Source organism: Pelobates fuscus, chromosome 3 (assembly GCF_036172605.1).
Source record: "Pelobates fuscus isolate aPelFus1 chromosome 3, aPelFus1.pri, whole genome shotgun sequence".
Taxonomy (NCBI): domain Eukaryota; kingdom Metazoa; phylum Chordata; class Amphibia; order Anura; family Pelobatidae; genus Pelobates; species Pelobates fuscus.
In genome coordinates this window covers 250,703,668-250,847,846 of record NC_086319.1, presented here as the reverse complement: position 1 = coordinate 250,847,846, position 144,179 = coordinate 250,703,668, and the positions used below count along the sequence as shown (strand labels likewise).

At 42.3% G+C, this 144,179-nt stretch overlaps 1 protein-coding gene across 1 annotated transcript; it reads left to right on the top strand.

Annotated features, from left to right (window-relative positions):
- The first annotated feature begins 69,452 nt into the window (after positions 1-69,452).
- On the top strand, positions 69,453-139,001 carry TSPAN33 (tetraspanin 33). Its single transcript, XM_063448322.1, has 8 exons — positions 69,453-69,983; positions 104,237-104,294; positions 106,113-106,240; positions 109,820-109,894; positions 121,915-122,010; positions 123,577-123,705; positions 132,833-132,994; positions 137,492-139,001. Exons 1-8 carry the CDS (start codon positions 69,885-69,887, stop codon positions 137,591-137,593), a joined length of 849 nt encoding a protein of 282 aa, XP_063304392.1. The 5' UTR covers positions 69,453-69,884; the 3' UTR covers positions 137,594-139,001.
- The last annotated feature ends 5,178 nt before the right edge of the window (positions 139,002-144,179 follow it).

The window sequence follows — 144,179 nt, the reverse complement described above, 5'->3', positions numbered from 1 at the left end:
TGAATGTAGCATCCTTACCATGTTGCTCAATCAATACTAGTGTTGATTGGCCACTTAGACTGCAATCTTTAGGATGACTAAATATATATTGTTGTTTAGGTTTTATTTAATTTGTGAAAGTCTTACAATAAAAACTTTTGAAAATAAAGTATAGCACTATTTCCTATTATATTAGAGTAAATAAAAACAAAACAAATATGTTTTCATGAAAATAATACAATCGCATTTTATGACAATAAATGATTATGGTGTCAGGATCCCATCCTGACAACCAAGATATTGTTTTATTTTATTCTGTTTTATTACTTCAATACCTGTTTCTCACCACTTGTGGCCACACTAGCCACTAGACAAACCTCAGTCACTCTCACCTGCATAGCATAATGATTATATCTGCTATAAAAGGCCACATCCGACTAATTCAAACTACCTTTACATTGATTGTAGTTTGTGTTCTGTTCCTGGCAACACTACTGATCTGGCTCCTACCTGCAAGGAACCTTTTATATCCTGCAATTAATTCAAACAACCTGATTTATAATTTTTACCTGCAATATTCCCAATCTGTTTACCGTCAATAAGCTTGGGGACGAACTGATCTGCATTACCATCCTGCTTAATTCAAAACTGGACTTTCATTCATTATTGCTTTGTGGTTACCTACAGTCCTCCTACCTTGGAATTACAAACATTCCTGATAATAATTGCATCTATCCTGAAAGACCTGCAGTACAACCTCTAAACCAAAGAGGCTGAACAACTAAACTTCAAACCTGTATTAGTTAATCTATACATTTGTGTTTTAGTTGTTATTTTTTTTACCTGTTACCTATTATTTCATTAATAGATTTTCCTTCTCTTGCTTTACCCATCTCTCTCTCATAGGTTTCCCTGTTTCTTTTATATCCTGTTGTAGGGCATATTGCCTAACTCCTGTTTACCCTCTAAATACTTACCTATAATTTCTCTTATAGGTTTTCCAAATACTTTGTCATGTCAGGGGCTTATTTTGTAAACCCTTTATTTCATATCCCTAATTACTTACCTCTAATTTCTTTTTGTTTTTACTTCCTTTAAGTCTGGCTACGCTTTGTTTTTCAAGTAAAACATGTCTAAGAATTCAAATAAAGAACCCAAAGCTAATTCTGGTTTAAGTCTCATCTCTGACCTGACCACAAGCATGATAATGGGACTTAGAATGCATAATATAGTTAGAAAAAAAAAATACAACATAATTTTGATTTGAAAACAAGCATTAGCTTTATTTTATCATTTCCATTAGAGATTTAACAGGACTGAAATAAACCATGATAATTTGTATATATAAGAATTCTTTTATGAATTACTTGTATTGATTGTTTTAAAATCTTGCTTATTACAGCTTCCCCACACATTGTTATTACACATTATCGTGACCAAGATGGTGTCACAGTGTCCTGCAAAGCGGTGGGATTCTATCCTGAGCCTGTTAACATCACACTCAACACAACTTGTGAATTAATGAAGAGGAGTATGAAAAACCCATTAAGTGAAACAAACCATGATGGAACATTTAACATGACATACAACTATAAGCTGAATATCTCCAGCTGTGAAAATGGTACAGAAATAACCTGCAAAGCAAATCATCAATCAGAGTGGTTCAATGCATCCACTGTACTCCAGGCAGACACTCCTACTCCAGGGAAAGACAATGGTATGATTTAGTGTAATCAAATTATGAAAGTATTGAGCATGCAAAGATAGAACCTACAGCCTTTTAGTCTTTGAGGTCTAATCACCTTGTTGGAGATCCGTATATATTGCTGTAATATATCACAGAGATGTACACTTTAAAAAAATATATATTAATAATAATTTTTGCATTGGCACTTTGTTTCATTAATTGTTTGACTTTTTATAGTAACCCTTTACTTGCTTTATTCATATCGGTGATTCTGTGTTATATATTTTGTCACAACTATTTACTTATTTTACCAGAGACACACAGGTTGAAATGCTCCACTAATTAACATTTATTATAATTGAGATTTAAGCTCGTTAATATAAACTATATTGCTCCTCAAGGTGGGCAAAAGCCCTGGCCCTGATGGTCTCACTTTCCAGTATTACAAACCAAACGATTCGCCAAAATACTCTTGCATAGTTTTACATAGGAATTGACAGGTTTTTGAGGAACTATGCATTGGGGCAGATCTTCTGGAACATAGGATCTCCTTTCTATACATCACCCTTCAGTGCTAAACTAAATACCCACCCCCAGCTTTCTTTGACCAGTGTGAAACTGCTTTATAAACTACTTTCTCAGAACCACAATGGGGGGAAATGTGACATGACATACCACTGCTCCCCCTCCAGCAGAACACAAGAGTCTGCATACCAGCTACAATCTATGTGGTACAGAACCCTGCAGATTCTTGGTAGGTTTGATCCCTCACAGGGTGGTGGATGTTGGAGATACCAGGATGCACTGGGCATTTATTGTCACATCTTGAAATATTGCCCATGGATAATTCCATTCTGGAAACGAATATATGACATTATAAAATGATTCACAAATCAACCTCAGCCATTACAGCCAGCATCATTACTTATCCACTATCCCTCAACCTACAAAAACATTAACTATCCATATCCTAAACCCTGCAAACCTCTCATTCCCCTATTGTGGCGCAAACCTGACACCCTCAATACAGCTCTGGCTCTTCAGGGTGATAGAAGAACTCACTTTCAGTGCTTCAGGACGTTCACATACTTACATGACTATCTGGGCACAATGCACCATGACCACAATGAATGCTAAATTTGAGACACTTCTTCAGGGACTATAGTTACCATCTAAGAAGATGGGCAGAGATTGAGTGACCTGTGGGATGATCATGGGACTTCTTTCTTCTTTTATTTCTTTTTTTTTTCTTACCAATTTCCTCTTTATTTTAAACTTCTTCTATCAACACACAATAAGACTTATCCCAATTGGAATATGCTTATACATAGACCACCATCTAAAATATCACAATGTCTAGAGTCTATAGTTGAATCCTTCCATGATCATGATTTCAAGATGATTGCCCTCTTACTGTCTGTTTTGTATTTATTGAGCTATGATAGTCTTGAATGTGTTAATGCATTATGATCTATTTTTTTTGGAGCCTATGTGTTCTATTCACTCCATTGTATTTTCCTTTATGTATAAAATTAAAAAAAAAACAATAAATATTTACAAAAAAGAGACTGGCAATTGCTCAGAGCACCGGCTTTGAAAAGAGTTCTCATTGAGCTGCACTGTAATGTCTGATTGGACAGCCACAGAAAGTCCGGCTTGGGAAGAAGGACAGGGCTTGCAAAAGCAGCAGACAAGAAACTCTCTAGGTTTTGCAAGCTGTATTTCAGCTTCGGAACCAATTTTCTAAGCTACTTACTGGTAATGACAAACTTCGAGTCTGATATGAAACAAGCAATATCTTCTGTTGTGAGTTTCTTTTTTTAATATTTTACTATTTTGTATTGTTTGTTTTTGCATACTTTTTAAACGCATTATATATAATGCACTATAAAAATAGGTCAATTTTATCCTGTTGTGCCTCTTTAATGTATTTGGTCAGAGTATTTTTTAAATGCAAAGATTGGTTTAAAATCGTCCCTTTGGTGATGTACAATTAGAGTTATACATACAGAAAGTTTGGTCACCGTTCTGGTTGCAGTAACTGGAATGGAATTTTGTAACACTGGTCTAAATTTTTTTTAAATAATGTGTTATTTGTTGTGCTAGATTAACATGTGGTTGATTATTGGTTTACCATTTCCTTTTTTAATATGATGTATGTAACATTTGCATTTTCTGCAATGGGTGTTATACAACCTATCATCCCTGCAATGGTTAAATAGAAAATGGGTTAATGGACTACTTAATATTGTTTATGTTCAAGTTACTGTGAATTTGCAGTGTGCATATTTTGGATAATTTTCTTTGGGTTTTTTTTTGGAGGGGGGAGCATCGGGGGGGGGGGGGTTATAATGCTTATTCCACTTGGTCTATCATATGAGTGAAATAGGGGAGATGAAAATAGCTGTGGACAAAAAATGAAACCCTTTTATAATAGTGGTGCGCTAAAAAAGGGGTTATCTTATTCTTAAATATTGGTGATACATAGGACATCTAAAATAGAAGCATATATAGGAATAGTGCAGATGGTATGTAACGGAAAACAAAATAACTCGCAAGTAATTAGGAACTACACATCTCTTCTGTGGGGTACCAGTCATTGAGTCGACCATGAACTCCTCTGTATTCTAGAGTCACATGTGAGGTCATCAGCTAAACACACAAACACACCAACAAATCTACAAAAGAGTGGCTCCACAATGAGAACTGATAAAGTCATACTGAAAACGATTACTTCAAGTTATTGTTGCTAAAGGTGGTTCTACAAGCTACTGAATCATAAGGTGTACTTAGTTTTTATTAAACATGGCTTCTCCATTTTGGCTTTATTTTTGTTAAATAAATGACACAATGTTACATAGCTGAAAAGAGATTTGTGTCCATCAAGTTCAGCCTTCCGCACATATTTTTTTTCTGTTGATCCAAAAGAAAGAAAAAACCCAGTCTGAAGCACTTCCAATTTTGCAACAAACTAGGAAAAAATTCCTTATTGACCCCAAAATAGAAGTCAGATATCTCCTTGGATCAAGCAGCTATTACCCCACTAATTATAAATTATATTCCTGTATGTTATGTTTTTGCAAGTATTTATCCAATTGCTGTTTAAACTTCTGTATGGACTCTGATAAAACCACCTTCAGGCAGAGAATTCCACATCACTATAGTTCTTTCTGTAATATGTCATGTGTCGTTGTTCATCTGGGGTTGTATTTACCTAATTTTAAGACCTGCTAAGGAACAGATGATTGTTATGTCCTGGTATGTAAAACCATAGAAATCAAATCTTTTTCCGATGACTGTATGTGTTATCTGTGTGTGTGAATATGTGCTGTGTTTTTATCCTTGTGTGTGTGTATATATGTGTTATCAGTGTGTTTGTATGTGTGTGCCTATGTATGTATGTTTCAATGTGTATGTTCGGGGCAGTGTATGTGCAATCAAATATAACACCAAATATACCTACAAACACATTCAAACACTACACACAAGTACACCATTGCTTTCAAATGGCAACAGTGCATACAAACATTGAATGTAATCATGTTTTGTATGTTTTAATCTATGTACATATTTGTAACATCAAAAGCTACATAGATATGTACCTGGCACGGTACTCACCCACAGTTCTGCTATGTGAATTGTTCATGTAAATGATGCACACACTTACTTATTATATAAAACATAAAATTATTTGTTTTATTATGTCTGGATGTTTCTTCAATTTTGTTGCTGTTTTGATTTGGATTGCAATGCTTTGATATATGCTTTAGGGTTTCCATGTAATATCATAGCTAACATGTATTTTTCCTATAGGAGATAATGGGGTTCAGCTGTTAACTTGTTTGTACCAGACAAGAGACTGGTGTTAATGTCTGAAGGTTAACATCAGCAGGTAAATAATAGCAAAAGGGTTGGAAACCACTTGCTAAGTAGTGGTTAGCTGCTTTCCTACAGAATTATGAGAGCTGCTACTTAGCGATTGGCTTTAAAGGGACACTATAGTCACCAGAACAACTATAGCTTATTGAATTTGTTCTGGTGAGTAGAATCATTACCTTCAGGCTTTTTGCTGGAAACACTGTCTTTTCAGAGAAAATGCAGTGTTTACATTACAGCCTAGTGTCTGATAGCTGTTAGAGATCCTTCCTGGGTCACGGCTGCCTAAAATGCATCCAAACATTCAGTGTCTCCTTCTGCATGCAGACACTGAACTTTCCTCATAGAGATTCATTGATTCAATTCATCTCTATGAGGAGATGCTGATTTGCCAGGGCTGTGTTTGAATCGTGCTGGCTCTGCCCTGATCTGCCTCTTTGCCAATCCTATGGGCAGTGGCGTACATACCAGGGTCGCAGGGGTCGCGGCTGCGACCGGGCCCGGCCCACTAGGGGGCCCGGCCGCCCCAGCGACCTGGTATGTAGCCACTGGGCCAGCCTCTTCTCCTGGGGGGCCCTGGAGCCGGCCACCCCTGAGTGCTTCCTCTTCAGCTCCCTCGCGCACCGCACTGATACCGGAGCCGGAAGATGACGTCATCTTCCGGCGCCGGCATCCCTACGCAGTGCGGGAGGGAGCTGAAGAGGAAGCACTCAGGGGAGAGTGCTCCCTCGCGCACCGGCCAGCCTGACTGCCCGCCCAGTGACCGGCCACCCAGGAGCCCAGCAGCACCACTGGACCCCAGGGAATCCCAAAAGGTAAGGAGGCTGGGGGATTAAATAAAAAAAAACGTGTGTGTGTTATTGTGAGTGTGTGTGTGAGTTAGTGTGTGTTAGTGTGTTAGTGTGTGTTAGTGTTAGTGTGTGTTAGTGTGTGTGTGTGTTAGTGTTAGTGTTAGTGTGTGTTAGTGTTAGTGTGTGTTAGTGTGAGTGTTAGTGTGTGTGTTAATGTGAGTGTTAGTGTGTGTTAGTGTGAGTGTTAGTGTGTGTTAGTGTGAGTGTGAGTGTTAGTGTGTGTTAGTGTGAGTGTTAGTGTGTGTTAGTGTGAGTGTTCGTGTGTGTGTTAGTGTGAGTGTGTGTGTGAGAGTGTTTGTGTCTGCTAGTGAGTGTCAGTGAGTGAGTGTTTCTGTTGAGTGTGTGTCTGCTAGTGAGTGTCAGTGAGTGTGTTACTGTGTGTGTCTGTTACTGAGTGTGTTTGTGTGTGTGTTAGTGTGTGTGTGTCTGTTACTGAGTGTGTTTGTGTGTGTGTTAGTGTGTGTTAGTGTGTGAGAGTGTGTGTGTCTGCTAGTGTCAGTGAGTGTGTCTGTTGAGTGTGTGTCTGCTAGTGAGTGTCAGTGAGTGTGTTACTGTGTGTCTGTTACTGAGTGTGTTTGTGTGTGTGTTAGTGAGTCTGTTTGATGTCTGTTAGTGAGTGTGTGTTTGTCAGTGAGAGTGTATGTTTTGTAAGTGAGTGTGTATGTATGTCTGTCGCTGAGTGTGTCTCTGTCAGTAAATGTGTGTGTCTGTTAGTTAGTGTGTATGCGTCTGTGTGTCTTCATCCCTTACCTTTCTCCAGCGCCGGACTCCCTAGGCGCAGGGGATCCCTCCGCCTCTCAGCTCCGAATGCGCATGCGCGTCAAGAGCCGCGCACGCATTCAAACCGCCCATAGGAAAGCATTACTCAATGCTTTTCTATGGACGTTCAGTGTCGTAGAATCGCAGAAGCGCCTCTAGCGGCTGTCAGTGAGACAGCCACTAGAGGCTGGATTAACCCTCAGTGAAACATAGCAGTTTCTCTGAAACTGCTATGTTTTCAGCTGCAGGGTTAAAACTAGAGGGACCTTACACCCAGACCACTTCATTGAGCTGATGTGATCTGGGTGTCTGTAGTGGTCCTTTAAGTGTGTGTGCATCTGCATGCACTGGCGTACATACCATGGTCGCAGGGGTCGCAGCCCTGCAACCCCTGCGACCAGGTGCCCGCTGCAATGTGTTGTGGCCCCGGCCCACCAGAGTAAGCGCGGGGGGCCCACGGATCAATTTTCGCACCGGGGCCCCATGGGTCATGTGTACGCCACTGCCTATGGGGAAGCAATGTGATTGGATCAGGCTACCAGTTTGTGTTCCTGACCCTATAGTGATCCTTTAAGAAGCCAGTAGCCCCTTGTTACCAATGAAACTTTACTATCAATAAACAGATGTTCCTCACTTACAGTAGTGACAGGCACAAGTAGTAGTTGGTCGGTAAAAAGTTGCATTAACATTGGAAGCAAGTTCTTTTCACTTTTTTATTGAAAATGTTTACATATTATATCAATATATGCAGTACTTTGTAATTAATACAAAACATAGTTGTAAATAAATTCACATCAAATATTATATATATATATATATACACACACACACACAATAATAAAATTACATCATTCTGAGATTTCACACCAGCAACTAGCTATGCACTCAAATAACTAATGATTTCAGAATATATAATGTAAGAGTAGTTTTTACCCTTTGTTTGCTTGTCTTTTTATTTTAATCACAATATAAATTATCTAGTATGTTTGTACTAAAACATTTGTAGTCATTTTCCATTCAGTAACATGACATGTCTCATGTATATGAGGGCATCTTGTGGCCAGAATGAAGTACTTCAAGAGTGAATGTTGCATCATGCTTGGAATTGCTGTTGTAACATGCATTTTATGACTTGCAAAATGATTGATTATAATAATTACCTAGATCAAGGGTTGGCAACCTATGGCACAGGTGCCTTTGCATAGAACACAAGGCTGCCAGAACTAATGGGCCCATTGTGGAGTTTTGTGAGGCAGCAACCCTAGGGTGGCTCACTTCCTGAGCTCAAGAGACCATTGGTCTGCATCCTGAGAGGGTGCAGATACTACAAGAAACTCTCCCTTCTGTTCCGCAAAGAGCCACACCAGAGTGAGAGGCTGTAAGGGTCTGAATCCATGGAAGGTGCAGACAACTAAATCCACCACCAGACCACCAAGGTCTTAATAGCATTCCTGCACCCCTAGCTAAAGGTAGTCATGAGGGGGCAAAATTAGTTCATAATTGCTTTAATTTAGTAAATAGCCCCACCACAACACACCCTTAGACACTCCACACACAAAATACACACAACACCACAGACAGCCGACATATACACAATCTCACAAACACCCTCACAGACAACACTACAGAAAGCCCACATATACACACACAACCAGAGGCTGTCCCATCACACTTCCCTTTAGACAGACCAAATACACACACAATACCACAAATAGCCCACATGCACAACACCACATATAGCCCCCCACCACATAAACAATATTATAAGCAATCCACTTACAGACACTTAATATCACAGATCACAAACACAGAACAATTTAAAAAGCCCTCAAACATACATAACAGGCCACATACATAATACCACAGACAGCCCACACAAACATATTACAAACAACTGACATATATGCACTTATCAGACAATAAACATGCAAAACCCAAGACAGCCCACACATATAGACAACAGGCAGCCCACATTCACACACAAAACCCTACAAGCAAATCTTCCATACGCTTAATACAACAAACAGTGTATACACAGGCCGAATACACACTCACATAACATTAGATATTCCACACACAAATGTAAAGGCCATACACTTATAAAACCTCACACAGTATCTGCCGCACCCATAGATAATAGAAGCATAATTTCTCAACATACACTGTTAATTAAGAACTACAATGTTACATAAAAAAAATAAGTCTGGGACCCTAAGGGACTTTAAAGGGATTCTCCAGTGCCAGGAAAACCTTAGTTGTCCTGGCACTGCATGGCCCTCTAGTGCCCCCTTCCCTCCCACCCCCATCCCAAGTTGCTGAACGGGTTAAAACCCCTTCAGTGACTTACCGGAGTCCAGCGCCGATGTCCCTCGGTGCTGGGCCAGGCTCCACCATCTCTAATCCCCCGCCGACGTCAGCCGGCGGGAGAGACCTAATGCGCATGTGCGGCAATGGCCGCGCACGCGCATTAGACCTCCCATTGGGAAAGCATTGAATAATGCTTTCAATGCTTTCCTATGGGGATTTCCTTGACGCTGGAGGTCCTCACATAGCTTTTCGTGTTCTATGAACACGGAAGTCCCTCTAGTGGCTGTCTAATAGACACCCATTAGAGGGATGAAAACTGCAATAATTACACTTACAGGGTTAGGAGTAGTGGGAGTTGGCACCCAGCCCACTCCAATGGGCAGAAGTGGTCTGGGTGCCTGGAGTATCCCTTTAAAGTTTTATCATGGCACAGCACTACCAAAAGGTAATGCAATAATGTAAAGCTAACAGTTAAATGATAGTCCATTCAGTCCTCCCAATCCCTAAGTGTAGGAATAATATAACCCATTGAAATTACCTTTACTGTTTGGAAGCAGGGGGGTGAGTAGATATTTTCAGCTACATTACAGGTATTAAATTAGTAACCTGTGACTTCTGGCAGAGAAATGTGTTCCTTTACAGGCTGGAAATCATTCCTAGAATATAAATAAGAGTACTTGAGGCTTTCTGGACTAAATTTCTTTCTTTCTGCAAAGTACATTAAAGTAAAAATGTGTGTACTTGATTCTGGTAGTGAAGTGGTTTTTGGATGATTATATGTTGCTGTGTTATGAACCATATAATTACTGCAATGGTAAATGTTTGGTTCATGTACAAATATATATTGGGAGCATAAAAGAAAAATGTCAGTTTCTTACCTGAAAACATGACCAGCCTTCATATGGGGGACTTGTGCTGCGCTTTGTTTTTTTTTGCACATATTTTCAACAATTAGGATATATGTGTGTGCCTGTTAAATTGAAAAAAGAATAAATATACTACAATTTCTGGCAAAAATTTGCACTAAAATGGTTGTATAAAAAAAAATATATATATAATTTATTTTCTTTTTTATATATATATATATATATAATTTTGTAGGGTGGTTTCAGGTATATCACTACAAAACTTAACTTGGTCATAGCAAAGCTCTGGCAGCTTTTCCCCAATATTCTATGTAATATGTTAAAATTACCTGACAAAAATGGATTATATATCCCCAGAATAAGACCTTTTATTAATCAAGAATATTAATTATTTCAATGCAACCTTGCATTTTTTTTTTCTATTATTAGGTTTAGTCCCTCCTCAACACAAATTCCTGAAAGCGATCATAATTGGTGGAGTCCTCGTTGCTACAATTTGTCTGTCTGCTTTTCTCTACAAATCGGGTAAGGTAATTGAACTCGATTTGTGCATTTGAGTTATAAGGACGTATACAATAAAACCCTAAATGAATTGTTAAGCCATTAGCAAGTAGAATATTAGCTCTGGCATGTAGAATCCCCTGGTGAGTGTGCAATAGATCCTCCAAGCTTGGACCAGCTAGTAATTTTTAGGCTGGTCTAGTAGCACATGAGTTAAAATGTCGAGCCCTGCTACATAAATAATGTAGATGTACAGACTCATTCAATATATTCTTAATGGACTTGTGCATTTATATCTATCATGACAAACCTTTGCTAAAATTGATGTGTTCTCTATCGGAAGTACTAAGTTACCAAATTTAATACTTCAGATTTTTAAAAAAAGTCTCCAATAACTCAATTATTGAAATCAAAGCAGCAAGTAAATTTCTACCCCTGTGTTGCCCTTTGTTTTCTGTAAATAGAAGATTTACTATTTAAATTTTACTCTCTTACTGCACTGTACAAATGTTTATATTTACCAGTAATCACCAATCTGATAAAAACAATGTATTATGTCAACGATGTAAGATCTTGTCCTTATGTCAAATCCTGCGATTTGAGAGCAAAACAATGACTCCCATTTCATTACAAAATGTCCCTTCATATGTGATTGTATAGCTAAAAGACTTGTCAATGAATATGACACCATTATTTTTCAACAGAGTTCATTCACATTTTTACTGAAATAACTTTTAATCATATTGTTTATAATGGATTCTTTTTTTTTATTAGGTAACTGCCTGGGTCAGTGCAAAAGGTATGTTGTCATTTGAATATTATGTTAATGATGTAATATGTTAATAAGTCTAAATAATTCTAGAATTATCCATGTATGTGAAAGACATCACTAGTCTTTTACATATGCAGAGTTCTCTTTTTTAGCATTGTTGAGCTAATTAAAAACCCTACACATCACCACCACAATGTATTGATATATAAAGACAGCGTTGTTGTGTATCATTGACTAGACAAAACTGTATCATAACTGTGTTATCATTCTCTTGAAAATAAAAATTGTCAAATTTGGTGTTTCTTTAATAAATTAGTGCACATAGGACAAATATTTCTATAATGTTTTAGGTGTCCTTGAACATTAATCCATGTTTGATGCTAATGTTTGAAATAAACATATGACTTCCCATGACACCAATAAACTCTCCCTGTCACACATTTCTCTTGCCTTTCATAATCATGGTTTGTGACTCTGTTCCTTCCTGGTTCTCATGATACCTCTCACAACAATCTTTATGCAACCTTTTCCTCTTGGAGTATTGACAGATCGGTTATTGGCCACCTTCTTTTTTTTTTTTTATACTACCCCATTAAAGAATCTTGCCATTTTTAAGACTCAGTATTTTGCTTTTCTCAATTCTAGACATCACGTGTCAATCTCTGATCATATCACAGGCAATACCATCAACCATACCCCATAGACTTACTGAATTAGAGTCTTTTTAATGATATGACCTTTCTTTCAATCCCACAAACACACAATCTCAAAATCCTGCAGTTTTTATCTAATAAGTCCCAATTGCGCCTACTTTCACCAGATCATTGTTCACTGTTTTCACACATGCCCACATGAGCCCTATAATCTGTAATGATTGCTGTTGTAAAAGCAGTTATAAAAACGATCTAATAAGAAATTAAATGCATCACGTGAATAATGTAAAACATTATTTACATAATACAAAAAAATTACAACTAAAAATCAATATGCAGAGCGTGACCCCCAGCCAACCACACAGGGATCTCCACCTCCGCCACCCTTAATAACTATAAAGAATACATCTCGAGGTCTTGATTATTAACAAGACATTACAGAGGCAAAAACAGAACATATAATAAATACTAAATCATAGAGCATATTACAGCTAACAACTGGGAAATTTAATTTGAATGTTGGTAATTTTTAATTTCCACTTGAGCATACCTAAAATGGTATCTTATCTTATGTATGTAATACCTCCATGCTCTGTATAAACATTAGGCAATGCCAGCCCAAGACACTGAACAGCCTGGGTACAAGAAGATGAAGATCTCAGACCAGACTCCTACCTTATATCTAGGTCCCTGGAGGCAGCATTTGCCACCTCTGACCAAGGGAACCCTTATTGGCTGGCTCTTTTCAGAAGGTTTTTTTTTTTCCATTTGCAGTCATGCCAAAAAAGCTAGCTAGCTTAACCCCTTAAGGACCACACTTCTGGAATAAAAGGGAATCATGACACGTCACACATGTCATGTGTCCTTAAGGGGTTAAAGAACATGATTGATGTGCCATGATATGGCACTGATATTTTACTCATAGTTTACTTTTTAAGTTAACAAAGAACCACTGCAGCAATCCTGCCACCAACTCTTAGGTACAATCACACCTTCGGCCTGTTCCTGATGTCATCTATGCAAAGATGCTTTTTCTCTCACAAGCCCACATGATTACATTCTCTGCCAACAGGTCCACATACAATGCCAAAGCTTCAAATAACATGTATCAACTTGTTATTTCAGACAGGATGGGGGAAAGAGTACATTGTTTGCAATCATCATATGTAAATATATACAAATATTTGTATGTGGTCTTCCACTAACAAATGGCACTTCGCAGCTCAATGCCTATGCAGATACCAGGCAATAGTGTTTGGTCTGGCTGACTGAGTCTTTTTGAGTACGTAAGAGGGCCCATAATAACTAGGTAGGAGGATATCACTCAAGTCTCTCCACAGGCCACCCAGTCTTTTCACAGTATGTGAGCGATGATGAGGAAGTAGACTAGCTCTCCCTGGCAAGAAAAAAGGTAAACCAGCATCTTGACATTGCAATCCTTTCTTAAATAAGATGCTTGTAAGCAACAAATGAATGAGTCCTGCCTATCCTATTTCATAAAACTGTACTTGGTGTTTTTAGTGGTCATTGTGGCGAAAGTAACCTCGCCACTGGTTTTTGGAGGGGCCTGTTTGCCAGCCTCCTGCCCTGCGACTATGGCCCTGGGATGTATTGCGCTTCTAGGAACTGATTTGGGCATATTGTATTTTATTATGCTGCTGCTGGCCCTTTAAGAACCATCTGGGGACATACTGTGGAGTTACTGGGTGGCCACCATTTCATGTATCATAGGCACATGGTGAGAACAATGGATGAAGCACATGGTGAGAACAATGGACGGCGGCCATTTTAACTCACAGACACTGTTTGGACTTTTCTACACGGTGCCATTTAGCCTGTATTTGGTGCACAAAGACATCGTGCAGTAGTTTTAAACTATACAACAGGGGACACATTATACAGTAATTATTTTTCATACAGTCTGTATATGTTCTGCGGAATCTGCATTAAACTGTATCTTCGAAACTACTGAACGGATCTGGGTAAGTTTTGGATATGTGGTTCACCCAGATCCCCCGGTTCCGAGGATATACTTTGGGGTTATTGCATGTTTTGGGGTCCCTGTGATATGTTTTATAATACTGTATTTCTCTGCCTGTGATAATTATATTAACCATTGTGTTCAGTAATCATATCACAGGCAGAGGGGAGGAATCTGTGTGCGGAGTGTCTGTGTGTATTGTACGGATTGATTGGTTGTATTTCAAAACCCTGTGGGCAGTACTATGTTTGTGGATTGTGAATAAAAGAGGCTGTATGTGCCAGTACAGTCAGTTCTTCTTCACCCTCAATCTAGAGTCCTGTCTCTTATTGGGGGAATTGCTATATCACTATAAGGGATTGCTATGCTCTGCATGCTCCCTTGGATAATCACTTCTAAGCTCTTTTAAGAGCTTGTTCCTGCTTCACTCTCTTGGAGGAGAGGTTCACCCACTGGAACCTGGAGCCTGGTCGTTGGTCCAGGGTGGGTAGGAGACGGTGAGACCCCAACCAAGCTGTGTCGGTTCGTGGGGTCTGCGGTGGTTGTGGTGTCTGGCGGAGCGCTTGGAGCCCTCTGTAAGCGCTAGGAGCATCCTTCAACGGAGGTACCCAGTCGGGGTGCCAGGTGATCCGTTATAGTCATGATATGCAATATATACAAGAATGGGTATGTTATCATGAGGCTGATTCGAACTCCCAAGTCCCTGCCCTGACATGGGACTTGGGAGATAGATCAGCCTCAGAATAACATTTTTGTATATATAACATATCATGACCGCTAAAACACCCTTTGATGCTTTATGAAATTGGATAGGCAGGACTCATTCTGTTGTTCCTAAATCATTCAAGAATATTTATCTTCTATTGACTCCAATCTTCTTGGTTATTTCATGTTGCAACATGTGTAATAAACTAATCGAGAAGAGCAAAAAAGAGCTGATCTTGTGTCAGCAAGCTTGCAGCATGTACCTTCATCATCAAAACCACAATAGTTGATTACTCAAAGTTGTGTGGTAGTAGTAAAATTCAATGATATAAGTAACATTATAAGTAAAAATCTGTGTATTGTAAATTGTGTACATACACTTGGCTTGATTATAATCGTGACTTCATAGACCTCTTTTCTTTAGTAGGACACGTGTCTCATCAAGAGAAAGAAGACTCAACAATAGCAGTAAGTCATGAATACAGAATCTCTACCATTGCAGTTACTACAAGATCTATATATATTAAACATATACACCCAGCACTCATCTGTTCTTTCATTAAACCTAGCTAAATGATGTTTCATAAGCCATTCATTGCTGATGCAGATACAATGTATTTGCATCAAAAAAGAGCACAGTTAATGTGTCCTCATATGATATTAAAATCTATAGATTTTAAGGATAGTGGATCTGCATGGCCAGGAAAATGTTTACAACTTACATATCCTAACGCTAGGCACATGAAATCTACCTAATTTTAGCTCTATAAACACGGATACACAGGTTGTAATGTTTAGTGTGGCAATGTAATTGTTACCAAAGGATCCACAAACTGTTACTATTAAGCAGGGCTAACTTATCCCTCTTAGAACCTGGACGTCTGCTGAGTGGCATCTGCTTGTCTTTGTCCTACTTCAGCATTCAAGTGAACCACACAGCCGGATTTAATTCAGGAATATATAGGTGCCTCAATTAGTGTAATATTTAAAATGTTATATATTTTTATACTATAAATTAAAAATTCACATCACAATACAAGAAGGGCAGTACTGGGTGGAGTGCTGACATGTTTTATGCCTGATGGCCCTTCCTATGAGAACTAATTGGTCCTAATTCTGCAATTTTTTTCGTCTAAAACTGTGCAAAATAAGTGGGACAGACCACCTAGCCATCTAGGACTTGTATATGTCTTCAAACCATCACCTACCTCTAAAAAGACTGTAATCCATGTATGCCCCTATAGCATGTACCTCCCATCCCAGTGCCCTTTTCCAGTGTCCCAGGAGATGTCATAGACTGGGGAGGAACTTACAGAGGCATGGCGCACCTGACTGGGAGAAAACCATAAATGTTCTTGAACTCCTATTCGGATTGCAGAGTTATCACAATCCGGTAAAAAATTGTTGAGATCGCTCCCAGTCCCAGAGTCACCAAACAGGGTGCTATTTGGAAGGGTTAAAGAGGGGGCGGTGAGGCATCGAAAGACATCAAAGACTTTAGGGAGCTCCATGTACAAAAGGAAAGTGTTGTGAAACTCTTTGACGAATTGGAGGATGTTCGTGGGCTGGTCAAAAATTTACATCCATACTATTTGGGCTAGACACCTCACACAGCATGGGAGCTCGATGGAGAGCTATCCAGTGGCACTGGTTTAGGGATACGGATCTGGGAACGTATATTTTTTATGTTAAAATGCATCAAGGTGTCTGACCACTAATAAAGTTATCTGGTCAGGTACAGGCACATAGTCGTCAGGTATGTCACAAGACCCACTGTTTCCCTGGGAACTCCCTGCTGGGGACACTAGTATAAAAGAAGTAACATTCAGGCAATAAAGGTATTCTGATATCACCCTAATCAGGGGCGTATTAGCCGCGAGGCAAACAAGGCATTTGCCTTGGGCGGCATTTTCCAGGGGGCGGCAAAAAAAGCCGCCCCCAAACGCCCAGGGCAAATGTCTTGTTAGCCTTGCGGCTAACAGACATGCCGGATGGGCTGGCTGTTAGGCGCGGGCGGCACTGGCGAGGGAGCACTTTCCCCTGAGCTCTCTGCTCAGCTCCCTCGCACGCCGCCCGCAGAGTGAGGCTGGGAGCCGGAATATGACGTCATATTCTGGCTCTGCCTCACTCTGCGGGCGGCGCGCGAGGGAGCTGAGCAGAGAGCTCAGGGGAAAGTGCTCCCTCGCCAGTGCCGCCCGCGCCTAACAGCCAGCCCAGCAGCCCGACCAACAGCCCCAGGAAGAGAGAGATTCCTCCCCCCTCCCAGCATTCCTAGAGGTAAGGAGGCTGGGGGGGTTGTTAAATAAATACAATAAAAAAGTGAGTGTTAATGTGAGTGAGTGTGTGTGTCTGTTAGTGTGTGTCTCTTAGTGTGTGTCTGTCTGTCTGTCTGTCAGTCTGTCTGTCAGTCTGTCTCTTAGTCTGTCTCTTAGTCTGTCTCTTAGTCTGTCTCTTAGTCTGTCTCTTAGTGTGTGTCTGTTAGTGTTAGTGTGCGTCTCTTAGTGTCTGAGTGTTAGTGTGCGTCTCTTAGTGTCTGAGTGTTAGTGTCTGTCTCTTAGTGTGCGCCTCTTAGTGTCTGTCTCTTAGTGTGCGCCTGTTAGTGTCTTTCTCTTAGTGTGCGCCTGTTAGTGTCTGTCTCTTAGTGTGCGCCTGTTAGTGTCTGTCTCTTAGTGTGCGCCTGTTAGTGTGTCTCTTAGTGTGCGCCTGTTAGTGTGTCTCTTAGTGTGTCTCTTAGTGTGCGCCTGTTAGTGTCTCTTAGTGTGCGCCTCTTAGTGTGCGCCTCTTAGTGTGCGCCTCTTAGTGTCTGTCTCTTAGTGTCTGTCTCTTAGTGTGTGTCTGTCTCTTAGTGTGTGTCTGTCTCTTAGTGTGTGCCTGTCTCTTAGTGTGTGTCTGTCTCTTAGTGTGTGTCTGTCTCTTAGTGTGTGTCTGTCTGTAAGTGTGTGTCTGTCTGTAAGTGTGTGTCTGTAAGTGTGTGTCTGTAAGTGTGTGTCTGTAAGTGAGTGTCTGTTAGTGAGTGTCTGTTAGTGAGTGTGAGTGTGTTTGCCTGTTAGTGAATGAGTGTCTGTTAGTGAGTATGTGTTTCTGTCAGTGAATGTGTGTGTGTGTGTGTGTATTTAGAATGCGGGGCAGGGTAGGGGCAGGGTGGAAGGTTTGGGTGGGGGTGGCGCGTGGAAGGGTTGGGTGGGGATGGGGGTGGGTGGGGCGCCTGAATTTTGTCCTGCCTAGGGCAGCACAAAACCAGGATACACCACTGACCCTAATATTAAGCCTCATTTAATGATTGGGACTGGGATGTAATCAATCTCAGACCTAATCACTAAGGGGGAAAGTGGACCCTGGCAGTGACAATTAAGCTACTCGCGGATAGCCCACCACAATAATAATTTTGGTTCTCAGTTAACTGAATAAATCCCTTAACATTTAAATTGACTGTATTTAAACATTTAAATTGACACTTGTACATCTTGGGACTATATGTGCAACCCACAAAGTTCTAGTGGATAAGTATGAAATGTCAGTATGAAAAAGTGATTTATTGTGAAATCGCAGACTTCATGATTAAGATCCAAACATCAGTAATTTATCACTCCCACACCTTCCTTACACTTAAATGTAATCATTGTGATAACCACTTTAAAATTACATAAATGTGTCTTTGTGTGGATGAACCCATTCTGCACTGTTAAGTAATGATTTTTTTTAGCCTGCTGACAGAAGATTTCAAATGTATTTTTAAAAAAATAATAATCTGATATACACTAATGTTAAGAAATATAACATATATTGCAATGGTTTGTTTATCTTCAGGTAAAGCACAAGTGTCAAGAAAAGGTGACAGTACTCTGGTAAGAACATTATTTACACACGTAATTAGTCCCTTAATTATTTAATTTCAAATTACATTACAAAATGACATAAAATTATAAAAATGCTATATATGGAATTTCTCCCTCTAAATTAGAGCTATACAGTTAGAAATACAAACAGGTATTTATAACAAGTGTTTGCCTGCCTATTTATAGGCCATGAACCGCACCAGTCTCACTGTTTCATTGAGGCAGAAATCAAAATTTCTGATGATCTCAGCTAATCGAATACATTCCTATAGAGAACAAATGGGGGGCTACTAAGCACACGTGTTGCCAACCAGCATTAGCTATATACATCTCTAAGGGGAGCATTTGGCATCTTCGTGCACACATGAAAACACTAAACATCGGTCCCGCAAAGATTTCAGGACTGCAACATGAAGCATCTCTAGGATGTTTAAGTGATAGCCACTAGAGGTGTCCCTAAGAGGTAAAGTAAACACTGATTTTCTTGGGAGAGGCAGTGTTTGCATTGGCGAGACTGTACTGTATAAGAACCTCTACATCAGTGGTAGTCAACCTTTTTCTACCTACCGCCCACTAATGCATCTTTTTGGTTGAAAAAATGTCCTTACCGCCCACCAGTTTTCGCGCAAATGCGGAATATTTTTAAGAAAGGAGGGTGTTTTTTAAAAAAATAAATGTACGTACATTTATCTTTTTATTTCTACTTAATGCAGGTTTATAAGGTTTTTAACTTTATAACGTTTAATGAGAAAACAATAAAGTAAATTGAAATTACCTTTACTAGTGATTAATGAGATCCTTGAGGTTGATGCTGCGAGACTAAATATTTGATATCTGGTTCGATTTTCGTAAGGAACAAACGAAGGTCTCTTTCAGTGATATTCAGACGACTTCTCTGTTTGCGCATAATATGATTTCTCATTTGTGCGTCAGCTCATCTCCTCTCCCTCCTCAATTCCCCTCCCCACCTTTTTTTCCCCTTTTTTCTATTTTTTAACCGTCCTTATAGCAATGCCCAGTAGGAAGGCTGAGCTAGATAGCTCACTTACTATAGTCCACTATAACAGACAGGCACAGACACACAAGACACACACACACACACACAAGACACACACACACACACACAAGACACACACACACACACACACAAGACACACACACAGACACACACAGAACACACATACAAAGACACACACAGAACACACATACACACACAAGACATATACATACAAACAGACAGGCACACATACAAACAGACATGCACACACACATAAGACATACATAGACACACACATACATACCGACAGACACACACACAGGACACACATACAAAGACACAGCCAGGCACACATACACACACAAGACATATACATACAAACAGACAGGCACACATACAAACAGACATGCACACACACATGCAGACACACACATAAGACATACATAGACACACACATGCAGACACACACATAAGACATACATAGACACACACATAAGACATACATAGACACACACATGCAGACACACACATAAGACATACATAGACACACACATACAATGACACACACACAGGACACACATACAAAGACACAGCCAGGCACACATACACACACAAGACATATACATACAAACAGACAGGCACACATACAAACAGACATGCACACACACATGCAGACACACACATAAGACATACATAGACACACACATAAGACATACATAGACACACACATGCAGACACACACATAAGACATACATAGACACACACATACAATGACACACACACAGGACACACATACAAAGACACAGCCAGGCACACATACACACACAAGACATATACATACAAACAGACAGGCACACATACAAACAGACATGCACACACACATGCAGACACACACATAAGACATACATAGACACACACATAAGACATACATAGACACACACATGCAGACACACACATAAGACATACATAGACACACACATACAATGACACACACACAGGACACACATACAAAGACACAGCCAGGCACACATACACACACAAGACATATACATACAAACAGACAGGCACACATACAAACAGACATGCACACACACATGCAGACACACACATAAGACATACATAGACACACACATACAATGACACATACATACAAAGACAAGGCACACATACATACAGACAGACACACACACATATATATACAGACAGACGCATACACACACACACACACACAAGACATACATACAGACACAGACAGGCACACATACAGACACAGACAGGCACACATACATACACACACAAAGACACAGACAGGCACACATACACACAAGACACATACATACAAACAGACAGGCACACATACAAACAGACATGCACACACACATGCAGACACACACACAATGACATATACATACAAAGACAAGACACACACACACATATACACAGACAGACACATACACACACACACACACACACACAAGACATACATACAAAGACACATACAGACAGACACACACACATACACAAGACATAGCTACAAAGACACACACACAAACAAACACACACACTATATTTAAGTCACCCTCCTGTTTCCTACCTTTAAGGTGCAGGAGGGTGACTTTCCCTGGGGTCCAGTGGTGGCTCAGGTGGATGGGAGTCAGAGTTCCCACTCTGACTCCCTGGTGTTCCTCCCGCGCGGCTCTCAGTTTTAGCTGGGAGGAGTGACCCGGGAATCACTCCCTCCCAGCTCTGATGTCATCAAAGGGGGCCCGGTCAGCGCTGGGCGATTTAACAGCGCGACCGGGCCCCCATACAATCCGCATCCATCGGGTGGCCCTGACAGCATGGGCCACCCGATGGACACTTTGGAAGGCGGCCCCGGCGGTTTACCGGGCGGGCCGGAGCCGCAAATGGTCACGGCGGTACCCAGTCGCACGGGTACCGCCGGCTCGCACCGCCCGCCCGATCAACCTGGAAATCCCTACCGCCCACCTGGAATCCTAAAACGCCCACTAGTGGGCGGTAGGGACCAGGTTGACGAACCATGCTCTACATTAATCTGCAGTGGTTCTGCTGCTCGGTTGTCCATTTAAATTTAAAAATATAAGAAGATGAAACCTAAACGCCAGGTATCTACAGTTTTTCCAATGTGTAATGAAGAGGTGTTTCATTTGACTTGTTATTTCTCTATAGACCCTTGCATTTCTTGATCACCACTATCTTTTTTTTTTTTATTGTATTATTATTACATTTTTCTGATACAATGTGAAATATAATATACTACAAGTGGTAAAAAAAATCAGATACATCGATTAGAAAACACAGTCACATACTATACAAAAATAACATTTCTAAAACATATAAATATAGAATTAATCCAGCCTTGCAGCAGAATAAATCATAACATACTATGTACAAATTCTGACAATTAAGACTTAAAAGAGCACTATAGTGCCAGGAAAACAAACTATTTTTTTCTGGCACTATAAGGTTATTAGGTCCCCCCCCCTCCCTCTGGGCTAAAGGGGGTAAAACCCCTTCAGCCACTTACCTTAATCCAGCACCGGGCTCCATCGGCGCTGGTGACCTCTCCTCCCCATGCCGACGTCCGCTCCGAATGCACATGCGCGGCAAGAGACGTGCGTGCATTCAATCCGCTCATAGGAAAGCATTATTCAATGCTTTCCTATGGACGTCGAGCGTGTCCTCAATGTGATTTTTGCATTGAGGATTGTGGAAGCAGCATCTAGTGGCTGTCAGTGAGACAACCACTAGAGGTTGGATTAACCCTCAGTGTAAACATAGCAGTTTCTCTGAAACAGCTATGTTTACATCTGAAGAGTTAAAACTAGGGGGACCTGGAACCCAGACCACTTCATTGAGCTGAAGTGGTCTAGGTGCCAATAGTGGTCCTTTAAGCAGGTTAAGTCTTAAGTCAATTAACCCTTCCTTCACTCTACCTTCCCATTTGTTACTCAACCTTCCCTAACTGCCTAACCTGTTATTCCTCTTTTTTTTTACAAATCTCCCACAGTTAGGTCCACATTCATCTGTAGAAACAAAGCTGTTCATCGTTTAGACTAGTCTAATAAAAAGACTAGTCTAATAAAACATTGTCCTATAAAAAATACAATAGAGTCTACCACTTTGATTCCCCTCAGTCTGAAACGACGTTGACTTCTGATTTTGTCAGTTCCTCGTGTCTCTTATTCTAAAGCATGTCATTTATATCCCTATTATCCCCTATGCACACTGTGCCTTTTAGTCCACCGTTGCCCCTATATTTGTTAGTGCAGTCATGCAGTAAACTGCATGTCAGTAATGGGTTGTGGGGATATTCATGGGATAATAATAGTAAACAGATGAGAATTGCCCATGATTTTCAATTCTCAGATCCTTAATCGTTGTCGTGTTAAATGAAATGTATAACCATATACCGGTAATTAAAAATCACAAATTGTTATAAAAATAGATATTTATTTCTTAACAATTTAAATAATAATGATGAGTAACATGCATGATAATAATCAATGGAATTTCAGTATAACATGAATATGTAATACAATATGGCAATAATCAATGAGTATTCAGTATAAAACGATATATGCAATACAATAGGCAATTTACTTCCTGGTTAGTGCAGCATAGACTCCATTAGCTGTCAAGACTGATTTACGACCCTTTCTTTACAGCTAAGGAAACAAAGTTTTAAGGAGACAGAGCATTCCTTAGAGCTGCAGTAAGACTTTCTGGCAGAAGTAACCCTTTCAATGCTGGTTAGACCTCCTAAGTAGTTAAGATCTACTCCTATGTAATTTTAATAAATAACATTTAACCAGTCTTCAACCATTTCCTTGATTTTATCCAATGAGAGAAATCTACTATGTTATATTAGCTGATATTTTAATTAATTTGTCTAAATAGATATTTTATCTTATTTTAGAGGCAATCAATACAGCTGGATAAATGGTCATGATATGCTAACGTGATATTAATCACACAAATACATTAATGGCTATATTAATCCCAGCTGCAGATGGGATGCTATAACCATATATATATTCTTTAATAATTACGATTTCTAAATATGAAATCAAACATGATTTATCCAGTCATATATCATGCTATTAATTTTAATTAATTTTAATTAATTAAATGTCTGTATATTTACCAGTTAAGTAGATATTTTCTCATCAGATATCCTCAGGTAGCTAAATGTCATAGATCTCTTTCTCTGCATGGAGTGTGAGAGTTTCTTGGTTACTCTGGTCGCCCGATTCTGCCTGGATCTCTCTGAATCCCCAGAGTGTCGTAATGTCTCTCTCTTCAATCTTTGAATCTCCGAATCTCCCTCTCTTCCCTTGTCTTAACTTTTAAAGGGAAAAATTCCTTAGGTGATAGCCAATCACAAATGTGGGGTGTGGTTGCCTTCTAGGTAACCAATTTAATATTCGAACTCAAGAGGGCAGCCTTGTTCCACTAGACATACCTATCCAGGAAAGAGTTAACTTTTCCTGGTGGCTATTTTTGACGTCATTTACGTTATCTTTATGTATTCAATAACTCAAATCTTCTGTCAGATCAAAGGGTCTTTCTCAGTTTTGTCCAGACTATGCGTCTGCAAATTCTGCTATAATTCCTAAAATTGATAGTTTGTGAACTAAGTTTCACCTTAAACTATAATGGGACGTTGTACAATATCGAAAGTAAAATTTAATTATTTAATCTCTCTGTCACCTAAGTCTGGGAATAGAATTTATACAGTCTGTCCATCCCCCGTTCTCAAAGTCTTATCTCTTTGTTTTGGTTATATACACATTCCATTCAGCTTGGGCAAAGCCGTCAGTTTCAGAGAAAAGATAGAATTTGTGTCTCAAGTTAACTTGAGATACAAAATGGAGTCTGGTCTGTTTAGCAATGACTTCAGAATATACACTTTGTATTTCTATCATAGCACAAATGTCTGCCGATATAAATACCCTGACATAACCCCCCTTTAGTGCATATCATAGCCAAATAATTTAGCTTATGAATAGGCACTATGGAAGTCACAAGACATAGTGTGCAATCACATCATTTCTGACGTAGGATCATGCGTGGAATGAACATTTTCGTATGTTTTTGTACCTGTAAGTGTTTTGAACTTCATGCTTAGTACAATCAACCATAATATCATCATTATCATAACACACCCAATAACAAACTTAACATGTATGAACCAGTCAACACGATCAATAAGGTCAGTATCTAACTCAGAGTATTTAAATGTGTCCACAGAAATATTATCTTTCTTGATCGACATTTGGATAGTGTGGTTGGGCTTATGGTCCAGCAAGAACTTTAGATTAGGATCTAGAGGGATATCTAGATTCTGGAAGGGATCCACCATCTCAATAGCACTTTCGAGGACGTCAGTGTACACTGGGTATAGCGTAACGTCACTGATGGTGATACGAGAGTCGTGGGGTACCTTGATCAATGATACAGGTGCTGGTAAGGCAATTACTTTATTAGTCACCTGGTCCCTGCGAAAAACACTCATGTTTTTAAGACACGTGCTTACCAACCATTTATCTTTTACTAAGATAGCATGTACTAACGCATTACTGTCGGTTTTTGACATAGTCACTTGACATGTTTCAGAGCCATGTTTAAGGTACTCGATTCCGCACAAAGCATTGGTAGAATCGTACACAAAAGGTTTTCCATCACATTGGAAATTATTGTCTTTGAATTTTTCACAGTCATTCAAAATGGGTATTGAATACCAATCTGGTATCCACGGTTGAAAAGCCAAAACGTCTGGGGTTTGGACTTTTACATGGATATTTTCCTTCCATGTACCAACGTTGTAAATTGTTTTCATTTGAAAAATGTTTTTGGGAGTTACATATGGTATGGCCAATAAAAAGCGAATCTCCATACGTTCCGGGTCAATTAAGAGAGGTATAGCGCTCCCCATCTCAAAGGCCAGATTTAATTGCATAGGCTCAATTGTTTCTCCATCCACATTGGCAAGCATCGCATGAACAATATCCTTGGATACAAAATACAGAGGTATGCGTCCCCCTGTCAATTCAATCATTCCAGTTTGCACTTCGTCAAGAAAAGCAAGTATGTGGAATAATATTGGGTCATGCAGAAATAGAAGTTCACGCTTAAATAAGTCATGACTTTGGTGCAACTCAGTGGATTTGGCAATTAACTCCGAATGCAAATTTGTTGTAACAACTGTGTCTTCCACAATAGTTAACACGTCTTGGAGAAGTGTTCTTTGCTCTTTTATCACCTGATGAATATCGTTAATGTGTTGCTTTAGCGCATAGATTTCCATATCCAGCTTTTGGACAGTAATAGAGTTGGCTGCAGACATTCCAGTTGCGACAACTGCACCAACAGTGGCACAAACTAATGCAGTAATTATAGCGGTGAGGAACCTTTTGGGTCGGTTGCTCATCGAAATAGAACTGGATACAAATGGTTTCCGGGCTTGCTCCAAGATGTTTCGCACACGGTCCTGTGCTCTTTGGAGGTGCATCTGGTACCAAGTCTGTAACTCAGGAAGCTGCATCGATGAAATGTTGTACACCTTCTCGATGGAAATCTTGGGGTCCAAGCTGACGAACACACGTTGGGTAAGGATCCTCTTCTCTGTCAAGATGAACCCTGGTGTCTCTTGAATCAGGATGCCGGAGGATGGTCCCATCTCTGCGATCGGGTCGGTCCGTAGCTCTTGGCACAGGAGCAGTACGATCCAGAAACACGCCACATCCTTCTTGGACATCTTTCGACAGTCACGGATCAGGAACTCGTTTCAGACTTATCTACTAATGATTCAAGGTTTGTTAAGTATACAAACTTATAACAGTGTGACATCACTTGGCCTAGGACAACGCATTATTACGATTCATCAACATATGTATTCTCTCTAATTCTATTTTTATAACTTCATCCCTCACTACATTTATTACTGACTCCTCAGCAATATGCCTATGGCAGTTAAACAAGCTAGTAACCTGCTTAAAAATGTAGTTATTGGATGGCAAGGAAATGGTTAATGACATGAACGTACATGAGATCATGACACATCACAACATTTCGCATCATACTATACCACGTGAATCAAGCATTCATCCAGGTTAGTCGTTCACCCTTCTGCCTCTGAATCCACACCTATAATCCTTAATTGAGATTTAGGATGACAAGCACGCAACTGGTTAATGTGAACCCACTTTTCAATAAAATCACCATCCTTAGGAATTTTTATTTTGTACGCTACTGGGGAAATTTTGTCAATGATGACATATGGCCCTTTCCAAGAAGGTAAAAATTTATTTTCCTTGACTTGATTTCGCGCAAAATTATACAGATAGACTTGATCTGTTATCTCATATTCCTTTTTCGTGGTTTTTAAATCGTAATAGGTCTTAACCCCTGTTGCTGCTTTCTCTAGATTCTTTTGGGCAAAAGCAAACGCATGCTGTAAATGCTTGCGCAAATCTTCGATATACTGATGAGTAGTGGCAGCATTGATCAAATTATGATCCGAAGTACGATATAGTAAATGCTGTGGTAAAACCATCTTTCTTCCTGTCATCAATTCAAAAGGTGACAATTTGGTAGCAGTGCTAGGTGTAGCTCTAATCGCCATTAAAACTAGGGGCAATTTAATGTCCCAGTCTTTACCAGACTCCTTAACATACTTCTTCAGAATATTAACGATGGACTGGTTATATCGCTCTACCCCCCCGCTAGACGCAGCGCGGTATGCAATATGTAGCTTTCGTTTAACACCTAGAATGTTCCACATCTTAGCCATTACTTCGCTGGTAAAATGACTACCTCTGTCTGACTCAATTCTTTGAGGCAGACCGAACCTGGAAAAGACATGGTTAATCAACAAAGTGGCGCACACGGTACTCGTGTTCTCTTTACAAGGCAAACATTCTATCCACTTTGTGTACATACATGTAACAGTTAACATGTATTTGTTACCTCTTGAAGATCTTGTTACAGGACCTATAAAGTCAATTTGGATATCAGACCAGGGTAATGACACCCCCCTCTTCTGAAGTGGTGCACGATGGGTTGGACCATGGGGTTGATATTGCGGACAAATCAAGCATCCCTGACAGTATGTCTTAACATCTCTTAACATGTGTGGCCAATATGCATAATCACGCAATATCTCATATGTGATCTTATCACCACGATGCCCAGATGTAGGTGCATCATGTGCGTGTTGGAGCATTAACCCTCGGTATACAGTTGGGACTACCCATTGTTGAATACCATGTTTAGAAGTTCTGACCAGCAACCCATCCATGATACTAAATTGGACTTTATATCTCATCAAGATTCGTAAATCTTCATTATTTTTGCAATCCTCATCTGTGATGGGATTGACAGTAGGGTCTTCTATATGTTTATAGAATATACCTATGACAGGATCGTTCTTCTGACCAGTAATCAGGTCCTCACTAGGAGCTTCTTGACTCCATTGCACGACATTTAAGTCGGCATTATCTCTAGCCTGTCGTCTAGTTATGGCTTCAACATGAATTGAACCCATAAGATCATCAATGTTTAGGGTTTCACCATTGATGGCTGCTTGTTTTGCCAGTGAATCGGCTAAGTCATTACCATCCTTGTCAATACCTTCTATCTTAGAATGGCCTTTGGTTTTCTTCCAATATATGGTTAAACCATGTTCCTTAACCAACTCATCGATTTTACAAAACAATTTCCCATGTTTAACAGGTTTGTTATTGCTTTTCAGCATTTGGTTACGTTTCCAGCTAGGCAGATATTCGACGAAACTGTTGCGAACATAGTTGGAATCAGTTATGATAACAAATTCTTTGATACTATATTCTATTGCCATTTGAATGGTCTTATATACTGCACAGAGTTCGGCTATCTGACTGCTTTTGGGACCAATATTGTATCCTATAGATACATTAGGATAATCACCTAACCAGGCGATTCCGATACCTGCAACTAACTTCCATTCAGCACCAGCGACGTGGTGGTATGAACAACCATCAATGTATACCCACGGTAGTGGTCGACAGTATTCCTCGTCATAAACTTTATAAGGGGATAACAATTGCTCTTCTAGGAAGTCATCTCCGGTGTCATTATCATCCAGAGATGGAGGAGTACAATCATGTAATTCTGCTAAACCTTGGGCAACTGGGCTTCTCTTATTATGTTTATAACGGACTTCTAACGGCCATCCCTGTAAGGATAGAGTCCATGCAGTAATCCGACTGCTAGAGAGATTACCGTCTCTAATTCTTTCACTCTGCAGATACTGTAGAGGTTGGTGAGCTGTTTCTACAATTATTTTCTCACCTTGGATATAGCTACGAAAATGTTGTAGTGCCCAAACAGTCGACAATAACGCCTTCTCACACGCGTTGAATTTAACTTCAACAGGTGACAAAGTCTTGCTAGCATATGCAATAACTTTGTTTAAGCTGTCCTGCTTCTGATACAGTACAGCACTTATGCTTAAATCGGTATATCCTGTCTCCAGATAGAAGGGTTTACCCCCCTCTGGGTATGCTAAACAGGGTGCCTGAGTGAGCTTCCTCCTCAGTTCACTTACTGCTAGGTCCTGAGGCCCCCCCAGTTCCAGGTAGTATCCTTTTTAAGCAGGTGTAAGAGTGGTTTCGTTATTTCTGCATAGTTATCTATAAACTTACGGGAGTAGTTAGTCATACCAAGGAACGATCTTAATTCCCTGATATTTGAAGGTGTTTTAGCCTTCAGTACGGCTTCAACCTTCTTCCTCTGGGGATTTAATCCTTCAGAGGTTACCTCATGTCCGAGGAAATTGACATGGGTGCGGCACCATTGTGCCTTTTGTAAAGACAGTTTAATCCCTGCCTCTCTTAACTGAGTGAGAACATGTCTAATCTCTATGATATGCTTATCAATGGAAGTGCTTTTCAGCAAGACATCGTCGACATATGATAACGTTCCTCTCTCGAGTGCGTCAGGCATAGCTTTATGCATGAACACAGCGAATTCATGACCAGAGTTTATGTAACCGAAAGGCATACGGGTCCAGGTATACTGCTGCTTTCCAAATGTAAAGGCCAATTTGTATTGGTCTTCATTATGGACTGGTACAGTCCAATATCCCTGCGCACAGTCAATGGCAGTGAATATTTTGGATCCCTGCATTTGTACCAAACATTGGTCTATGTATGGCACTGGCCAACCAGACATATAGACGCGTTTATTTAGCTGTCGTAAGTCAGCGCATAAACGCCATTGTCCATTAGGTTTCAGAATCCCCAAGATCGGATTATTATACGAACTGTGCACTGGACGTATAATGCCCCTTTCCTTTAAGTTCTGAATGATGTCTTGTAGACCATCGTATGACGCTAATGGGAGTCTATATTGTTTGATAAATACAGGTGGTAAATTTGGATCAGTTTGTATTCTGGCTACGTGGAGGTTAGTTAACCCACAGTCGTAGGAATCTTTGGCAAAAATATCTTGGAATTCCAAAAGGATTTCCTTTAGCTGCTGTCGCTCAGCATCGTTGGAGCAACCGTCAGCTAAAGATATTTGCTCTTCTAGTCTTTCCTGAAATCCTGGGAAGATTTCAGGCTGGCCTATCTCATAAGCTTCTTCAAGCCTAGAAGTTAGGTCAGTTCGGTGTTGACTTACCTTTTCTCTTTGGTCGTGATACTCTTGTGATTCCTGCTCATTGAGCGGATGATCGAAGGTGATTGATGCTTCTTCGATTTTACACGAGCCGTCTTCAACGTTGAAGGGATACACAGATAGGATAGTGAATAATCCTTCTGGGGAGGAATGGAATATTTGATCGACAATTTCGTCCTCAGTTAAGTATTCTTCAGGGATGAGGCCTATAATTTGGTTTTGGAAACCAAATGTATAGTACTCAGCATCCAATGCTAGACCTAATAATGTTCCTTTTGGTAAAGTAACACTATTGGGTGTAACATTGTTGACCATTATATAGGTGGGATTCTTACCAATACTTATCATCGGTGTATGTGTTACCACCATCCTTAATTGTTGTATCCCGTTGGATAAACAGATTAGGGCGTCAGAGTTTTCTAATCTCTGACCCTCCTTGACCTGTAGGGGTAAAAGAAAATCACTTGTCCCTTGTGGAATGGTTATGTCATCAGGAACTTGGATACTTACCGCATATGGGAGCATTTGTCCTGATTTCAGGGCGTTTTCCTCGTGTAGGTATCCACAAGGATTACCTTTTAACCTTGTCCACAAGTTGGAATTAATCAGGTCAAGGTGTATGGCAAAGCGATGTATGACATCATTGCCAATGTAAACCTGATAGCGAGGTTCGTCTATCACTAGGAATAGATGTTTAACTGTCTTATTTCCGATGGAAATAGATAGTAAACATTTTGCTATCACATTGTGACTCTCTGATTCGCCATCCAGGTTCTGGATCCACCTGTCATGTGGGGAAGCGTACCTGATCATTTTAGGATTAGCGATCTGCTTTAACAGACTTCTGCTAATATAGCTGTTCTCACTCTGTAAGACCAGCTTTGCATTCCTATTTCTTCCTAATTCATTTATCTGAATAGGAAAGAACAAGTTGTTATTAACCCTTTCAATTCTGGCAAGGAATAGAGCATGACCCGCCAGATCTACAGATTCAACATAGTCCCTGTGGAGAGAAATGGTTAAAACATCACCTTCCAGAGAGACATTCTGGATTCTCTCTGGAGCAATTCTTACGGAATGCTCATCTACAGGTGCGATTGCGTCATTCACCTGCAGGATAGTCACGTCAGGTGACTGACTATTCCTAAAATGTACCTCTATCGAGTCAGGTCTTTCTTCTATTACATGGCAGTTACGATCAGATTGTACATGTGATTTCTCATAGGTTATAGGAAACTTAGCTTGCGACCATACAATTCCATTTACACAGTCAATAATTGTGTTAAGTCTTCTGAGTATATCTATACCCAGAATCAGTCGGTTATAGGGGAGATCTACCACTATCACCGGGTGTCTAAAGGTTTTGTTACCTATTTTAAACTTTAACCAGGTATTTCCAATAACATGAAGTGCATTTCCTCCAACACTCAACAGAGCATTGGGGAAATCTCTTAGCTTCGGCTTATCCGTTGCTAAGTCCATTACCTGCTGGAAGTAGGTATTGGATAAGATCGTGGCTTGTGAACCAGTATCTATTAACCCTTTGAAAGGCTGGGGTAGCGAATCCTGTATTTCTACAGACATGTAGTACCTTCCTTCATGTTCTTCTAATTCACATAAGAATTTAGAATGTGTCAACATATTACTTGTTTTCCATACATTACCGGTCACAGCAGTAGTTTCTACCTGTACTGAGGAATGCTCAGTCTTACCCACAGGCCCATCCTTTTTAGGATTATCTTGAACTTTCAAGTGGGAACTAGTGGTCGGCATCTCATCAGTTAACCCTTTCAGGGCTGGATCCTGGAAACTAGTGGTTGCTGGGGCTATTTTAGCCTTTGGCTGAAATGAAAAAAACAGAGGAACACGTTGCGCCTTCTTCACCCGGAAGTGAAGTGACGGAATTGGCAATAGGTTTCCTAACACAACTATTGTTTATTTGACTGTTAGTTCCTGGAAAGGAAACAGGGTTAGGCATTACATCTACTGATAACCTATCCTGTTTAGTCACTGTAGCTATATTTGCTGCGGCACTTGTTGTTGCTGTTGCAATTGCACAGGTGTCTCTGCAATTTGAGCTGTTCCTAAAAAAGGATTGATAGCAAAGACTTGGTTGATCTTTGTCATTTGCTCCATTAATTTGCCCATCTGATCTGTCAATTGACCAACCTGACGACGCAAATTATTTCCCCCATTGCCGTTTTGTCTTTGACCATTAGAGTTTGGCTGGGATGGCTGAGACTGTTGGGAGTTATTGGAAGCAGATTGGTTGTTTCTGTTTCCATATCTCCTATTTCCCTGAGGATTCCTTCTCCATTGGGAATTGCCTTGGTTTTTATTAACCCAGGGGCGTTTATTCCCATTGGAATTGGATTTTTCAGAGTTATTGTCAGAGGAGTTTGCAGAATTGCTTCTGGCGTTTTCCTGTTTCTGAGGCTTTGGTGTTTTCAAAACCTCAGAATAGGTCCTCTTTTTCTGTTGGGTTTCTAAACCTAACTGAATTTTAGTCTCTGATACCATTTTATCACCAGGTTTCTTAACCTTTGGCTGATTTTCGTCATGTGCATGGTGTATGGTATACAATTTCATGCACTGACTGACTAGCCATTCTAATGGTAGCTTACAATCATAATCTCTTGCTAGATTCATTTGTATACTTACAGGCATGGCATGAAAATACAGATCTTTGAAGTCTGTGCTTTCATACCTGGGTTTTCTTTGGGCCACGGAGTATGCATTCTTAAGAATTACTAAAAATTCTCTGGGGCTTTGATCTGGACGGCACTTTAAGTTATAAAGCGCCTTCTTTGCAGAAGCAACGGTTTTATACTTACCATATTCCATGATTATTTCATATTTCATCTTGGACCAGGACATTAACTGCATAGCTTGAAGACTTTCAAGATGAACACGGCACATTGAATCAAAGGTCCATGTAATGAACCATTTCTTTTGAATGTCATCATACATGCCCAATGAATTCATTGCTCTATCATAATTTTCCAGATGTTCAGATATGTTTCCTGAACCTCTAGAAAATTGTGGGACAGTCTCTCTAAGGAACTTAACAACCTTTGGCGATTCATAAACAGGCGTCGTTGATTTACGACTTCTGTTTCTGTTTTTGGGTAAACGTCTATGCGATCTGTCTGCTGAAGAGGAATTAGACCCGTACAACAGTGCAGATGGTATATCAGTCACATGGCCTTCAGAATGGACAGTGCAATCACTTTCACTCCCATCACTCTGAGCTTCTTGTTCACTGTCACAATTCTGATCAGCATCAGAATCCTGCCAGTGTACAGAACCATGTCTGTTTTCATTCCTATCACCTTGAACTGGACTCTCCCTCTCAAGTTTGGCCAAGACAGCTTTTTCAAACTGTTCTGCCCAACATTGCCAAGGTTGTTTGGCAATCCCAGGAGATGGAGAATTCTGTTTCACAGGTGATATTCCTGAATTACTCACCTCATTCCTTACAGACTGTTTTATGAGAACCTGGTCTGGTGTGGGAAAATCATGACAAGGAGGGGATTTATAGATAGTCTTTTCTTTCATTTTTGTGCAACTTTTTGGCACAGAATGATGACTACTAACCTCACTGCCTGATTTCAGACTCTCCTCTTCATACTTATCCAATTGCATTTTGAGCTGATTTATTTCCTGTGCATATTTATCCATCAAAGCTGTCATTTCTTTTTCATGATCAGCCTGACTAGTTTTATGCTCAGCAAGTGAATCTTGGTATTTCCCATCTTGAATGCCAAATTGTTCACTGTACGTGTCCAGTTTGGTATTCAATACCTTGTTTTCATCTAACGCCTTAAGAAGTGCTGTCATAAAGAAAGGCCAGGAGTGTATTATGTACCCCATCTTTTTCTCTATGTTCTTTTGTTCAGCAATTACTTTAAGTTGTTTCAGTATGTGTTCATCAGTCATCATCGTACATTTAGCATTCCATTCAATGCTTTTTAACCAAACGTCATAGCTTAAATCATTTTTCATATGTGTATGAATATTGATTAAAGCATGTTTTCTTAAGTCTTCAATTATTTCAGTATTATCTGTTACAGATGTATCGCTGCCGCTGGCCATATTTTATACAGTGATTTAATCTCAATACAAAACTCTTTTCTATATTAAGATTAATTGCATGAATTACACAAATATTATTGTATATGGAATATAATTTCAACTTAAACGATCTCAGCGACAGTGCCTCCAATTTGTGGGGATATTCATGGGATAATAATAGTAAACAGATGAGAATTGCCCACGATTTTCAATTCTCAGATCCTTAATCGTTGTCGTGTTAAATGAAATGTATAACCATATACCGGTAATTAAAAATCACAAATTGTTATAAAAATAGATATTTATTTCTTAACAATTTAAATAATAATGATGAGTACCATGCATGATAATAATCAATGGAATTTCAGTATAACATGAATATGTAATACAATATGGCAATAATCAATGAGTATTCAGTATAAAACGATATATGCAATACAATAGGCAATTTACTTCCTGGTTAGTGCAGCATAGACTCCATTAGCTGTCAAGACTGATTTACGACCCTTTCTTTACAGCTAAGGAAACAAAGTTTTAAGGAGACAGAGCATTCCTTAGAGCTGCAGTAAGACTTTCTGGCAGAAGTAACCCTTTCAATGCTGGTTAGACCTCCTAAGTAGTTAAGATCTACTCCTATGTAATTTTAATAAATAACATTTAACCAGTCTTCAACCATTTCCTTGATTTTATCCAATGAGAGAAATCTACTATGTTATATTAGCTGATATTTTAATTAATTTGTCTAAATAGATATTTTATCTTATTTTAGAGGCAATCAATACAGCTGGATAAATGGTCATGATATGCTAACGTGATATTAATCACACAAATACATTAATGGCTATATTAATCCCAGCTGCAGATGGGATGCTATAACCATATATATATTCTTTAATAATTACGATTTCTAAATATGAAATCAAACATGATTTATCCAGTCATATATCATGCTATTAATTTTAATTAATTTTAATTAATTAAATGTCTGTATATTTACCAGTTAAGTAGATATTTTCTCATCAGATATCCTCAGGTAGCTAAATGTCATAGATCTCTTTCTCTGCATGGAGTGTGAGAGTTTCTTGGTTACTCTGGTCGCCCGATTCTGCCTGGATCTCTCTGAATCCCCAGAGTGTCGTAATGTCTCTCTCTTCAATCTTTGAATCTCCGAATCTCCCTCTCTTCCCTTGTCTTAACTTTTAAAGGGAAAAATTCCTTAGGTGATAGCCAATCACAAATGTGGGGTGTGGTTGCCTTCTAGGTAACCAATTTAATATTCGAACTCAAGAGGGCAGCCTTGTTCCACTAGACATACCTATCCAGGAAAGAGTTAACTTTTCCTGGTGGCTATTTTTGACGTCATTTACGTTATCTTTATGTATTCAATAACTCAAATCTTCTGTCAGATCAAAGGGTCTTTCTCAGTTTTGTCCAGACTATGCGTCTGCAAATTCTGCTATAATTCCTAAAATTGATAGTTTGTGAACTAAGTTTCACCTTAAACTATAATGGGACGTTGTACAATATCGAAAGTAAAATTTAATTATTTAATCTCTCTGTCACCTAAGTCTGGGAATAGAATTTATACAGTCTGTCCATCCCCCGTTCTCAAAGTCTTATCTCTTTGTTTTGGTTATATACACATTCCATTCAGCTTGGGCAAAGCCGTCAGTTTCAGAGAAAAGATAGAATTTTGTGTCTCAAGTTAACTTGAGATACAAAATGGAGTCTGGTCTGTTTAGCAATGACTTCAGAATATACACTTTGTATTTCTATCATAGCACAAATGTCTGCCGATATAAATACCCTGACAGGGTACATATAGCCTAATGCAAATATCAGCTGACAATATGCTTGCCTTTAGAGATTTAACATAGACAGTGACACCAACACAAGTACTTGTACTTTTTACTAAGGCTGGACCTATTAACTATTGCATAATACAATGGGATCACAAGGGAGCAGTAACTGGTGGATATACAGAGTATCACTTTAAAAAACACAGAGAGGGTGAAGAGTCGTTGGTAAAAGAAATCTACAAACCGGTTTGGAAAAAAAAAAAACAGTACTCCAAAACTTTACCCCAATAAATAGAGTAAACTGTCTATGTAACTTAGACTAAAATCAACAGCGTGGAACCATTCTTAATTTCCAGAGCCATTAGCAGACTATACCTCGCTTTCTTACATCTCACTTACCACTAGTACACTGCTTGGTTAGCTGAATTTCTATTAGATTTTGTTGCATTTGTATGTTTCATATACCCTTGAATGAAAGTATTGCTTTTTTATTTTGGTTAGTGTGGGGACTGGATTTGACAAAAATGAAACTTTATTTGCCACATTAGCATATGTTTTTTTTCATACTAATCTCTCTAGTTTATAATACAACACACACAAAAAAGCACATTGCACAGAATAATTATTTATAGAGAAATGCTGCATTTAAGTAGACTGACATTATATTGATTGCATGTTCTTTATGTTTCAGGACAATGATGAGGGCGTTGTCTATATGGTACCCATCTTCAATCGAGGCACTACTCAGAGAGAACATCCTACAGAACATGAGACTGAATATATCGCTTTAAGACATTAAACCTGCATCCTGCTGAAGACAGCTTATTCAGGAGACATGTTTAAAGGATTGTTACTATTATTATATTTATATATGATAATAATTTATATATATATATATATATATATATATATTACAAACAATGGGGATAGTTACACAAGTCCTAACATGTCTCTGAATGGCAAAGTCTAGGGTACACGTCTACATCTGACCCAAATTTGCAATTTTAGCATTAGTGAAACTTGATTCATCAGAATTCCCACTACAATTAAGAGCATATTTGTGTCTGCTGAATATTTATCAGCAAAACCGTCTGATTTCCAAAAATTGGGACAACGAATTACCTTGATATTTGCTACTTTTTTAACTCAAATCACATTCCTAATTTGCATATGGGAAAACAAGGGGCTGGCTGCACTCACCTGAACATGCTTAAATGGGGTGCAATAAGTACAGTAAAAATGAAAATCCAGCGCACTCACTTATCTACTAAACAGCTACTTTGGTGCTGACATATTTTGCTAGTTTTATTAAAAACACCTAGAAAACACCTAATTTAGGCAAAAAAAATGGGGGTTTAGTTACATTATATGATTATTATTAGTAATAAACTTTATTTATACTGGAGGGAGAGGAATAGACTATCAGTGTTATTGACTAAAGTGAGAATTCCAAGTGAATTTCAAATTAAGGCCAGAGTATTTGAACTGAAAGCATAGCTGACATAGAGAATTTTCAAGCCAAGCTATTTTGACCTTACATTTAAATTCACTTTGAATTTTCACTTTAGTAAGAAGTCAATAATTTAAACTGTATGTGTAAGTGTTTCCTTAAATTTTTATACCTTTTAACTTGGGTATCATCTTTAAACAATTAAATGTCCAAGTTGTCGACATGTGCAATTCGTTTCGTTCCGAATGTACATTCATACGAATTTCATGCCATTCGGACATTCGGATGCTTACAAATGTCCGAAGTCCTGAAGCTCCGAGGTGACGAAGTTTGGTAATTCAGAAGAGCCAAAGAGATTCAGGTTTCTGAAAAGTGGCAAAACAAGAAAGAGGGAGGGGAAATGATGTGAATGATGACAGGAATCTTGACCAATAAGCAAATTCCTTTGTGCAAGGTAATGCTTGCTTGCCCAATCCAGTTTCACCATTCCTTGTCCAATGAAATGAGCACATTTTTGACCAGTAGACATGTGCAATTCATTTTGTACCAAATGTATATTCGTACAAATTTTATGTAATTCGGACATTTTGATGCTACCGAAGTTCTGAAGTGACGACGTTCGGCAGTTCCAAAGTGCCGAACCGAACTGAATGTCATTGGTCTGAATTGCTAAAACAGCAAAAAAAAAATGTACTTACCCAAATTTCCAAACCAGTTTTTTTGCCCATGCACATCCCTACCAAATTGTATCCCAGTTTGCCTTGTTTATAGTTTAAAAGGATTCTATGGACATGTTTAAAAAATTGTTAACAGTATCGCAAAATGTTGTGATTCAGAAAAAATGGTTTATTAAAATAGTGTTTTGGACTTCAGTTTACATCTTCTTTACTTGATACTTCTTTACTTGTTTGCATGTGATTGCCTAGTCTCAATATAGTGCCGATTATCAAACGCAATATTTATTGTTACGCACCGCTGTAAATAATACAGTTAGGTTTATTTAACCCCTTAACCCCTTAAGGACCAAACTTCTGGAATAAAAGGGAATCATGACATGTCACACATGTCATGTGTCCTTAAGGGGTTAAGGACCAAACTTCTGGAATAAAAGAGAATCATGACATGTCACACATGTCATGTGTCCTTAAGGGGTTAAACTCTAGTCAATTGAAAACCAAGTAACACAATTTTACTATAAATGCTGGTTTCATAAAACTTATCCACCTTTTCTGTAGTCAAAGCATGGCTATTTTAGGCTAAATTTAGCAATTTTTAAGTTGGTTTCACACTCGTACTTAAAGGACCACTCTAGGCACCCAGACCACTTCAGCTTAATGATTTGGTCTGGGTGCCAGGTCCAGCTAGGGTTAACCCATTTTTTTATAAACATAGCAGTTTCAGAGAAACTGCTATGTTTCTAAATTGGTTAAGCCTTCCCCCTAATCCTCTAGTGGCTGTCTCATTGACAGCCGCTAGAGGCGCTTGCGTGATTCTCACTGTGAAAATCACAGTGAGAGCACGCAAGGGTCCATAGGAAAGCATTGTAAATGCTTTCTTATGCGACCGGCTGAATGCGCGCGCAGCTCTTGCCGCGCGTGCGCATTCAGCCGACGGGGCGGAGAGGAGGAGGAGAGCTCCCCGCCCAGCGCTGGAAAAAAGTTTTACCCCTTTTCCCCTTTCCAGAGCCGGGCGGGAGGGGGACCCTGAGGGTGGAGGCACCCTCAGGGCACTATAGTGCCAGGAAAACGAGTATGTTTTCCTGGCACTATAGTGGTCCTTTAAATAAAAAGCTGACAGTGTCGTTTTGGAGCTGAGCATACTATCCAAATCTATATTTTGATCTATTGTTTAATTTATTTTTTACTCTAACAAGCAGATTACAAACTCATTTTAAAACTAGATTGTTCTGTGGTATTATCAATCAGCGGACATTGTACTGACCAGGCACATTTGCAGTGTTTTGTTTAGGGTTTCTATTCAAGAAACAGTGATTTGTTGTGATTTCACAACTGATTTAAAAAAATCTGGGACAAAAAAGGCAAGCTGGAAAGTTATCTTGAACTCTGAAAAGGCTCCAGATTCAAAAATGGAAATCTATATGCTGCAATTGGTCATTGGCTATATTGTTCCGTTACTAGACTCTATACCAAATTAAAAAAATATATTTTTATGTATTTAAAAAATGGTTTCACCAGGGAAAATATTTTTGGTTTTCCTTTTCATTTCAACTATGTCCTGGAGATTGTATACAGTCAATATACACATAAACACTTACAGGGTTATATACTAAAGTGGGAATTCAAAATGAATTAATAGTGAATTTAATATTTTAGTGAATTTAATGTTTTACGTAGATGAAACGGAAGCATAACTGACTTAGAGTATTTTTCCAGTTCAGCATTTTTCCCCTTTAAATTAGAAATTCACTTGAAATTCTCACTTTAGTGAGTAACCCTTTAGTGAATGACCCTGTAAAAAAAAGGAAACTTTTTATTCTTACCAGGTTACCAAATCAATAATACAAAATGTGAATCCTTACTTAATGTATCACACAGTTAAAGGGACACTCCACTTCCCAAAAACAAAGTAAATGAACATCACTGTTTAGTAGATACATCCCAAATAAAAACATACATGCATTTAATTATGTATTTTATCATTGGGAGTATATATAAAAACAGCTGCAGTTCTGCCTTTGCAAACCGTCCCTTTCTAACCCCGTCCAGACTCTTGTGGCTGTCCAATCACAGACTTCCCAATGTAACAGGACCTGTTTTCTGCTTGAGGTGTAACAGGGTGTAACCAGGCTAACTTATAAATACTTAAAAAATAGGACACATTCTTCACACATAAAGCTTCTCAGCAAGCTAAAGTGTTTTAGGGGTGTCCATTTAAGGTAATCCTCTTTTAGTGTTATGTATCCATCTTGATATAGATTGCAGGACCAACCGGTTAATGTTATATGTCATCTTCCAATAACCAAACATAATTCTTCCCCTCCTCCACCTGTTAATTGCTAGTGGAAACTGGCACTCCACTGAAATTTACACTATTGAATAAAGCGTTGAACCTCGACCCCCATATGGATCGCACAAATCGCGCCGCCGGACTGGCAGACACGTGGAGAGTCCTCCATCCGGAGGATAAAGACTTTACCTACTATTCACCAGATCACCGGGGACACAGTCGCTTAGACTATATTTTGGTGGCCCAAGAATATCTTCATTTTCTCCAGACCTGCAATATTCAAACAGCGGTGTGGTCTGACCACTCCCCGGTACTCGCAACAATGAGCTTCCCCCTATTTAAACCAAGCAGTCGGCAATGGAGGCTCAATGAGCAGATACTGGGAGAGGCGCTGGTTCTCACGGAAGCAGCGGAGGTACTGAAACGTTACTTTGAAACCAACAACACCCCCCGAAGTGGCACCGCGGACGAGATGGGAAGCGCATAAATGCGTTATCCGTGGTCATTATATTAAAACCTGTACCAAACGTAAAAAGGAACTCCACGGGCACCTCGCGGACATATACACGCGGACGGTCCAACTCGAGCTTGACCATAGAACCACCCAGTCAGAGGACACCTACCGGACGCTCCTAGAGGCTCGTCGAGACTTGAATCGCCTATTGTCCCAACAATTAACGCACACACTCCGCAAATCGCGCAGGCATCTCTATGAACATTCTAACAAATGCGGCAGAATGCTTGCGAGAATGCTGCAGAGAAAGCGTAGACTGGCCCAGATAATGACGCTACAGACGGCAGGATCAACACCCACAAGGAGACCGGACAAAATCGTGGCTGAATTCCATGACTTCTATACTAAACTATATAACCTGCCGACAAGTGAGGAACCCCGGACAGCTCAGGAGAGGATGGTCAGAATGCGGGAGTACCTGGAGACTCATGTACACCGGAAGTTGACTCAGGCGCAAGCCGAGGACCTGGAGGCTCCCATAACACTGGAGGAACTCACAGGAGCCCTCAAGGCCACCAAGACAAATAGGGCGCCGGGACCGGACGGCCTCTCCGCCCGCTACCTTAAGAGCTTTGGGGAGATACTTCTGCTGGAGCTCTTAGAGGGACTGAACTCTATACTGGAAGGTGGGAGGTTCCCAGAGGACACCCTCCTAGCTACCGTGGCGGTTATCCCGAAGGAGGGAAAAGACCCCACCACGTGCTCGAGCTACAGACCCATCTCTCTGCTCAACGCGGACCTCAAGTTGTTCACCAAGGTCCTAGCCTCTCCCCCCTTCTGTTTGCCCTCACGCTAGAGCTTTTTCTGGCGGCGTTCAGATGGGACGGGGGCATAACGGGAATTAAGGTGGAGGGCACGACCCACAAAGTCGCCGCGCATGCGGATGACATGTTTTTTATTGAAAATCCGGCGATCGGAATTCCGAACTTGCTGCGGGCATTTGAGGAATACGGATTGCTATCACATCTTAGACTGAACACAGCCAAATCTGAAGCGCTGCCACTTCATCCACGCTCAGACATGTTTGAACGGCTTAAGGAAAACTTCCCCTTAAAATGGTGTACGCACCGCATTAGATACCTTGGGATCTGGCTACCACGTGACCTGAGCAGATTATACCAGGATAACTATTTACCCCTACTGAGTACCCTCCGCGCAGATATGCAGAGGTGGGGGGCTTCGTGTGTCTCATGGTTTGGCAGAATAAATGCCGTTAAAATGAATCTCCTCCCACGGCTTCTGTACCTTTTCCAGACGATACCTACATATGTAGCACTGGCGTACTTTACAACCTTAAACACGACCATACGACAGTTCGTCTGGACCGCGGGTACAGCCAGACTTAAACATGCACAGCTCACTCTTCCAAAATGCCGCAGGGGGGCAGGTCTACCCGCCCTACAATCCTACTACCATGCAACTCACCTCCTCTGGATTGTGGACTGGCACGTGCCGACAACCGACAAACACTGGGTCCATCTTGAACGAGCACAGGCCCAGGGACGGGTCCCATCGGTTGTCTGGCTCCTAAACCCAATACAGACCGGAGCCATTCGAGAACACCTACTAATCGGGGCAACAATCTGAATTTGGTCCACACTACGGTATAAACTAGAGCTCTCAACTAACCCGAATCCAATGACGCCGGTGATCTACAACCCGGAGATAGCGGGAGGCCTGGCGCCTTGGGACATCACGGGTATGGGACATACCAACAGACCTCATCTGGGGGAGTGATGCTCTGCTGGACAGCTAAAAACCCTTGAGGGCCTACTGACTCAGGAGCTGGCGACCAAGATGATACGTTTCCGATACCACAAAATACGACAATCGTACCTCACCATAGCGGGAAAATACCTCATACACAGGAACTTAACTCAATTCAAAGCACTATGCACTGCAAAGACACACCTACCAAGGGGAATCTCGATGATTTACGCTATGATACTTGCAGCCACGAAGACCCGGCCGGCACCTTACCAGGCGAAATGGGAGCAGGCCACGGGCAGGTACTGTCCGAGGCTGAATGGGAGAAGATCCCCATACTGACACATCAAGGGACGATCAGCGCCAAGCCCCAGGAGCTTAATTACAAACTTATGACTTGCTGACACAGGACACCGGTGCGTCTTTTCCGCATGGGCCTCGCCTAGACGGCAAGCTGCTGGAGGTGCGGCTCCGCGGAAGGCACGGATCTACACATATGGTGGTCGTGCCCCGCCATTGCCCGCTTTTGGCAACAAATACATGACAAACTGAAAGAGATCCTGGACTCGGATGTCCTGCTGCAACCACTCCCAATGCTACTCCACCACACCACGATGCCCATTGGGAGATACAGGGATCCCTCACGAAACATTTTCTGAACGCGGCAAAGAGCCTGATACCAGCTAAGTGGAAGTCGCAAGCAACCCCCACGATCTCAGAATGGGTAGTGAAAGTAGAGGAAATATATAACATGGAGAGCCTGACGGCAGACCTGCACAACACAGCAGTTAAATGCACTAGATTATGGGCCCCCTGGATAGACTATATGGCCCGTAGACCTCGCGAAAGGGAGACGAGGGCCTGGGGGGCGGTGGCGGACCCCCCCTGCGTGGGGGCCCTCGGCTTTGCACTCCCCCCTCCCACCACCACCCCTTTTTTTTTTTTTCTCCCTCTCTTCCCTCCTATCCCGGACACTGACCTACAGGACTGACACTCCAGGACGGGACCCTGTCCGATTGGATGACAGGGAATATAGTGAGGAGACATAGTCTAGACAACTCAGCCCACACTTCACCGCCGACCGACACGTTAGCCAATGAGAGTTATGGCACTTAGTGCCTATTCCGATTACACTATTCCGATTACATTAAGTTTTCACAGTTCACCTAGTTCCCCCACCACTGACATAGCGGACGTGTTGCCTGTGTGGCAAGGGTTATAGCGCATACAAAGCCAGAGTGCAATACAGGGGCGCATACACGGCTCTACACCAAGCAGACACCATACAGGACATATACATTTGAGTCCTATTATGCCGACAATTGTAGAATGGACCTCAATCCCAGCTCTCGGGGCATGTAGACCAAGGAGTAAAATACTGGGTACCCACATTGCGTTCTTGCTGGTGACAACTTTAAGACGCAGCGGTGGCAGGACTTAGGGACACTCGCAGGGAGCTCAGGGGATCACTAGGGGGTAAAGCAGTGAGGGAGCGGGTATACGTACCTCGGGCATGAGCTAGGCGGCACTATAAAGGGTACCCACTAGGTTAACAGGCCCCGGAGGTGCAACATTGACCCCTAAAGCTGCCCACGCCAAACAAACGCAGTTCAGCCACGAAAGTTGGGAGGGTGCAACTTAAAACGCTGTACTCTGTTCCTTGACCTGACAAAATGTTTCTACACTGTTTGAAAAATATTAAAATAAAGATTGTCAAAAAAAAAAAAAAAAGCGTTGAACATCGACTAAAACTTGTGCTAATATTTTTATTTTATTTTTAATTTGATGCTATATTTTATTTTAAAATTATGTAAAAGATTTAGCAAATTACATCATATTCCAGTTCCAACACGGCAAAGCCAAGGAATTATTGCAAATGAAGAGGAGAAAAGTAAACATTTTCTTAATTTGTCCTTTTTCGCTATGCTGACTACAAGATGCAAAGGACAGAGCTTATAACAATGATTGACATCTAAGATGAAGGCACACAGGTGCAAGATAAAGAGGTATGGTTTTCTACATTTAATTTTTTCACACCTAGCAAATACATATCTGGATATAAGGATAAGTAAACATAATAGTAAACATCTGTCAATGTGACAATTCATATTTAATATAAAAAATAATCTGGGCAGTGTACCAGTACAAGTAACACCATAAATAAAATAGTTTCAAATGTACATCAACACCAATTCAGAGCTTGGTGACTTTGAAAGAAAAGTTGATATTAATCTCTCTTTTCCTTTCTAATATTATTTGAAATAATTCTTGTTTATTGAGTATACTAATTTCTAGCTAACTTTGTAAATTTGCCAAGTTTTCTATTTTTGCAATGCTGTGTTACCTTTTTTTCTTTTACGAAAACGCAAAAACTCTTAATCCACCAACAACTGCACATTCCCCAGACACTTGAACATTTTGACAATATCAGTCATTGGAGAGCTGAGAGCCCAGTCTTTTGTCTCATGGCCTGAATCACCCCCATCATATGCTAGGCTCCTGCAGCGGGAGAAAGAAGGCTTATTCTCTTTTCATTATAATAAGGAACTCTGACTAGCTGTGATCAGATTGTAAATTATCCTCTAATAAAAGCTTTACTAAAAAAGTGATTTTCCCAAGTACTATCACTCCCACTACAGACATGAAGACATTATTCAAGTCACAAATTATTTATTCTAAAAAAAAAAGGCATTTTAAGTAATAGTGCACAGTTGAATACATTTCATGGCATAAAATACTGTCTAACGTTTTGGTAAACGAACGAATGTTTAATCATTAAAATGTTAACTCTCTGCTTTATTGTAGACTTCATTCTCAAACAAGTTACCAATATGATTCTGATATACATGGGTTTTTACAAGTATGTTGGTGGCAAAAAATAATTCTACACACATTACTGTTTACCTCTTTAATAATTTAGTTTATACAGATATTTTATATTGAGTTTTCCCCATGTGTCATTTTGAAAGTAATAGGGATTTTGCTGATAAATGCATCAATTTAAAGAAGCACAGCATTTTCATTGCATAAATGGTCTAGTTATATAAAGAATGAAAAAGCTTGAGCCCATCGAGTTCATCATCTCATATCTCTGTTTTTGCGGTTTATGCAAAATTATTTAAAACATTTTGCATTTGAGCCCAAAAAGGGTAAAGCCAGGACTGTCATCAGATAATTTGGGGCCCCATTGAAAACTGCTGAATAGTCCCCTCAGTGTCTAGAGGTCACGTGATCCATTGTGATGTAATCCAAACAGCTAAAAACCAACTCCTTTGCTGAGAGAGCAATTATAAGTTACCCTACTTAATGCATACAGTAAGATAAAAGTGAAAGATCTTATACAATTGAAAGAAAAAACATTTTTTTAAATATATATATATATATATATACACACACACACACCATATTTTTCCATGTATGCAATAAATACACATATACATCAGACCCCTACCCAGAATAAACTGAAAGAGGGTATAGGCAAGTGCCAATATAAGAGGGATAAATAAATGAAATATCAAATAAGACTCGCAGACAGTGGGTACACCATGGACATACCTACAGGAACTAGTGCCACTCACACTTCTCATTGAGACTATGAGGTGACACTATATCCAATTAATACATCCTCTTAACCTACTTCTGTAACAACAACATCTCCCTATTCCCGCCTCTAGTGGAGGGGGGGGGAATCATTGCCAGAACTAATGCAGAGAGGGCCCCGGTGCAAGACATTGTTTTGGGGCCCCTTTAGCACACACACACAGATACAAACATACCTAAACAGGCACATACACACACTGGCACACACACAGATACATAGCACACACACATACAAACACTGACATACACACACTGGCACTTACACACAGATATACATTGACACTCACATATACACATATACACACACACACAGATAAACACAGACACACATACCTGCACATACACACATACCTGCACATACACACTGGAGCACACACATATATACACTAGCTGTAATGAATTCAATTTACAAGAGACAAACAAATAGAAAAAATGAAATCCACTCACCCTTTTAATGAAGTTCAGAAAGACAATCTGGATGAATACCTGTCACGATTCGGGGAACCCAACACGCTAACACACACACACACACACACACACAGAAAAGGTGCAGTACCGGACCTTAGAGTGGCCGGGCTAAGCACACACAGAATAGTCAGGAGACAAGCCAAGTAAGGGGAACCAGAAGACAGAATAACGAGAAACAAGCCGAGGTCAAAGGGTAGGAGAAAGTCACAAAGTCAGATAAACAAGCCAGAGAGTACGTCACCAGAAACACAAGTTCAGTAGCAATACTAGCAAGCAAAGACCACAACAGGGCAGGGAGGAACAGGAAAGGTAAGTATTTAAACCATCAGGTTAATTCTGATTGGATAATTTCCAATCAGAATTAACAATCACACGTGGGAGATATCTAAACCTCCCACTGTGATTGAGGCACTGTGCCTTTAACGCCGGGTCAGGTGACTGACCCCGGCGTGTCATATCTTGGGCGGCCTCCCAGCGTGCAGCGTCATGCATGCTGCCGCTGGGGGACATGGAGGAAGACGCGGGCGGCATCCGAGGCTGGAGGGATGCCGCTCGCCGAACCCACGTGGAGGAGGGGACCGCGGACGGCTGGAGGGTGAGTACTGCGAGCGGAGTGCAGCCTCCCCTCGCAGCCGCCCGCGGGATCCCGACAATACCAAAGGATTTTCCATTGAGAGGGAGGTCTTTTCCAGTTCCTAGTCGGCAGCAAGAGTTCCAGCAGAGATAAGGGGTAATCTGTTTAGGCAATAAGTAAGTCCGGTCGGAAGTCGGCAACAGTAGATCCAGCAGGAATAAAGGGTAATCCATTAGGCAGAAGGTAAATTTGGTTCAAGGTCGGCAACAGTAGATCCAGAAGGAATAAAGGGTAATCTGTTAGGCAGAAGGTAAATCCGGTCCGAGGTCGACAACAGTAGCTCAATCAGGTAAGTGGTAAGAAGGTATTGGGGGGGTTCCAATAACGAGACACTCGGAGTCACAGTGAAGGATCCGATGGATCCCCCAAGGCTTGCGGGCCCCGGGGCAGTCGCACCGGCTGCACCGGCGCTAGTTCCGCCACTGTACAGAATGCACCTGTAATCATGGTTGATTATATTTTACGTGTACTGTGTACTGTGTTAAATGTATATGTGTATTTTAAGATCATGGTGTATTTTTTATATTATACTGTAACCTATTGTAACAAAGCAGTGTTTGTGGCCCCAGGACATACTTAAAAACAAGAGAAATGTCAATGTATCCTTACTGGTAAAAAATTTTTATAAATAAATTTGTGGTTTGGTGCTCCCATCTATTTTTCACATACTGAAGGTGAATGGGTCCATGCTAATTAATGGTTTTGGGGCCCATATAGTCCTACTCTGCATATACATATGAACTGAAAATACAATTACAGTAGGACCGCCTCGGTTAAAATAATTTTCGGTTTACAAATGAAAATTCATTAAAAATAATGCCTAGGTTTACAATTTTTTTTTCGTCATACAAAGCAAGTTTCCCCAGGATGCATTGCACCGCCCCCTGCATGCTGGAGTCTGTGGGTAGCACGTGGCGTAGAGTGTGGAGGTGTTGGAGCGGCTTTTGCATCGAGTTTTGGAGCCATTCTGGAAATTGTTTGCAGTTGTTTTGGGACTTTTTGGTGCATTTCTCAAGCTGTGGAAAGGTAGGGAGCTGAGCTTCGTCGTTTGCATGCCTTTTATTGTGTGTTCTGCATTGTGGGTTGGTTCCCATGCCAGCTCATTTTGACTTTTTTTCTGACCTCCAGAACGGGTTAATTTTTCGCAATAAGAAATGTCCCAGAGAACGCATTAAATTCGTAAACCGAGGGCCCACTGTATTTGTAATGTTGTTTTTTTCTTAGTGTGGAGTCACAATTACACATCTGAAAACGTCAACTAAAAAAAAGAGTAAAGTTCCTAAGTTATTTATAAAAATGTTTGGGTATAAAATAAATTCTATAAATAAATAATAGAAGAAACACTGACAATCTGGTATTTCCTGTTTTAAAGTTTTCAGTGAACTATGAAATCTGCTGCTGTTCTGCAACTAATGTTTAAAGAGTAAACTATATCTGTAACCAGTTCATGTATGAATAAACAGACACCTATATTTCTTTAAAGGAACACTCCATTTCATTTTTTTTTTTACTATTTAATAGATATACCCCCAAAACCCTCCCCTCTTTCCCATATACAAACTTTCAGTCTGTGCCAGGGAAAAGACCAGTCAGAGGCTTATCACTGAGAAGTCTCTGTCCTGGAGTCGAAAGAGCAGGTTTTCCAATGTTTGTTAATGAGCTATATCGAGCTCATTAAAAGAAGGTGTAACTGTCCACTTATTACTTTAAATCCTTGTTCAGTACTGACTGCCACAGGCGGAACCTTTCTGCCCTCCTCTTGTTTTGGAGGCAAAAGGCTCTCTGTGACTCAGCAAGCCAGTAGCACCTCGTGGGAAGGCAATTGTTACTGAGGTTTTTCTAAAGTTTAAAGTTGCACCCCTTGCCAAGCGAAGCGAGGTTCGCAGTAACAGAGCATTGTCTAAAAAAGTGTATATGTTGTTAGGCATAAATAGTGTCCATGCTGTTAGTTAAAAGAGGCTGCTCACTGTTTAGTAGACATGCCATTACTCACGGTATAGCGAGAAGGTGCAGAATTTACTAATACTAAGTAATCTTTACTTCATATTAGTACATTTGGCTGAAATACCAAATTAGGTCTTTCAGCCTTTTGGTAGATAACTCCCAGATACCGTTGGAATTAGGGAGATATCTACTAAGCGGCCATATGAATGAAATTCCGATACGAACAAAGTCCTGAATTGCGTCCTAACATGAATGGAGAAACTGTTTCACCGCCGTTCTGTCTAAATGACAGGAAGTTCAGGAAAAAATCAAAGGAAGCATCACAGGAACAGGGAGGAAAGCTAAGAATTGTGGGAAAATTGCTCTGACCACCGGAAATGAAGTACACTTTGCTCCTCCGCTGGTCAGAGATGGTCAGGCGTAGGAAACCTCCATAAGACAAATAGTCCGTACTTTGTCTTATGTTTTAAAGAAAACTAGAGTAGACAGGAAGAAATGGAGAACAGATCCTGAGAGAGGGAGAGAAGAGGAATCGATAAAAGAAAAGTAAGTTCGGCATGACAGTGCCGCTTTAAGTATTGTAATCCAAAACCTTGTACATATAGTCAAGTTTCTTAGATGTTTAATGTAATTTAGATATATGTGCAGACAACTGAACTCCACATTTGTAATTTTGTTGTAACCCCCTTTTTGGTGATCTCTGTAAACAAATGTATTGTATGCATAGGCGTGCGCATGGGGTGTGCCGGGTGTGCCTGGGCACACCCTAATCCCCGTGCGCTGCGCATGGATCGAGGCCGGCAGGGAAGATCAAAATATCTCCCCTGCCGGCTCAAGCACAACAGATGGGCCCCGAGAGAGGCTCTGAAGAGCTCCTTTCCATTTGGATATGGAGCAAACAGCCTCGCGGCAGCCCTCTCGCGATCGCTGATATTTTCAGAGCGTTGCTGTGTAACCCGCAGCAACGCTCTGAAACTCCAGCTCTCGCGAGACAAAGGCATGGTCTGTACCCTGCGGAGGTACAGACCACATCACTAGCCCACTGGATCACCAGGGATGACCAGCAGCATGCTCCCTATACCCCCTGCAAAGAAAGGTAATAAGGGGAAAGGGGAGTAAATTTGGTGTAGTTTTTTTATTTTTATTTTATTTAATTAATGAAACAATCAAAATGAATTATATAATTATACTACATAAACTATACCCCACCACTTACTCACTACACCCTATATACACACTGCACCTACACACACTATACACCTTATATACACCCCCTACACTACCCCTATACATAACACTACACATCCTGCACCTACACACTATACCCCCTATACATAACACTACACCCCCTGCACCTACACACACTATATACACACTACACACCTTATATACACCCCCTACACACTATACCCCTATACATAACACTACACCTCCTGCACCTACACACTATACCCCCTATACATAACACTACACCCCCTGCACCTACACACACTATATACACACTACACACTATACACCTTATATACACCCCCTACACACTATACCCCCTATACATAACACTACACCCCATGCACCTACACACACTATATACACACTATACACCTTATATACACCCCTACACACTATACCCCTATACATAACACTACACCTCCTGCACCTACACACTATACCCCCTATACATAACACTACACCCCCTGCACCTACACACACTATATACACACTACACACTATACCCCCTATATACACACTACACCCTCTGCACTCACACACTCTATACCCCCTATACACTGCACTCAACTACACAAACTCTATACTCCCTATAAACACACGTATTACACTGCATACACACACACACAAAAGCACTACACACTCTATACCCCTATAAACACCTCACCACTGCATTCATACTATGCCGATATACACCTCCTGTGCACCCACTGCACCCCTATGCACACACAACTCCCCTAAATACACACTACACCCCCTATTATTAGCACACCAATAGACACATGTGCACAACAACTATACGCATACACACAATGCCATCCCCTGCAACTCCTAGATACACGAAATACAGTCCTTACATGCAACGCAACACACCACTAGGCACACACACTCTAAAGACCCTATAAACACACACACACATAGATTATACAGCCCAAAAACACACCTATACACTACAGGCCCCAGCTACATATTATACACCACAAACAGACCCCTTTACACTCTACAGCATAACCGGTCTCCTCTACACACATGCAATCACATAAAAAACATCCAAACACATATAACACCGCAGGGGTCATTCCCACACATGCAAAACACACGTGAACAATCCTTTTCCACTAATGGGGACACCAGAGACAAGTCACCAGGACTTTTTCTCTATCAGACAGAACTGAATGCTCTGGTGGGGTATCACACTAACATAACAATTGGGAGGGTGGGGGGGTGCTTGTCAATGGTGGCGATATAACGTGCCACATTTCTGGCCCACCCTTCCTAGTGGGCTGCTCTGCCTGGGCTTACTTTTTGTCCCAGTCCAGCCCTGTTCACCGGCCCACAGGTAGGAGAGGACCCGGGGAGCTCTAGCCAGCAGTTTCGCTGGGTTCCTCTTGCGAGGTCGGAGCATTGCCACGGCCACGCTCAGATCTCGTGAGAGTGAACTCTAGATCTGCAGGCTAGAGTTCACTCACTAGGACCACCAGGGATCAGGCATAGCAGCACAGACACACATGCACTAACAGCACCCTCACACACACACACAGCAGTATGCGTATGTATATATATGTATATATATATATATATATATACACACATATATATGCGGCGTGTGTGTTTGTGCTTAAGGGTGCACACCCTAATGCAATAGGCTGCGCACGCCTATGATTGTATGTAATTTTACAGTTTTCACAGTGCTTATGGCGATAATGGTTCACGGTGCTCAAGGTGTTAAGAGATTAATGTTGGTGGTGCTCAACCCTCCTGCACACCTTTGATGCAAAAGAATGCAGAAGGGGGGAAGACAGGTACACTCCAGCCCACTGTGCCTGCCACGTCCATTAGCTCTGCGGAGGACAGGTGGTGGGGCAAGAGGATAGAAGAAGCTTAGATAATTTGTTTTCAGAGACTAGGGGAATGGAGTTAAGAGTAGAAGAGGGAACAAAATGGAAGCTGTGTAATGGAGGGGAGGAGGGAAGAGGGGTGAATGTATTCCTTTGTATTTGAAGGATTTACTGATGGATTGCATAATAAAGAGGAACTGTTACTTCACAGCAATTTAATACAAGGTTTACTATTATGTTTACACTGAACAAATATGTACGTGTGAGGTGTGACAAATAAATTTGAATGTAGAAATAAAGGGAGGAATGGCTTATACAGTGTACTGAAACAGTGTGTTATAGAGAGAATACTGATCTGTTGTAATGGTGGCTTGTAAAATTTGGTTATATTGTCAATGTTAAATCTTCTTAATTTCTTCTGGTTGATTGATATATATATACGTCTTTTGTATATATAGTCTTGAGCCAAAGCTTAAAACATTAATATATGTCTATATTAATGAAAAGTACTAATACGCAATCTGATTTACGGTTTCTTCAGGTTTATTCTTAGTTACTGATACATAATAAAACAGCAAAGGATGTTACAGGATAATGGATGTTCAACAGCAGATGGTAATTGCTGGTCTTCTGATGGGAGAGTTACATCGTTGTACAGGAAAAAGAGCCAAGAGACCTCGTGTTCAGTTACTACATAAATATCACCATAATGACGTCAGACTATAACTCTATCCATATAAGGACAAAACCCCCAACTTACATTCCAGAGCTCTCATACAAGAAAACTTTGTGACTTATTGATACCATCTGTTACTTATGCCAATCCAGACATCCATATATAATCAATAGAAACATAGAATATGCAATATTCTACAGGGTTAATGCTGAGATGATAGGAGAAGAAGACGGAATGAGATGAAAAGGGACATTACTAGAGGGGCTGAGTGGGGTCCTGAGAAGCCCTGGTCCAGGCTTGGTACCATTTAATTGATAGCCCTGATCCCCTGTAATACTGAGAGAGGAATACCAACTCCAATTATATAATTAGTTACATTGCCAATTTAATGCACCATATTTGGAGCTAGTTATATTACAAATGTGGGGTATTGTGCAGGGTGTTATTTTTTTTTCATTCTTTATTTTTCATCTTAACAAAGTTGGCAATATAACAAGAAGATTCGGGCTTATGCAGAAGCCATATGGTATGCCATAGATAATGGTACATAATCGATATTCTTACATTACTTGTATCATTCAAACGAGTGACGTTCTTTTTTACCACTTGTCAAGGGTTTTGTTGTAAAATCAAGGCGTACATGCATCGTCTAGTGCTAATAGGGCATTGTAACGGATCACCTGGCACCCCGACTGGGTACCTCAGTTGAAGGATGCTCCAAGCGCTTCCTGAGGACTACAAGCACTGCAGCAGACACCATAACCACCGTAGACTCCTCCAGAGAGCAAAACAGGAACCAGCTATTCCAAGAGCTTGGCAGTGATTTAGCAAGGGAATATGACAAGCATAGCAATCTCTTGTAGCAGATTCCCCCAATAAGAGACGGCACTCCAAATTGAGGGTAAAGTAGAACTGACTGTGCTGGCACACCCAACCTGGTTTTTATTACGGTCTTGCACATACAGGACCGCCCACAGGGAGGTATAAAATAACCAACAAAATAACAGTTACAACCCACAGTAAAGTCCTTCCCTCTGCCTGTGATATAATTATCTTACACAATGGGAAATGTAATTATCACAGGCAGAGAAATACAGTTTTTACAAATATACTATAACTTATGAAAAAAAGTGGAAAACACCTTCAAATGAGCATGTAATCAATACAACCTGGAGAATATATCCAGAATATGAATATTCAATATGAGAATATAGTGCAATCTGAAATAATAAAAATATATATCATAGCGTAATACAGTTTAAATAAAATAATAGGAGTGTAAAGCTAAATATTAAACTCACAAACGAAAATGCAAATCAGGCCTCTCACCCCCCTGGGGTATATAAGTATATGTCTTGATAGTAGATCAAAAACGAAGTATGTCTTAAAGAAATGGATAAAAAGAGCCATACATGGTGAAGTATGTATAAAATAGTACAAAAAATATTTATTGGGAGCACTTACAGACATAAAATGGTAGTAGGCATATCTCCACTCTCAGTGGAACTGGATGGCAGTGTAGAAATAGACAGCACAAATCCAATTCGAAGTAGTAGAGAGCAGGAACAATAAATCAGCATACACATAAAAATAAAATATAAATTAAAATAGCAAGCAATAAAGTCCTTTATTGCTTGCTATTTTAATTTATATTTTATTTTTATTTGACAAATTTAATCTGGGTTGCTCAGAACTGTGCTGGAGATGTAATATGAAAAAAGGGGACTTTCTTCATATATGGTGGCAGGCCCGGACTGGCCATCGGGCACACCGGGCAAATGCCCGGTGGGCCGCGATGGCCGTGGGGCCAAGGCCGGTAGGGGAGATCACAGGATCTCCCCTGCCAGCCCCTGCAGGGCCAGCGCTACCCGAGCGCCAGCCCTGCTGTGTGCCTCCATGGGCCGGTGGGGAGATCAAAGATCTCCCTCACCGGCCCAGAGACACTGAGATGCGGCCGCCGGCAAGAGAGGGAGGGAGGCAGGAGAGAGGACCGGCGGAGCTCTAGTCAGCAGCTCCGCCGAGTCCTCTCGCGAGGTCTGAGCGTTGCCGCGGTTACCACTCTAGCCTGCGGGCTCACTCTCACCACTGGACCACCAGGGAAGGATGGCAGCACGGCTCCCAACCCCCAGGCAGAACGGCTCCCCCCCTCCCAGGCTAAGGTAAGAAGGGAGGGGGGATATAACTTTTTTTTTGTAATTATTAATAAAAAAATATATATTTTAATTTAAATAAAAAATACATTCACACACACACACACACACACACAACCCCCAGACACACACAGCACCCCCAGACACACAAAGCACCCAAACACACACAGCACCATCAGACACACACAGCACCCAAACACACACAGCACCCTTAGACACACACAGCACCCAGACACACAGCACCCCCAGACACACACAGCACCCAAACATACACAGCACCCTCAGACACACACAGGGCACCCACAGACACACACAGCGTGCCCCCAGACACACACAGCGCTCCGAGACACACACAGCGCACCCAGACACACAGCACCCTTGCTCACACACACAGCACACTTCCACACATATATATATATATATATGTACATATATACATATATATATATATATATATATATATATAAAATATAAAATAACCCTCAGTGAGTTAACAAAGAAAATTAGAAACCTAGAATGTGACGGCAGATAAAAACAACCTCACACACAGCACCCCTCTTACATACACACACACACACACTACGCTCCAGATACACGCTAGATCCCTTACCCTATATGCACTTTTAATCCTCTATATACACACACACACACACAATCTCCTATACACACTCTGGGTCCTTTACACACTAGATCTCCTACACGCACACGCACACACACACACACACACACACACTGCATTTCTTGTCAGCAAACACATACAACATTCTCTAAACACACCCTCTCTACAACCCCTACACACACTACGTCACCTATACACACACACACACTACAGCCCGTATACACACACTCGCTACATCCCCTATAACACTATGCCCCCTATACACACACTCTCTACAGCCCCTAGCCACACATATTACACCACAAACACAAATTAAATTGACCTATTTACACAATTCCACACCACAATCTACACACACGCAATCCCTCAAGCAGGCTCCAAACACATGCACCATACACTTTCCTGGCCCTTTTGTCCTCTGGTATCCCACTTGTGGAGACACCAGAGACAATTTAAAAGCAAACACAGCGCAAGCATGTTATTAAATTTGTTTGCGCTGCGCAGAACAAATTCAGGGCCTTTTTCGAATGCCAGAGCTCTTCAGCGCGGCTCTGCGCATTAAACCAACGTGCTCACTTTGAGAGGGGGCGTGCTTGTCATTAGTGATGACAAAACACACCCTCTCTGGCCCTGCCCCCTTCTTAGGGGGCCGCTCTGATTGAAAAATGCCCGGGCCGAATTTTCTTCCCAGTCCGGCCCTGTATGGTGGAGTTACAATCAACTGCTACATTTTTGGAAAAAAACATTTTTTTATCAATTTAAAGTTGATCTACCTTTCTCTCCGGAAATAGTTTTGTTACATATTAGATTTAACAAAATACAATGTAAACTTAAAGCAGTTCTTAATCCACGCCCTAGTGGCAGCCAAAATTTCAATAGCTAGATAATGGAGAGTAGAAACTGTTCCAAGCTGGAAAGAAGTTAAAATGCAACTCAACTTTCAATCGAATATGGAAGGTGGCATAATTAGGAACTTACATAAAGTAAGCTTGGATACGGAAGGGTGGATTAACAAATTATCCCTAACATGAGAAAATTTAACAAGATCAATGTTGTTACTTTTTGGAAACTATAAGAAACATTATTTTTAGGAAAACTGTTGTTTAAGCTAGAGGGTATAAGTAGGACTCACCACCTGTCTGTCTAATTGTATTGTATTTTATGTAACTGTCTATTTTTATTAATTGTGTGTGTGTGTGTGTGTGTGTTTATGAATGGTTCTTCATGTTTCTATGTACAAAACAAAAATAAAATGTAAAAAATAAAATAAAACATACTATTTTAAAAAGGGCCTTATATTAAGTGGAGGGAGGTAGGGAGAGCGGGGAGGGCTGAGGGAGTGTACTAAAGCTAACTACACCTACACATTGACTTTATTTTTTGCACTGGGTTGATATTAGGAAGAGAAGGAGGAGGGTTGTCAGGTGTGGAAAAAATATATAGTGGAGGGTATACTGAGGAGAGAGGGCTACATTCAGTGTGTTAGAGAGGGAGAAAATGGAGAAGCAGATTACATCTGTCAGCAGTGTGCAGTGTGGTTGGACGAGAGATGTAAAATATGCACAGAATTTACAATCGGCAGCAAGGAACAGAGTTACAGACTGTCTAGGTCACATGTGCCATGCCCCTGGCACAAAACTGTAAATATCTCAATATGTGCAGCTTTTTAAGAAGATACAATGTATATCCAATTTCCTACAATCATCACCATTTCTAAAAGCGAAAGGTCGTGGTGGTTGGCGTAACAATTTAACTTGGGCTAAAGGCTGGAATTGGATACTCCCTTGCACACTAACTGTGGACAGGGAATTTTATCACATATTTTAAAGTCACTGTTCTGTTCACAAGTTATGCCTAGAAAGTATTGCAGGAATTCTTCAGAAGGTCACTGCAGATATTGAACAGTATTTCTTTATCCCTGAGATTTGGAATGCTTCAATGACCCTTCTTTATATACTTGTGTTGATGCCATACCTGCCTTCATTACCTACCACTGGTGACCTCATTCTGCTCTGCCAGGAGAATTTCATGATTATAACAATGAACCTCAGGGTTATTTATGGAACAAATATAACAGGAAGAAGAATAACGCAGGCTCTGGCAATCTCTCATCTCTGCTGATAGTGTTAGAATAGTAGAGGTGACATATGGGAAAACACAATATTTGTAATTAATATACTCAGGTGTACTCCGCATTCTCATTACACAACTACATTCATTCTATAAATAAGAATTTATTTTGAAGAAGTGTTCCTGGTTGGAACACAAGTGAATTCACCTAACTGTGTTCCTACCTCCATTCCTGTCCAGGACCTTCTATGAACAAAACCACCTAACAGAAAAAAAGCAGCAGAACTTAATTTACACCCAGTAGACTTTCAGGTATTGACTGATGCTTGGAAGATCCTGCACCTCAATTATTCTAGCCCCTATCACCATAGGTTTTTTCTTTTTTATTATAATGTGGTACCTGACTAGCAAGCACTGGCCAGCTGCCACATGGTTTAGGGTTTTTAACTATTTGCCTGCTGACTGCTACTGTTGCCAGTGAGCAAATTCCGTATTTACTCAAATCTTTTTGTAAAATAAAGTTTCTAAAATTTCAATGCACATTAGATTCGATGGCGCATTACATTCGGGGCAAAATGAGAAATTTCCCGGAGAATTTACTCAGGTGAATTAAAACTGGTGAATCCAAACAGGCGATTTCACACAGGCAAATTGTTCCTGAAAGAGGACAAAAGTAAAACTAAAATTGAAATGCCATCAATGTTACTATGGTATATGGCAATAAACATTTTCATTGTAGCACAATGTTGTATAGTAGTATCTTCTTGTATAAATGCGCATTACATTTGACAGCAAAAACATCTTTCAGCTTCCAGGTTTCACAAATTGCGGTGTGCATTAGAGTCGAGTAAATACAGTAGTTCAGATTTAAAATCCTGGATGAAGTCCCGACCATATTCACGCTCTTTTTAAGCCTTCGCTACAAAATCCAGACATACAAGACAATCCAAAACATTAAGTAGTGCGACTGATGTCTGGATTTTGTATTCAGAGTTCGCACTGTACAGCTTTTATGTCACAGGCTATATTGTACCTTCAGGTAATCTATAACAATAAGGCTCTTCATTAACAATTTCTACATGTTGTAAATCACTGACTCCACCTTCCATGGTAGATCGTCCAGTCTAGGGATAGGCAACCTTCAAATGTTGTGAACTACATCTCCCATAATGCTCTACAACCATAGTGCTGTCAAAGAATCAGGGGAGATGTAATTCACAACATCTGGGGTGGCAAAGGTTGCTTACCCCTGCTCTAGAGTGTTGAAAGCATATGCATATTTGAGGAAGTAGGGAAGAAGGTTGTTTCAAACGCTCCTTCCCACGAATGTTTGCCATGGACATCTGGAGGAGTGTGGAAGCCGGCCTCCTACCCACCGACTATGGTCCTGGTCTAAGACACCATTTGGGAGGTCCCCTGCCCAGCTGCCATTAGCAGCTTTCCCTGGGTACCCTGGTTCAACACTTTCCCTTCGTTCAATGGAACCAAACGCTAGCTCCCTGGCGGCAGTTCGCATGAACCAAACCCATAAATGTCCTCAGCTGTACTTGACCACTATGGAACTAATTTTGGCATGAGGACTTCTTGGGTCCCCGGTCACCTCAGCGGGACTTAGCCACGAATGTTATAGAACTGTTTTTGGCATGAGATGATCGTGCAGTTCCCGGACAACTTAATCAGGGGTTTTGAAACACTTTGAAATCCACCAGGAGAGCACTTTTTGGAGGGAAGGTTCCTGAGACTATGGGGACCTGAGAGCCATGCAGAGCACCCTGTATTGAGGCTGCAGGAGCTCCCGAAAGTTGACCAGCAAAAGCACCAAACACCTGGAATTATTTTGGGCATAGGACCACCAGTCAGAACTTTAACACGTGGCGTTTCTAGGGGTCAAGTCCTGGGGGAAAAGTGTGGGAACTCACCCAAGATCCACTCCCCTCCACCCCCCCAAAAAAAATCATACACACGCATGGATATATATAGCTGGGTGAAGGGGTGACAGTGTTTGAGGGTTAAAAGTGATTGGGGACGGTGATATTGTATGGAGGGGGAGTCAGTGTGTGTATAAGGGATGATAGTCTGTGTGGGGTGAAAAATTTTATTAACTTTAAATTATCTGATGTGTTGTACAATCTTGTTTTTGTGATATGAATATTATAAAGTCTTTCAGACACAGGATGTAACTAGTATTACAGACTTTCATTGTATATGGACGGCCACTACATATGGCTCATGTTAAGAATGATGGATGAAGGCCTGTGGATAGTAACCTTTGACCTAGCTTTGCAAGCCATACTCCCTGTGTATTACCAAGGCTCACATTTCTAAAGGCATTTATTAATTTAACCATGTATATAGAACTTCTTTTGTGTAACTTCCATTTTACCGCCTAAATATCATGAATGGCTTTAATCATAGATTTCATATAATACTAAGCCACTACCATTTTTCTATGATAGCCACTTATTTTTAAGTAAGGCAAACTTATGTATACGCCAGAGGCGTAGCGTGGGGGGTGCAGGGGGGGCCGGCCGCACCGGGCGCAACATCTGGGGGGGCGCAGACTGGCGCGGCCGCCTAGTGTGCACCAGCCCCGGCAGCAATTACAGGGTGACCAGCAGGAGGGGAAGCGCTCCCCTCCTGCCGGTCACAGAATGTAGCGTGGCCGAGCAGGCAGACCGGGTAGGGGAGCTTCTGATCCCCTACCCGGTGTAACAGGAAGCAGTAGAATGCTGAGAATGCCGAGAATGCTCCTCCCGCGAGCAGGCAGGTTGGAGCGTTGCCGTGCGTTACCATGGCAATGCTCCGACCTGCCTGCTGTTCTCGCGGGAGGAGAGCGAAGTCAGCCTGCAGCCAGAGGAGCTGCAGGCTGAACAGCACGCGCCACCACTGGACCACCAGGGATTTAATTGAAGCTGTTCCCCCTCTCCCCTGGGCCCTGACCAAAGGTAAGGGGGGAGGGGAGTAATACAAAAGTGTTTTTTTGTTTTTTTTTAATATAAATATATCAATGCTTTAACCCCCCCCATACACACACTACACTCCTCCCCCTCACCAACAGCACCCCCACACACACACAGAACCCCCACACACACAGAACCCCCCCCACACACACAGAACCCCCCCACACACACAGAACCCCCCCCCCCACACACACACACAGAACCCCCCCACACACACACAGAACCCCCACACACACAGAAACCCCCCCACACACAGAACCCCCCCACACACAGAACCCCCCACGCACACAGAATTCCTCCACGCACACAGAACCCCCCCACGCACACAGAATTCCTCCACGCCCCTGACAGCCCCTATATAACTGAATTGTAAACCTATAAAAATGATTGTAGCTAAGATTTTGTTGCCAATACTTTAACATCAAAAATGGATACTATCTTGAAGTGCTTACACATTGCTATGTATTAGTCATTGCTATGTATTAGTCAAAACAAACATCTCAAGAAAAGCTAATTCATACATGGGGATGACAGTGTGTGTGGGTGTGTGCGGAGGTACGTGTATCGGGGGAGTGACAGGGTGTGTGTGTGGAGAGGTGACAGGCTGTGTGAGGGGGCTGTGACAGGGTGTGTGAGGGGGATGAGACAGGGTTTGGGGGGGATGTGACGGTGTGTGGGAAGACAGGATGGGGATGGCTGTTTTACAATCTTCATTTAAAATTATGAGTACAGGCATTTCTCGGTTTGCATACTCCCACTTTACGTTTTCCCGCCTTTGCGGCTGTGAGAGGGTAGGGGGGCTGTGAGAAGGTAGATTGGCTGTGAAAAGGTAGAGGGGCTGTGAGAGGGCAGGGGCGCTGTAAGAGGGTCTGTAAGAGGGTAGGGGGCTGTATGAGGGTAGGGCTCTGTTAGGTGGGTAGGGGGGCTGTATGGTGGGGCTGTAAGGTGGGTAGGAGGCTGCAAAACGGTAAATACCTTTAGTTTTCTGGAATTATTTCCTGGTGGTCTGGTGGGCAGCTTTCCCTGGTGGTCCAGTGGGCTGGTTCTCCAGTCTGCAGGCCTGCCGAGTGCAGAGCTGCAGACCACGTGGTAAGTCTCACGATCTCCAGTCAGAGCATTTCCGTGGTAACCCGCAGCAACGCTGTTATTGGCTGGAGATCGCGAGACACCTCGGTCTGCAGCTCTGCACTCGGCGGAGCTGCAGACAGGAGGCTTGCTCTCCCCAGGGCAGGCGGTGTGGAGGAGCCTGGCACCTAACGGCATAAAGGGCAAGCCGCCGGGCCCTTCCTGTATCAGGCCCTCAGTCTCTGACTGAGGACCCAACATGTCACACTACCCTAAGGCGATTTAGGCAGCTGCGAGGCCCCAATCAGCGCAAGGCCTTAGGCGGCCACCTAAATAACCTAATTAGAGAGCCGCCTCTGTCCTGTAGGACTACTAACGGAAACGGCGTTCCTTCTGTGGAAAAAGTTCAGGAACGCTGTTCCCATGTGTTCCTGCAGGACTTGAGCCCTGGGCGTTTCCCCTACACTGAATGGATCTGACCGCTATTTGGAGAACTTGGGCGCTCAAATCAGGGCTATTTGGGGATATATAATATGTAGGGTTATTTTATGTTTTTATTATGTTTTGGAGTACTTTTATATTTTTATATTTTGTGTTTTGTACTTTCCTTGCCTCTACCTCTCATACCCTTCTCTTTATATCTTTGAAGGATGATAGGCGAGACAGGGAAATAACTATTTACTTATAATTCTGGCCGAAAACCTCACTGAAACACTCTTAACCAAGTTATCACAAGCTTCCAGCTTCCTCCCTGATTACTCACTTTAACGCACCCTATCCCTACTTTCCTCTGTTCCATTCATCTCAATACTACTCACACATTGACCTATGCTACCACCTTTATTTGTATATGATCATTTAACTCCAAATAATGTTTATGTAGAGCTGTGGGTCCCAGAATAAGGGTATTTTAAAACTTTTCTCCTTGGTTAATTAACTCCATGTTGGAGATATTTGTATTCTACCTCATTAACCTTGTTTATTATATTTCAACGTATTACGTACGTATATAGAATTTGACTCTCTGCAATCCTTTACATATGTCAGAAATACCAATTCAGCAGAATTCTATGGTGATGATGAATGTATCTGTCTTTGTTATCTTACTCCACTCCTGTGTAGCCTGTTGTTCTGAGATGTATTAAAAAATAAAGAAAATTATGCAAACTTACACAATTTGAAACTTGCTGTTTCTTTGTTCATCCTTTACTGAAAGTGTGGAGGATATAAAGTTTTATACAACATATGTTTGTTGTAGTAAATTAAAAGCAAACTGCAAAAGGTAAGCAAAAAATAGCCGATATGTGTTGAATTATTTGTCACATAAAGTAAGTGCAATAAAAAAACAGATTGATAAAAAAGGAATATATGCTAACATTTGTAAAGATACTGATTACCTGCAAAATAATTTCCTAGAAATGGAAATAGAATGTAAAAATGCTGCTTTCATTAAATGCAGTTAAATCAGTTATTTGTAAAATACAAGGATTTTAAACTTTTTCTAAGTTAATCTCCTAGATGAATATCATTCATGGACGATTAAAAGAAGATAAGTGGTGTTGTGTGAAATAAATTTAATTTTACATTTCTTTGTAATGCAAAGTTAAAACAAAAATGTGTATTTTGAAAAAGAAGGAATTAAAAGGGAAACATCCTGTCCCTGGAAATTACACTATTAAATAAAACATTGAAAAGTATGTGTCATTTTTTAAAGGGTTACTCCAACAACCATGACCACTTCAGTGATTTGAAATGGCAATAGTGGTAGGAGTCCGGATTGACAGTCTGTTTGAAAAGCTGCACATCTAGAGATGTTTGAATTTTCATGACGGGAGCTAGCTACATCCCCGCCACACGCGACTTTGGCAGCACTGGAACTCTGCGTGGGCTGCCTCATGTCAATTCTATGTTTATTTTAATCTTCCTTTGCAGGTAGGGCGTCTGCAAGGGGGAAATCGTTTTCCCCTCCTGCTGTGCGTTTCATGCCACCTCCACTACAGTCTACAGAGATCTGGAAGCTCTGGAGTACAGAACCTAGCTTATTGGCTAATATAAATTAACTGATATTCTCGACCAATGAGCTAGCCCTGCACTGTGATGCCTTGCTCCAGGACGCTAGCAGAAACTCCTATGCAGGCTTGCTGTCGGCTGAAGTGGAGGCAGGGAGTGGAGTCCAGCAGTCAAACCATTATAATTAGTTTTACAATGGAGGGGTGTCAGGGAATTACAGGCACCATATCCACAGTGGTTATGGTGCATGGAGTGCGGCTTTAAAGTTTTCTATGCGGCGAGCTGCTATGTCCCTCACTAGTCCAACGTTTGATTTTAAATTCTAACTGGTATAACTGCATAGTGAATGAATGCACTTTTGTTGTAGAGTGGCAGATATTGTTAATAAAAATGTACATTTGAGGATGTAAATGAAAACTCTATTTATTATTGGCAGACAATAACATATCTGATTTCCTGAACAGAGAATGTAAATATGTTCTCCTTTCACATAGTCTAGTAAAGACAGGCCTATATATATATATATATCGGTTTCCAACCATTGAACTGTACACACAGAAATCCAGGATACAATAGCCTTGGGCTACTTACGCAGAGGTGAGAGTTGTGTTACTTAGAGCTGCGGTATTCCCTATAATCTTTTCTGTCAATTTGTGTATGACCACTGATCTTTAAATTAGGAAATAACAACCTTTTAAAATACTATCAACAAAATATAGATGACTAGCCATCTCTATATGTATTATAAATGGTGGGTGTGAACTATATTTCTAAACCAAACATGAACTAAAAGTGAATGGATGTAGATCATCTAGCCCTACTCCTAACCCTAATGATTACACTGCATCTGGTACTTTAAGGAACACTGTTGTCAGCCAGACCACTTCACCTCATTGAAGTGATCTGGGTGCAGTATCCCTGTCCCATAACCTTGCAATGCAAAACAGTTCTGAAACTGTAATGTTTACATTGCAGGATTAACTCCTCCTCTAGTGGCTTTTTAACTGGTCCGTACATAAGTCCCGGTGGAACCATTGCCCCAGACAGTACTTTAACAGATGCAGCATTTTGTGTGTGTATGACACAAAAAGGTGGTAAGAAACACAAAAGAGGTACAAATTTAAACTGGGGCATTAAGAAACACACATTTGGGGAGAAGGGAGGGACAAAATGCATCTTTGCCTAAATAGTCAAAAATGCTTGCATCGGTCTTGCATCCACTACACACACTGCATCCACTACACAAACACAATGCATTCACTATACACACACACTGCATACACTATACACACAATGCCTCCACTACACACACTGCATACACGGAATACAGATTTGTATTCCTAACATTATAGTGTTCCTTTAAAAAAAACAAAACACATTGGAATAGTATGTGGATTCATTGACGTTTTGTTCCAGTTTTGACATTTTGCCACAGCTCCCCATTTTATCACTCTAGGTCTACATTTTGTTTTTTGTTTTACAATCTTTATTTAAAATTATGAGTACAGGCATTTCTCGGTTTGCATACTCCCACTTTACGTTTTCCCGCCTTTACGAATGCTTCTGGGATGCACCGCCATTTATTTATTTTTACCGCCAATTTGTGTCTGCGCTCTGTGGATGTAGACCGAAGAGCAGAGAAGAGAAAGGAAAGTTTTAAAAAATTATGGTGACCGGTAGGAGGGGAGCATTGTGCTGTGCTGCTTCCCTACTGCCGCTGTTGTAGCATGGCCAAGCAGACTGCAGTCTGCCAGGAAGTGCTCACTGAGAGAGCATTTCCGGTCAGACCTGGTACTGTACCGTAGTGAGCAGGTACAGGAGGGTAGGGGGAGAAACACATAAACAGGTACAGGAGGGGAGGGAGGAGAGGCACATGGGCAGGTACAGCAGGGGAGAAGGGAGAGACACACGGACAGGTTCAGGAGGGAAGCAGGGAGAGCTGGGAGGTGGGAATGATACACATGGAGGGGCTTGGGGGATGAGACACATGGAGGGGGGGATGAGACACTTGGATGGGCTGGGAGAAGGGGATGAGACACTAAGAGGGGGAATTGAGACACATGGAGGGGCTTGGATGGGAATGAGACACATAGAGGGGATGGGGGGGTGAATGAGACACATGGAGCGTGTCAAACAAACCAGAAACAAATGCAGTGCCCCGTTCAACAAGTGCAACATGTCATTGAGGAGGAAGATGACTGATGAAGATTTCATGTCTTTCATTAATGTTCCTACAACATATATGTTGGATCTAGCCGCCCATCAATATCGGGGCAGGCACCTTTTGAGCGCACTATTCATCTTGATCTTGTGAGTGCATTTTAATCACAGTGCATTATAATTTTGTTTATTGTATTACACTATGTATATTTTTTTGTTCCTAATTTAGATTTCACACAACCGTATCTCAGAATCTTTTGTATATCTGTATATATATGTATCTGCTATGCTTTTATTTTGTATTTATTCTTAATAATTTATGTTTTCAATAAAAAATATTTTGGTCAGAAACGGAACCCATGTTTATTACATTGTTCTATGGGAAATTAGTTCTCTCTTTATAAACTCTCACTTTATGTACTAGGCTTCGGAACCAATTCGTTTGTAAAGTTGGAAACTAACTGTATAACAAAGGATATAACAGGCATAGGGTTTCAACAGTTGCAAACCAATTTGCTATTTGGAATCAGACTCCTGTTGGTCTGAGCATCCACTATAGGTTCCCCTTTGGAGATGACCACAGAAAAGCATAAATTGAGGAGTCTTTAGAAGCTATTTAAATTGTAAGTATTGCAAGTTAGCATGTAATTCTCCCATGTTAAAATTGGTGTAGGACCCACCAATATTGGGGTACTGTGACATAGTGGTGGGCTTAACACAGTATGGCCATGTAATGTAACTGAATCCCCATATTTGTTTGCTGATATAGTTAATTTTAAGTAGTCTTGTAAAATGTAAAACTGTATTTTTGCTTTTGTGTGCGCTGTTCCTTTAATTGTATCCTTTGCGAATGTGAAACCGGGGGCCACGGGCTGCAGTGGAGGTGAGTTTTACTCACCTCAGTCTGTCTGTCACAACTGACACCATCTTCACGCTGTAGGTCCTCTTTAATATGTGTAACACTGAAGTCTATGGATGTCAGAAACAGAATCCTACAGCCATCATTTGTGATGGCAGTTGGGACTGGACAAAAGTTGAAGATGGAACTCTGCATTTTGTCAACCTCAGGCTTTATTACAAGACAAGTAGTCCCTATTTCATACCTCCAAACATTTCAAGTGGAAAAAAGGGATACGTTAAATTTAGTGTTGTGGCTAGGGTTGAGGCTGTTCTGAGGAATTTTAGATGAATTCTAATAACGATTTATTCAACTAAAATGCAATTTAGTACAAGAACAATGCATATTATTATCACAGACTGGTTTATAAACCCATTTATTGTAGTTTAAAACACATTACTGTGAGTATTATTGCTGTGGAGCTCTGTTATACACTCAGACACACCAACAATATGGAGCTTCTAGCAAAGAGGTACAGTATGATAAAAAAGGAATTATGGACTTGGGCTCAAAATAAGGACTGTCCGTTATTAATAGGGAAACTTGGGAGGATTGCGTTGAAATTTCAATTAAATCCCAACACAGTCTTAATCAGTATTTCTGATACTGAAAAGTGACAGATCTGCTTTAATATTGATGCCATACTCCAGTCTGAAGATGACAGATGTATGGGGACTGGGGCACATCTCATACTCTCACACAGGGGCAGCTCTCTAATGAGGCCTTGCGCTGTCTGGGGCCTCGGGGCCACCTAAACCGACCTTATAGCAGACTGCGTCGGGTCCTCAGTCAGTGACTGAGTACCAGGAGGGGGCCCGGCAGCATACTGCGAGGCCCCTCCTGTCTGCCCAGCCAGCCATCACAGACACCGGTCTGCAGCTCCGTAGTGAGCAGAGCTGCATACTGGATGTACTGGCCACTGGACCACCAGCGAATTTTAATAAAGGTATGTAGTCCCCTCTCCCATAACCCCTCCTCCCTCACCATCAACCCCACTCCCTCAGCATCACCCCCCCTCACCATCAACCCCCCTTCCTCGCCATCACTCCCTTCCCTCAACATCACCCCCCACCATCACCCCCCTCCTTCACCATCAACCCCCCTCCCTCGGCATCACCCCCCCCCCTCCCCCACCCACACACACACACTGTCAGCCTCTGCATTCATCCACACTCACATTAACCACTCCTAATCCTGCTAATCTCACCCTGTCCAAACTCACCTGTCCTCACTCTGCCACACTCACCCTGTCACATTAACCCCCATTAATCCTGTCACATTCGTCCCTCCTACCATGCCACAATTGCCCTGACACACTTACCTCCACTCACCCTGTCACACTCCCTCATCAAACCATGTCATACTCCCTGTCCCTCATTCTCTCTCACAACCCCCCCTGTCCATTTACCCCCTTCGCCCTGTCACGCTCTCCCTGCCACCTGTACTCCTTTACTCACCTTATCACAGTCATCAGCTGAAGACATTCATCATATACACACAGTCAAGAAACATAGCTTTGCCATAAACACAATGCACAAAGGCTACAGGCAGACCCCCATACACACAACACACTTCAAGAAGCTACCCCATACACATAGGGTCCCAGACAAACATGCAAACATGCTCACACACACACACTTTCTGTCAGGCACATACACAGGTAAAATGTGAATCAATGAATATATGTGACAGTGTGCATGTATTGCAACTCTATTTTTTTCACTTTTTTGTTAGTGGGGCCTCATGTTTGAGTTTTGCCTAAGGCCTCATAAAATCTAGAGCCGCCTCTGCTCACACATTTAGGGTGACCCTGGGCTCAGTCCATTTTGGGCTTACACTATTGTCATTTATCCCCATTCATGTTTATTGAACAAAGGCATGAACAGTGATAATACCACCAGCAACAATTAGGAGGAATATTAAAGACCCACTGGCTTATTACTAGATAGTACACATTGTGATTTTGTAGATGAAGAAGCAATACAATCCATCTATGCAACACGTTGCAGAATCCATCATGCACGCAGAGCAGGATTGCCTGAGCAGAGTGCAGGAATGCGAGGCGGACTATTAATAGGAAGATGTTCTATTTGTGGCGGTCGGCCGGCCGTACAGTTGTTTCTCGGCCGATTGCTCCCTCCATTGCTGTCACTGTGGGTTATGCCTCACTGCCCAGGCGGCAGCCGAGCCCCGTACAGGTGGACATTCCTTCTGTTCCGATGCACTGGGACTGACAGCGGTGCGGGCCAATCAGCGCTCAGTCAATGCTAATATCCACCAATCAGCGTTGGGTAAACGAAGGGGCCGCTGTGGAACGCGAGCCCAGCCGGGGAATAGCAGCAGTGACCTGTTTAAGTTGCGTTCTCCGAGGAGGGGCGTTCGTGGTCACAGTCCCCGGGCGCTCATTCACTCCCTCCAGGCACAGTGCAGGCACGGAGTAACAGAGCTCCACCATGCGTCGCCTGAGCGCCTCTCTAAGTAAAGGGTTAATTGCCTGCCATTGATTGCACGGTTTAATTCATGTCTCCGGGGGACTGTGCTCAGTGAAAGCCCTTCATAGGTGCTCCAGACAGACAGCTCGCCCCCCTGCTGAGCACAGCCATGGCCAAGACACCCAGCGCTGCCCTCAGAGCTGATGAATTCTCATTTGTTAGCCCCGCGGTCAAATACCTCTTATTCTTCTTCAACATGCTGTTCTGGGTAAGTTGAGCTTGTTATTAGTGTCATTTGTGTTTATCAACACTGAGTGTGCTATGACTGGACCTTCCACAGGGGGGGGGGGGGGGGCAAAGTGACAATTCTAGATTTAGGCTGTATGTTACCATCACATGTGTCTGGTGAGATTCATTGCCCAGGAGCCCCTCATACATTAACTAGACAGTTAACAGTATTGCTTTCAACTTGTCAAAGAGAACATAGGCATTAGAGCATTATATCACCAATTGTTACAGCCTTTGGTGTTTTTTGTTTGTTTGTTCATTTGTTTGTTTTATCTGACATGGACTTCCAAACCAAGCTCAAACAACTAATTTTGTAGGAAAGTACAGGGAACTTGAAGCTGCCTTTCTACTTTCTGTTCTGTTTAATTCAGTTGCCTCACAGGTCAAGCCTTGGGAAAAAAAGTGTAGGAATTACCCAAGATTTCCACCACCACAAGCTGGGTGAAATGCCCTGTGCTTGTTTTGCACAGCACACAAGCAAATGTAATGACATACTTTATGGTGTTCCTACAAGTGGGATGCCAGAGAAGAAAATTGGACGGGGCCAGAGTGTGTATAGAAGAGGTTGAGGAAGAGGTTGTTTGTGGTGAAGTGTACGTAAAGAGGCCTGTTTGTGGTGTACTTTATGTAGCTAGGGGCTGTAGTGTGTGCATGTACACATTTATAGAGATTTTGTGTGTGTTGACAGGGTCTGTAGGGTATGTGCATGTGTTGACAGGGGCTGAGGTGTGTGTGTGTGTATATATATCAATGAGCTGTGTTTTGTATTTATATAGGGGTTATAGTGTCTATGTATTGGGATGGAGTGTGTGTGTATAGTAGTGATAAGTGTAGAAATAAAATAAGACACACTTTATTCACTAAAGTTAGAATTCAAAGAGAGTTTCAAATTTAACCCCTTAAGGACCAAACTTCTGGAATAAAAGGGAATCATGACGTGTCACACACGTCATGTGTCCTTAAGGGGTTAAAGGGACACTATAGGCACCCATAACACTTCAGCTCATTGAAGAGGTATGGGTACAGTGGCCCTATTGCACTTAGTGCTGCAATGTTAAACATTGCAGTTCCAGAGAAACACTAAGTCTGCCTCCAGTGGCTTTCTCCCAGACAGCCACTGGAGGTGCTTCCTGGATCCTAACGGAGCTTTGACTCAATGCTTTCCTATGGGGAGGTCTAATGCACATTAACGCCCACTCATCGTAGGACGTTGGAGGAGGTAGAGCCGCGACCCAGCACCGAGGGACATCAGTGCTGGCATAAGGTGAGTAAATAAAGGGTTTTAACCCTTTATTGATGTCAGTTGGGGAGGGGGGAGGCAGAGGGAGCTGTATTGCCCGGAATACAGCTTTGTATTCCTGGCACTTATAGTATCCCTTTAAGGCCCAAAAAGAAAAACTGGAAGTATAGCTGACATGCAGGTTTATTCATGCATTGTTAATGTACAGGTTTACTGAAGCTAAATGTGGCCAGGATTCAGTTGGTCAGACCGATTCTGTATCATTCATTTGGAAAAACCTGTAATATTCACATGTGAACCAATATAAATTATAGAAATCAGCCATATATAAAATAAATGTATTCGCCAACATGGGCATTTGCCAGCGAGTACATTTTTTTTTTTTTTTTTTTTAAACTCGTCAGTGCGTGGATTGATTATGTGGCGACTGGCCAGCAATTGCTTGCCAACCAGCACATTAAAAAAATAAATGCAAATCCTATGGGAGTGAATAAGACCCCTATGTTACTATAATGGAGATAATTACCTCCCTATATCCCAACCTGCCATGCGGCAGGTGGAAGCATATCTAAAACATGTTACTAATGGCTGCCCAGTCACTAGAAAAGATGTTGCGGCCTGTGAAATAATGGTAAATTGGTGGACATCCTTATGTCCCCTTGTGGATGGGGCTATTATAAGATAGAGGCACTGTAATTAATATTAAAGATCTTATATCTCCACCCATGGGCCACAGGTGAAACATAGAAACATAGAATGTGACGGCAGATAAGAACCATTCGGCCCATCTAGTCTGCCCAGTTTTCTAAATACTTTCATTAGTCCCTGGCATTATCTTATAGTTAGGATAGCCTTATGCCTATCCCACGCATGCTTAAACTCCTTTACTGTGTTAACCTCTACCACTTCAGCTGGAAGGCTATTCCATGCATCCACTACCCTCTCAGTAAAGTAATACTTCCTGATATTATTTTTAAACCTTTGTCCTTCTAATTTTAGACTATGTCCTCTGGTTGTGGTAGTTTTTCTTCTTTTAAATATAGTCTCCTCCTTTACTGTGTTGATTCCCTTTATGTATTTAAATGTTTCTATCATATCCCCCCTGTCTCGTCTTTCCTCCAAGCTATACATGTTAAGATCCTTTAACCTTTCCTGGTAAGTTTTATCCTGCAATCCATGAACCAGTTTAGTAGCCCTTCTTTGAACTCTCTCTAAGGTATCAATATCCTTCTGAAGATATGGTCTCTAGTACTGTGTACAGTACTCCAAGTGAGGTCTCACCAGTGTTCTGTACAATGGCATGAGCACTTCCCTCTTTCTACTGCTAATACCTCTCCCTATACAACCAAGCATTCTGCTAGCATTTCCTGCTGCTCTATTACATTGTCTGCCTACCTTTAAGTCCTCAGAAATAATCACCCCTAAATCCCTTTCCTCAGATGTTGAGGTTAGGACTCTATCAAATATTCTGTACTCTGCCCTTGGGTTTTTACGTCCAAGATGCATTATCTTGCACTTATCCACATTAAATGTCAGTTGCCACAACTCTGACCATTTTTCTAGTTTACCTAAATCATTTGCCATTTGGCTTATCCCTCCTGGAACATCAACCCTGTTACACATCTTAGTATCATCCGCAAAAAGACACACCTTACCATCAAGACCTTCTGCAATATCACTAATAAAAATATTAAAGAGAATGGGTCCAAGTACAGATCCCTGAGGTACCCCACTGGTGACAAGCCCAAGCTTCGAATATACTCCATTGACTACAACCCTCTGTTGCCTTTCACTCAGCCACTGCCTTACCCATTCAATAATATTGGAATCCAAACTCAAAGATTGCAGTTTATTGATAAGCCTTCTATGTGCAACAGTGTCAAAAGCCTTACTGAAATCTAGGTAAGCAATGTCTACTGCACCACCCTTATCTATAATTTTAGTTACCCAATCAAAAAAATCAATTAGGTGGAGACCCTAATATCAATAATCAGGAAGAGAACCTAGTTTACCCCATCAAGCCCTCACCCATGGACAGCTGGTGGGGACCCTAATTAAAGGGACCATATAGGCACCCAGACCACTTCATCTAATTGAAGCGGTCTGGGTGAATTGCACCTGTCTCCCAGACAGCCACTAGAGGCGCTACCTGGTACCTCACTGAACTCCTTGAAGCAAAGTTGGACATCCTCACACATTTTTTGAGGATGTCCAGGGTCTTCAAAATCCCCATAGGGGATTCAATACTCACCTTGCATGCACATTGGGTTCCCCCAACGGTGTTCCGTCACTGGAGGTGGAGACCGATCCGACGCCGAGGGACCTAGCCACTAGAAAGAGGTAAGAGAAAGAAAGGGTAATAACTATGTGTGTCTTGTGAGTTGTTTCAAACACTGGGGAAATTGCACATATTTATTATTGGCGCCACTATCACCTTTTTGTACACTTGTGTGTATTTTGTTCTAAAATTACTGACATTGTTTTCCTTTAAAAAAGAGTTAACTTACAAATGTTCATTATGAATGGTAAACATATGCCAAACAGTACTACAGTGCTGTAATTGCCCCACCCTTTATGCCACTACAGCAGAAACGTACTCACTGATAATGAGTTATGGCTCTTTGGATAGTGTTAAATGCAACTGTGCATGTGTAGAATTGAGGTCATTTTTAAATGTATATTCAATCAGAGAGCACCTGAGACATGCTCAGTTTGCCTCAGGCGATCTAAACTTCAAATCTCCAGTAGGGCATCTGAATTGGACGTGCAGTCAATGATATCTTACATGTATTAAAGTGGCTCTGTCATCATCTGGGGTCTCTGCGTAATTTGCAAAGACCCGTGATGGTAACTTTGCAGCTGGCTGGCTGTACTGTTGCTGCTGGATGCAGGGGATGGTAAGTTATATTTACCTGAAAATGCCCCATGTGTCCTTGGCTGAGGGGCATGATAAGTGGTAGATCCGGCTTTTTGTCAAGTGTAGGAAAAATACTAAGACAAAGTAGTCCCTACTATCAGTGGAATTCCAACACTGTCAATGTGAGTATTTCACATAGATTTTATCTTCATTAAATATTTATTTGGGAGGAAGGGGTAGGGGGGTAAAAGTGTCACTTTTTAAAAAAATTGTTGGCATATCCAGAATCCCCCATTGCGGTCTTGATTTAAAAAAAAATTTAAAAAAATTAAAAAAAAGGCTAACTCACATGGTCCAATCAAATGCTTCTCAAAGAAGCCTTTAATTTGGCCATTTTCATCAGATCTGAGTGCATGCATGGTGAGGGGAGGAAGTGGTTATGGTGGTGTTAAGAACCTCAGTGGTTATGGTACTGAGTTCTTCTATTCCTTTCCCAATAACTGAGCATAAGTGATTATAGTTGCAGTTAGGGTGTAGAGGAATAGTATAGATGAATGCAGCTTCCAAGACGAATCTTCCCAGCAAATAAAAGGTTACCCAAGCATGAGCCTAGACTTCATGAAGGGTACAACAGGAATAATGTTTTATTGATGCCACCCTGGCTTTTATGGAAATCCTCGTGCAAGAGGACCTCCCACAATAAACAAAAGGAACAACCAATCATAACACAGAATTACAGTAAAACCCTCACTTCCTCTGCCTGGGAGATGATGAGATAAGTTAAGGAATAACCCAATTATCTCCAGGCAGAGGGCACACAATTTCCCCAAAACTTGGAACACCCCTTTATACACAAGGTATCCCCACAAATGACATATCCCCTGATATCCCCGATCTGGGAGACCAACATATTCACATTTCACCCAGATCGGTTCAGGGGTTCTCAAAAAGTGTGGAAGTCTTAGTTCACCGACCACACACAAGGCTCCTGCCCAAAACAGTTCCATGAATTCAGTGTGTGCGGTCGGTCAATTCAGAAAACAGCATAAAAACGAATAAAAGCACGAATGGAGCCTCCTGGCACATAGGAGCGATTGTTCCCCGTGTTCGTATGAATCAAACTATCGAATGGCGCTCTCCTAGCTGTTTCGCAACAAAAGGAAGCAGACGTTCGTATATTTCAGCGGTGTTTGGTAAGTCGAGTGTCCGATTTTAGTTCCAGACACTCGACGACCAAGTCCCGCTGCCTCCTTTTGTGCATACAAGATGGCCGCCGTTTTCTCTTCTACGTGGCATTCAGTAATGCGAACGGCAGCCGCCCAGAGAGCGCTTACTAGACGGTTCCTTTTGAAGATAATGAGCCAGGAGGGTGGTCGGTGTTCGGTAGTTTAATCTACCGAACCAATAAATCCCCAAATAACGAAATACAGCAGAAAGTCATGAATAAAGAAGAAAATACAGAAAATAAGTCTATTTTCTTCACATTTGGTTTATGTAATCCTTTAAATTTTAGATTGTAGGCTCATGGGCTATCTAGCCAAGTACTTTATTTAAAGGAGCTTCAAGAGCTGGATTTCAGCTCACAGGCAGAGCACACTTTACCTTTTGTATTGTCCTGTGTATTTTCCCAAATTGTAGAGAGCTGCAGACATTGATGGCACTTTACTCCAGAAATAATAATAATATATTGTGTCAGAACAGGAATAGTGTAACCACATTACCTTTGGAACTTCCTGCATACTAAGAAAGAAGTCTTAGCAATTTCCTTTATTCTAGACTTCTCAACAATGCTTTTTAGCTGGTACAAACAAATCAAAATCGTTTTAATCTACTTTTGAATAAGACTCCACAGGTAAATCCAGGGCAGGTCAGTTGGGGCGTAGATTTACCCATGGCCGCCGTTGGTACATGTCATTATGTCCTGAACAGCATAGGCTTTAACGACGTTAAGTTGTAATGACATCTATGCCCCTGCATCCACCCGAGTTATGCTCACCTCGTCGGATCCAATCCGAGCAAGCGCGTGGCAACCCAGGCAGTTCCCCAGCAGTCAAATGGTAGCGGTCGGAGTGATGTAATTGCGGTGACTGCCTATCCCCACGATCACTGATACAATGTCACACCTTCCTCTCTCTTCACTCACTTTGATCTGATTGGAGAGAGGCAAAAAGATCATTGCTGACCGTGTTTCAAGTGTTAGGATGTGTTTACATTTATTTTTATTTATTTTTTAGTTCGTGTGATTTAACCCAGTGGTTCCCAAACCAGTCCTCACGACCATTAAACACCTTAAGTAATCCCTAAAACCTCCCCCTGTTGGGGGAGGGTGTGATGACCTATTTGGGGACCACTGATTTAACCCTTTCACTGCTGATCACAGTTATAATACTGTGGTCAGCACACTACTGTATATTTAGACTTTTTTGGGTGGTCAGATTTTTTTTATTTAATTTTTTTTAAATCTGACCATTTTAACCTTTTACATTTTTTGTTAACTCCTTCCTGCGTACTGATCACTGCAAAGAGAGTAAGAGTGTTTTATCTTAAAATAAATTTTAAAAAATTAACCCTTTTAGTGCTGATCGTAGCATTTTATGCTGCGATGAGTCTTTAATTTTTCTTTTTGGGTGTAGGGTTCTGTGGATGGAATTTAAAATTGGAGGTGGGTTGAGGGAGTGTTGGGAGGTAGAAAAAAATTTTTTTACCCCTTAAAAAGTCGCCAGGCCTTGCTGACGCGGGAGTCAAACTGGGATCAGGTTATGTCCTTATGATTTTTCTAATGTAAGAACTGAAACGTTGACCGGATTGTAAGCTGAATTAATCTTCGGATGAAAATTTACCTTTTCTACAAGTCCTCGAGCGCTGACTTTGCTTTGGAATATGTTGTGCAAAGAGCACTATGTAGAGCACTAAAACATGACGATGATATCATTGGTGAAAGTGCAGTTTTTGTGTGACAAATGCACAAAGCACATATGAACACTAGCTTTGGCCAGGATTTTTGGCTGCTAAGAAGGACTGGACATAACCCATTTTGAATACTAGGGGTGGACTATGATGGGGATACGGTCTCAAAGGCAACATTGGCCCAGCAAACCAATCTTCAGCCTCAGCATGTGTATCCAGAAAAGAAGCAGTAAAACATACCGTGGTATTTGCATTCACAGTACTCTAAGCATTCTTCAGGACAGTTTAGATTTAGGACTCCTGTCCTCGAATCCTTGGTTGGTACCCTGTTTTCACACATCAGGGGAGCTATGCCCCCAAATAACATGGCTAGGCTAACTCAAGGCATTTCTGCCTATAGTTAAGCACTTCATCAGTATTTAGAACAGTGACATGTGCCCTCTATTTTGTGTGTGTATGTTTTTGGTGCTTCCCTTACTCTGGCCCTCCCCTTTTGGGTCCTAATTGGATACTTTACAATGTTGCGGGATAGGTACTATAAGTGCTTTAAATTTAAGGCAATGGAGGCAATTGCAGCTTCCTGTTTGATTTGCATTAGTATTATATTAATAAATTATTTCAGCAACTCAGTATCACTGTGTACTAGAAAAGTTCTAATCCGTGGGAAGTCCTGCAAATCTACAAAACTTTGGACTGTTTTCTCCCTATAATAATGAAGAAGAGTTGAGGGGTAGCAAGAGTCAGTGTAAACTTAAACCAATGTTAAAGTATCCATTACACTTTAATAAGAGTGTACAGATATGAACAAGAGGCGCTAAAATAATGAGCTATTATTTAATTAAACTAAAATATAATAAATCAATAGATGCCAGTCATATGTTCCAATCAAGGCTATTTTATTCTAGCTACAAGATAGATCTTTTACATGGAATAAAATAGCTGTGCTAGGAGCATAGATCTGGCATGTTCTGACTTATTATTATGATTATTTTTTTTTAATATATTTTCATTTTAGTGATTTTTAGGTGATTGTGGTTTTTATACTTTGGCTCAAGTATTTTTTGTAGGAGGTTATTTAGTAGATAGTCCTTCTGATCGTGTATTATTAGTTATACCATAGTTTTCAATAAATAAAAACACAGGTAGTGACTTGCCTTCCGTAGCTGTAAATCACTGCTAGTAAGTGTCAAGTTGAAAGTGTCATTTAGAAAAAATGAAAAGCATTCTTAAAACACCCATTCTTTATTGATACAGTTGGGGAAATAGTATGATATTATCCTTCCGGTGAGTCACTGGAGAAAGCCTTTGGCAATATATTTGAGTGGTGTATGCTACAGTCACAGTTAAATATACATGAGTGAAAGCAGGAATTGCAACCTTCAGAGTTTACACACAGCCTATTAAAGCAGCTTAGACACCCCACCCCCATCAAAATGAGTATTTAACAAAGATAAAATCTTTTAGGATTACTCACATTGACTGTGTTGGAAAGTCACAGAAATTCCAACCATGTCAAAAGATATACTAAGGTGAAATAGGGACTACTTTGTCTCCACATTTTTCCTCTGCTTGACAAAAAGGCAGAGTCAAGCATTGTGAAAGCGTGTCAAACCCTTAGCTGTCACTAGTGACAACTGAGAGAAAAAATGGTCTGTCTATGGAGGATTCAGCAATCGCATGTGCTAGAGCACAGCCCTGTCGTCAGCTCCTAGCAGCGGAAGCTAAAGAGGACCGGATGGAAGATCATGGCAATGGTCTTAAGGGACAGGTTCAGGTAAGTATAACTCGCTTTATCTGCACGTCGGACCCCAAGTGACGTGTCACCATCTGGCGTTTTTTCAAATTATGAAAAGATGCCAGATGGTAACAGAGCCGCTTTAATTAGGCTCATGTCAGTAAGTATAGTTTTGGTAATTTAAAAATGTTTAAAAGCTCAAATTTTGAGTGATAAAGAAGCATCAGATCTGCATTAATATGGCCCAGGGCTTAAAACAGGATGCCAGACTGGGGCTGCTTTGCTTTTCTGAAGCATTGCTCTCTATGGGTGGCCAGTGATAGGCTGAGAATATCATCTGACACTTTGAACCTATCACTACTGCTCAAGCAAATGCTTCTGCCTTTTACTAGCTGCAGAGGAGAATTTACCAGAGCCTGGGGTTTCCTCTTGAACCATTAAAAAAATAGTTTCCTTCTTAAAGGTAAGAAGTGCCCTGGGAACTCCGGGCACCATAACCACTTAATTGGCATGAAATGTCGTTCGTGCCCGCAGTGCGCCTTTAAATCTTCCTTCATGCTCCTACCTGCCATTTATTATATATCTACTAAACAGTAAGCAGTCAGCACATGAATTAGAAATAACCCCAATAACTTTGCACACCAGGTGCTGTGTGCTGTATGTATCTGCACAAAATATTTTACATTCTCTCAGAGTATAATGATAACTATCACAAAGTGTTTTCCTGTGGATACAACCATGTTCTAATCCAGGGGTCCTCAAACTCCGGCCCCCGAGATGTTGCTGAACTACAACTCCCATGATTCTCTGGCTATCTATGTAATTCAAAAAATCATGGGAGTTGTAGTTCAGCGACATCTGGGGGGACAGAGTTTGAGGACCCCTGTTCTAATCTTTGATAAAGCCAATTATGGTCAAATATGCTATAGTCTTTAAAGGGAAATGGCGGGCCTAGATAAGAAGTCAAACCGTTAGAAAATATTTTTACTACTTACATTTTGGGGATGCCAGTGCACTCTTGGCACCATAATAATTAAAATGCATCACAGTGGTTATGGTGCTTGCAGTGTTCCTTTTACTATGAATTTGCTGTAAAAAGTCAGCAGGAAAAACATATGCAAATCTGAAATGAAAAGCCTTGGGTATCACACATAGTGTTGTTATCACTTGCTTTATCACTTTCAGATAACTTGTATCCACACTTGAGGAGAAGGTTATTTGTTATCCACACAGTAAGCAAATTAAGTAGGAAAATTGCAATTTCAGAGGAAAGTAACTGCAGCCAATTAAAGAATCATGTAGAGATTGATGAAGGAAATAATGACACCAAGGAAACTTTATATGAATTTATACCAAAGGGTTGGTTACTTTTATGGGAGAAAGAAAATATAGAAATGCAGCCATATTCTCAATGCAAACCGGTACATTAAAGGTGTGCTGAATTACTGAATTTATGTGTTTTCAAATAGGAACATGTATAACATAATCAAGTCAATAATTGTAGCAATCCATAAATTGTCACAATTCATTCATACATCAACATAATGCACACATTCAAAACTGAACATATCACACTTGTTTTTTTTTTTTCTCATTCTCCAGTCTCTAATCTCCCTCCTCTATATGTCCTGATGTAATTTTCCATTTGTATATTGGTTTTTAAAACATACACATAAACATATATTTAGGCACCAAGAAACACCCTAGCAGGGATATCAATCAGGAACCCTGAACACTTACTTTTAGATTGCCAGTGTCCCTGTTATCCCTATGCTGAAACCCAGCTGTGTATAAACTGCTGTCAGGTAATAGTGAAGTTTCAATCATCTTACATGATGTTTGGAACTTAATCTAGGGGATCAACTATATTTTCCTAAACTCCTACTGGACAGAGGATTGTGCATTATCAGTCCCCACAAACTAGAAAGAGAGGCTTCTGACTGGAGCATGGTGTGGGAGGTAGACATATCCACTAACTAAGTAGTGCACAAAGGGACATTTTAAATAGTGAGCAACTTTTTGTATTACAAGCTGAAGATCTGCTCATAAAACTACCACTTAAACATGGTTGCCATCAGGGAAAATGAATGGTTATTATGATCATTTGCATTGGGTGAGATTTGTAAGAGTGTCTTTATTTGAAAAGTGTCACAAATTGATATATCACCATTGATGTATGCAAAAACACTTCACTGGTTTTCATTGTGACGAATAAAGTTTTAGAACTTTGCCCCACTATTCCAAAAGCACCGATTTTGTAATTATTACCAGTTTGTAGGGGAATAATAATGGTTGGTCTTCAGAAGGGTGCTTCTTCCATTAAACATATTGAGATGTAGTTAAGGTGTAATTTTCACACAGATTTCCATTGAGGAATTGCTAATTAGTTAGCCGTGAACACTTGTCTGCTAAGAAAATTCAGCCTGAATGGAAAGTAGTGTGTTTGCTCTTCAGCAACTAGCAATGTTTATAGGGACATTAAAGTCACCAGAACCAGTACAATTCAATGTAATGGTTCTGAAAACTATAACATGTCCCTGCAGGCTCAGCACTGTAAACACTGCTTTTTCAGAGAAAAGGCAGTGTTTATATTGCTGCCTAGTAACACCTCAAGTGACAGTCACTCAGATGGCCACTAGAGGTGCTTCTTAGTCCAGTGCGGCAGTGTGAAGCACCTATATTCGGCGTCTCTACACTCTGCATGGAGATGCTGGACATTCCCCATAGTGATGCATTGATTCAATGCATCTCTATGAGGAGATGCTGATTGGCGCAGTGTGTCATTTTTCCGCGCATGCGTAATAGCCTCCTAGTTCTTTCCTATGGGAAAACATTGATCTCAGCAATGAAGGCTGGGCAAACTGAAGTGAGACTCACATGTAGATAGAGAAAATGCAAGTTAACTATCTTATTTCTCCATTCTGGTGGGACCGGAGACCCTGATAGGTAGACCAAAACTATAGTTTTAGGAATGCATGTTTGCAATCCAAACACTATAGGGTTCCTTTAAGTAGTTACATGATTCTTTTTTTTTTTCTTCATTATTAGTTTATTCATTTTTACTTGTAACTATATCTATGTGTAACTTTGCCCTTTGCTTAGTTTCTACCTGCAAATAATAAGCCATATACTCAAGGTCTCATTAATAATTTTTTGCACTTGCTGGCAGTTCTCATTATCTCTTGGCAGTTGGAACTCCTTTTCTACCTTGGCATGGTGTTGGTGCAATGCAGACATTAAACACTGTTCATTTCTGGTATCTGGTGCTTAAACTTGTTTGTGCCAAATCCTGCATTAACACTGTATGTGGATGTTTTTGTTTTTGCATTAGAAACACATATTTCATGTTCTGACATCTTAACATAAACACAGGCTTGAGCTTGTCAACTCTGTCTATGGGGCAAAATTGCTCATCTATGATTTCTGAACGTTTGTATAGATATCTAGATGCAGTTCCCTATTGAAGAAATAATGTAGGCACCTAGAATCCCCTGGCACCTTCCTATATTCATTGTTAAACTAATTTTACACTGTTTCACACTGAAGAAGAACTGTTTTCACACTGTTCCACACTTCTTGTAGTTAGCTACACCCTTTGTATGGCTAATGTGGAGTTCCAATTCTCCTTTGCCATACCTACACCGTAGATCAGGCTGCAAGAGGCTGGGGACCCTCAATAAATGTTAAATTATTTTTAAAAAACACTTAACAATGGGATCAGGGGACTCCCGGCGGCATTGCCACTTTAATGAGATGTTGTCGTAATGGTGCCAAGAATATCTATTTAACAATATTGGATACTTTGGTTGATATCCTTATTTTAGATATTCACCAAATGTAGAGTAGACCATTGCAAAGAAGGATTATATGGGCAGAGCTTAACATTAAGAGGGAGGTACAAGAAGGGTAGGTTAAATAAGTAAAACTATTACTAACCCCTTACTATAGCCTGCACATAATGTTTGACATGCCATGAAAACAACTTTAGCTTAATGAAGCAACTTTGATGTATAGATCATGTCACTGCAGTCCCCCTATAAATTAACTACCATTTAGAAGTTAAATCACTGTTGTTTCTGTTTATGCAGCCCTAGCCACAGTTTGCATTAAAAAAAGGCTCAATTTTCAATCAGAAGTTAACTTGCTTGCAAAGTTTTCTTCTACTACTCTGTAAATTCTACTTTAATCTCACACAGGAGGCTCCTGCGGGCTCTAGAAGGCTTTTGACTGGGCAAGATATAAGAAATTATAGATTAAACATACTGTGCAATAAAGGAACCTGGAATATCCAGGTTCCTTTTCAGGTAGTGTTTAGGAATAGCGAAAAGTTCGGGTTCGTACCGAACATTACATTTTTTGGACCCCGGACCCGAACACTGACATATTACTGTATGTTCGGGTTGGAGTTCGGAGTTCGGCGATTTAATGACGCGTTTTGAAAGGCTGCAGGGCAGTCAATCAACAAGTGTTTGACTCGTGTGCCCTTAGAAGCCATCACAGCCATGCCTACTAATGTCATGGCTGTGATTGGCCAGTGCAGCATGTGACCCAGCCTCTATAGAAGCTGGTCACTTAGTATTAGTAAATTATGCCCCTACTTGCTATACCGCGAGTAGGGGTGTGTCTATTAAACTGTGGCCTGTGGCTGCTCACTTTTAAAAAAATAAATAAAAAAAATTCCCCCCTCCTGAGCCCTCACCCGTGACGCGCGAGTGGAGGCTTTTAAACTAAAGGGGGGACCTATTGTCCCCCCCCCCCCCGGCCCCACCCCTGTGCGGCGGGTGGGGGCCCTAAATAACAATAAGGGGGGACCTATTGTCCTCCCCCCGCCCCCCAGCCCTGAGCGGTGGGTTGCGGCCCTAAATAACAATAAGGGGTGGGACCTAATGTCCTCCCCCCGGCCTCCACCCCTGAGTGTTGGGTGGGGGCCATAAATGAAAATTGGGGGGGACCTAATGTCCACACCCCCCCCGGCCCCAACCCCTGCGCGGTGTGTGGGGGCCATAAATAAAAAAGGGGGGGGAACCTAATGTCCAAATTGGGGGGGACCTAATCCTCCCCTCTGGCCCCAACCCCTGCGAGGTGGGTGGGGGCCATAAATAAAAAGGGGGGGGGACCTAATGTCCTCCCCCCGGCCCCCACCCCTGAGTGGTGGGTGGGGGGCCATAAATAAAAATTGGGGGGGGGGGACCTAATGTCCTCCCTCCCGGCCCCCACCTCTGCGCGGTGGGTGGGGTCCCTAAATAACAATAAGGGGTGGGACCTAATGTCCTCCCCCCCGGCCCCCACCCGCCCTAAATAACAATGGGGGGACCTAATGTCCTCCGCACCCCTGCGCGGCGGGTGGGGGCCCTAAATAACAATATGGGGGGGACACCTACTGTCCTCCCCCCGGCCCCCACCCCTGAGCGGACAGGTAAGTCTCTACATTTACCTGTAACAGCACTCTGATTGGTTGGCTTGAAATCCACCAATCAGAGTGCTCTGTGTCATTTTACACAGCGTGGGAAAATTCCAAAGAACACTACATTAAAGCTAGCATAATCTACAATTTTAAAGCATGACAGATGGCATCATATTTGCTGTTTTAATGCTCAGCCAACAAATCATGCTTGTGTCACTGGTAAATAATCTTGAAGATAAAGATATAATTCTTGAATGGACCCTTCAACCGCGAGATGTGACGGTAGATTGCTGGAAAAAAATGCCGGTCATTGATGATCCTCCAATTGCAAACAAAACCCAAAACGCTGTTAGATTTGTTGTACTTAGGGAGCTGTGATCTGGTTCCGTCAAGGCAGTCGATGTACTGTAATGCAGTCATGTTGACCATTCAGCCAGACACAATAGTTTGAAAGGCACTGGCTGGCTTGGGCTTGCGAAAGAAACTGCCATCAGTACTCGAGCTTGATGAGGAAAGCGGCTTCTCCGATTGTCCAAGGGTCATCCGTCAATGTGGACGCGCAAGCAGTTCTCCAATCCCCATGATGCGCGTCTGAGTCCACTATAAAGATTGGGACAGGGCTGAATGGATCCTTTCCGTTCCCCCTTGATCTACAAAGCAAGTGCTCTCAACCGAGAAAGAAAATCTACCACGCGGGCCAGTGTGCAGAGGGGCTCCTGGCCACACCCTAAATGTCTCCGGTACTGGAAGCGGATTGAGGACACCTGTGACTGTGGTAGACAAAGAAACTCCTATGGATGCATCTAGCCAGAATCCCAAGAACCTCACCCGTGGGGCGAGGTGAGGCTCGATTTCCTTGGTAGGCTGCAAAGCCTCAATATACGAACAAGGGGAGTGTAAATAGAGGTTGGAATCTTTGTCTGAAGGGATCGTCGCGGAAGAGCGATAAGAACTCCTGGTCCATGAGGTAATGGGAGCCTTTCTAACTGAAGATGAGCCATCACTGGTCGTAACCGCTTGGTCGAACACAAGGGTAGAATTTGGGCTGAAAGGTAGACAGGCAGGGCTGGTGTGGTCGGTCGTTCCACCTGGAGTGTGGCTACGTTGGTAAACGGAACCTGCGCATACAGAATCTGGTGGTTTAGGGCAGTGTATAAGTTCATCCGCCGTTTTCCGGGTCGAATTTGGGCTGAAAGGTAGACAGGCAGGCCTGGTGTGGTCGGTCGTTCCACCTGGAGTGTGGCTACGTTGGTAAATGGAACCTGCGCATACAGAATCTGGTGGTTTAGGGCAGTGTATAAGTTCATCCGCCTTTTTCCGAACCAGGAGGTTGGACCAGTAGACAAAACCGATCTCCTCTCCCCGGTGTCCAGTAAGAAAACTGAATTGGTCCTTGTTGAACGGTGTCTGGGTTCTGGTGTCTACCAGTGAGACTGTTGTCCGCGAATGCAGAGAGTGGAGTAGTCCGAATTACCGGATGTTCTACCTTGCTGATGTTCAGCCCTGCCAAAAGGGACCCGAGGAGGGTCTGATGGAACGCTAGTCACCCTGAAGATGGGGCATAATTGAGTGAGGTATATAGGACCATGTGTTTGCCAATTTATTAAAAATTTCACTCTCAAGAATAGGCCCTAGGCCAAGGAACCCAGTTCTATAAACTCGAAGTCTGAAATTTTGGCATCTATACAAATACCCCCTATCTTCGTTCAGTGCCCCACGACATATTAGTGTTGTCTATTATGCATATAGAACGTAAGGCCCCTTCTCCAACGACAGACGAAACCTGATGTTTTGCAAAAGTGCTTAGTCCGCCAGAGGCAGTATCTGTCCTAGGGTTCGAGAAACGTTGGATAGCTTGACTTGCTCCAGCCTCAGGCCTTGATCAATATCCCAGCAAAAGGACGTGTCCCGACCTTGCGAGGTCTGTGTCGGTCGTGATATCAAACTCTGAGGTCATTGTGATTTAGTAGTTTAGTGATGGTCTGGGGTACCCTGCTCATCATCCTTCATGTACCACCTGGTTTTGTGAGTCCCCTAATGGCCTGATGTGCCGGGGCAGCTTCGATGACCTGAGGTGTCGATTGGAATGCGGATCGTAGAGTGTTATCCTTATCGAATCCACACAGCTGTCATTGCCGGTAACTGGATTAGGTGGGTGAGCAGAAGATAAAATTCAGGACGGCATCCGTAAGCGATTTGTGTACAGAGGGGGTGTCCTCCTCAACCGAATCTTGCTCTCTATCTTCATCTTCTGAGGTTTAGAGGTCCTCTCGCCATTAATCCCAAAAGTGCTCATGGCCAGGGGCTGCAGTACTATCCCAGGGGCTCCAGTCTTTTCTCGCGCCTAGCACGTACCGTGTACTTGGAGATCTGGGGTTGAGGTTCTACCCTTTTCCAGTAGCGCTTGCAAGATAGTGCTTTAAAGGCACCCAAATCCCTTGCTTCCTCCGGTGGGAGAAACTGCCTGCGGTGGTTGTCCGTAATGGCATGAATAATAATAATAATAACATTGAGAGTTTGCCTGCTCAGTACAATGCCGATTATGAAAATAGTATATATCTGTACTAACTGGGGCTCATCTAGTATGAGTAACAAAACTTCAAGAGTAGATCCAGTAGGGAGGCACGGTGGCACCGCCAAAGAGGGACAATCATAGGGGTTGTAGAAGTGACAGTCAGATCAAACATGCCATACTCTGCCTGATAAGGTACCACGGAAGTGAGAATTTGGTGGGAGGTTCTCCCCCCATAATACCTCAGGGGGTATGTCCTGTAAAGTGGTATAGTGGTCCGGGCAAGGCGGGCCCATCATAGGAGCTGTAATTGAGACAGCCAACTCAAGCAGGTAGACCAGCTGTAATATGTAATGTAGTGGTTCCTTCCAATCTTCCAGCTGGTATGGGGCAGCCGCACTGGGAGGCTCCGGTAAGGAAGGCAGCGATGCGTACTGTAAGAGCTGTAATATCATCAGTAAGACTACAGTATGTAGTATAAATACCAATATTGGGCTGAGTTCATGAGGGGCACACCCACTAATAAGCTATCAGATCCTGTCCTGGTAAGAACCTGTAAGATAAACAAAGGTTGACAGTAACCAAAATAAATATCCATGTTGACATAGTTAGGGGATGGGCTCGCCCTCCAATAAGTGAAACAGTATCCTGTACTGCAGTAAACTGTAACGTAAGCAGTAATTTGTAACAAATCGGCATCGGGCAGAGTTATGAGAGGGGCTCACCCTCTAATGGAGAAATAGGTATCGATATCCGCAGCGGGCTGCGTTTATGAGAGGGCCTCACCCTCTCATAATGTAAATGGTATCCGTATCAGTGTTACGGCTGATTTTATGGGAGGGGCCTTACCCTCTAATAGCGAAATTAGTAACGATAACAGTAGTCGGCTGAGTATGCGAGAGGGCAACACCCTCTAATAATATAATAAGTACCCCTATCAGCATCCAGCTGAGTTTAGGTCACAGTCAAGGCAGGCCAATCATGGACCAAGCCTGGGTGCTACAGCAGGGTAGCAAATCTGAGCACCAACCTAAAGTGGGAGCTATGCTCATTTAGATTAGTGGACCCCTGGTGAATATATATATGTCCTCCAAGGAGATATCCCAGTTGTTGGGATGGGTGGGGAGGGTGTTCATAAGTCTGTTTCTGAGCCACAAGACAGTGCTGACTTTCTGGTCAGTGTTGTTGTGAACACAGTGAGATTAACTAGGCCAAGCCAGAGGTAATAAAGAAAGCAGGGTTACTATGCAGAAAAAAATACAGTACACGTTCCTGTTGGCACACAAGCCCCTCAGAAGACCAGGCTACACAGTCTGGAGACAGATCCTGGGTGGGAAAAGCAGCCACGAGGCGACCTTGCATCAAAATGGAAACTCCAGGAGCTGCAGCTCCCACGTGGCATCCCTGCTCCCCTCCCCCCCGCTCCCCCGCACCAGGTGCATGCAGGCCGCAGCAAACTCCGGCCGTGGCTCAGTGATGGGAGATGGGTGTGGCAGGGGGAGAGAGGCTCCCTGTCGGGTCCCGCGCAATGGCAATAAGCCGCGGGAGCCACACGTGGGGCCGCCAGAGAGGTACTCCGGGGGCCCGGCGCTCAGGGAATCGGGGGAGGCGGCTGGCAAGCAGTTTCCCGCAATTCCAGAGCAGGTACAAAATAACGGACACAAAAAACACCAATGCAAGATAGTAGGAATAGCGTTAGAATAGTACGAAAGAACGGACTCAAAAAAAAAAACGCCAATGCAAAAGACAGGATACTAGTAATAGATTTAGAATAGTGATAGAAGAAAAAGGAGGGGAAAATAGCTAACAGAAAAAATTTAATCCCCAAGATGAGACACCAAACAACAGTCTCAATAGAATATAGATATAAATAAATCTTTGAAACAGAAAAGCAAAAATACAGGACAATAAGAGAAAGTCACTAACATAAGGGAAATATATATATATATATATATATATATATATATATATATATATATATATATATATATATATATATATATATAATCCCACAACCACCAACTAAGAGCAGGAGGCAGTGGTACTCTGACCAGTGCTTGATGTGGAGCAGCAAAGAAAGAGGAAGTTATGTGTGGGGAGGGGAGTTTTATTGTACCTAATTCTTTTTCTGATTGGTTGTTTTTTCTCTTTGTTAATGTGCTGCTGTGGAGTTCTAGTAAAGAGAGACTTAAGCAAATATGGAGCCTCCTGTCATGTTATAAAATTGAGCAGTGAGACTACAGGTGCATGATCTGTACACAAAAACTGCTTTATTCTAGCCCATGACCTCCCTGAGAGACTCACCCAAGTTATCACAAGGTATCTAAACTGTTATTTTATAACTACAGTGTTTGTATTCCTGCCACTATAGTTTCCCTTTAACTCTCTGTATCCCTACTTTCCTCTGTTCCATTCATCTCAATACTACTCACATATTGACCTGTGCTACCACCTTTATTTGTATATGAACATTTTAATCCAGCTTATATTTAAATAGAGCTGTGGGTCCCACAATAAGGTTATTTTAAAACACTGCCTCATCTACTAGCAGTGACTCAAAGACGGGTGATTCAGTGCATCTCTATGAGGAGTTGCTGATTGGCGCAGCACAGTGTTTTTCCTTGCATGCGGAATAGTCTCCCATTGCTTTGAATTTGCTAAGATTGACAATTTTCATGATATCAGCGGGAGGGGGGAGAGGATGGCATTTAACTAAAATGGATTTTAACTCCTTCCGGAACGGACTGTTTTGGCCATGTTGTACGTTAAGGACCAGGGCTCTTTTAAAACTTTTGTGGTGTTTGTGTTAAGCTGTAATTTTCCTCTCTCTCATTTACTGTTCCCATACAAGTTAGAAATTGTTTTTTTCAGGACAAAAATGGCTTTCTTTACATACCATTATTTGTATCATGTCATATAATTTACTTTAAAAAAATGAAAAAAAAAGTTTTTTTACTTTTGCTTGAAAAATCTTTTACTTACCTACGAAAGCTAATGGGAAAAAAATGCTAAATAGATTAAAACTTTTGTCCTGAGTTTAAAACTGTGTTTATGTGCTTTTTTGCTTTTTTTTGCCAGTTATAGGGCTATAAGTACAAATAGGAAATTGCTGTCTCAAAATATATATTTTTTAAATGTACCAATAGTGACATTGTAACACTATTATCTGTCATAAATCTCTGAATCACACCCCACATGTACATATTTTTTTAAAGTAGACAACCCAGGGTATTCAATATGGGGTATGTCCAGTCTTTTTTAGTAGCTACTTAGTCACAAACACTGGCCAAAGTTAGCGTTCATATTTGTTTGTGTGTGAAAAAAGTAAAAAACTAAATTGAACGCTAATTTTGGCCAGTGTTTGTGACTAAGTTGCTTCTAAAAAAGAGTGGACATACCCCATTTGCAATACCTTGGGTTGTCTTCTTTTGCAAATGGTATGCCATCATGGGGGTAATTCTCATTCCTGGGCTACCATACGCTCTCAAAGGCAACATAACCAACCTGGCAATTTTCAATGTAAAAATATTTGACCCTGTAACGTTCCAAAATACTATAAAACCTGTACATGGGGGGTACTGTTATACTCGGGAGACTTCACTGAACACAAATATTAGTGTTTCAAAACAGTAAAAAGTATCACAACAATGATATCATTAGTGAAAGTGCCATTTGTGGCAAAAAACGTAACTTTCACTGACAATATCATAGCTGTGATATGTTTTACTGTTTTGAAACACTAATATTTGTGTTCAGCGAAGTCTCACGAGTAAAACAGTACCCCCATGTACAGGTTTTAGGGTGTCATAGAAAGTTACAGGGTTAAATACAGTGCTAGCAAATTAAATTCTTTGGACTTTCGGCCTGGATTGTCAGGCAGGTCCCTCAAATTGCAATCAATAAAATTACTTAATTATGTAAAAACATTACATAAATACGCACATAGAATTTAAATATATATGCATATTTATATATTTGAAGTCCACGTGTATATTTAGGAAATTATTTATGTAATTTTGTATATGGATATACATTTCATATTATTTTGATTTATTTATATATACATAGATGTTACAATATAATTTCATTCTAAGTGTATTTAATAACAAAATACAGTTAGAATAAAATGTCATATATATATATATATATAATTTTATTTTATTTTAATTTACTTATTATTTATATTTTATAATATATATATATATCGTTAGTATATAGATATATTATATATATACGTGTGTAATTTAATTATAAGTGTATTTTTATATTAATACATTAATATAAAAATACACTTAGTATGACATTATATATATGTATATATATATATCTTCCCAGGTCCCAGCACTCAATGTTCCCGGTCTTTTCTGTGCTCCGATGCAAGTAATCTCTGACCAATGTATAGCGTCCAAGTAGAGAGCACTCTGGAGTCGTAATATTATATCAAAATAAATATTGCTTTATTGTGCAGAATACAAAAAATGTCGACGTTTCACTTACAATAGACTTTTCTCAAGACCAGAAAAGTCTATTGTGACTGAAACGTCGAAATTTTTTGTATTCTGCACAATAAAGCAGTATTTATTTTAATATAATATTAAGACTCCAGAGTGCTCTCTACTTGGACGCTATAAATATATATATATATATATATATATATATATATATATATATATATATATTATATATGTCTATATATCATATATACATATATAATTATATTTTTATTAACATTTTTTATTTTTTTATTTTACACATTCAGGGAGACTGGGCTGTCAGGCAGTCTTCCCACACCGGGAGCAATGCCGATTGCCGCCGGGGGAACGACGGCTATCGGGTAAGTACATAATACCGTTATGACGGTTCAGGACCGTCACTGGTCCTCAAGGGGATTTTTCTGATGACGGTCCTGAAACGTCATCAGTCGTGAAGGGGTTAAACACCATAGTTTTAGGAATACACGTTTGTGTTCTTGAACTCTTATAGTGGCCCTTTAAGGCAGAGAGCCAAAGAAGAGGGCCTAGGTTTTTTTGCACTGCAAGCTTAATGCAGGGAAACAATTTAATTTTTCCCACCTCTAATTTTTCAAAAAGTGAAATAAATGCAATTAACACCCTCGTTTGCCATGTAAGTATTTATGACAGCAAGAATTCATAAAATGCTAATATGATGTGATTGTGCATATAACAAATGTTCGCAGCATGTATGTGGTAATTTCAATCTGTTAGTGAGAAAGATACACAAGTTATATATGGCCTTGAGTACACATTTTTGGGTCAGAGCACTAAATCAGATTGTATTAAAGGGTCACTCTAAGCACCATAACAAATTTGCATAATTGAACACTATGATCCTTCTTCCAATTGTGACCAGGCCCTGGACTTCCAATTTTGTTGGGGTGTCCAGTCTGGCAGGAGTTCCCCTTGTAGAATTGTTATTTAAGATATTTAAAAAAAATATTTTATCATCATTATAAAGCAATTTGATTACATCAAATGTTACACATAAAGCAATTATGTGCTGTTCACATTACCTGGGTGCCTAATGGGCATGGAATCAAAATTTAATTCACTGTCTAGATTTTATACTACCTGCTATAAATCTAATCAAACTGGTCTAACAAGAAAATAAAACCAAGTCTAATCATGCCCTTGTTGGACAATTGCTTTGTCACTCCATAAATGTAATTCGCAAATAGAGATTTTATATATGAGATTTATTATATATATATATTTCTTTAATTATCCATGGCCTAATCTGAAAATAAAAATGTATGTATTGTATTTTTTTCTTGCTTTATTTAATGTATCAGCTGGAAATAAATTTAAAAGGAAATAGAAAATATGCAAACTACAAAACGTCATATTCCGGATCCGGCATCAGTGCAGTGCGCGAGGGAGCTGGGCAGAGAGCGCTCAGGGGAGAGTGCTCCCTCGCGTACTCGCCAGCCTGCGCGCCTGGTGACACCCGGGCCAGCCCCGGGCCCCCCAGGAGAAGAGACTGGCCACACTGGCGTACATCCCTGGTCGCAGGGTGGCGGACCCCCTGGTGGGCCGGGCCCGGTCGCAGCCGCGACCCCGGTATGTACGCCACTGACTATAGTGTCCCTTTGAGTTCTTTATGTAACATGCATCTGGTTTCTAACTAACTACTGGTCCAAACTAACTTTGCCAAACAATTTCACTACTTGCCAACAAATTAGTTGATATTGTTTAAGCACATCAACAAGCACTGCTACCAAATGTATAATTTAACTACCATATTTTTCCATGTATAAGACGCCCCCATGTATAAGACGACCCCTTTTTTTTAGCCCAAAATTAAGAAATATTTTAAGCATGAGATCTTACAACTTTGATATTTTAGAGGCAATTTCTGAGGAGAACAAAACACTTCTGAATCTCATGCCTCCACTGTGCTGCGGTACTCTCTGTGAAGTTAATGACTTGATAGTGCATGCTCCCACAATACAGCAGGTGCTGTAAGGGCATGGTGTGATATTAGTAGTATCCCCATTTCCTACCCCATAAATATAAATCAGAAAGCAACTTACCTGAGGTGGAGCAAACCTTTATATGGCTAGTCCTTTTATCGTGTGGAATGTCTGTGGAGCTCCGTTCGTGGTAAATGCTGATGTCTGCTGCAGCTCCCACGCTTATAGGGACCTCTTCCTCCTTGCCACAGCATTCAGAAGTGGCAGGAGGGAGGCTAGGTATGTGTGTGGGCCATGGCACACTGAAATGCGGCAGGCGCCTTTTTAACTTAGGCCCCAAACACAAGTGTGTTTTTTGGGTTTTTTTTTTTTAAACCCCTGCCGTGACATTCCATGTATTATTATTATTATTATTATTTTATTATTTATATAGCGCCATCAGATTCCGTAGCGCTGTACAATGGGTGGACTAACAGAGATGTAATTGTAACCAGACAACTGGACGTACAGGAACAGAGAGGGTGCAGGGCCCTGCTCAATGAGCTTACATTCTAGAGGGAGTGGGATATAGGGACACAAAGGGTAAAAGTAGGGGTACGAAGTAGGTTGTTAGGAGGGCTTAGTAGGTAATTTTTGACAGTTGCAGGAGAGGAGTCATGGGGGCGTGGGGGATAAAAACCTGTTTGATATGCTTTCTTGAAGAAGTGAGTTTTCAATGATTTTTTGAATGAGTGGAGACTGGGTGAAAGTCTTACGGAGAAGGGAAGGGAGTTCCACAGAAGAGGTGCAGCCCTGGAGAAATATTGGAGGCGAGCATCAGAGGTGGGAGTACGGACAGAGAATAGACATAGGTCTTTGGCAGAGCGCAGTGGCCTCGACGGGAAATACTTGTGTTTTAGGGAGGATAGGTAGGTTGGAGCAGCATTATGTAGGGACTTATAAGCAAGCACCATCATTTTAAATTGAGCCCTATATCTAACTGGAAGCCAGTGCAGGGACTGACAGAGCGGGGAGGCATGACAGTAAAATGAGCCTTGCCGCCACATTCATTATAGATTTCAGATGTGCAATCTGGGAACACGTAAGACCACTGAGAAGGGGATTGCAGTAGAGAGAACAACAGCATGGACCAGCACCTTAGCCACTTCCGGCGTTGAGATGGAAGCGACAGGATTTGTCTATTGATTGGACATGAGGGGTGAAGGAGAGGTTGGAGTCAAAAAGAACACCCAGGCAGCGAGCCTGCGAGGTAGAGGTGATGGTAGCACCATTGGCTTGGAGGGAGACAGACATGGGAGTAGCAACACTTGAAGGAGGAAAGACCAGAAGTTCTGTTTTGGACAGGTTGAGTTTAAGGAAGTGAGCAGCCATCCAGTTGGAAATCTAAGAGAGGCAGTCAGAAACACGAGTCAAGATGGGCGGAGAGATCAGGAGAGGACATGTAGATTTGCGTGTCATCTGCATAGAAATGATAACGAAAGCCAAAGGAGCTGATGAGTTTACAGAGGGAGGCAGTATAGATGGAGAACAGTAAGGGACCAAGGACAGAACCTTGGGGGACGCCGACAGAAGAGTGGTTGGTGGGAAGAGGCAGAGTCAGAGAAAGAAACACTGAAAGAACGCTGGGAGACGTAGGAGGAGCACCAGGAGAGAGCAGTATCCCGTAGATCAAAATTACAGAGAATGCGAAGAAGCTGTTGATGATCAACAGTGTCAAAGGCAGCAGAAAGATCAAGGAGAATTAGGATTAGTAATGGCTGCGTGGTTTAGCAGCAATTAAATCGTTGAGTACTTTGGTCACAGCCGTTTCGACAGAATGACCAGCGCGGAATCCAGACTGAAGGGGGTCAAGCAGAGAGTTGGATTCGAGAAAGTCAGTCAAACTGGTGCACACAACTCTCTCAGGGATCTTGGAGGCAAATGGCAGTAGCGAGATAGTTGGATGAGGAGTTGGGGTCAAAATTGGGCTTTTTCAGAATCAGGGTTACAGTTGCATTTTTGAAGAGTGAGGGAAATGTGCCAGAGGAAAGGGAGAGATTGAAAATTTTTAGTGAGAGGAAGAGAAAGAGAGGGAGACAAAGTGCAGATGAGATACGAGGGAATAGGATCAAGGGAACAGGTGGTGGGGCGGGAGGACAGGAGCAGAGCAGAAACCTCTTTTGCTGTAGCAGATGCGAATTAGTGTAGGGAGTGGGGTTGGGTGATATATTGGTAGGGGCAGGAGAGAAATTAGAGAACTCCTCTCTGATTGTAGAGATCTTCTCAGTGAAGTGAGATGCAAAGTTTGTGGTGGACAAGGTAGTAGAAGGAGGGGGAGTAAAAGGGTGAAGAAGAGCATCAAAAGTGTGAAATAGGTGTTTGGGTTGATGGGACAGTGTACTTATGAGGGTGTTAAAGTAATTTACTTTGGCAGCGGAAAGAGCCAGGCTGTAGGAGCACAGCATAAATGTATAGTGGAGGAAGTCAGATGCAAAGTGAGACTTTCTCCAGCAGGAGCAGGGAGGATAGGTTGAAAGGTACATTGAGACAACCTCCAATTTTAGACTAAAACAAAATTAGAAAAAAACATAGTCTTATACATGGTAAAATATGGTATATATAGCTGAACATCAAACATACATCTCTATCTACACACACACACACGGGAAAAAGAAAGTACACCCTCTTTAAATTCTATGGTTGTACATATCAGGACATGATAATCATCTGTTCCTTAATAGGTCTTAAAATTAGATAAATATAACCTCAGATGAAAAACATAAAGCCTAAATGGAGAAGCCATGTGTGGAAAAACTAAGTACACCTTATGATTCAATAGCTTGTAGAATCACCTTTAGCAGTGATAACTTGAATTAATAGTTTTCTGTATAACTTTATCAATCTCTCACATTGTTGTGGAGGAGTTTTGTCCCACTTTTCTTTACATTGTTGCTTCAGTTCATTGAAGTTTGCTGGCATTTTTTTAAGCACAGCTCTCTTAATGTCCCGCCACAGCATTTCAATTAGACTTTGACTGGGCCATTGCAACACCTTGATTTTCTTTTTCTGCCATTCTGGTGTAGATTAGCAGGTGTGCTTAGGATCATTCTGCTGTTGCATGATCCAATCTTTAGCTGTTGGACAGATGGCCTCACATTTGACTCTAGAATACTTTGGCATACATAGGAGTTAATGGTCGACTGCAAGGTTAACAGGCCCAAATCATCATCTCTCCACCACCATGCGTGACAGTTTATATGAGGTGTTGACATGCTGTGTTTGTTTTTTGCCAAACGTAATGATATGCATTATGACCAAACCTCACCACTTTGTATCGGCTGTCTAAAGGACATTGTTTCAGACTTCTTGTGGACTGTTCAGATGCAACTTTGCAACTTTGTTCTTTTTAGAGAGTAGAGGCTTTCTTCTGGTAACCCTTCCGAAAAAAAACATACTTGTTCAGTCTTTTTCTAATTGTACTGTCATGGACTTTAACATTTAACATGCTAACTGAGGCATGTAGAGTTGTAACGCTTGTTTTTTGAAATTTCTCTGAGCATTGCACGGTGTGATCTTGGGTGAATTCGCTGGGACGTCCACTCCTAGGAAGATTGGCAACTGTCTTGAATGTCTTCCACTTTTTAATAATGCAGTATATGTGGTGTCAGCGCTTAGTGAGTATGTCCCTATTGTAACATTAGAAATATTTAGAAAGCAATTGATGCAATAGGAAAAACCTAAGGATTCTTTCACAGGTCTTATATAAAATATCAGATGTACAAATAGGTAAAAAAATAAAATAAAAAGTATATAAATATATGTAATGAAATAGTCACTGTGGGGGATAGGCAAAGTCTGTGCCCATGTCTGTGTAGAAATCTGTGGTAACCACGCTGTACCTTAAAAATTAAGGAAACAAAAAATAGTGTAACACAGTATGTTTGATGCCCTTTAACATAAAAAAAAAATCAGAAACTCTTACAGGATAAAAGTGTGGTACTTATCTCTAAAGACCACTGATTCAGCTTAGGTAAGTAGTGACTTTGTCCAAGTGTATCACAAAGGGAGCCGTTCCTCCAGAGGAGACAAGGTCTGCCTCGTGCATAGAAGCCGACCGTCCACGAACTGAACGTGGAGGAACGCCTAAGGTAAGTCCCACTGGATACTGGAGCCTTGTCTGTATAACCTAGTGCTGAAAATCGCGTTCTGCACCTTCAACGCGTTTCGCCCTTCTCATGAGGGCTTTCTCAAGATAGGTGCCACGGCCGTTATTCGGCAGATATATACCGTATCTGCTAAATGGCAAAATCATTTTCTTAAAGTTGTACACTAACAGTAAACATGTGTATCTCGTAACAGTAATGTTAATAATGTTTTCTTTAGAGTGTAGATAAAGATAATTATGGGAGCAAAATTGGTAAAAACCACAAACATATGACTGATAATCATTAGTTGGACATTAACAGAATCTTCGAAAAAAAAACTTTAAAACATAATGTAACAAGCAATAATTGCCTTAAAGGGACACTCCAGGCACCCAGACCACTTCTGCTCATTGGAGTGGTCTGGGTGCCAACTCACACTACCCTTAACCCTGCAAGTGTAATTATTGCAGTTTTTCATAAACTGCAATAATTACATTGCAGGGTTAACTCCACCTCTAGTGGCTGTCAAGTAGACAGCCACTAGAGGTCACTTCCTGGGTCGCTCAAAACCCCATAGGAAAGCATTGAAATTATTTTTCAATGCTTTCCTATGGGGAGACGTAATGCGCATGCGCGGCATTTCCGTGCATGCGCTTTAGGTCTCCTCGGCCGGTGGGCGAGATCAGTCTCGCCCACCGGCCGACGCAATCACTGGGAGGAGCGTCGCAGAGGCGGAGACAGCGGCGAGGGACATCACCGCTGTCCCAGGTAAGTGACTGAAGGGGTTTTCACCCCTTCAGTAACCGGGGATTGGTGGGTGGGAGGGAGAGGGACCCTCCAGTGCCAGAAAAACGGATCGTTTTTCTGGCACTGGAGTTTCCCTTTAACACTATATGGTGAGGTTCTTCTTTAAAAAAACAGTGTTGATAAAAATCACAAATGCATACCTAATAATCATTCATTAGGCATAAACAAAATCACAGAAATCTAAATGATACAGTGAGGGAAAATATGTCTTAACATTATCTGATAAGCTTCTTCTTCAAAACAACATGAGAATATTAAGTGACCAGAATACTTATAAACAATTGAGAGGGAATCCGACAACAGACACTAAAAAAGTCTATTAAGTATATTAGAAAGGGGGAAATTCCTAGGAATATTGAATAAAAAGGCAATTTTTGTTTGCAATTCTTAAAGGGACACTTTAGTCACCAGAGCCACTACAACTTAATGTAGTTGTTCTGAAATCTATATACTGTCCCTGCACGCTTTTCAATATTAACACTGACTTTTCAGACTAAAGGCAGGGTTTACATTGCCTTCTGGTACACGTTTAGTGACCGTCACTCAGATGGCCTCTAGAAGTGCTTCCTGGGTCAGTTAATGCTACCCATAGGGATGCATTGATTCATCCCTTTGAGGAGAAGTTGATGGCGCAGCATGGTGTTTTGCCGCAAATGCGCAATAGTCTCCCAGTTTCTTTATAAGGAAGCATTGGATTGGCTGAGATCATCATGATTGATTGATCTCAGCCATGGAGGTGGGGCCAGCTGGGCATCACCAGCCAATCGTGGGGAAAAGGGTGAGTAAAAGCACCTTTCCCATGGGATTGGAAGGAGGCAGGTCACCTTAACAGACACTTAGACAGATAGACAGGCACACTGATATGATACACACACTCACTGACACACACTCTTAGGAGAGCTGGAGTGGATTAGCTTTCCCTGGGGTCCAGTGAGGCTGCTGTTATCTCCCTGCTCTGCTCCCCAGAGAGCTGTTTAATGATGTGGGGCCAGAATTAAAGTCATATTCCGATTCCCGCCATCACTTGAGAGAGCAGAGCAGAGAGATTATAGCTCCCTCGCCGCCGCACTCATCTAACCGCCCACCCCCCTTATTCAGCCGCCCACGGCCCACATCCATCAGCTCTCAATGAGCCGACTGACTGACTGCCTGCCCGCCTTAGCCCTGTGTGAGATGACTGCCTGCCTCCAATCTCATGCAGCCGAGCACCTCAGGGGCTTTACAGGCTCACAAATCCCAGGCACCTGTGTTAGAGCAATAATTGAGTGCTTTAAAAATCAGTTAGTTTAAAGCAGCTCTGTCACTTTTCTTTCTTCATTTAATTCATTTTGTAATACCCTCTTTTTTGCATTTATTTTTTTAAACTGATTCCCCCCCCACCCCCCACAAATTAAAAATGAAGTATAGGAAGTAATAAACAACAATAATATGTTTTTAGAGCAGAGGTACAACTATCACATGTTGGTTGTTGTTTTTTTATGCATAATCACCAGGTTAACAAGACTTGCCAAAGGGTGAGTTTCAGTCAAGCTCCATTTACTTTGAAAAATTTGTCTGAGAGCACAAGCGATACGAACATTCTTCATGGCATCCTGTTTTGAACGATGTTGCTTCCAACAAATGAACGCTGGGCATGTTTGAAAAGCTCATGTGCACAAATGTGTATTCCTATATTCCTAATGCTCTAGTGCCCTGGTGACTTTTTAGGTGACTGGCCACCGCTTGCAGAAATTTGTTTTTTATTTTACTTAAAGGGACATTGTAGGCACTGTATCTGCTTCATCTCATTAAACAGGTTACAGTGTCTGGAGTCCTCTGGTATCATCATTTCTTTCAGCATTTTACAGTTTTTAATGTTTTAAAGGGACACTATAGTCACCTGAACAACTTTAGCTTAATGAAGCAGTTTTGGTTTATAGAACATGCCCCTGCAGCCTCACTGCTCAATCCTCTGCCATTTAGGAGTTAAATCCCTTTGTTTATGAACCCTAGTCACACCTCCCTGCATGTGACTTGCACAGCCTTCCATAAACACTTCCTGTAAAGAGAGCCCTATTTAGGCTTTCTTTATTGCAAGTTCTGTTTAATTAAGATTTTCTTATTCCCTGCAATGTTAATAGATTGATAGACCCCGCAAGAGCCTCCTGTATGTGATTAAAGTTCAATTTAGAGATTGATATACAATTATTTAAGGTAAATTACATCTGTTTGAAAGTGAAACCATTTTTTTTTTCATGCAGGCTCTGTCAATCATAGCCAGGGGAGGTGTGGCTAGGGCTGCATAAACAGAAACAAAGTGATTTAACTCCTACATGACAGTGAATTGATCTGTAAAATTGCAGGGGAATGATCTATACACTAAAACGGCTTTATTTAGCTAAAGTAATTTAGGTGACTATAGTGTTCCTTTAATGCTAAACAAGCGTCCCCGGCAGTCCATCCCCTCTGTGCTGCTTTGGCTAATAAGGAAGTATTAGCATGAGCAGCAATGGCAGCTGTGATTGGCTGAGAGTGTCAGCTGACTGCTTTTAGCCTGTCAGAGCTCCAACTGACGGTATGCATGGGTATGACAACAAGGAAGTGCATAATCTCTGCCTTAGCTTTGCATACAGAAGGGGCTGGGCTGTGGGTGGATGGGTGACTCTTATTTTATATGTCAATCTTTCTTTTATTAAGGCATGCGTTAAGGGGGGTACAGAATAAAAGAGAGGGGATGTACGTTATGTATTACAATTTGGGAGCATAATGACAAAATGAAACATCTCCTACGAATGAAAGCCTTATTTTATATTAATTAAGCAGTACAGACGGTTAATACCAAGTTTAGCGTAATACTAATAAAAGTGGTTAGTCATGCGTAGTAATCTGGAGTAAGGTGTTGCTAGCACAGTTTCATAATTAGCCCGCATTCACTCTATTTGGTAATGTTAGGCTAGATCTATGTAACATACAATATCTCTTGTGAAGTTAAACTAAAGCATTATGGTTAGGTATGAACAATACTGGTGAATAACTGTAGGATTAGGCCATCAGCAGTCGTTGGTTAGTAGTAGGTAGAAGGTAGCTGCATCACATTAGGACTGGTAATGCGTCGACTATACACTAGACTACACAATTGCTTCACAGGCTGGAGCAATGTTAAAACAAGTGAGCTCTACCCGTGCTTAATGGGTTTAGGTTAACCACGTTAGGGTCAGCTTTTATATGAGCAGAAGAGAAAGTATCGTTGGCTATGGGCCATGTGATCTGTCCCTGCGACCTGTATCCGGTATTTATTGCAGGGGGAGATAGTGCACTAGAACAGGTTGCGAAAAATAAAGGTTAAATAAAACAAAGACAGAAAAACACAGGACTATGTGGCAACACCAGTAAACAATAGTGCATGCAAATTGACCTGACTCAACATTAACTGGCTACTGTCATGCTTTTACATAGCTGTAAGTCCTGGGTGGGGTAAGGCACTGTGACCTTGCTCAGGATAATTTGGCACTGGCAACCAATGTCTCGGTTTAGCCTTCAAGTCTCTGTGAGTCTCTGTTTGTGTAGGTCAGCCGGTGCCCTGTCTGGACATTGGAGATGCTTTTCTAGGGTGGTCATCAGCCAATTTGGTCACCAAGTAGAAATAGGTTGTGCAACAAAAAACAATTTGTTTGTGGTACGCAAACTGAGTTAAAAATAAAAATGAAACATAAAAATAAGAAGAAAAATAAAGATCAAGAAAAAACTTGTTGTGGTAATAGGCGGTCGTGCAGTTGTATTTTGCATGTAAAAATACTGTGGACATACATTCAGACCTGCTTTATGGTCTGGGGGGTGGCTGGGTTAGAAAGCATACAAATCCTTACATGTCTCTTCCTCCGGGTCTCCCTTCACTTCTGACAGTGAGACATGATAGGGGGTCCCCTGAGGGTGTGGGGGTAATGGTACCAGCTTAAGCAGTGCAAGTTAAAATGAGAACAATAACGGAGGTGAGTGCGATCAAATAGGTAAAAGAACTGGTAACTGGGATTAAAAGCAATGTGAGTCCCGTGACCCCAGCGTGGTAGTCTAGGGGGGCCTTCTCATTAGATGCCAGCAACATTTATATTAACTGTGGGTCACTTACGTTTACCCGACCAATTATTGGTAACTACAGTGGGGGGTCCAGTTTTAAGTCCAGTGAACTTGCAGCCGTGCACCGCTAGGTCGGCAATCTGGCCCCCGGTACAGTTCAAGTTGTAACAGCGACGTATGGGTCGGGTGTGCGTCCTTGTGGTACGAATGGGACAGTACTAGTCGGGTCCCAACTGTGCTGTGGGGATGTCGGGCTTTTCTGGTCCGTTTGCTTGAGGGAGTCCATAGGTAGGCCCAGTGAGTGTAGAAGCGGTGTTGCATCGCATATGTCCCGGATCTGATGGGAGACTGATCCCTGTTGGATGGTGAGGGTGTGAGACGGTCTCCAGCGGTATCTAAGGCCTTGTTGGCGGAGGAGTGAGGTCAGTGGTTGAAGGGAACGTCTCCAGGCCAGGGTGCTGCTAGAGAGGTCGGCATAAAAGCTCAGCGCCCCGTTTTCGAATTGCAGGGGCGTCCTGCCTTGCAGGGCATCTAGTACTGCGGTTTTGTCCATTCTGTTTCGGAATGCAATTATGGTATCCCGGGTGGCCCCAGTAGGTGCTTTTGGTGATTTGGGGACCCTAAAAAGGTAGTCGGGGTGTATCCGGTCTGCTTGCGCTGGCGGTAGGATCAGTGCGAGTAGGCGTTGAACGACCTTCGGTAGTTCACCTTCGGGGATCACCTCCGGGAGTCCCCTGACTTTCAGGTTGTCCCGCCGTCTGGCGTCTTCGTGCTCGGCCATGCGGTGTTCGTGCGAGCGTTGCTGGAGCTGCAGCTCTTGCACGGTGCGTTTGAGTTCCCCTATATCTCGGGTGTTGGATTCCATACTGCCCTCCATTTTGTTTAAACGGGTTGTCACCCCTTTGAGATCACCTCTCAGTGCAGTGATGTCCTTGTGTATATTGTCGTGGTGGTCCGCAAGTATTTGTTTGAGGACCGTCACTGTCACTGGTGCGGAGTCTGTGTTGGCGGTGGTCGGTTGGGGCTGTCCTGCCCTGGGAGCTGGTAAGTAATCTTCTCCCGAGAGGTCATCGGAGAAGTCAGAGCAGCCTCCGTGGAGCGCCGCCATGTTGTGCTCACTTGCTCCTCGGGCCTGTCTCCACATGTCTCCTATAGTGAGTCCCGGGACGGTTTTTTCCGGGTTTGGCTTTTTCGTTTTGCGTCCCATAGCATTAAGGGGGTGCTGGGGGGTCTCTGTCGCGATTTAGGGGTAGTTTGTAAAGGTATTTTTCCAGTTTTCTTCGTTTGTGCCTCGGAGCTCCAGAGTTTTGCGACCGCTTGGTTTGGCTGTCAAGCTCCGCCCCCCCGGGTGACTCTTATTTTGTGGCATACTGCACGAACATGGTGCAACACTGAATAGAGGGACAGTGCCAGGGCACTCCAGGTACTATAACCAATTTTAAGAGATGAAATGGTTATAGTGACTACAGTGTCCCTTTAACTTTTCTCCTTTGCAGCAAAGGGCTCTCTGGCTGGCCCCGCCTGCTTGACTGAGACCTTGACGATCTCAGTCAATGGAATTGTTTCCCATAGGAAACCATTTAGAGACTAGTGTTGCACATGCGTGACATGAGACTATCTGATTCTACGGAAGCACCTCTAGTGACAATCACTAGAGCCATTTAAAGCCAGAAATGAAAACATTGCCATTCTGCAGAATGGTGATATTTTCATCTGCAGTGTTAAAAGAAGGAGGACATGGCACACAAACCACTTCTTTGAGATAAAGTGGTCTGCATTCCTTAAGTGTCCCGTTAAGTTATTTTTTCTTCTTAATATGGCTAAAGTTCTCAAATTAATTGTGCGATTGGTTCATGCCACACAACGAGCAAGCAAAACACCCCACGCGTTTCTACTCAGGCTCCCCAATGCCCCCAGTGAGAGAGTCTTTGTATATTACCCACTATTATTAACAGAGGGTAGAGATGAAAGTAAAAACCAAAATACTTTTTTTTAACATCACATAATACATTTGCTTTTAAATGTTATATAATGTTTTTAGTGACATTATTTACCAATCTAATTTGGATAGTTTTTTTGTACAATGTAGAAAATGAGCCCATAGTATGTTTGTTATTTTTACACCCTTCCAATGTGTAACCATGTTCTGGTTATGTGTTCTTAGGTTATATCCATGGTGATGGTGGGAATTGGAGTCTATGCACGGCTAATGAAACATGCTGGTAAGTCCTCTCCAACTGCTGAACTGCACATTCTGCGTCCTTGTCAAATGGTTGTTAATACAGGTGGTCCTCACTTTACGACCTACCTGTTTTATGATGGCTCGCACTTACGACCAGCTCTCTAGCGTGGGGATTCACAGGAATCCCCACTTTAGAGAGCAGGTCTATGTTCGGGAAATTTCCCCGTACAGAGAATGTACTGGTGCACATTCTCTGTAGCGCATCTTCACTTACCGACCAATTCGTTTTACGACCAAGTCATAAGTACGGAACCGAGTCGGTAAGTGAGGAGTGACTGTACATCATGTGGAGGAAAAAACAAACAAACACTGAATCAATTCAAAAATAAGTCCTGCGCCCAAACTTCCACTACTCCTGGGCGGCAGCATTGACTACAATACACATCAACTCCTAATATATACAATACAAAAACAAAGAAACAAGTTACTTGTGCACTATCCCAAGTCTCTATGCACATTTAAATAACTGGAGGTTTTTAGTATCACTCCAGTGGTCATTTAAGTATAAGCCCCCCTGCCACATCAAGGCAAACCTCTTAGGTGGCTCCTACACTAACAATTCAGCTTGCGTCCTTAAGCTTTAGGTAAAAAAAAGCTCTAATGAGACAGAGTGGGAAAAACGACACTCTTCTTTACCCTTAATAGGGAATACATAGGATGGGTAGCAGCTTCTAGTCCCTAGTCTCTATGGATGGAAGACAGACACTGTGTGGGTCACCAGATTCCTTTTGTATTTTGGCACCCTGTACCCATTATTGGTGCAGGATATGTTGAATGTATTAATTGTCTGTGCCTTTCCCCCTCCCCTTTTTTCCTGTCCTATTGTTTCCCCACCAGGCCGTTGTCCCAGGGACACTGCCAGACCAGTTTAAACTAGCTTCCCTGTCCCTCCTCAATCTCCGATCAGCCCTTACTATTGTCCGACCCCACCCTTCCTTTTATTATAGTGCTCTATGTACCCTATTGTATGTAAATGAGGCTGTTGGGGGCATAGATGTGTGTGCTATGTCTATCAAAGTTAGTTGCTTTTTTAACCTTCACCAAGTGTTGTCTGGTGTTTGGTCCAGGGTGGAAAAGGGCCTCGGTGATCACAGTCAAGCCTCAGCGACTGGGTCTAAAGTGCTCCAGGGTCCCTGATAGCTACAAGGAAGCAGACTTGGCAGAGGTACTCGGTCGGCGTACTGGAGCTCCGTCACACTGTGTAAAACAAAAGCAAATACAAATATGCTCTCAAACTCCCACTACTCCTGGGTGGCATCAATAACAGTATACATCAATACAGTATACATCAGCCCCAATACTTAAAATAAAAAACAAAGAAAAGAGTTACTTGTGCACTATCCGAAATTCCTATTCCTTTGACGTGGCAGGTGAGCTTACACTTGAATGACCATTGGAGTGATACTAAAAACCTCCAGTTATTTAAATGTGCATAGCGATTTGTGATAGTGTGCAACTAACTATTTTCTTTGTTTTTTACAGAATCAATTCAGCCAACTAGAATTAATTTGGCCAACAAGTAGATCTGCTGTTGTGTAATTTTCTTGTGTAACTACATATCCCGTGAAGCATTGCAAACCTTGCTTTACATTAGCATGAGAGCTTCCATTTTACTACCGATAGCTTATTTACTAGCAGTATTATTCACTAAAGGAAGTCAGCTATGCTTTGTTTGGCTACTTTGGCTTTAAATTTTAAATTCACTTTGAATTCTCACTTTAGTGAATATCTCTGTAAGTCTCTGAGATTTCTCTAACATGTGTTTTTGTTATTTATCTATGTGTTCCCCTGGTTTCAGAGGCTGCCATGGCCTGCCTTGCTGTAGATCCTGCCCTATTCCTTATCGCGGTTGGCGTTTTGATGTTTCTCATTACATTTTGCGGCTGTATTGGGTCCCTGCGGGAGAACATCTGCCTCCTTCAAGCTGTGAGTATTGGGAGCATTATATCATTCATGCTGTTGTGTTATCTAATGGTTGACATTGTGTTAAATGGCTTATTATATAAACAGTACATGCAGCATGTAGAAAACACCTGGCCTAACTGCCTGTACAAATTAAGGAAACCGGAATAAATCATTATAGCAAAAGCCCAAATTTGGAAACAGTTTGATGTTTTCCTTTATGTAAATTATATGATTTATTTTGTAACTAGGCAAAAATAATATTTGTGAGATGTTTATACAGTTATGTTTATCTGATGCATGATTTAATGCATGCAGACAGGGAATAGAGTACTGTAAACCCAAGTGTCACGTTAGCTAAGATACAGTAACTTTAACATCCAAACATTGTAGTCTGCTCTTTATAGCAGGTCTGCCCAACTGGAGACATATGTCTTGTGTCTAGAATGTTTATGGCCTTCTGACTATTTCAATGTATGATAGATTGGCACCTTACCTCAGCTGTGGTAGAATTTAAACTCTTGTGATGCTTTGCCAGCCAAGTGTAATCTAAGGCTATAGTTTTCTGAGGACAGCAGAAATTGCAGACAAAAGAGCTGGAGCATTACAGTTGCTTTGTCGTGCTCTACAACATGCTTAGAATACTGAAAGAGCACTTTTATTTTTAGAAACTGCAATGTTTACATTGCTGGGTTAAATTAGGGATCGACCGATTATTGGTCTGGCTGATATTATCGGCTGATATTCAGTATTTTTGGCAATATCGCTATCGGTCAATAAAGTTACCGATATTGCAGATAATAGATACCAGGAACGCTGGGCCCCTTACAAGCCCAGCGATCCTGGGGGGCCCGCAGCAAGCGCTTAATTACCTTCCCAGCAGCTCCCCTGTGTAAATCTTGCGAGGAAGGGGTGAGGGGGGTGGGGAGGGGGGAGAAGCGGGGGAAAGGGTGTGAGAGCTCGGTCGGGGGCCGGGAGTCCACCGCCAGCCCGTGGCTCGAGTTGTGCCCCTCGGTGCGCGCAACTCCCGATGCGGCCTCCGGAGCCCTGCGGGCCATGTAGTCTATCCAGGGGCCCCATAGGTGCGTGCATTTCTCTCCTGTGCCGTGCAGGTCTGCCGTGAGGCTTTCCATGTGGAAGATTTCTTACACTTTCTCCGTCCACTCCTTCATCGTCGGCACCAGCTGCGATTTCCACTTGGTGGGAATCAGGCTCTTAGCGGCGTTCAAAAAGTGTCTCGTTAGGGACTTTTTGTATCTGCCTAGTGGCATCCCAGTGTGGTGGAGCAGCAGTGGGAGGGGCTGTAGCGGGACGTCGGAGTCCAGGATCTCCACCAGTTTTCGGTGTATTTGTTGCCAGAAAGTGCGTATGGGTGGGCATTCCCACCAGATATGCAGATCCGTTCCATCTGCCGTCCCACATCTCCAGCACTGGGCTGTCGGGGTGAGGCCCATGCGGCACAGTCTAGCCGGCGTCCGGTACCAACAAGTCAGGATCTTGTAGTTGAGCTCCCGGATTTTGGTGTCAACTATTCCCTGGTGGGTCAGGGTGCGGATCTTCTCCCAATCGGCCTCTGTCAGGACAGTCCCCGTGGCCTGCTCCCATTGTGATTGATAGGGGCCCGGCGGCGGCCTGTATGAGCTCAGCGCAGAGGACCGAAATACCCCTTGGCAGGTGTGCTTTCTCTGCGCACAGGGACTCGAACGGAGTCAGATCCCTGTGTATGAGCTGCTGTCCCGGTAGTGTGTGGCAGGAACGTCTGGTGGTATCGGAATCGCAGCAATCCCGTAGCCCGGGCTTGTGCCAGCACGGTCTCGAGGGGCTGGATTTGACCATTTGTACACCAGTCTCTCAGATGTAGCCCGTCTGGGCGTCCCAAACCCTCCACATCTCTTGGTGCCAAACCTCCCGCTATATCCGGGATATATACCACCGGCGTCAGGGGAGACGGACTGGTGGAGAGGTTCAGTTTGTACCGCAGGCTCGACCACACTCGCAGGGTGGCTGCTACCATTGGATGTTCACGGATGTCTCTAGTCTGTAGGGGCCGGGGTAGCCACGTCACCAGCGGGAGTCGTCCATGAGTCTGCGCACGTTCCAAGTGGATCCAGTGTTTGTCCGTTTGAGGTACATGCCAGTCAATTATGCGGTGGAGATGTGCGGCATGGTAGTAGGACTGAAGGTCCGGGAGTCCCACGCCCCCCCCCCCCCGATGCTTTGGTTGAATCAGCTGCGTGCGTCTGAGTCTGGCCGACCCAGCCTTCCAGACAAATCTTCGGATGTCCGTATTCAAAGTGTTAAAGAAAGCCTGGGGGAGTCGAATCGGAATCGTCTGAAAGAGGTACAAGAGTCTCGGTAAGAGGTTCATCTTGATGGCATTGATTCTGCCGAACCATGATACACATGATGTGCCCCATCGTAGCATGTCTGAGCGCAGGATTGTTTGTAATGGCAGAAAATTTTCTCGGTAGAGCGCACTCAGGTCCCTCGTCAGCCAGATGCCGAGGTATTTGATGCGGGGTGTGCACCACTTGAAGGGGAAGTTCTCTTGTAGTTGGGGCAGCATGCCCGGGGGCAGGCGTAGGGGAAGCGCTTCCGTCTTTTCCGCGTTTAGTTTCAGATTAGACAGTCTCTCGTAGATCTTAAAGGCGCTGAGAAGGTTCGGCAGGGTGGTCAAAGGGTTTGCGATAAAGAAAAGGAGGTCGTCAGCGTACGCTGCTACCTTGTGTGTTCTTCCCCCTATCTCGACTCCCGCGACATTCCGATCCTGCCTGATGGCCTCCTGGAATGGCTCCAATGTGAGGGCAAACAAGAGCGGTGACAGGGGGCACCCCTGCCTCGTTCCGTTCCGTATAGCAAATGCCGGGGACAAGGCGCCATTGATCCGTAAGCAGGCTCTTGGGGTTGTATACAGGGCTGTTATCCACTGCAGCGCGTGCGGGCCGAAGCCCATTGCTCTCAGGGTTTTGCTCATGAATTGCCAGTCCACCTGGTCAAATGCCTTCTCAGCGTCGGTCGAGAGGAGGACGTATTACACCTTTATGCACATGATTATGTGTTCACATTTTGCACTTTGACAGCATTATGTATTTTTTGCAAATACTTTTTGTGTTCACATTTTGTTCACATTTTGTATGTGCTTACATGTTGCACTTACCATATGTGCTCATTTCTATGTACTTTATGTATTTGGATTATGGGCTTACATTTTGGGGTATTTAGTTGCACTAGATGTATTAACTGTGTGGCAGTTGGCACACTTATTGCACAGGTATGGTGGGTTTTATGGGATAGAATTTTACTTAGATTGGGCTTTTGGGGTGTAAATGATGGTACTATTGTATAATGTCAGTGTATTATTAAGCTTACAATTTGTATCAATGAAGGATTGTATTTCTTAAGTACTAGGGGAATTATGGTATTGGGTATGGACTATAATTAATTTCTGCTGCATTTCTTTTCAGGAGCCAACTGAGTTTTATTGTCCTTGTATGCACATTGCACAGTGATAAAGTTGAATCTGAATCTAAATGATTGTTTTGTTTTTACTTTAGAGTACATTACGGAAAATGTAATATGTTGTATTGCATTTCTTTCTCTCAGTTCTCCATTTGTCTGACACTAATCTTCCTGCTGCAACTGGCTGCCGGCATACTGGGATTTGTCTTTTCTGATAAGGTATGGGCAAAGGTGGGACATTCAACATCCGGGAAAGGTGAATCAAATAGTTTGTTGTACTGAGAAAAAAAATGGAGTTAATGCTGTGTGTATATACACAAAACGCCTTAAACTATGTGACTAATTTTAGAACAATTTTCCATATTCCTATATTTTACAGCACATTCTACATATAGGAACAGTCCAAGCCCCATTATCACTTTTCTTCCTCTCTAAATTATTTTACAAATAGCTCCTGTGTACTAATCACATCACAAATCAGCATCTCTGTTCCCCATTACCTCACCAGATGGTAGGATGCTATGCCCCTACTCTACTCATACAGTTACAACCACCTCCCAGTCCATCAAATAATAAGGGAAATTCAAACGGAGTATGTTCTTTAGTCTAAATAGATAGTGTGACGAGACCAATCTCGCCACTGTGCATTGGAGGAGCCTGGTTGCCCGCCTGCTGCCTTTAAACTATGGCCCCATGTTGAAACGCTTGATTTTCCCCTGCAAAGACACGAAAGCCGGGTCATTCAGTGCTTGCCCTGTTTGAGCAGTGATACCCCAGATAGCTATGCCATGGAGCCCATTCGTATAATGAAAGACTATGGGAAAGACTTTGGCTCCATGGCAATTGAACTGTATGTGTGTGATCTGAGCGCCATTCAGTAATAATGTGCGCTCAGATCTAAGCCATCTGGGGATATGTTAAATGTACCTGTTTTATGCAATGGCTGCACAGTTATATATTTTTATGTATTTTATTGTCTTTTGCTGCCATGTGTTCAATGGAGTTTTGCCTCTGTCCTTGGAGATAATTGGATTACTTCCCAATTATCTCCAGGATAGAAGACTCTGTGGAACTGGTTTTGGGCAGAAAAGCTATGCTTCATTTGGACCAATTTGTATGATTTTGACGTATGTTTGTATTTGGAGTATGCTGATTCTGAAACCGTAAGTTTATGTGAATGTGATGCATACTTTTAAAGTTATGAATAATGTGGAAAAACTGTATTTCTCTGCCTGTGATAATTACATTACCCATTGTGTAAGGTAATTGTATCACAGGCAGAGGGGAGGATTTTGTGTGGGAGTGTCTGAGTGTATTGTACATGTTTATTGTTTTTTTTTTTCAAAAACCCTGTGGGTGGTACTATTGTGTATATAAGAACAATAAACCCACAGCTCTGTCTGTTGCTGCTTGACCCTCAAAACAGAGCCTTGTCTCGTTCTTGGGGGGATTTATTGTATGCTGTTCCAGTTCGACTGCTATGAGTGTAAACGTATTCGTATGGTTTTTCCTATTCGGCTGTTTACAGCATTCGTATGTTTGAGAGCATTCATATGCTTCTACGGTTCGGTGGATTGGTGTCTACAGTAGCTGTGCCTGTGCCTGGAAGGGGAAGATCTACTAAACGTCTGTTAACCCCTTTTAGGCCTGGGGGTGCCGTTACAGATAGATTAGAGGTGGGGGGCAGAGTGGTGTTGCTGCAACCTGGCGCCTGTCTGAAGGGACACCCTGTTTCTTATGCCGATATACTGTCCAGAAATCGGGCAACAATTGGGCTGCTATGGAGGTCTAGGGTACTTGCTCCCTATAGTGGATCCGAGCATTGACAAAGATTAGCATGGCAATGCTCTTATTTTTAACCTAGCACTGGCAAAAACTAAGTGATGTACTTTACACTTAGTCTGACCAGATACTGAACCCACCAGACCACCAGGGATCAACTCTTCCTCTCCCAGCCCAAGGTAAACAAGAGGGAGGGGGAATAAACTTTATCTATCTATCTATCTATCTATCTATCTATCTATCTATCTATCTATCTAGGTAGGTAGATAGGTATGTGAAATAGCCTTCCAGCTGAATTGGTAAGTGTTAACACAGTAAGGCAGTTTAAGCATGTGTGGGATAGGCATAAGGCTATCCTAGACTGAGGATATAGCCAGGGACTAATGAAAGTATTAAGAAAATTGGGCAGGCTAGATGGGCCAAACGGTTCTTATCTGCCTTCACATTCTGTGTTTCTATTTTTAATATGATCTACTGTCTTTAAACGCCCTACATTACAGCCCTTATTTTCCCTCTACACCCCATCCCTATTCCATTATATTAAATCCCTCACACACTACAGCTCCTACACTATACCTCCATCCTGTAACCCCGATGGACTACACCCTAATCCCCCTACACTACAGCTCCTATCCACCACACAACTGTAAAGTGCAGCCACTATCCCCCTACACTAAAGCCCTTATCCCCCTACACTACAGGGCCTGTCCCCTTTACACTATAACCCCTAACCCTATACCCTCTTCCCTACAGATCCTTGCTATATCGCTGTACTACCTACTACAAAAAACAAATCCTCGGCCAGTGTTCTGCAATCTGTCAAAGGGGAATGGAACAGGTTTGGGAGCGGGGCATAAATAAAGGACTTGCTTCTGGGCACCACATGACCTCGTTACCTGTCTGTGATAGATAGACACATACATACAGAGTTCCTGTAATACCTGTGCTTTATGTAATAGAATACATATTCCACTGATATGCTGTTTGGCTGCTTTTAACTTTAGCAGTTGCATCTGATTCAGTGTTTTTAAATGCTGCCCACGACCTCCCCTACATATCCCTGCAAGTTTTCTAAATTATTCCATTAAATTTAGGTGCAATTTTAATGATGAAAAAAAAAACGTTTTAGTGTAGATTATGGTGTATACGGCATTGTTACGACACTCGCCGCCTGGAGAGTGAAGCCGCCGTTTAGCCGATAGTCCCCTTTCTCCTGAAATGCAATTCCAGCATAACCGATCGTAAGACTCCCGACCGGAGCATACGAACACGGTCTCTCCCGATCAGCAATCCATCCGAAATCCTTCCACAGCTAGAAATAAACGAAAACGCTGTCCCAATAGTCAATCCCTCCACAAACGAGACAAAGCTCCGTTTTGAAGGTCAAGCAGAATGTCTTTAATGGGGGCTACCTGCCCAGTATTTATGCAGGTCTCCACCAGGTAGACACTCCCCTAGGGGACCTGGTGGAAGACTGTAAAATATATTAAGCAGTAGCCAATCGCAGTGGCTATATTACAAGCCCTCCCCATTTTACCCATAATACATCTCTGCCTATCCCGGAGATAATTAGGGAGAAACCTAATTAACTCCGAGGATAGGAACCATCGCCATTTTAAAACACAACACATAAAATGCAATAAAATACATAAAATCCGAAGTACCGAAGATATAGTGTTCGTGCAACGTATCCCCAGATAGCCTAAATCTGAGGGCATATTCCTGCCGAATAGCGCTCAGATCCGAAGTACACAGTCCAATCGCCATGGAGTCAAAGTCTCTCACAAGTCTTTCGGTGTACGAAGGACTCCATGGGACGGCTATCTGGGTGAGTTCATACGGATGAAGAAAACCCCCGAACGGGACAGTGTTCGTATGCCTCCAAGGGAATAGAAGGGGAGACGGCCGTCTTCAGCGGTGTTCGGTAGATAAAGAGTCCGTTTTAGATCCATGGGTTTTGCACCGAACACCGCTGATTCGCCTCGTGTCCAAAATGGCCGCCGCCTCGTGGTCGGCATACGAACGACGACCACCCGTACGATGGAATGGAGAGGTGTTTGCGGTGAACCACAGCGTTCTAATTTGTGGTCAAGGTGTTAATGAGCCGCACACCCCTCTCCTGGGTGGCCGATGTTCGGTAGTTTTACTCGGTACTTTAGGAAACGAAAAACCAACGGCGTACGGACAGGAAATCCACGAATCCAATGGGAACAGATGAACCCGCAATACAGGTCTAGGTAGCAGGGTTCGTCACACGGCTCCCCCCTTGTGGAACACTCCGGCAGACCCGGCTTGGCCCTTTAGCGGGTCAACGTGGGGATGACCGGACTAGGAAGTAGCAAGGACGTCGGTTTGCCGGGATAACCCATCTGCATTCCCATTCTGCTTACCGGGTCGGTAGCTGATGGTGAAGTTATATGGTTGTAATGCTAAACTCCACCGCAGCAGTCTACCATTGTCTCCCGAGACCCGGTTAAGCCAAACAAGGGGATTGTGGTCCGTGATAAGGGAAAATTCCTGTCCATACAAATAGGGGCTCAATTTCTTCAATGCCCAGACCAGGGCCAAACATTCTTTCTCCACTGCCGCATAACTCACTTCCCGGGGTAACAGCTTTCGACTGAGGTATGCGACAGGGTGTTCTCCTCCATCTTCCCCGACCTGGCTTAGCACAGCCCCCAGTCCATACATGGAAGCATCTGTATGGACGAGAAAACGTTTGTTAGGAAGGGGGGCAGCCAGGACAGGGGCATTCACGAGGGCCTGCTTAAGTGCTCGAAACGCAGCTTCACAAGCTGGAGACCACAGGACCTGCTTAGGGAGGTTCTTCTTAGTCAGGTCTGTCAGGGGTTTAGCTATCGAGCTATAGTCGGGGACAAAGCGTCTGTAATATCCTGCAGTCCCTAGGAAGGCCAATACTTGGGTCTTGGTTATGGGTGTGGGCCAGTTTGCTACTGCCTCTATCTTGGCCGGCTCTGGTCTCTGGCTCCCACACCCCACCCTGTGACCCAAGTATTGTACCTCAGCCATGCCTAGATGACACTTCTCTGGCTTCAACGTCAGGCCAGCGGCCCGAATTTTATCCAGCACTACCCCTACGTGTACCAGGTGTTCCTCCCAGGACTCACTGTAGATCGCAATATCATCCAGGTATGCACAAGCAAATTCCTGGAAGCCATCAAGGAGCCTATCCACCATTCGTTGGAAGGTAGCTGGGGCGTTCTTCATCCCAAATGGCATAACCTTAAATTGGTATAAGCCAAAGGGGGTGACGAAGGCCGACTTGGGGATGGCGTCCTTGGCCAGGGGAATCTGCCAGTAGCCCTTACACAGGTCTATGGTGGTCAGGTAGCGTCCCCTGGCAATGCGGTCTAATAGCTCGTCTACCCGTGGCATCGGGTAGGCGTCAGTGGTGGTCCGCTCGTTGAGCCTCCTGTAGTCTACACAGAACCGGGTGGTCCCATCTTTCTTAGGCACCAGGACTACAGGGGAGGCCCAAGGGCTATCGGAGTGCTCGATGACCCCAAGCTGGGTCATCTCCTCTATCTCCTTCCGCATTCCTTCTCGGACTGCTTCAGGGATACGGTAAGGGGGTTGTCGTAAGGGGTTCTGTCCAGGGGTCTCTACCTTATGTACAGCTAGGGTAGTGTAGCCGGGTTCTTGGGAGAACGTCGCCTGCTTCTCCCACAGAAGCTGTCTCGCCTGTTCCTTCTCCGCGGGGCTTAACCTGTCCCCTAGCTGTACGAGCTCGGTCAGATCCGTCTGGGCACCTCTGGCTAATAGGTCGGGTAAGGGTAAGCTTTCGGTATCGTCTGCAGCGGGGGCACACACTGCGGCTACATCCTCAGGTCGTTCCTGATACTCTTTTAGCATGTTCACATGAAAGGATCGCTGGATCCTGTCATCTGAACAGCTGGCTATAAGGTACGTAGTATCGCACACCTGGGCTAATACTTTATACGGGCCCTGCCAAGATGCCTGCATCTTGTTCGCCTTCACAGGTTTGAGCACCAGTACCTTCTGCCCAACCTGGAATACTCGCTGTCGGGCACCCCGATCGTACCATTCCTTCTGTCTCCCCTGGGCCCCCTGGAGATTCTCTCTTACCATCAGAGACAGTTTCTCCATGCGGTCCCGAAGTTCCAGAACATACGGTACTATGGGGGTACCTTCCTGCTCCGTCTCCCCCTCCCAGTGGCCTCTAATGAGATCTAGAGGTCCGCGGACCCTTCTCCCATAAAGCAGCTCAAAGGGGGAGAACCCAGTAGATTCCTGGGGCACCTCTCTGTAGGCAAACAACAGATGAGGCAGGAATCGCTCCCAGTCTCGGCAAGTGTCAGAAAAGGTCCTCAGCATCTGCTTGAGGGTGCCATTAAATCGCTCGCAGAGACCGTTAGTCTGTGGATGGTATGGGGAACTAAGTATCGGTTTAATGCCGCACACCCTCCACAGCTGCTGGGTGAGCACAGCGGTAAATTGGGTTCCCTGGTCGGAGAGAATCTCTTGAGGGAACCCGACCCTGGTAAAAATCCTAACCAGGGCGTCAGCAACTGTCTCTGCCTCTATGTTAGACAGCGCTACTGCCTCTGGATAGCGAGTGGCATAGTCCACCACGGTGAGAATGTATTTCTTACCAGATGGACTAGCCCTGGCCAGTGGACCCACAATATCAACGGCTATGCGGGCAAAGGGCTCCCCAATAATAGGCATCGACATAAGCCTACCTTTTGGGTGGTCCCCCCGCTTCCCTACCCGTTGACAAGTGTCACACGTGCTACAATATATCCGCACAGCCTGGTTAATACCTGGCCAAAAAAAGTTCTGCATAATCCTATGGCCTGTGCGGCGGGACCCTAGATGACCGGCTAGCGGGACATCATGCCCTATCCGCAGAATCTCCCGCCGGTATTTCGCGGGCACTACCAGCTGTCGATTCGGCGGAGGGGCAACACTTTTCTGGGACGGCTTAGGGATCCGATATAACCTGTCCCCCACCCACTCATACCGCTCCCCCTCTGCTCCTTCCTCTCCAGTGTCTGCTCTGCCTCTATACCTCTGGAGAGATGGGTCTGTCTGGGTTTCCCTCCCGAACTCCTCCGGGGAATCCCAACTAGCTAACGTCGGCCCTGGGGTGTCAGTCGGGGAATCGGTTCTTACCTGGGTCTCAGCAGCAGGTGGGCCGGTTCCAGCAGCACGGGTCTGAGCACGGGTAGTCACTGGGTTGGCTTCGCCAGGTCCCATAGTAGCATAGGCGGAAATCAAAGGGGCCAAATCATTTCCCAGCAAAACATCGGCAGGCAAGTCCTTCATAACCCCCACATTCACATGTCCAGCTCCCGCTCCCCAGTCCAAATGAACCCGGGCAACAGGCAGACGGAACACGGCGCCTCCTGCCACCCTTACTGCCACAGTATTCCCGGTGTGTTGGTGTTCCGAAACCAGGTTCTTTTGAAGTAAGGTCATAGTAGCTCCGGTGTCTCTTAGACCAGTGACCTCTTTCCCGTTCAACTTAACGGTCTGCCTGTGGTGTTGGCGGTTGTCCTGCTGAGCTGCGTGAACTGGGTCTGCTTCGTGAAGGAAACCCCAAAACTCCTCCTGCTCAAGGCAGTGAGCAGAAGGCTGAGGTGACTGCTGGGCTCCGCCGGCTGGGTTCCTCCAGGATGGTGCTTGGTTGGCGTTGTTTAAAGGGCATTCCGGTCTTTTATGTCCCATCTGCTTGCACCCAAAGCACTGGACCTGGTTGGAGTAACCCCGTTTGTTGAAGCGGGCTGACTGCCCATGGTTGGTTGCTGGCGGTATAGCGGGGGTACGTTGTGCTGGGGGGTGATATAGGTTGGTGGTTGGAGGTGCTGCCGGTTTGTATTCCACTCGGGCAGGGACCTTGGCTGCTGTCTGATCGAGTTTACGGGCATCAGTGTATTCGTCAGCCAGACGAGCAGCTTCATGGAAGGTAGCGGGTTTACGGTCCCTGACCCACTCTCGAACTCCTGCAGGTAATTTGTCAAAGCAGTGTTCTAGCAGGAACACTTGCAGCACCTCTTCCCCAGTTACCGCTCGACACCCTGTCATCCAGTGGGCTGCCGTGCGGTGTACCCGGCAGGCCCATTCCACATAGGAATCACCAGCCTGTTTATTATTGTCCCGGAATCGCCTCCGGTACGCCTCAGGGGTAACAGCGTACCGGGTCAACAGAGCATCTTTTACTGTCCGGTAGCTAGTGAGTTCCTCCTCTGGGATGGCCCGAAAGGCTTCACTAGCCCGGCCGGATAACTTCCCAGAGAGGATAGGAACCCATTCTTCTGCGGGTACCTGGTGTAAAGCACACTGTCGTTCAAAGTCCGCCAGGAACCCGTCTATCTCTCCTTCAGTCTCAATAAAGTTTTTAAAAGCAGCAAATGGTACCTTTTTCTTCCCATTGTTATTATGGGGTACCTCTGCTGTTGCAGCTCCGCTTCTCTGGAGCGCCTGTTGTGCTGTTACTGCGGCTTGTACTTGCACCACAATATCCGCTGCAGGGTTGGGGCCAAAGTGTGCCAGCCTGATCTGAACTGCCCGGTTAAACGCTATTTCCTCGGGTGTTAGATCCAGCAGGCCAGGCACATTAGCTATCTCCCTTCCCTGTGCTGTATCCATCTCTACCAATATAGCAATAATCTCTCTTTTCTTGAGATTGCTCGCTGATCGTCCTCTGCGCTCCAAAATGTCTTTAAGGGTAGCACGCCTTAACTCCTCATATTGCATTTCCAATCCGGGGTGTGTAGCTGGCCTTCAGGGCGGTGGGATTCATCCCGTCGCTTGCCACCAATTGTTACGACACTCGCCGCCTGGAGAGTGAAGCCGCCGTTTAGCCGATAGTCCCCTTTCTCCTGAAATGCAATTCCAGCATAACCGATCGTAAGACTCCCGACCGGAGCATACGAACACGGTCTCTCCCGATCAGCAATCCATCCGAAATCCTTCCACAGCTAGAAATAAACGAAAACGCTGTCCCAATAGTCAATCCCTCCACAAACGAGACAAAGCTCCGTTTTGAAGGTCAAGCAGAATGTCTTTAATGGGGGCTACCTGCCCAGTATTTATGCAGGTCTCCACCAGGTAGACACTCCCCTAGGGGACCTGGTGGAAGACTGTAAAATATATTAAGCAGTAGCCAATCGCAGTGGCTATATTACAAGCCCTCCCCATTTTACCCATAATACATCTCTGCCTATCCCGGAGATAATTAGGGAGAAACCTAATTAACTCCGAGGATAGGAACCATCGCCATTTTAAAACACAACACATAAAATGCAATAAAATACATAAAATCCGAAGTACCGAAGATATAGTGTTCGTGCAACGTATCCCCAGATAGCCTAAATCTGAGGGCATATTCCTGCCGAATAGCGCTCAGATCCGAAGTACACAGTCCAATCGCCATGGAGTCAAAGTCTCTCACAAGTCTTTCGGTGTACGAAGGACTCCATGGGACGGCTATCTGGGTGAGTTCATACGGATGAAGAAAACCCCCGAACGGGACAGTGTTCGTATGCCTCCAAGGGAATAGAAGGGGAGACGGCCGTCTTCAGCGGTGTTCGGTAGATAAAGAGTCCGTTTTAGATCCATGGGTTTTGCACCGAACACCGCTGATTCGCCTCGTGTCCAAAATGGCCGCCGCCTCGTGGTCGGCATACGAACGACGACCACCCGTACGATGGAATGGAGAGGTGTTTGCGGTGAACCACAGCGTTCTAATTTGTGGTCAAGGTGTTAATGAGCCGCACACCCCTCTCCTGGGTGGCCGATGTTCGGTAGTTTTACTCGGTACTTTAGGAAACGAAAAACCAACGGCGTACGGACAGGAAATCCACGAATCCAATGGGAACAGATGAACCCGCAATACAGGTCTAGGTAGCAGGGTTCGTCACAGGCATTTCAGAATGTTTGTAAACAATAGGCACCAAGATACTTCCGGGTGGCAGAACACGAGCGGCTTCTACTGACCTGAAGCACCAGAGACAGCAGAGAGGTGAGAGATTAAAGACATTTATAGGGGAAAGTCTATATAAAAGTTATCAGTGAGAGATGCGGGTTCATACAGCACTGCTCCCACAGAAGTTTACATTGTAATACTTTGTGCAGCTGGGGGTAGCTTACTTACCAACATTGCTTGTAATGTGCTGGGACAAGAGAAGGAGCAGGTTTGCATTGGGAGAGGGCAGGTGGAAAATGGGTGGTGTCATCCCAGCATGCATCAGGATGACTGCTCCTATAAGGCAGCTAGCAACTGAATACCATATGCAGGATGTGTTGTACTTTATGGTAACTTTTGTCTGGTATCCACAGAAGTGGATCATCAGAGAGAAAAAAACATGAGATGATAGGGAAGAGACCAAAATTGGGACTGTCCATTCAAAAGCAGGACTGTTGGCAAGTATTGGTAGGTGCTCTCCTATAGCATTCGGTGGGGCTGCCAGTGAAGTAGTGTTGTGGCTTGGCACAGGCATGAAAAGCAGAGAGGGGAGGGTAGTGCCAGTGAGAGCAGAGGCGCGTCCAGGGGAAGGGCTCACCTTTCACTAGAGGAAGACCAGGTGTAGCCCCAGAGGGACCCACACAGGACTCTGGAGCAGAGCTACTCCGCTGTCAGGACCTCCTCCTGCATCCCTTCCTGACTTTCTCTCTGACTACCGAGTGCACTTCTCTCCAAATCGGATTAACCAGGGTTCCACCAGTGTTCTAAAACCCCGCAAGTTTTCGGGCTCAGGTGCCGGGAGCAGCCACCATGGACAGAGCTCACTCCAAGTTGGTTATCGAGGTTCTCCAACACTTCGAGGTGAATGAGAGCTGCGGACTGACCATTGAGCAGGTCCGGAGGAGCAGAGAGAAGAATGAACCTAACGGTGAGTACTACTACCTGAGCCCGCACTAACCTTTAACTGAGTGAACCTCACTGAGTCACTTACACTCCTTTACTACACCTCACCTGTCATCAGACTCATCTGACAGAGGGTCACCCAGGCTGCACCGAGCAGGGGAAACAGAGGTGGAATGCTATTTAAAACTTTTTTGTTTTTTGTTTTGTTTTAATAACAAAAAAAGTCCCAACTCCTGGCCTGTCAAACTGGAGTGAAAGGATCAAGATAGGAAGCTTTATGAGGAATTGCACCTTGTGTATTAATGTAGAGAGTGTATAGAATGCTTCGGCTTTTGCCACCCGGAAGAACGTCTATTATTGTTGTGACGTCATGGTGAATTATCGTATATTTGTGAAACATGATCCTCCCTCTTCAAAATGGTGTCTCTCATCACATGCTTGGTTATAGAGAATTTGCTAATCCACATTAAGTAGTGCAAACTTGGCAGCAGTACAGATTCAGTACTCATTCATTTCTTTCCAGTTGACCTACTATGTAAGTAAAGTTTGCATCACATGCAGCTTTAATAATAGGCTGCTGCCAGGGTATAAAACATTTAAACAAGCCCACTTATATAATCTGGATAGGGCATCTGGAACTCCTCACCAGGGTTGTAGGCCATCAACATCTGGAGGCCAGAGATTGAGATCCCTGATGAAATGTATTCACTATAAACTGAATTGCAGCAAATTAAAACACAGTGGCAAAATTTAAGTAAAAAGAGTCAAAATGGAAAGTGGTGTAAAATCCTTACAGCCACTGAAAAAAACACTCCTGTGACTTATCGGAGTTCAGCACCGATGTGCCTTGGCAATGGCCATGTTCCTTCCCCCATAGTAAAGCATGTATAATGTTTTACATTGGGCTTTTGGGTGACGCAGGACATCCCCATGTGTAGCATGAGGACAACCAGCTTCAGTTAGGCGACCTAAAGTCTCCTAACAGTCCGGAAGTCCCTCTAGTGGCTGTCTAGTAGACAACCACTAGAGGTGGAGCTAACCCTGCAAGGTAATTATTGAATTTTTTCAAAAACTGCAATAATTACTTTTGCAGGGTTAATTGACCTGGGACAGTGCACCTAGACCACTTCAATGAGCTGAAGTGGTCTTGGTGGCTGTAGTGTCTCTTTAAACTGCTTCCAGAGACTCCTCAATTAATGTTTTCCTGCTGTTACCTCCAAAGGTGCATCTATAGTGAATGGGTGGGGTGCTCAGCCCAAGAGGGGTTTCCTCTTGTAGAAATACATTGGAATTGAAAAAACTGAATGCGTGTCTTTGTGGGTTCTTATAAACTCTCCACTTTTACATTCTCGCGTATACAGGATGAGGACATGATAAAATGTGGTCAAGATAACCCAGACGTTGAGCAGCAGTTATAGTTAAGCAGTGCTGTTAAACAGTCTTTGTATTTAACCAGTTATATTGTGGTTATTTTATATTTCATGATGCAAACCTTGCTATACTCCTACATTGGCACACATGTATATCTTCCGCATTGAACAGGTTAAAACCAAAGGTAAAAGATTATTGATAAGGCATTGGATGACCTTTCTATCTATTTTAGGCCCGTGGGAAAGTTAGTGAAATTATCAATAATGCAATTGTGCACTATCGAGATGACTTGGACCTGCAGAATCTAATTGACTTTGGGCAGAAAGAGGTGAGTGTATCTAGCCTTCGGTATTATAATATTCATATGTGTAATAGTCAATATGGGCGTCCCAAGTAAATAAATGTTAGTGTAGATATAGTCCCCGTATGAATTCATGATTTTAGTCCTATCTTAAATTGGCTTACTCCAACAATTTTTTTTTATTATTTTGGGTTTATTTGGGCATTTATCACTTGGTAACTAGTCCATAAAAGTGCAGGTATCTCTGTATGTGCAGCTTTTCAAGCACAAATGCTGCACATTCAGATTCCTTCCACCATGACCAACTCTAAAAGCTGACAATCCTATAGACTGTAAGCTCGTTTGAGCAGGGCCCTCTTCAACCTATCGTTTCTTTAAGTTTTCTTGTAATTGTCCTATTTGTAGTTAAATCCCCCATCTAATAATATTGTAAAGCACTACGGAATCTGTTGGCGCTATATAAATGGCGATAATAATAATAATGGTGGTTGGAGTAACCCTTTAAGTTATCAAATTCTAATAATGTATGTGCTTTAAAAAAACATAGAAGGGAAATGTCAATTTTGGCAAAGATTATTATACTTTAATTTCAAAAAATGATTGTTATCTTTTTGTTTTATACCAAATTCTTTTTTTCCTGCTTCCTGGTAAAATGCATGCAAAAATAAAAAGAAAAAATATTTGTGCTCCAGTGGAAACTTCATTACTTACTCACTACTTCACTGCTGTAGCCAGTAGCAATGCTTAATAATCATGCTCACTATTTTTAAGATAACCGCTGTCTCAGATCTGTGTAGCAGTAAATTTCAAACCATTTAAATTGGTCATACGTACGTTTATAAGTTTACAGTAAGTTTAATATTTTTGTAACTGTTCGAGGTGAGAGAAAAGTATTGTAACGTGTTGCCCATCCCTGTGAAACCCCATGGGTTAACAGCGTGCATCCATCACTACATTCCTTCCTCCAATCTTAACCATTACTTTTTCTTCCTCTTGGAGTGCGCCAAGCAAAGCAGTATCTTATTGCCCTTCCGGCCAAGACTGTGCACTTGCAGTGAAATATAGTTTTTCCAGACCAGAAATTGGACTATTGAATGTTCTATTAAAGCAGATCATGTGAGGCAAAGGCTCTTCCAAAGTAAACGTGTATTTAAGTGGTACATTGCCATGAAGCATGTGACATGCATGGTTATGCGGGCTGAGCATATGGCTCCTGACCTGAAACGTGGCCATCTTACACTGTTACTGGCAAAGTTAAGATTCATTTTGTGCTTATGCGTTCCCATTCCTGCACTGTGGGTGGTAAATCAGGTCTTCTATGCTTCAGATAAAATACAGGAAAAATGCAGAAATGTTTCTAGTTTATTACAGGTAATTTGTACAAATTGTATTTTATTCTAAAGTTTGATGTTAGTAGTTGCTGTATTTTGTAGTAGGCTGCTGCCCATATAAATCAATTAATTCATTTATATCACACATTATGAGAGAATTCATATCACGCACTATGAGAACCTTCATGCCTGTCTAACTAGTCTTGTGTGATTTTTTTTTTTTTTTTCATGTTTGTCGCAATGTCCTAACCCCGGGTGCTAGTTCAGCTGCTGTGGTGCTATCTCATACAAGGACTGGTCCCAAAATATGTATTTCAACTGCTCTTCAGAGAACCTCAGCCGTGAACGTTGTTCAGTTCCGTATTCGTGCTGTCTACACGAAGAGGACCAGGTGAGCTCTAAAGTAGAGATGGAGAGAATCTGTATATAAAACTTTTATATTTATAAAGTGACTACTTACCATTGTGTATTACGCACACATTCATAATGACTTGTACTTAATGAAATATACCTGAACTCACAATATATGTTTCCACCTTTACTCTAGCAGAATAGAATTTCAAGGTTTTATTAATTGTCAGTAAATGATGACCCGCCAAGCTTGCTGTGCATGTTAGATCCAGATGTGATATTCCTCTTCAGTGATTTGAAGTGGTCATGGTGCTTGGATCCTGTATGCTGGGGTCACCTGGTGCTGTCCTTCCATTCATAATTCAACCATTTCTAATGCTAAACAAGAGTCTGCAGCAGCAAATCCCCTCTGTGCTGCTTGGGCTATTGAGGAAGCATCAGCCTGAACATCAATTGACAGCTGTGATTGCAAGCGAGTGTCAACTTTTTTTTCCTCATTCCTTAAATTTGCTCAATAATGGTTTAACATTGAATGGAGAATAATTCCCCAATATAGTGGACCAGTCGTATTGGGTAAAACAAGAGAACTGTTTATATAGAAAACACATGTATTTATACCCATACACACATCAGGGGGTATTTAGCCAGAACAATACAAACCACTCCCTGGTCTCTTGGTGTCTGCGACATAATTAGATTAAGATGGATAATTTAATTAACTGCTGGACCAGAACCATTACACAAGATGTTACATAATATAATAATTAAAACAATAGCTTTCATCCAGCTCAACATTTTATAGAATAACTCATCAATATCACAATGTACCCCCCACATGCTTTACCTTGTTTTAAGCTGGCAATTGGGCCCATAGTCTGTAAACAGAAGGCTGCAGCATTGAGATTTCCATGGAATTGTATAAGATGGAGTTTTAAGTTTAAACATTTATCATTGAAAGTTTTTTTCTTTTATATATATTTTGTCAACAAAATAGAATACAAAAAAGAAGGCACATTAGGCGTATTGCATAGGTATAACGAGATATAAGTGAATGTACATAGTGATAAATCTGTTTCTTTTTGACCATAGCTGTCTGTAAGTACTTTTAAAAGGCCCAATGCAATACAAAGGATGAGTGAGAGAAAATTCTAAGTTAACATACTTTTCTCTTTCTTAAATACAGAATTAGAGGCTTTCTCCATGTAAAAAAAAAAAAAAAAGATCTTGGAGAGAATGAAAAGCTTGAATTAATTGGCATAGACTTTGTATCGCGCTCTTGTCTGTCCTGCAAGGGTATGCTTCCTTAAAGGGCAGTCATTAATATGCCAGACAAACTTCACATTGAGATATATTGCTGGAAATCTCTGTTGCCAAATGACTTAAAATAGCACTTTTATTCCCTTTAGTGCCGGAGGTGTTATACCGTATTGAAAGGATTTAACTGGCTGTTAATAACACGTGCTGCCAGCAAGCAATATGTTATTGTCATATACAAAAAAATACATTGCCCACACAATGAAGGTCTAGCTTTCAACCTATGTACAGGGGGTAAAAAGGTTTCATAAAGTGAATGTATGATTTTTATATGTACAGTGCCCGCACAATGCATTTAAAAAGGATTTGTGCATGAATCTACTAATTAGAATACTATTTAAATAATCTGTTATCCTAGTCTATGAAGGGGGTTATACAGTGCCCTCCACTCATTTTGGCACCCTTGGTAAATATGAGCCAAGAAGACTGTGAAAATGTGTCTTTATTGTTTGATCTTTTGTTCAAAACATACTCTGCTCTCATGGATATTAAACAATTGCAAACACAAAACCGGTTTATCCAAAATATATATTTGAGGCACAATTATTGGCACCCTAATGAATTCATATAAGAAAAATATATTTTGAAGTATATTTTCACTGATAGTTTGCATAGTATACCAGAGTGACTAGGAAATTGTTCAAGCATGACTACTTGTTTCATATGGGTATAAATATGAGGTAGCACGTAGGCCAAATCACAATGGGTAAGACCAATCTGTATAGTTGTGATGTACGTCAAAGGGTTGTTGAGCTTCACAAAATGGGAGGTGGCTATAAGAAAATAGCAAAGGCATTGAGAAAACCCTCGGGGCTATAGTTAAGAAGTTCCAGTCAACTGGAAATGTTATGAGTCAACCTGGGAGAGGACGTGTCTATATTGTCTCAATGCACAAAAGATGATTTTTCAAGTGGCCACATAATCTCCAAGGATCACAGCTGGAGAATTGCAGAAGTTAGTTGTGTCTTGGGGTCAGAACGTCTCCAAAACTATAATCCACTGTCACCTACACCACTACATGTTGTTTGGAAAGGTTTTAAGGGAAAAAGATAAAAAAAAATTTCAGTTTGCCAGACACTACTGGAACTTCATATGTGTCAGGATCGGGACAGGGATCCAACACGCAGAGTACAGACAGTAGAAAGGTACGTATACCGGACCTTAGAATGGCCGGACTAACGTACGGAGATAGAGAGAATGGTCAAAGACAAGCCGAGATCGAGGGAACGAGAAGACAGGTAAGCGAGGAACAAGCCGAGTCAAAGGGTAACAGAGATAAGCAGAGTAATACAAACAAGCCGGGTCGGAACCAAAAGGATAATTGGAATACAAGAGCGCTGAGTGACTAGACAGGCTAGAACCACGACAGGGCAATGAGCAAATGGAAGAAGCACTGTTAAATACCCTGGCTCAGGAGAGTAGACACGCCTCCGACGAGTCCTGATTAGTTTCCAGACAATTGAGTGACAGGTCGGTCCGGGTTGGCGTCATGACGTCGACTGCTGGGCGTCGTGTTACAAAAGGAAGTGGATCCCTCGTGGCCGGCGTGTAAATGGCCGGGAGGACCGCGAGGAACGGAGGAAACAGCCCTTCTGGACGGATAAACTTCTAAGTCTCTACCTCTCTCAGAGGTAGAGACTTCAGGTACCCAGGAAGGAACCGGGACGAGATGGGAAGCGGGAGTGAAACGCCCTGCGGAGGCGAGGAGCATGAACATCCTCTTGAGGTACCCAACTCCTCTCTTCAGGACCATATCCTTTCCAGTCGACCAGATATTGTACTCTCCCCCGGGAGATTCGAGAATCGATGATAGAGTTGACCTCAAACTCCTCCTGACCCTCCACCTGAACAGAGCGAGGAGAAGATACCGTGGAGGAAAATCTGTTGCAGACTAGCGGTTTCAGCAATGAAACATGAAAGGAGTTAGGGATGCGTAAGGCAGATGGGAGAGCTAGACGATACGCAACTGGGTTAATCCGAGTCAGAACCCTGTAAGGTCCAATATAACGAGGAGCGAACTTCATGGAAGGTACTTTTAAACGAATGTTTCTAGTACTCAACCATACTCTATCGCCTGGAACAAAAACCGGAGCCGACCTTCTACGTTTATCAGCGTGTTTCTTAACCAGCATAGAATTGTGCAGAATAATTTGTCGAGTCTGATCCCACAACTTCCTCAAATTGGCAACATGAACATCAACCGACGGTACCCCTTGGGAAGGAGAAACCGAGGGAAGAATGGATGGATGAAAGCCATAATTCATGAAGAAGGGGCTTGAATGAGTAGAATCACAAACGAGATTGTTGTGCGCGAACTCCGCCAAGGAATCAAACCGACCCAATCGTCCTGGTGTTCGGAAACCAAACAACGTAAATATTGTTCAATCTTTTGGTTGGTGCGTTCAGCAGCTCCGTTAGACTGAGGATGATAGGCGGAAGAGAAATTCAATTTGATACCCAGTTGAGAGCAGAAGGATCTCCAAAAACGAGAAACAAATTGGGAACCTCTGTCAGATACAATTTGGGAGGGTATCCCACGTAAACGAAAATCTCCCTTGCAAATATCTCTGCCAACTCGGGAGAAGACGGAAGTTTAGGCAGAGGAACGAAGTGAGCCATCTTGGTGAATCTGTCAACCACGGTGAGGATAACAGTCTGTTTTTTAGATATAGGTAAATCGACAATAAAGTCCATAGCCAAACAGGACCATGGCTTTTCTGGAACCTCTAAGCACAAATCCACATGGAAGCGTATGAGGTTGCTTGGTCTTAGTACAAACCTCACACGCACCGATGAAATCTTTAATATCCCTACGTAAAGCAGGCCACCAGAAGTCTTTAGAGATCAAAGCGCACGTCTTGCGAATGCCAGGATGTCCAGCCACCTTGCTGTTGTGGAAACATTGTAACAGTTCCAGTTGAAGAGCAGGGGGAACGAAATGCCGACCCCCGGGAGTCTGTTTAGGGGCTAGATGTTGCAGCTTTAAGATCTCGGCAAGTAACGGAGAGTGAATCCTGAGATTCGTGTTAGCGATAATATTGCATTTCGGAACTATAGAGGAAAGAACAGGTTCAGATATAGTAGAAGGTTCATATTGGCGAGACAAAGCTCGGCTTTAGAGTTCTTAGAACCAGGTCTATAAGTAAGCACATAATCGAAGTGGGTCAGGAATAAGGACCAACGAGCTTGTCTGGCGGACAGTCGCTTAGCCTCCCCAATATAGGACAAGTTCTTGTGCCCCCAATAAATGTCTCCACTCCTTTAAAGCCATAATGACCGCTAATAATTCCCTGTCACCGATGTCATATCTGCTCTCAGGCCCAGACAGTTTCTTGGAAAAAAAAAACGCAAGGGTGTAGTGGTTTGTCCACCCCTAACCTTTGTGACAGAATAGCACCTACGCCTGTCTCAGAGGCATCGACCTCGAGTAGGAACGGCAGAGTCGTATCAGGATGGACTAAAATTGGAGCAGAAGCAAAAAGTTCCTTGAGAGTCTTGAAAGCAACGAGAGCTTCAGTAGACCAAGTCTTAGTGTCAGCCCCCTGTTTGGTCATATTGGTAATAGGCGCAATAATAGAGGAGTATCCCTTAATGAAGCGCCTATAATAATTGGAGAAACCAATAAACCTCTGAATAGCCTTGAGTCCCTTAGGCAATGGCCAATCTAAAATAGACTGGAGTTTGTCGGGATCCATCTTAAAGCCTTCCCCAGAAATCACGTAACCAAGAAAGTCTATCTGAGACTGGTCAAAACTACATTTCTCCAATTTGCAGTATAACCCATGTTGAAGAAGTTTGTGTAATTCCTTTCTGACTTGTCTGTGGTGGGTCTGCATCTCTCTAGAGTGTATAAGTATGTCGTCCAGGTACACAATAACACAATCATGTTGAAATTCCCTAAGAACTTCATTAATCAAATCCTGAAATACTGCCGGTGCGTTACAAAGACCAAAAGGCATGACCGTGTATTCATAATGCCCATAACGGGTATTGAACGCTGTCATCCACTCGTGTCCTTGCTGGATTCTCACCAAGTTATATGCCCCTCTGAGATCCAACTTGGTGAAAATTTTAGAGCCCTTTAGGCGATCAAACAGCTCGGTAATCAAGGGGATCGGATAGGCATTTCTGATGGTTATTTTATTCAAACCTCGGTAATCAATGCAAGGTCTTAGGGAACCATCCTTCTTTTTAACAAAAAAAAAAACCAGCCCAGGCAGGAGAAGAAGATCTCCTAATGAATCCTTTGTCTAGATTCTCCCGAATATATTCCTCTAGAACTGAATTCTCTTTGGTGGATAGAGGATATACATTGCCCCTCGGAGGCATGGTACCAGGTAGTAGATTAATTTTACAATCAAAAGTCCTGTGTGGAGGTAGAGTGTCAGCATTCTTTTTGTCGAATACTGCTTTTAAATCCAGGTACAGAGGCGGTATCTGTATATCTGTAGACTGGGTAGAACTACCTGGTGTGTTAATTACACCCAATGGAGAAACCCTCCGTAAACACCTCTCCTGGCAACCCTGGCCCCATGAGAGTATCTCCCCTAACTCCCAATCAATAATAGGGTTATGTCTCTTTAACCATGGGTAACCCAGGACTATGGGAACAGAAGGGGACGAAATAAGCATAAGCGATAAGTCTTCCTCGTGTAAGATACCAACAGTTAAGTTAACGGGTATGGTTTCACGAAAGATAACAGGCTCAAGTAAAGGTCTACCATCTATGGTCTCAACGGCCAAGGGTGTATCCCTTAACTGGGATGGGATAGTGTGTTTAGTAGCAAAGGCCTGGTCGATAAAATTCTCAGCAGCTCCGGAATCTATCAAAGCCATGGTCTTTAGTACTCCCTTCTCCCAAGTTAAAGAAACTGGTAGCAGAAGCCTGTGATCTTTATAATTATGAGTAGAGGACAAAATAGAAACACCCAAGGCCTGTCCTCTAGAGAAACTTAGGTGCGGGCGTTTCCCGAGCGATTAGGGCAATTCAGGCGTAAGTGACCTCTGACTCCACAATACATACACAATCCCTCCCTTCTCCTGTACTGTCTCTCCTCTTCTGAGAGGCGAGTATTGCCTATCTGCATAGGTTCAGGAAACAGTGAGGTAGTGGAATCAAGGCTTTGAAATGCGGGAGCTAATTTAAAGGAAGGTCTAAAGTTCCTCTCTCGAGTGTTCTGTCTCTCTCTTAAACGCTCATCAATACGAGAAATTAACGAAATTAAATCCTCCAAATTTTCAGGAAGCTCTCTAGTAGCAACCTCGTCAAGGATTACATCTGATAGGCCGTTCAAAAATACATCTATATAAGCCTGCTCATTCCACTTAACTTCTGCCGGCAAAGACCTGAACTCTAGTGCATAATCCACAAGTGTTCGGTTCTCTTGTCTCAGGCGCAAAAGTAATCTAGCTGCATTGACCTTTCTACCAGGAGGGTCAAAAGTTCTTCTAAAGGCAGCTACAAAGGCATTATAATTATATACTAACGGGTTATCATTCTCCCATAATGGGTTGGCCCATCTCAGAGCTCTCTCAATGAGTAAGGTAATAATAAACCCAACTTTCGCCCTATCTGTAGGATAGGAGCGAGGTTGTAATTCAAAGTGGATACTGATCTGGTTTAAAAAACCACGACACTTCTCAGGTGAACCACCATAACGTACTGGTGGGGTAATACGGGAAGAGGCACCTACAGTGGCTACCTCTAGGCCTGAACTCACAGGGGAATTAGAAGTAGTACGCGTCTCCTCTGGTGGGTTATTAGCACGAGATAATAACGCCTGTAGTGCTAGGGCCATCTGATCCATTCTGTGTTCCATGGCTTCAAACCTAGGATCGGAAGGACCAAGCTGACTGTTTGTACTTGCAGGATCCATTGGCCCTGTCGTAATGTCAGGATCGGGACAGGGATCCAACACGCAGAGTACAGACAGTAGAAAGGTACGTATACCGGACCTTAGAATGGCCGGACTAACGTACGGAGATAGAGAGAATGGTCAAAGACAAGCCGAGGTCGAGGGAACGAGAAGACAGGTAAGCGAGGAACAAGCCGAGTCAAAGGGTAACAGAGATAAGCAGAGTAATACAAACAAGCCGGGTCGGAACCAAAAGGATAATTGGAATACAAGAGCGCTGAGTGACTAGACAGGCTAGAACCACGACAGGGCAATGAGCAAATGGAAGAAGCACTGTTAAATACCCTGGCTCAGGAGAGTAGACACGCCTCCGACGAGTCCTGATTAGTTTCCAGACAATTGAGTGACAGGTCGGTCCGGGTTGGCGTCATGACGTCGACTGCTGGGCGTCGTGTTACAAAAGGAAGTGGATCCCTCGCGGCCGGCGTGTAAATGGCCGGGAGGACCGCGAGGAACGGAGGAAACAGCCCTTCTGGACGGATAAACTTCTAAGTCTCTACCTCTCTCAGAGGTAGAGACTTCAGGTACCCTGACAATATGGGATTGTGCTCTATGGTCTGGTGAAACCAAAATAGAGCTTTTGACAATAAACACCAGAGGTGGGTTTGGTGCACACAGACTATCTCATGCCCATGGGTAAATATGGTGGTGGCTCTGTAATGGTTTGGGGTTGTTTTTTTTTTGCCAGAGGGCCTGTGCATTTTGTTGGGATACGTGGACTCTGTCAAATATCAACAGATAATAAATGAACACCTGACTGCCTCTGCCAGAAAACTTAAAATGGGTCATGGTTGGATCTTCCAGCAGGACAATCATCCAAAACATTAATCAAAATCAATACAGCAGTAGTTTACTGACCACAAAATCAAAGTCCTGTCATGGCCATCCCAGTTCCCCATCTCAAACCCAATAGAAAACCTGTGGAGTAAACTGAAGACGAGAGTCCACCAGCGTTGATCTTGAAATTTTAAAAAATCTGGAGAGATTCTTTATACATTGCCATGTATTCTCTAACCTCTTCAGGCATTACAGGAGAAGACTTAGAGTTGTTATCTTGGCAAAGAGAGGTAGCACAAAGTATTAAAAGGGTGCCAAAAATTGTTCCACACAAATTTTTTTATAAACCTGTTGTGTTTGTAATTGTTTGATATCCATGAGAGCAGAGTATTTTTGTGTGTTTTTTTAACAGAAGATCGGAAGGTTAAACTATAAAGACAATGTTTCAGAGCCGTGTGTGGGCTCATATTTATCCATTGCGCCAATATTAGTGGAGGGCACTATGTACCCCTACTCCATTCCTTAGTTTCATAAACTAGGATAACAGATCATTTAAATAATATTCTAATTATAAGATTTGTGCTCATTTCCCTCATTAAATGCATTGAACAAAATGCCTGTTCATTTGTCTATTAATTTAATGGACATTTGACTCATTTAACACAGCTGAAAGGGATTTGTGGACAAGTCTACTTACTAGCTAACTGCAGGACAGATATAACCGGGTGCATTTACTAAACACCAAATTTTGTCCGGAATGGAGCAGTTTCAATGAAAATTATGGAATTCAGAGTTTTCCTTTAATATTGTATTGATATATTTCCAAGTAAAGTTGTTTTGATTTGGGGATTTTTAAAATATTTTTACATGAACACTCTAAAGAAGGCAAAAAAGTATATCCCCAGTTGTTGAAGAACTGCTTTATTGCTCTACCAGTTGTTAGGCTGGTAAAGCATCATGAGAGTTTTAGTTCTGCAGCAGTTAGTGCTTTACTTTTTGGCCACCCCTAACGTGAATCATTTTTCTCCTGTCCTCCCTAGCATAATATATAAAAGTACGCATGCAGACAGAATTTATGATTCATTCTTCATTTCATTCAAGATTTGTTCAATAATAGAATTTGATTTTGCTCTTACAAGCATACATCTTGTACTTTCCCAGGCTGTCATCAACACCATGTGTGGGCAGGGCATGCAGTCGCTGGACTACATGGAGGCTGGAGTACATATCCATACTAATGGTTGCATTGACAGACTGGTTAACTGGTTACATACCAACCTGTTCCTGCTGGGAGGGGTAGCTCTGGGGTTTGCCATTCCTCAGGTAATACAACATATTCTCAAAGAGACTAATAAGTATTGTGTTTTAGAAGGTGTGCTGTCAAGAAAACATTTTAACAGATTATCATGCCACAATAGTATCCAGTTTTTAGCCATCTGTATGAATAGTGGAGCCTCATTTGTTCCCAAGCTGGTTAGTTTTAAAGCGGCACTGTCACGCATAACTTAACTTACTCCTATTGTTTCCTCTTCTCTTCCTCTCTCAGAATCTGTTCTTATTTTCCTCATTTCTGATCTAGTTTTCTTTAAAACATAAAACAAAAGTATGGACAACTTTGTCTTGTCTAATTTTTCCTCTGCCTGACTTTCTCTGACACAAGGAGGGGCTTAAAGCGGCACTCATGCCGAATCACGTTTTTTTTTAACCCGCCTCCACTATATCCTTAGTCACCCTCAAATGCCCCTAGGCCCCCCATATTACCTATTTTTTATTCTTTATTTTCTGCCCCGATCTTTATTCAGGGCGCCGCCATCTTTGTGTGGGTAGATGAAGTCCCTGTGGGACACGTCATTTGCCCACACTAGATAGCACTGAGATTCCCGCACATGCCCAGTGAAACACCTGGACATGCGAACGGGAATTTCATCCATTCATCAGACAGACGAATGAATGAATAGAAAAATCAGACGAACAAACTAACACCGAATATCAGTGTTCGTTTGTTCAGTTTATTACAAGGAGGGAGCTACCGGCACGCACAGTGGCGTACACACAACCCATGGGGCCCCGGTGCGAAAACTGATCCGTGGGCCCCCCCGCGCGCGCGTGCGCTTACTCTGCGCGGGCTGGGGCCGCAACACATGGCGGCGGGCACCTGGTCGCAGGGCTGCGACCCCTGCGACCACGTTATGTACGCCAGTGCATGCATAAACACATACACTTAAAGGACCACTACAGACACCCAGATCACATCAGCTCAATGAAGTGGTCTGGGTGCCAGGTCTCTCTAGTTTTAACCCTGCAGCTGAAAACATAGCAGTTTCAGAGAAACTGCTATGTTTCACTGAGGGTTAATCCAGCTTCTAGAGGCTGTCTCATTGACAGCCGCTAGAGGATTTTCTGCGTTTCTCACTGTGAAAATCACAGTGAGAAGACGCTGAACGTCCATAGGAAAGCATTGAGTAATGCTTTCCTATGGGCGGTTTGAATGCGCGCGTGGCTCTTGCCACGCATGCGCATTCGGAGCTGAGAGACGGATCGGGGCGGAGAGATCCCCAGCGCCAATGGAGTCCGGCACTGGAGAAAGGTAAGTGCTTAAGACACACATGCACACATTAACTGACAGACACACACTCAGTGACAAACATACATACACACTCACTAACAGACACACACTCTAACACTAACACGCACACTCCAACACACACTCTAATACTAACACACACACACACTCTAACACTAAGACAAACACTCTAACACTTACACACACACACTCACTAACATACACTCACTAACATACACACACACACACACTAACACACACTCACACACACTCACTAACATACACTCACACTAACATACACTCACACTAACATACACTCACACTAACACACACACACACTAACGAACATACACTAACACACACATACACTCACACACACTCACAAACATACACTCACTAACATACACTCACTAACATACACTCACTAACATACACTCACACTAACACACACTCACACTAACACACACTCACACTAACACACACTCACACTAACACACACTCACTAACATACACTCTCACACACACACGTTTTTTTTTGTTTTTTTTTCTATTTAATCCCCCCAGCCTCCTTACCTGTGGGAGAGCTGAGGGGATTCCCTGGGGTCCAGTGGTGTCACCCGGCGGGCAGTCAGGCTGGCGGGCGCGCGAGGGAGCACTCTCCCCTGAGTGCTCCCTCTTCAGCTCCCTCGCGCGCCGCGTACTGATGCCGGAGCCGGAAGATGACGTCATCTTCCGGCTCCGGTTTCAGTGCGGTGCGCGAGGGAGCTGAAGAGGGAGCACTCAGGGGAGAGTGCTCCCTCGCGCGCCCGCCAGCCTGACTGCCTGCCGGGTGTAAGCAGGGCCAGCCTCGGGGGGCCCGGAGGTGGCCGGCTCCTGGGCCCCCCAGGAGAAGAGGCTGGCCCAGTGAGTACATACCTGGGTCGCAGGGCGGCCGGGCCCCCTGGTGGGCCGGGCCCGGTCGCAGCCGCGACCCCTGCGACCCCGGTATGTACGCCACTGGGCACGCAGCTCCCTCCTTGTAATATGTAAAGATAGAAGCGGCAGGGAGCAGTGCTCCCCACCACTTCATAAGCCCCCCAGGTCCCCCTCTCACTCTATTGGGGTCAATATGACCCCCATAATAGCACAAGGGAGATTAAAATCTCCCGAATGCCCCTACTCGCTATACCGCGAGTAGGGGCATGTATACTAAACAGTGAGCAGCCTGTGGCTGCTCACTGTAGAAAAAAAATTACATAAATTACAATAAGGGGGGCGGACCTATTGTCCTCCCCCCCGTCCCCCACCCCTGAGCGGCGGGTGGGGGCCATGTAGATAATGAGGGGGGGGGACCTACTGTCTTCCCCCCCCGGCCCCCACCCCTGAGCGGCAGGTGGGCGCCATGAAGATGAGGGGGGGGACCTACTGTACTTCTGTCCTCCCCCGGCCCCACACCCCTGAGCGGTGGGTGGGGGCCCTAGATAAGAATGGTGGGGGGGACCTACTGTCCCCCCCCCTCCCCGGCCCCCACCCCTGAGCGGCAGGTGGGGGCCCTAAATGAAAATCCCCCCCCCAATCAAGGAGACTAGGGGTCCCAAGACCCTAGTCACCCCCCCCCCCCAAATCAAACTATCCCCTACCTACCCCCCTCACCCTAAAAGTAGTGAGGGGGGAATAAAATAACTAACCTGTAAAGAAAAATTAAACTTACCATTTGACGTCTTCTTTTTTCTAAAATCTTCATTTTTCAGCCCCAAAAAAGGCCAAATAAAAAGCCATCATACCCGTCGAACTTAAAATAAAATAAAAAAACCCGAGCGCAAAAAAAAACAGACGAAAAAGAAAAAACCAGAGCGCAAAAAAATAATCCATCTTCACCCATGGAGGGCTCCGTGCAGACTGAGCTACACAGGGCGGGGAAGGCTTATAAAGCCTTGCCCCGCCCTGCAATTAGGCTAAGAACACTCTGATTGGTGGGTTTAAGCCAATCAGAGTGCTCTTTGTCATTTTACACAGCGTTGGAAAGTTCTTTGGAATTTTAACACGCTGTGTAAAATGACACAGAGTACTGTGATTGGATTGGATTTCAAGCCACCTAATCACAGTGCTCTGTGTCATTTTACATAGCGTTTTGGTTTTGTTTTTTTACAGTGAGCAGCCACAGGCTGCTTACTAGACATGCCCCTACTTAGTATTAGTAAATGTGGCTGAAAGAACAATTTAGGTCTTTCAGCCTTTTAGTAGATAGCTCCCTGATACCGTGGGAATTAGGGAGTTATCTACTAAGCGGCTGCAAGATGCAGCCGCGGCAATGAATAGGATCGGAGTTTCATTAATTCGTATAAAATTCCGATACGAACAAAGTGCCGAATTGTGTTCTAAAAGAAACGAACATACTGTTCTCATTGAGTTAGAACGCAATTCGGCAGTTTCGTCTAAAATGACACGAAGCATCGCAGGAACACAGAGGAAAGGTAAGAATTATGGGAAAATTGCTCTGACCAGCGGAAATGAAGCACACTTTGCTCCTCCGCTGGTCAGAGCTTGTTAAGCGGAGGAATCCTCCATAAGGCAGGCATGAGTCCCTACTTTGTCTTAGGATTTTAAAGAAAACTAAAGAAGACAGGAAGAAAAGAATAACAGATCCTGAGAGAGGGGAAGAAGAGGAAGAGATTGCGGAAAGGTAAGTTCGGCATGACAGTGCCGCTTTAAGTCAGTTAGTTACATTTCCTGTGTCAGAGAAAGTTTTCTCACAATACTCACCCTCCTCCATGTTCTTGCGTTACTTAATTCACCATTCCCGAACATCCAGTCATTTAGACTAGGGTGCCAGCCAAATAATCAATATTGAATTTTAACACTAAAATTTACCTATATAGCTGCTGCTGCTGTATGAAACACACACAGGTTTATTTTCCCTAAGAATTCGAATGCTGTAAAGCTCAGCGTAAGTCTCTATACTAGGTATTGTGGAACTCCTTGCGGGAAAGAACACCAGCCATACTACGAGAGTACATTCACTGGACTACTTTAGTTGTAATTCCAGAAGCAGTAATACTCTGGAACTGTTTGCACCAAAGTAACTTTTAACGTAAACATTTTCCCCAAACATTCCAGAGGTTGCTAAATTACATTTGCCTATTTAAACAAGACAAAATGAGTAAGTTCACACATTTACACAACAAATAATTTTAAAAAGAAAATCAACATTTTGTGGGTTTTTAATGCATGATTTTTTATTTTATTTTTTTTTTCTTCTTTTTGTTTCTTTGGAAAAGTTGGTTGGGATTCTTCTTTCTCAAATCCTGATCAACCAAATCCAGGACCAGATAAAACTTCAGAAGTACAACCTTCAACACAGAGCAGATCCTTGGTACTGACATAGAGAGAAGTGGCTGCGCCCCACACTGCTGTGAAATGGATATACTGCTCCAGAACTGGGGGACAGTCTGTGCAGGATGTGTGAGCAGGGTTTGAATGTTTCTAAAAGCTAAACTCTATCTTGACAGAATGCTGAGCTTACCAAACAAATATTTATCTGTCATGAATAGAGACTGGAGCAAAGATGGCTTACTGTTTAAAATGACTGAAGAACCATAAGACTGCATTGTGCTCAAGTGAAGAAGTGAGCATTCAGCACGTGTGATGTTGCAGTTACATTCATACTATGGTTAAAACTAACCCCGGCTTATATTTTATTGTTGGATATGAAATGCTAACACGTTCTGTAAAAAGTAAGGGTTTAAAGTTATAATTTTAAAGTGGAATAGTCCTTTATAAAACATGTAGCTCAGTAAACTTCAGATAGGAGTTCAGATTTAATTAATTTACTGAATTGGTAGAATTATCAGCAAATGAATGAATTAAAATACATACATGGCAGAACCCTTGTTTTACCATCGCAGTGAATGCGAGACGATGGGGGTGTATCTGCCTGCAGTGCAAATTACAATGGCCTTTTTATTTATATGTCCATTCAATTTTAAAAGTAAGGTGATACTTTTTCCTTTCTGTATATTTTCTGTTTGCTTCTATTTTGCAGGGTTGTATTGAAATATGTTTTTATTTTCTCAAAATGGAATGGTGTAGTCCAAATTTTCTCAAAATTAATGTTACTAGTCAAAGTGCACCAGGACAGGTTCAAATATGTATTATAATGAAATATGCACATTGCAGGAAGAAAATCATCAAAACGTCTATAGATTTAAACATGTGTTAACTTGAATCCTTTAGCATCCTCCAAGATGACTGCCTCAGTTGATCCTAGAGGGTGCACATGCCCAACCCTGTTAGATGAGCTTTCTTAAACCAGAAACTGCCTTTTCTTGTTTTTCATTTAATGTAGTTTCTACATTTTTGGTATAAATGTTACATATTATTTTACCTCCAGAGTGGAATTCAGTGCATGGTGGCAAAACTGCATAGCTAATCACTGCTCTAAACTTGCTTTCCCCCAAGGAATCATGCAGGTCTAAAATAAGCAATAGAGCATTATTTCATTATAGTCATACACAAAGAGGAAGCACCTGTCATAACATATACAGTATTGTTCATTACATGTGTAATGATTTAAAAAAACACAGATATTCCTCTGTAGACAATCTCCAATCGTGCTATTCCCCTTGGTTGCAGCAAGGAAGTGGCTGAATTAGTTGCTTAAAGGAACACTATAGTCACCTAAATTACTTTAGTTAAATAAAGCAGTTTTAGTGTATAGATCATTCCCCTGCGATTTCACTGCTCAATTCACTGCCATTTAGGAGTTAAATCACTTTGTTTCTGTTTATGCAGCCCTAGCCACACCTCTCCTGGCTATGATTGACAGAGCCTGCATGAAAATAAAAAAATGGTTTCACTTTCAAACAGATGTAATTTACCTTAAATATCTGTATCTCAATCTCTAAATTGAACTTTAATCACATACAGGAGGCTGTTGCAGGGTCTAGCAAGCTAAAAACATAGCAGGGGATAAGAAAATCTTAATTAAACAGAACTTGCAATAAAGAAAGCCTAAATAGGGCTCTCTTTACAGGAAGTGTTTATGGAAGGCTGTGCAAGTCACATGCAGGGAGGTGTGACTAGGGTTCATAAACAATGGGATTTAACTCCTAAATGGCAGAGGATTGAGCAGTGAGGCTGCTCAAAAACTGCTTCATTGAGCTAAAGTTGTTCAGGTGACTATAGTGTCCCTTTATCCATTCTCTGAACTCTGACCATGCATTTGCTCCATAAACTAATTCCTACATGCATATTAAGCTAGGTCATTCCTCCCCCTGCCCCCCCTTCCCCCTCCCCCCCAAGCTTTAGTGTGAATACATGTTACATATTCCTCACTATTTCTAAAGTATTACACTTGAGTTGTTTGCTTTTTGTTATCTTAAATATACCATTATTTTGCAGATAGTTGGATAGTTTTGAAAGGGTTATTCAATAACGTGTGAAGATCTTTTATATAGTAATCCTCGACTGATTAATCTGCTCACAGGTTCTTGATCCAAAATAGATCTGCTGCATGGCTTTAAAATTGCATTGTCTAGAACCGGTAATATTCAGCATCAGTGCTTCTGTTGAATCAAGGCCATAAATACCCAGGATTATTTGCAAGGCAAACATTTTGGAAAGATAGGCTTTAGCCCCTTCTGCTGAGCACTAGATAAATGTTACATTATAGGTTTTGTGAAACCGCAGCATTAAACAGCAGATAAAAACTTAACGCAACCTTTCCTTTAGGAATGCAGCTAATTTCTCTTGCAATCATCATGATTGCTTGCTTTACATTTACTCTCGTTTTATGCCATTTCCTTTTGCATGGCTCTAGTGAACAAGTACTGCTTTGTTCTCTGTTTACACACAGTGTGTTCATTTTGTTTTATACTTGAAGAGCTGTAGACTTGCATCTTTTTACTGGAAAGGGCCAAATAATGTTACACATTCCCAAACCTGCAATTTTATTAGTGTTACGGGATGCAAAGTGGCATAGAACACTTGTCACTATTGATATAAACATGTATAGTAAATATTGTAAACTACACTCTATGCCAACAGTAAGAGCTGTCCTATTACAAAAAGCTTCAGCACTTTATTATCACAAACACACACAAGTAAAGCAACTGAACTGGTGTAACCTGTATCTCTATCTTTGCCATTGCGGGTATCTCCTTTCAAAGTATCCTGTTCAGTTAATGTGATCTCTTGTCATTTCTATGTCACCTGTATTTTTGCTTTGTCAAAGGCACAGAGGGGTAGTTAATGAATGTTTTACACCGAACAAAAGTTGCAATTGTATTCTTCTAATAAGTGCACTGCAGAACTCTCTGTTTAGAGAAGTATAGACTATTCTTAATTGCTAAGGAGTAAGTTAGCCAAGATATCCAAAAATAGTATTTAAAAAAAAAAAGAACAGATATACACATCCCACAAGCTATCCCTTCTATTACCAAAGTATATATATTGTAAATATTTGTATATACAGGTGGCTAATATTTATAATAATATAATAATTTAGACATTAATATTAAGTAATTTATTGTTCTGGCATTTATAAACATTAATTTGACATATCCACTCATGCTTTGATGACTATTGCTCCTTTCTCTGCTGACAAACATACAGCAATGAGATCTATGAAAGATGCCTTGAGACTGCAGACTGCATGGATCAAATGTTGTGTTGCACAAACCATCTCTAACAATGGTTGTACAAATTGACAAAACTTGAAAGTGGATGCCCCTCTTGCCATATATTGCCAAATTCAGACTTGACCATATGACAAACAACCTCCCATAAAATTATATTGTAGTGACAGAGCCACTAACAAGGAGAAGAAACCATTCTTTTCTTTTTGGAAAACTACTATAAAAGTCCTGAACTGTGTGCGGTGGGGTCTTGTGAAACTGTAAGAAAATGACCTCTGTTAATTTGAGGATTGAAAGAGGTGAAAATATTCTTACTGTTAGCCCCAGAATGTCCCATAAAGGCTCAAATATATTTAGGTAAGGTAACGGAGTCTCAGGAGGCCCCTATTCCAGTCTGAATTGTACAGGGATACAAGGGTTTCTTGCACCTTAGCCTATGCATGTAGCAAAACCTGTTATAGTCATTGGGGCATCTTTTAAAATGAACCACATTGTTGACTTTATGTGCATGATATCCCCCCCGTTATTTATTAGATTAGATCAGGAAAAGGCAACATTCAGCACTCTATCTGTTTTGGACTCGTTGAGATTCTCTACCTCAATGATCTCAACCAAGGAGGCTGGGCCAGCCATAGTGATTTGTACTGCGTGGGAGAAAACATAATTAAAACAATTTATTTATTTTTTTCCATTGGAGGTGTTCCTTTTAAGAATTCTTGATTAGTATACTTGACAATCAACATAAACATTTAGGGAAAAAACATTCGATTTAGAAACAAATATACATTTAGCCGAATAAGAAAAGTATTTTGGATTGATATCTACTAAGTAGACCCATTTTTCATGTTCACTAAGAGACAATAAAAATACCTTTTTAGATTCTAAAATAATCTTTAATGCTCAACAGATTTGTGAAAACACAACCCTCTTGAATACATGCTGCTTCTGTATTTGTTATGCAAATTCTTTCACTGCCTGCAGGGGTCAGTATCACAATATGTTGAAGATGGATACTGTTATATAAAAATCTATGATAAAAGGTGTCTCTCGAAGTGGTATGAGATTCCATAAATTATAACATGAGATGGTTTTCTTTCGGTGCAAATTGTGCATATACTTTCTTACTGAGGATATAAAATGTCTCTGTTGGTAACTTTGTTCTGATTTCAAATGCATAATACTGACTTTGCATGAGTGGTGAATTTGAACAGTAAGAGTTTTAAAAGTATCAGAAAATTATTATGTTTTATATTTTTTTTATTATCAAAACTTAAATTTGTCTCACACTTTTACCTATTTGATAATCAGGATAAATTTATTTTTGGCAATCTAGTCAAACCAAGTGAATTTTATCTACGGTCAAGGTCTAAAGTTTACGAACGGGGTTTGTTCATTACTGAGTTAAAATGTATTTGCAGTCACTAGGCAAAAATAGGCTAGTTGGGGAAAAATTATTCCATCAGCCAAATAAGAAATGCTTAAAGGTAAAATTTAAGTATCGATACTATATAACCATATGGTGCTTTAGTTGGTCTTTGTACAACTGACTGAGCTTGGTCACTATATTAGAATTGTTTTGTACACAATGACGTCAGGATAGGGTTAGTTGGAGATTTCCAAACATATCATGCTAGAACTGATTTGGATTATCAAAGGGTTTAGAGACGGGGTGTTACACTCTGCCTCATGGTTATTGTTGGAGTACACATTTCAAATTTCTCTGCTAGTAAGAGGCTCCAAGAGCATGTAGTATAACATCCATAGAATGTGCTTAGAACCTCTCTCTAGAGGGCATTCTCTAATGCTACAAATCACCATGACATAAAGAAGTGGTACAAGACCAGTAGAGCATTTTCAATAATTTGTGGGGACTGCTTCTTCCTGATGGACCAAAGGATATTGAAGTGTTTGCAATTTTAGGGAAACAACTGAACAGGCCATAAACAGCCCATACATATGCTGCTTTAAATGTCTTAAATAAGAAATAACCATGTTTTGTGCTCTTATAATTCTATTAGAAAAAGACTTAATAAGTTGATACTTCGTTGCAGCTTTCAATTTTTTTTTTACATTTCATTGAAATACAATCTGTTATATCTATAGCTGACTATAGGAAAAAAATCAACTGTAATGGAATTAAATGCGTATTTTGTAACGTACATGAAAAGGTGACTTATTTTCTTACATATCTGCTGTTCTAGATTTGTACTGTGAATAAGTGATAATAAAGATATGTTGGTATCCATCTTGGTGTCATGTGGATTGCATTTTGGACATGTGATTTAGTTTCTGCTTTCACTCCACTGCTCCTTCAAACCTCTACTCACCCCCCTTTTCCTCTCCTCCTTTGAAATTCACTCAATTGTTTATCAGCCCACTGGTTGTCCTCGTCTCTTCCTTGACCATTTTGCTGCCTGGCTTCCTTACTTCCTTTCAAGCAATATCCCATCCCTAATTCTCAGGGATTTCAACATTCCCATTAACACACCCTTGTCCTCAGTAGCCTCAAAACTTATTTCAATCACCTTCTCCTTTTGGCTATCATAATGGGATAATTCTCCCACACATGTAGCTGGCAATACCCTAGATCTTATTTTTTCAAATGCATACTCAGTCTCCGATCTCAGTAATACTCCATTTCCTCAGACCAGCACCTCCTATCATTTGTTTTTGAGTGCCCCCACCCCCAATATCCTCAACCTAATCCCCCTCAACTCTGGAGGAATTTGAATTCTCTTGATCTCCAGCAGCTCTTGACTGATCTCCATTCTGAACTCTCATCCATCCCTACCCTCTCCTGTCCCTCTCTGGCTATCTCCTCATATAACGCTACCCTCACCTCTGCCCTAGATACCGCAGCCCTGTTTCATGCACGCACCTCAAGGATGGTGCGCTTCTAACCGTGGCACACTAAGTCAACCTGCTACCTGCAGAGATGCTCCTGTTCATCTGAATGCTGCTGGAGGGAGTCTCGCACCTTGTCAGACTTTCTACACTATAAAGTTGTCTTGCGTTCATACAGCGCAGCCCTCACCCTTGCAAAACAGTCCTACTTTTCCTCTCTCATTAGTGTAAGCTCCCGCAGTCCTAGTCATCTCTAATACTTTTAACTCTCTTCTTCGCCCTGCTGTGGCCACCCCACAAACTGATCTTTCAGCTGATACCTTTGCATGTTACTTTACTTAAGAGATTAAACAGTTAAGGAATGAATTCTCCCCTCTCTATCCCAGTGTACTTGCCTCCCCAAAACAGAACCAGACTGCCCAGGGACGACAACAGGTGTGGTACGATCGGGGTGCCCGCCAATGTACGTTCCAGGTGGGACAGAAAG

Excerpts from the sequence above, each read along its gene's own strand:
- TSPAN33 (XM_063448322.1), top strand. The coding sequence starts at position 69,885 with ATGGCCAAGACACCCAGCGCTGCCCTCAGAGCTGATGAATTCTCATTT. Across the intron at positions 69,984-104,236 it reads TCTTCAACATGCTGTTCTGG|GTTATATCCATGGTGATGGT; the intron begins GTAAGTTGAGCT and ends ATGTGTTCTTAG. Across the intron at positions 104,295-106,112 it reads ACGGCTAATGAAACATGCTG|AGGCTGCCATGGCCTGCCTT; the intron begins GTAAGTCCTCTC and ends CCCTGGTTTCAG.